The 123,797-nt window shown below is 48.4% G+C and overlaps 4 protein-coding genes and 1 long non-coding RNA gene across 11 annotated transcripts; 2 read left to right on the plus strand and 3 right to left on the minus strand.

Moving 5' to 3' along the window:
- Nucleotides 1–869: 869 nt before the first annotated feature.
- TJAP1 (tight junction associated protein 1) lies at nucleotides 870–39,956 on the minus strand. Of its 5 annotated transcripts, XM_050894194.1 has the most exons (12): nucleotides 39,895–39,956; nucleotides 38,762–38,836; nucleotides 16,705–16,799; nucleotides 15,070–15,123; nucleotides 13,000–13,158; nucleotides 9,893–9,921; nucleotides 8,614–8,775; nucleotides 7,899–7,965; nucleotides 7,400–7,429; nucleotides 6,057–6,164; nucleotides 5,251–5,334; nucleotides 870–3,544 (listed from the first exon to the last, which is right to left on the minus strand). In XM_050894194.1, the coding sequence occupies exons 5-12, from the start codon at nucleotides 13,123–13,125 to the stop codon at nucleotides 2,228–2,230; spliced, it is 1,923 nt and encodes a 640-aa protein (XP_050750151.1). In that variant the 5' UTR covers nucleotides 13,126–13,158; nucleotides 15,070–15,123; nucleotides 16,705–16,799; nucleotides 38,762–38,836; nucleotides 39,895–39,956; the 3' UTR covers nucleotides 870–2,227. The 5 variants fall into 5 exon arrangements, with proteins under 5 accessions (XP_050750151.1, XP_050750155.1, XP_050750154.1 ...); XM_050894198.1 differs by lacking the exon at nucleotides 13,000–13,158; XM_050894197.1 differs by lacking the exon at nucleotides 7,400–7,429.
- Nucleotides 39,957–54,387: 14,431 nt separating this feature from the next.
- Nucleotides 54,388–60,910, plus strand: DLK2 (delta like non-canonical Notch ligand 2). Its single transcript, XM_050893739.1, has 5 exons — nucleotides 54,388–54,475; nucleotides 56,099–56,162; nucleotides 58,640–58,770; nucleotides 59,447–59,591; nucleotides 60,133–60,910. Exons 1-5 carry the CDS (start codon nucleotides 54,403–54,405, stop codon nucleotides 60,908–60,910), a joined length of 1,191 nt encoding a protein of 396 aa, XP_050749696.1. The 5' UTR covers nucleotides 54,388–54,402.
- A 2,221-nt stretch (nucleotides 60,911–63,131) lies between these two features.
- Nucleotides 63,132–80,171, minus strand: ABCC10 (ATP binding cassette subfamily C member 10). 2 transcript variants are annotated; one of them, XM_050893737.1, is made up of 22 exons: nucleotides 80,096–80,171; nucleotides 79,310–79,506; nucleotides 77,001–78,369; nucleotides 75,534–75,761; nucleotides 75,167–75,323; nucleotides 74,311–74,450; nucleotides 73,748–73,827; nucleotides 73,428–73,599; nucleotides 72,322–72,420; nucleotides 71,899–72,088; nucleotides 71,434–71,511; nucleotides 70,848–71,039; nucleotides 70,281–70,416; nucleotides 69,686–69,881; nucleotides 68,540–68,883; nucleotides 68,211–68,380; nucleotides 67,746–67,906; nucleotides 67,073–67,326; nucleotides 66,602–66,747; nucleotides 66,025–66,122; nucleotides 65,713–65,825; nucleotides 63,132–63,636 (listed from the first exon to the last, which is right to left on the minus strand). In XM_050893737.1, the coding sequence occupies exons 2-22, from the start codon at nucleotides 79,468–79,470 to the stop codon at nucleotides 63,501–63,503; spliced, it is 4,620 nt and encodes a 1,539-aa protein (XP_050749694.1). In that variant the 5' UTR covers nucleotides 79,471–79,506; nucleotides 80,096–80,171; the 3' UTR covers nucleotides 63,132–63,500. The 2 variants fall into 2 exon arrangements, with proteins under 2 accessions (XP_050749694.1, XP_050749695.1); XM_050893738.1 differs by lacking the exon at nucleotides 80,096–80,171 and adding an exon at nucleotides 80,009–80,048.
- Nucleotides 80,172–85,138: 4,967 nt separating this feature from the next.
- On the minus strand, nucleotides 85,139–86,749 carry LOC127014164 (uncharacterized). 2 transcript variants are annotated; one of them, XR_007766154.1, is made up of 3 exons: nucleotides 86,699–86,749; nucleotides 86,135–86,226; nucleotides 85,139–85,497 (listed from the first exon to the last, which is right to left on the minus strand). It is a non-coding gene; the product is annotated as an uncharacterized LOC127014164 (long non-coding RNA). The 2 variants fall into 2 exon arrangements; XR_007766153.1 differs by lacking the exon at nucleotides 86,699–86,749 and having other exon boundaries at nucleotides 86,135–86,431.
- Nucleotides 86,750–87,090: 341 nt separating this feature from the next.
- Nucleotides 87,091–115,287, plus strand: ZNF318 (zinc finger protein 318). Its single transcript, XM_050893308.1, has 10 exons — nucleotides 87,091–87,456; nucleotides 92,630–92,775; nucleotides 97,685–98,312; nucleotides 100,642–102,066; nucleotides 105,126–105,225; nucleotides 105,993–106,279; nucleotides 109,196–109,399; nucleotides 109,882–109,981; nucleotides 111,022–111,140; nucleotides 111,588–115,287. Exons 1-10 carry the CDS (start codon nucleotides 87,091–87,093, stop codon nucleotides 115,020–115,022), a joined length of 6,810 nt encoding a protein of 2,269 aa, XP_050749265.1. The 3' UTR covers nucleotides 115,023–115,287.
- Nucleotides 115,288–123,797: the final 8,510 nt, after the last annotated feature.

The following is a 123,797-nucleotide window of genomic DNA, read 5'->3' on the forward strand; positions in this document are numbered from 1 at the left end:
TGGCTGTGCTGTCCCACAGGCAGGCCACCAGCAGCCTCAGAGCCAGAGGAGCTCACTCAGTGAGCATCCAATCCCAGGTGATGTCCGTGAGGCAGGAGCTGGCAGCTGCTGCTGGTGCAAGCCCTCAGCAATGCTGCAGAACAGACGAGAGCAAATGCAAGGACCCCACCACCACATTCAGGATAGGGAAGATGAACACCCTGCAGGCTCAGAGGAGGCTCCTGCTCTCAGCACCAGCCTGTTTGCACAGGTATCAAGCGAAATACTGCAGTGAAATACTGAGTCCCACCTCCCCGCCAGAGGGTGGCATCCAGCTCTACAACTGTTCGAGGTGGGAAACAAGGCAAGCATGTAGGCAGCAGCTCTAGCCAGGGTACATAAAGCAACCTACACGGCCGCCAGAGAGGCCTGCAGCTCCCTTTCACAGGCCCTGGAGCCTCCAGGCTCGAGCTGAAGCCCTGGCTGGCCCAAGCTGCAGGCCCTTTGCAGAGACAGGGGTTTGGGGAGAGGAGCAGGGCCCCCCCAGGCAGCTCTTGGCTGCACATCTTGCTGTAAGCATATGAACGGGAGCTCTCTCCTGGACAAGAGGGCTGCTCTCCTACAGCCCAATGAAGAGCCCTCATTGAGTAGGGTGGGAGGACAACACAAACCCAACTCAAAAACCAGACAGCAGGCTGAGGACAGTCAGCAGGGTTTGAGGGGGGCATGGCACAGGGAACCAGGCTATTCTCTGCCTCGCACCCCAGGGGGAGCCAAGAAACACCAGACAGACGAGGGCACAGGACAAAATTAAAACAGGACACCTGGGCTTTGTAAGCCCTCAAAAAAATACCTACATCTACAGACCTCTGCCCTTCCCTCCCCCCCCAAGACATCGAGCACACAAGACTGAGAAGAAAAGTCATACAATATCACACTACACTAGGAAAAACACGCAGAGAGGCCCTACCCAGAAGGGGAGGCCCCGGAGAGGTGCCAGAGCCAGCCTGGAGCCCCCCCAGAGAAGGGGGCGTGCGAGGAGACCCTGGCAAAGGGCTGCTGCCGAGCCGTGAGGTAGTGCGTCTACAGGGAGCAGCTCCTCAGCACACTGCCCTTGCATCCCTGCCAGCCCTGCACCGAGCCCTGCCCAGAAAAGCCCAGCAGTGTCCTTCACGCCTTGCTCGCCTGGAGCAAGACCTTGTTCTTGAGTCTGGAGGGGTTTCTGCAGGCTGGAGGCCAGGATCAGAGGGAAGTGCAGCTCTGAGAGCTGAGCCTCCTCAACACACCCTCAACACAGGCATCAGACCAGCTGCCAACGGCTGTGTCTGTTTATGCAGGGCGGGGAGAAAGAAAAACCAATACACCCCAAAACTAAAGGCTTGGAAAGAAGAAAGAAGCCCACCCAAGAGCAAAGCATCAGCACCGTTCAAACAAAACAACAGCACAGAGAGTGGGGGAAGAGGTGTGAGGGAGGAGACACACAAACACAAACCCCAGCGCCTAGCAGGCAGTGCATCCCCAAACCACCTCGGCCGGCAGCACCCATGCCCCACGCCACAGCACCAGCATCCATGTGTTGCCTCAGCGGGGGCCAGGTGCTGAGCCCAACGCAAGAGCCAAGCAATGGGGACCTGCGGAGGCAGTTTCTGGAGAACCACCCAGCAGGGCAGCTGGAGAAAACAAAACCCAGCAGGAAAATGAGACACCAGCAATTCCAGCACATCCCCAGGGGCACACAGCCATCCGCTGGGAGAGTCCTCGTGCCCCACTCATGGCCCCTGGGGGCTCCCAGGGAATCAGACACCACCACACACGCACTCTGCGCTGTTGGCACAAGTTAAGAGAGCAGAGCAGCTGCGGGCAACCAGCATGAGAGCACCCAGTGCCTCAGGTACCTGAGTGGGAAGGGGGAAGGAAGATGAGAGCATAAAGAGGCACAGGCACCAGGATGAGGGGCACCAAGAACGAACTCCAGTACAGGCACCAGTGTGAGGCTGTGAAGAGAGCTGTGAGTGTGCTGGGGCAGTGGGTGTGCTTCTGCACACTGTGTGTGCTAGTACTGTGGGTCTGAGGTGACGGGGAAGGGGGACCCCAGCTCTTCCAGGTAGCAAAAGAAGAGAATAAATATAAAATTTCAGAGCAGAGCACCCCCTGGGGAGGAGGGTACTAACGGAGGTTTCTCCCTCAGAAGGTGGACAGATGGAGGCATCCCACAGCTCTGCAGCATGTGGCTGCTTCTTGCCCTGCCTCAGCTGAGAAGGTTGCCCTGCTCCTGGGCTTGCGTCAGACTGTCCTTACGATGTAAGTGGTGGACCCCCATCCTCTTGGGGCTGCGGTGCGGCCGACTAAAGGGAGGCTTGACCCTGCCTTCTCCACTTTCCTCTTGGGCACCTCCTTGGTTGCACTCCTTGCTTCCCTGGAGCAACATTTCTCTCTCCTCAGCTGGGCTCTCAGGCAAGCCAAGGTCCACATAGTCCTTGTGCTTCTCTGGTGAGGGGCTTCCAGGCTCAGCAGTGCCCCCACCGCTTTCCTGCAACAGCTTCTGGGCTTCATCCTGTGAGAAATCTGTACCATAATCTGAGGAGAAATGGCTCCTGCGGGCTCTGGACTCGGTGCTGTCTGTGTCCATGCTCGAGTCCCGGCTCACGGTCCAGCTGCAGCTCTGCGCAGACTCCTCACCATCCGAGTAAGCCGAGGCTGCCCTACCCAGCTCCTGCATGGAACGGCTGAACCTCTTCTGGAGCTCAGGGGCTGTGTCACGGCTGAAAGCCGTGCGGTTCATCAGCACCTGCTCTGAGGTGGGGGGTGCCTTGTCCACAAACATACGCTGCCAGTTGGCCAGCAGGTCCTCCTCAGAGCTGGCAGAGCTGGCGAAGGCGCTCGGGATTTGGGGAGGGCTGCTGAACGGGCTGCTCTGGGAAGAGCCGTGAGCCCTGGCTGCTTTGGGGGACTGCTGACAGGAACAGCTGGAGGCTGAACGGCGCCCTTCTGAAGCAGGGCTGTTGGGGAGCGTCCGGTGCCTATCACAGCTCTCATCTTCACTCTGCACCAGGCTGAGGGAGATGGCCTGGCGTGTAGCATATGTACAGTTGGGCAGGGGGCTGTTCTTTGGGATCCTTACCTTGTCCTCAGAGAACTCGATCACTTTGCGCCCAGGGTACATAGGATGGGGAGGTGAGGGTGTAGGGTAGGGGCTTAGCTTCTCAAAGGCAGGCACCTCTTCTGGCACACTTTCCACACTGCTCTGCGGCTTGCAGCCACCATTCTGCTGTTTCCCTGCATCTCCTGCCTCCTTCGCCATCTGCCCTGCACTGTTGCAGGCATCAGGAGGGGCTCCACTCATGTCCACATGCACAAAGACATCCTCAGCCATGGGACAGCTGCCACTGCTAGACTTGGCTGAATTCAGAACCAGAGACTCTGGTTTCTCCAAGACTCTGGCAATGACTGAGGTGGGCACAACATCAGATGGAGCCAAGGTGTGGGTTGCTTCTTGACCAGGGCCTGCGGACTCCCGAGTGCTGTGCAAATGTTTATTGACCATGTCCTGCAGCTCATAGGGAAGCTAGGGAGAAGGAAAAGCACATTAGAAGGGGGCTGCCATGCAAGCCATTTAGTTCCAAATAATCTGCTTTTTCCAACCAACCTTCATGTGTACTTTGTACTCCTTATCTTGACCCTAACATTCACCTACCTTGCCTTGAGAAAGGTACTTCTTTCCAAAGCAAGCCTGCCCCCTGAGGGACTAACAAGGCTCTCTAGCTGTCACACCAGACATGTGTCTAGGCCATGGTTCACAGGCCCCGTTTTGTGAAGAGAATAATAGAAGACAGCACACGAGCTCAGTCCTCCATGCCTGTGAGCACAGAGACAAGGCCCAGCCAGCGCATGCTAGGAAGGGGTCTATTGATCTGTGGAAAATCAGCCGGTGGTTGCACTGAAGTGACTCAACAGCCCCCAGTGCTGGGATTCGCAGTGCTCCCCGAATGCGATAATTGCAGCCATGCTGCCTTGGCAGCCTGCCCGCAGACTAGAATCGATGCCTTCCCTTGTTCCCACCAACTCCACCACCTCATCCCACTTCCTCACTCTCTCCATTTCAGAGAAGCAAACATGGGGTTTATTACCAAAGCTGCAGGACTAGGGTCTCAAGAGGGCATAAGCACTGCTCCTTGTCCTGCAAATGGGCACTACTGCTCTCCCCATCACCCTGCCAAGCTGCCCTCACCTTGGTCACCACACTCATGCACAGCATGAAGTGGAGAGCAGAGCTCCACAAGCCACTCAGTGGCACAGCAAGGTCTGTCCCATCACAGCCAGAAGCTGCGTCCAAAGCTGGGGACTCAGGGCACAATGCATGACAACAGCTGGCTGTGAGGCAGACCGTCTGCACAGCTGCTCAGCACCAACCCCCCTCCAGTGGCAGCCACGTGGGACACGGTGCTCTGGGGGGCAGAATTCAAAGCTCCAGGGAGGGGAGACAGCTGGGAGAGAGGTCAAGGTTACCCCAGCAGTAACTGATACAGTGACCTCAAGAGCGCTAATTTGAGACACAATGGGGGAGGGTGACATATTGGTCACCTGCTAAGTTAAAAAAGACAAGCACATTGTTTTGCTGAGAGGAACATAAGAAGGGATGGAGACTAGGGGTACGGCAAAGAGAGAGCTGGGGTAAGGGCCTGAATGATACTTCCAACCGAAGAAGTGATACTACTAATGTGAAAGGCCTAAACTCTGTCTTTGCTCATCCTGAGGGCAGGATGAGCTGAACAGACCCCACAAGGGGGAGTATGAGTTGGTACCAACTTCTCCTGTTCAGGAGGCCTAAAAGACACCCTGAATGCTGCCTCCCACATTTCTTCTCAGAGTAAGAAGTGAAGCAGGGCCAGACTACTGCTGCTTGACTCCTTATCAGGCAGCGTGGCCCTTCCATGTGGCCAGGTGAGGAAGGGAAGAGGATAGAGCAGGGTAAGAGAGAGGTCTGTCCTCCTGCCAGCTCCCATCAGGCACCCAGCAGGCTATCAAATTCAAGGTTATTGTGCTTTTTATAACAGCTCCTGGCTGAGCTGTGAAACAGAGCTGGTGTGAAAGAGGAGCTGGCAGAGGCTCTGTGCTGCCTTCTCAGTGGGAGTGGGAACAGGAGCCCCCCCACACCTCTATCTGAGGCTGAAGGATGAGTGGCCAACAGCCCTGCAGAGAAAGCTGGAGAAAGCAAGACGCAAGCGGAGACCATGAGCCCTTCTTCCCCACCTCAGCAGGAATGCTACTCACATCAGCAAACTTGTGGTTCCTGAAGTGGGACTTGTTACACTTGAGCAGCTGTACTGCAAGGTTACAATCCTGTCGATAGCGTTCCTGCAAGAAAAGGCACAGGTGTGCAACAGTGTCAGACTGGCCCGATCTCCTTCCCGAAAAGGCACCACCTGACCAGATGCTGCTTGAACAGAAGCAGGAGGAGGCATTTGAATCGCTCATGAAGGCACCTGCCATTCCCTCCTGTCCACACTCCTGGGTATTTTCTGACAACTCAGCCAAGGTGTCCCTTTCAACTCCAGTCCTTGCTCCAGGCATATACTCTGTCAGTGTATCAACCCCCTCTCCTCTGTGGATTTTAATAATCTCCAAAAGTCCCACCAGATTTGCTATCCCATCCCAGAGCTCTCAGCCATGCCTGAAGACACTGCCTGATGTCATGCATCTTGCAGGCAGACAGACTGGAGGGAGTTGAGAGCAGTTAATAGAAACAGCCACCAGATACAGGAACTTCTATATTAATGGTGTAGAAAAGGCATCAGCTCCCTCCCAGCTCTAGAGTAAATGACCCCATCGTTGGTACAGCCTGGACTCAGGTCAAACTGTAAGCTCAAAAGAGCAAATACATCAGACTTGAAGATCAGTTCTTCCTTGCTCAAGCCCTCTGACCCTTTTCTGTTTGCCTGTCCCTACTGTTGTGTACAGCTCCCACACTTTCATACACACTGAAGTCATTCACATGCTTCTTTACACTAATGACTTTGAACAAGAGGAAAAGCCCACATCTCACACACTTCCACAGCCATTTGCAGACTGACACTTACATTGAGTTCCTCCAGCTTATTGATGGTGGTTTTGGCATCAAGCAATTTATTAGTGAGCTCTACAATCTCCCAGTCCAGTGTCTTGCGGTCCATCTCTGCCTTTTTAATCTGGGATGCAAGAACACCAGGTGTAAATCTCCCCAGCACAGAAGAACCTGGCTTCACCACCCACCTCAGCCCAAGCATAGCACAATGACATGTTCAGCTGGGATACAAAAACTTCCAGGCAGACAGACAAGGGGGACAGCCTGGCTCTTCACCAAGGGAGGGACTCCAAAGGCCAAATGGAGCCAGCCACTCTGCTAGCTACAGAGACAACAGGTTGAGTTTGAACCTCCTTAATGCAGTATCTCTTCTTGCAGCACAACCATGTTTCCTCTCTGCCCTGGTTCACGCAGTGCCTGGCGGAAAGCTAGTGGTTTTGTGCAATCAATCCCATCCTGCCACTGGCAGCAAAGACCTCTGAGCTTGTGATACCCAGCCCTCTTCTCTGGGCCAACAGAATGAGAATACTGCCCATAAAGATCCAGCAGTCAATGCTGAATGGACAAAAGGGTTTTTTGGCAGGGAGAGGGCACCATCTTGAAAGAGTTTAAGTCTTGCTCTAGTAAGAAAAAGGACCTGTGTAGCTTCATCTGGAGCTCAGTTAATGCCCTCCCTAAAGCAGGCAATCTTGCATCTTTAGACGCCCGAACAGTTCAGTTACAGGGCCGATAGAGACCCAGATGTAACAGCAGAGAGGGGCAACAGCTCAGAACAACCAAGCCATCCCCTTCTCAAGAAGTTCTTCCAACACTGCCCAAGGGTGCTCTGAGGCTGTGACCACCAGGGCCCAGCTGTGCGTCAGGGATACAGCACAGCAACGCACAAGGGGGTAGGGGAGGACAATGCTTCCCACATACACAGTCTCTTCAGGCCCCAGCACAATGAATATTAACCCAAGAAATTCAAGTGCTAGAACCAAAGAAATCTCATCCTGGGCTACATGGAGGCAATCAGCATCTCAGCTGTTCGACTTGCCTGCTCACAGCCCAGAAGGGGAAGGAAAGGAAGCAAATGAGGCTCACAGCCATCCACATCTTGTACAGTGCCACAGCTTATGGGCACCACTTCCCAATACGCCATGCTCCAGCTGGCTCAGAGTCAAACGCTCTTAAGATGGAGCACTGCAAGCTAGGACCTGCTGCATCTGCGGGCAGCTGCTGGATACCAGGTGAGCCCTTGGCTGGACGAGGACTGGGGCCCCTCCATCTGGAATGGTGTATGTGGGACTGACAATGAAATCAACAGGCTGAGACACGTAAAGAGGAAAAAGAAAAAACACACAAACGAAAAGACGCAACTGCAAAAATCCAGCTTTGGCTGAGAGAGGCCTGAGAGGTGAGTGCGCCCAGCGTGTGCCAGCGGCAGCATGGGGAGGAGAAAGAGAGAGAGAGAGGGGGAGGGAGAGAAAAGAAACAGCCATGAGTGTTATGAATGCACACAACAGACATACACGCACATTGGCTCTGCTCTGACTGCCCCCATCCTCCCAGGATGACCACCCCAAGACTGGCTGACACATCCGTGGCATTTTGAGAGGGACTGAAGCAACACGACGGAGTACCATGCAATTATGTTGTGGGGAACCAAAGCTCACGTGCATGATCAAGTAGGGGCTCAGTAAATCAAGAAAACAGTTCATGACACCAGCCGGAACAGGGAGTAGATGGTCATGGCCAGAATCTCACCCCTCACCCACTGCCACATCTGCTGGGTAAAGCCAGGGCCCCTTCCCTCATCTGCTCCTAACACACAGGTCTCTTCCACCTCCCTTCTGTAGTGACTTAATAGGGCACTTACCAGGGCATGCAGCTTCTCCTCCAGGTCTTGGTTGGTTCTCTGGGAAGCAGTGTAGCTGTTCTGCAACCTACAGAAACAAGATTGTATACATGGGAATGGATCTCAGGCACCTGCTCAAGTCCCTTTCATAGCTGCCAAGCAAACCACCAACTCCACAACTCCAGAAAGATTGGTACTAAGACAACCAGGCATATTAACTATGCCTCACCTCTGCCACATAATGGCCTTCAGACCTCAAGTTACTGGAAGCAAGATGGGGTTGGCTAGGTGAAAGTATCTTGCAGGGGAGGGTGTGAACGACTTTGGAGGACTCCTCAGAGCTATGTCATGTATAAGCATGTGACCAGTGACTGGCGTGGATTTTTAACTGAGGTACTTTTCAGGTAAAGAGGTGATGTATTTTTTTGCAGCCACCAGTGGCTCCTTTTGCACATGTGGGGTAACCATCCAAGCTGGATCCTGCCTTACAGCCAACAGATAAAGAATTCCCTGTTGTTGTCAGCCCCTCACGCTGGCAGCATTCCTACACTGTACTGTGGAGGAAGTAATGGCTTCAGAGCCTTTCACTCCCCTACAGTCTGGGGGTGCACCTTTCTGAGGATGCAGCATGCCTTTGATTTACACAACAGGGCACAGCCTGCTCATGTCAGCTGAGGGAGTCCTTGGTGGGAGGGATCTCTCCAGCTCTACCCGTCTCTTGTTTTCTTTTTCATACCTACGGAATTTGTCCTTGAATTTCTCCAGCTCCTCACGGTTCTGGCCCAGCTCCATCTCCAGGTAGTCCTGACCTGACTCCAGCTCCCTCTCCATCGCCTCCATTTTGTTAGTCACATATGTCAGCCGTCGGCGCAGCTCCTCATTCTCATGCTGCAGTAGCCTGGGGCACACAGGAACAAGGTACCACTGAGTGCACAAGGGGTACTCCATATCAGCATCACCACATCGCTGCCCTGCTCTAGGGCCCAAGACCCCACACAGGGGCCCCAGGAAGTCGGGAACAGAACTGGCAGGAGACTCCAGCACACACAGTGAGAGGTGCATCTCTGTCAGGAGAGGGAGACTCAAACTCTCTTGGAGCATGGGCAAAGCAGCACATGCCAGCTGGCAAGTCATAGCTCCCTCTCGGGTTACAGTGCTTGGATAAAGCCCACTAGCCAGATGAGCTGCACAGCTCCAGTGTCCCTCACTGGTGAATGAAACCCACTCAATAATTTACCCCAGTCCAGGTTAGATGAGTTGAAGGCAAAAAGAGTAAAATCATCTTCTCCTCCCCTGAAACTGTTCAAAAGCCCTCACACCTTTAACACATGATGGAAAGAGGACTCCATACAGCCTTAAGCCCAGAAGCAGAGGTGGTGGGGTGCATTTACAGATGTGATCACAGCTGCCAGTCAACCCCATTCCAACATAAACTGCTCCACTCCTCCCCAGCCAGGACATGCCTGGTGGTCAGAAGGATTTCCTGTTGTTTTTCATTCCTTTGTGCTCAGAGAAACTCAGAAGCACGGCTTCTCTCTGGCAGTGCAAGCTTTCTCCTCACTACGGCTTGGAGCTCAGTGCTAGCAGCTGTCTGTGCCCCACATCACCTCCAGCAAAGGGCTCAGCTCTCACCCTCAGTCAGCAGCAGGCCTCTGCATACTGCTTCTGGTGGCTTACACCAAAACAGTGGCAACAACAAGAAGGGATTAAAAAAGGCACTCCTCTCTCCACCTGTATTAAAGGCTTCATCTCCTACTTTCTTTCACACCCATCAACTCCTCCACCTGCACCGGGGGTCTATGTTCCCTCCCCCTCCAGGGGGAGAGACATGCAAGGCAGAGGTTGGCAAGGCACAGACTAAAGCTCTGCCTACATGGCCCCAAGAAGATTGAAGATCTGAGAGGAGCCTGCAGGGCCAGTCAGCTTCGCTGTGCAGGTGGCACAGGCAGGATGTGAGGAATCAGCACCCACGCAGTTGCAGTATGACAGGCATAAAGGGGGAGCAGGACACTTACTTCATCCTTTCTGCATCCGTCAAGGGTTCCTGCACAAGGAAGAAAACAGCTGTGAGATTCTTTCAGAGGAGGAGTTGGTCTCTCTCACTGCCCTAAAGGGCAGAGTCTTGGTTGCTAGACCCTACCTGTGACTCTTCCTCACCTGCTCTGACAGGTCATGCTAGGCAAGCTTAGAGCTGCTAGGATCTGTACACACCACTCAGCTGTCTGATACCAAGACAGACTGTGTGTTCTGGTTCAGGGTAGAAGAGCTAGACTAGAAACCACCACACAAGTTAGGTAACTTTACTCTCCCACGGTGCAATCTCAACATCTGTTGTAACATCGCCACCTTAGCTGGTGTTTCAGCTTCCTCCACATCCACAGTTAGTGGGTAGCAGGAATCTCACAGGCCAGCATACACTGAGGATTAAATTGTCACCACAGCAATCACAACACCCTTGAAGCCCCACCAAAAGAATGAGAGAGAATCATTTGGGAACTGAAAAATATGTTTACCATTTACACCACCCAGACTGCGCTGTGAAAAGGGTTTCTTTCTGCAGACCTGAAACCAGCCACTGTAACTATTCTAGGATAGCAGAAGAAACACCAAAGGTCAGAAAAGCCTGTGAAAGAAATTAACATTCTGGGCAAGATCCCCAGAGATGGCTGGAGCAGGGACCTGCAGAACAAGGAGACACAGCACAGTGACAAGAGCACACAGCTCAGCCAGTCTCACTTCCTTTGCACTCTGTGTTAACCCGTGAGATGGCTGCTGCCTGCCAGCATGGCTGGGAGAGATTTAATTAGCACTAGAAGCAACCGTATTTTCTGTGAAAGTCCAAGACTGTGACCATTCTCACAAAGTCCAAGCTGCCCATGGATTATTTTTGGTGCTTGGTACCAACAGCACTGCACAAACCCACAGTGCTGCCACGCTTTAGGTTGCCCATTAAGTGTCACAGCCAGCTCTGGGCTGAGAGGCCATGCCACAGACAGTTGTGGATGAGGTTGTTGAGCTGCTAGCGATATTACAGAAGGCAAACCACCCCAGTCCTGGCCCTGAGACATCATGGGGCTGCTTTCTTCATCAATTCACACTTTAAAAGAATGGTCCTTACCACCTGCATACATCCTCCTGTCCCTAAAGGCAAAGCATCAATTCATTCTTTTCTTACATCCCGACCCCACATGACAATCAGTTAATTCATGCAGAATTATCTAGCAACTGCCTCCCCTACCTCCCCAAATACACACACATCAGATGCTAGTGACCAGGCAAAGGGGATAATATGATTCCTATTAAAACGAGGCAATGGCCCCAAAGCAGGCTGGAGAAAAGAGAAGGCTTACAAAGACCTGAAACAGCCATCATACAAAGATCCAATACCCCAAGACAGCCAGGCACAGGGCACACACAAAGCACCAGGAGCATCCCAACACCTCCTGACAACAGAGCTGCCTGCCTCCTGCACACGCCTGCTGCCCCGCAGCCTGGAGGGCCTCCAACCTGCAAACACCTCGGAAGTCTGCAGTGGGGAGGACAGCACCAGCTCCTGCCTTTCTAACTCCCGTGGCCAAAGGGAAGCTGGTTCCTCCCAGGAAGATATACCCAACCTGGAGCACAGCCATGAGTGGCACCCACAAGGGAGCAGCTTCTGGTGATTAAGCACCCACAACATGAGGTCTGGGGGGCTGCCCTCACTCTCCCCGCTGGCATTACAGACTAGATGAGATCCAGGTGGGGGCTTCGGCCTTTGTGAGACCCCTGTCTGTGAGCCGGTGGCCCTGGCACCTACCTTGTTTAGTGCCAGGCTGAAGGAAGGGGAGGATCTAGATGGGGTAGGCCCCTCCTCCCGACTCCAGCGTGTTGGAGTGGAGAAGGATCCTTTCTCTGGGTAGTTCGGCTCCACTGCATGCTTCTGCCCAAGTTTAGCACACAGATGGTGTGGCTGTAATAGCCGTGAACAGGGACTGCTTTCATCCCTTCTGCCCTCTGCACTGCTTTTCCATGAAGACAGTGAGTGCTGCTGCCCAGAGGATGTCCCTGCCAGCCCCAAGTCTGCCAGCTGCTGCAGCTCATACTGACACAGATCTACTACCCTCCTCTCCAAGGAAAGGAGTTTTTCCTTACTGTCCTTCCTCCCAAGGACGGGTTTCTTTCTTAGTCTGGAAGCTCTCTCAGCCTCCTCCGCATACTTTCTCTGGCACAAAGCCATTCCCAGCCCCTCACATTTCTTTTCTGCTTTTCTTCTGCTTGGGCAGGGGGATCTTTCAGTTGCACGCTTGGTTTTGACTCCTTGCAGGTGACCTTCCCCTTGGCCTTCTGGCACGGAGCTTCTGGGGAGAAGGGGAGAATTCTGGTCTAGTTCTGCTCCCCTGGTCTCTCCCCGTGAGCGCAAGTGGATGGGACTCAGCACCCGCTGGGTAATCTCATCCAGGAATTTGGAGAACTGCAGTTTTTCCTCTGTGATCTTCTCCCTGCGCTTGACAGAGTCAGTGGCACTGCTGCTGCTGTGCTCCAGTGAGCGCTTCTCCCTACGGCTGAGGCAGAGCTGAGGATCACTGTACTTGCGTGAGCCACGGCCATGGGAAAGTGTCTCTACTGAGTGAGACTTGCATAAGCTCTCAGGGCATGCGCCTGTCATGTTGGTCTGCTTCAAGATCCCTTTGAGAGGCAGGTGTGTAGAGGAAACCCGAAACTTTCTCGGTGTCAGGACTTCAGGAGGCTCTTTAAACATAAGCGAGCGTTCCAGGCTTCTGCTCTTGAAAGAGCAAGTGGGATGGTGTCTTTCATCTTCAGACACCACAACTGTGTCCATGCTACGGCTCACAAATTTGCTGAGGTGCCCACGACTGCGGTTTGGGCACTGCTTCCCACTTCGCTGCCCCATCTTCCCACCACGTGGACGTGCTGATGAGACAGTCTGGCTCTTGATGTTCAACTCTGCTCTGCACCCTGTCACTTCCTTCTCACTGCTGGACTCCAGGGACCACGATGAGGAGAAGTTCAGGTTGCAAACCTCAAACCCCTCTGCCTGCTTGAGCTGGCCTGCCTCGGTGTAACTAAACCCTGTTTGTTGGTGCAATGGTGTTAAGCCCTTTGCCACCCGGCAAGCCGTTACCTGACTCTGCTCGGCCAAGATCACTCCATCCTGGTCGTCACGAATGATGGGTACCTCATGGCGGATCTCACGATGCTGCGGGGGTGCCTTGCGGTAAGGCTTCTTTGATGGAGCTGTGCTTGACATCCTCCCACCTGCGTGGCTCCGAAAGCGGGTTACCTACCAACAGCAGAAAGTGCACAGAAGAGAGAGTCACAGGCGCTCCATTGAACCCTAGAAGTGACCCAGCAGGAATTTGGCTCCCCTGGAGTCCCAGAGCAGGTCCCCATGCAGAGTGCTAATAGAGCAGGGAAAGGATGTGGCCACAAGCCTTGAGCGGCAGCTGCAGGAGAGGGAGCAAAGTAAGAGGTAGCTGTGTCCTTCTCCCAGCCAGTGAGAGCAGAGGGCTGGCGCATCCTCTCCCCCCCTCTACACACGCTCACTCACGTAGTTTGTGTGTGTCCAGATTATATATAGCAAACGAGAACAGACCTCACAGCAGCATATTGATTAGGCTCTTTAGGAAAGGCCTTTTCCAATATGGAAACTGCAAGCCTTACAGGCAGCAGTGACAGCTGGAGCAGGAGTTATTGATCAGGTGCTGTCACTGTCAGCAGGGACTATGTGGGAGGAGACTCCAGCCATTAAAGAGCCCAAACACAGAAGTTTTTGGCTTACACTGGAACCCCAATGGAGCAGACCACAGGAGGCTTGTCAGAAGGAGGTACCATATCATTACAACTGCTCAATCTGTCAGAAAAGACAAAGACCACCCCCAAGTCACAGGTGGCATCAAATTAGGGAGCAATGCCATTGACGTTGGTACCTAAGGCCAGACTTTGCAACATGCAGCAGTACCACTAGTGGAAAGACCAGATAGTCCCTTTACCCCAGCCGTGCTGGGCAGGATTCTTCCTGCTGCAGGAGCAGTAGCAGTACAACAGCAAAAAATGGGGTAGAAGGAAAGCAGCTATCTTGTACACATGGAAGAATCTCCTTCCTTTCCATCACTTTGGGACTGCAGTGAAGGGCAGGAAGACTTCCCCCCAAGCAGCCAGGATTTCAACCACCCCATTGTACATAAGACAAGACGTCTCGGAGATGCCAAGCAGTCCCTGCAGAGCCCAATACCAAGCTTTCCCCAATGACAACATATACATCGTTCATAGTCCCTCTATATTTGGGGTAAGCACCCTCTTCTCATTCCCTTTTCCCTTGCTGGATCCTAACACTGATCAAGCCTAGCACCTCTGCAATCCTCAGCGCCTGACCTGTAGCACTTCAAAGTGCAGGACCTGCCTCAACTCAGATCACCCTCTCCTCTCCTCTACAGGCTGGGCCATTTGACTCCCATTCACATACCTTCAAGGCAGTCAGTGGATACCACTGAGCCAGTGACCTAACAGATTTCACTTGCTTTGTGTTTTGGCCAATGGAGTTTTACATGTTAAGTGTCTACAAGGAGCCCCAAGAATTCTCTCTGATTCTTATCCGCTCTTGCCTAGCTGCATCTTCTTGACACTTAGACTGAGCCCCCTGGGAGGACTGGCAAGCGTGAGGTGTCTGCACCAAGCACAGAGTGGCTCCAAGCCACAACAGGCTTTACACTTCACAGGAACATTTGCAAGCTGTCCTCCACTCCGCTAAAAACACAAGCTCACAAAAGTTTCTCACGCCTTTCCACAGACATGAACAACTTCCTAGGACTAACCTGTAAATCTCCACCATCAGAATGCTGGAAACTCCCCCTTGCTGCAGTCATTCCCTCAAGGACCCTTCTCCTAAAAGGACTCAAGTAGGTGAAGACAATCTTCTAATAGAAAAATCACACCCAGCATACCGAATGCACATTCCACTGCATCCCCAAGCAAAACACATGGGTCTGACTTGCTGGGAAGACACTTCTCTTCTTCAAAGAGGAATGCTGAAATCCTGATCAGAATCAGATTTGTCAACACCCCACCATCAAACAGGTGATCTAGGGGACTCTTCTGTCAATTGCTGCCAGGCTAAGGACAGGAGACGCGCATGAAGATATCCCAAGCTGAAATCACAATCATTTCTCTAGCCCACAAGGACCTGAGCACTTACCAGCCTGGGCTCAAATTCAAAGCCTCATGAAGCAGGGACACTCACTCAGATGCTCTGAAGAAGAGAAACAAATAGCTTAGCATCCATCAAAACAGCCAGTTTGAAATCTAACCCCATAAATATGTAAGGAATAGGGAATGTTTATAACCAAGGACAATTGGATGGTCATCTCACTCCAGATATCTGCCCCAACCCACATCAGATCTTCTGAAAGTAAATGAAATTAGCTTAGGATAGTTGGGTCACATAGCCCAGCAAGAGCTGGAAAGGCACCTGGCAAGGACACGTCTAAGGCACTCAGGCAACTGGGACCACACAAACTCAAAATTCATGAAGCAATAGCTTCAAGGGAACCTTGGTTCCAGGAAGGACTAAACAAACCTCCTGTGGAATGGGACCCTCCCAGCTAATCTTCCCTGCTACTGCAGAGGGATGCTAACTGTGAAGCCTTCGGTACAGAAGCTTGGTAATGCTAACAATTAGCTCACTCGTCCTTTTAAGTCAGTGCTTCTCATCTACAAATAAGCTGACAATTATCAGACTCTTGTTTGAGCCAAAACATTACATCCTTGTGCCTAGAGCTGTGATAACCCACACCTCCATGAGAGAGGAAGGCAAGCCACTCTCTGACTTCCAGCAAGCAGCATGCCATGCTCTACCTTGCTGCTAACAGTCTTCTGTAAAATAGTGTCCAGCCAACCAGGGATACAACACAAGTTCAGAAACAACCTTCTTCTGTTCAAAGCCCAGGGCACCCATCACTACAAGAAGACCATTGGGTTGATCTGGGAGCCAGCTGTACAAGCGTAGCTCTGTGGCCATCACTCTGCCACCGGCACGAGAGAGAGACTGCAGTGGAGTCTTCCCTTCCCTGATGCGCTTCTGCTGCTGTACTGCTTTTTCCCTGTCAATGGCACCAAGCCTTGGGAGGCGGGACAGGAGCGCAGGGTGTGGAGCAGTTGTACGCACACAAGGAGAGCCAGATTGAAGGTGAATGGAACAGGCAGGCAATCAGGACCACGCAAACTCAAGCTTTGCCAAAACAAACCGAAGAGGTGCCCTAGTGCTGGCCCTGCCCCAACAAGCTGTCTGGCCCCTTTCCTTACTACAATGCTATAGTCGGGTCTCGACTAGCACAGGAAAAAACAGCTTCACAACAGTATAACTGCTCTGCGGGGCAAACTGTAAAGTATGGGGGGAGAAAGAGAGAGAGAGGGAGAACGTGCACGTCCAGGAAGGACCAGGCCAGCATAGTTTGAATCTGCTTTGCCACCAACTCCCAGCAGGAGCTGGTTCAGCATCAAGGCAAAACCATCAGCCACATGGGCTGGCAGACAAGCAGAGGCTTCCAGGAACAGCTGCACCCATGGGTCCACGCATATTTCCATTGCAGAGGTGCTCAGAATGAACATGCCAAAGGCCTCCCTGTCTCTCAGCACACAGTTCCTCAGGCTCAAACAGGACTGTCTTGCTTCCTACCCCAGAACCAGCAACTATGCCACCTGCCATCTCATCCACACCTACCTGGAAAAGATATCGGGGATTTGAAACCTACCCTCATGATCTGAGAATTTCCAGAGACACTTAAAATACTCACAGTGCCTGCAGGCAACTTTCCCTCAAACAAGGACTTACAGATCCAAAGTGACGATGTGTCCAAACATTTCTGGCCACTTGTCTCCGAATCACCTTTCTTCTGTCAGTATCCAGCAGCATCTGGCCAACAGCTCCTGAAACATGAGAAAGGAAATTTGGTATCAGTCACCTATCAGTACAACACATGGAAACAGCCAGGCATGCGCAGACCAACCCATGGCCAGGTGCCAGGGTAGGAGTCGGCAGCAAACTGCTGCACCATCAGGCTACTATCTAATGCCAGGACCCTCCAGTGAAATAAGCTCCTTGTCTTCACCGTGTCCCAGAAAAGGAAGGTCTTTTAACCATCTCTCCACTGAGCAGGATGCCTGTGCAGAGCAGTAACTGACCTCTGAAAGGCAGCTGTTTTTTCTAGATGGCTCCAGGGGTCACTGCTTCCCCACCTGCATTCCTGTCCAACACCAGGAATCCAGCCTCTATCATTCTGCTCCAACCACCCTGCCACACCAACCTAATTTTGTTCTGCAGATTTCCCTGCACTGAATAACACAGTTAAGCCCTCCTTGCCTACAATACCTATGCATCCTTTGCTACCACAGAGAGAGAATCCCAAGGTGGCTCAATTCACCACACCTCCATTCAGAGAGGAGCAGATACTCTCTGCAGAGCAGATCGACCTTGTGCTCCAAAGCAGAAATGGATATAGGTAATATCCAGAAATAGAAGAAGGCACTAATTCTGCTCACCATGCTATTCACAAGCCTCTCTCTCAAGGAGCTTGCTGTCAAGTCCACATTCTGACTACCCTGGAGAAGCTCAGCTTTAGCCTGGAGCTACAGCAGGAGGTAGCTCTTCAGCTATTCTAATTAGCACTGTAATACAAGAGGAAACTTAACCTCCTGGTTCCTTTTATCCACCCTTTCCATCTCTCATCAGTAACGTTCCTTAACATCTACAGTCCTCTTCCTAGCATGCTATCATCTGCAGTAGCTCCAATTCTACTGTCTTCTAGCTACTACCCACTGTAGTTCCAGTCTCATTTCTAAGCTCACTGACAGTTACAGCTTCACTGGAACGGCTCATTGAGGGCTACAAGGCTTGGGCTCACACTGATCAGCATCAGCAATAGTCACATCTTCTAGGCAACCAGACATGAACACACAAAGGGCCAGAAGACTGCAGTGGAAACGTAACAATTTGCTTTGTTAATGCAAAAAGCTGAGGATTCCTCCACCCCCTCACAAAGACAAAACACACACAACCTCTTTCCTCTTCACAGTGAGGGAGTGCAGTGACAGTGACTGAGTGCAGCTGCACAGGCAGTATACAAGCTTGACTCTAGCTGTTTTTACCAGAGAGCATCCCTCAGTGTAAAATCGACTTGCAGAGTAGCTATGTTCTCTGTGTGATCTGAGAAAGGCAAAACCTTTACCACACACCAGGAACAGATGTGATCTAGCACAGAACTGCTTAAGACTATTCTGTACAGGGCCCACAGAACTAACAGCCACTTGGCATGCATGCAAAACCACAATACTACCCGTTAGTACCACTTTGTCTCCAGTAACAAGAGGTCCATAGCATACAAAAAAGGTCCAAAAAGGAACCCTTTGGACAAAAAGGGAAAGCACCAAAGGAAAAAAAAAAAAAAAAGGCAACATTTGTAGGCACCTACTGTTTTCCTGGTACTTGGCAAGTCCCATGAGGTCCCGTGAGGCCTGAGGTACCTAATACTTAGCTTCGGTTCTAGGACGCACACAGCTTCTGCCTGCTTGCTGTTGCAGCAGCTGAACATTCCGTGCAAAGAGGCAGAGGACTTGCAGGGTTTTCCTCATCATCACCTTCTCTTGTGTTGCCTTTTCTGACCTTATAAAACAGCCTGCTTACCAGTGTTCAGGGTCAGCAGTCTCCCTTCCTCAACAGAAATATGGAGATTATATTGCAGAGAATGTTTCTTATTTCAGGCACTGTGTCATCTTTCTAGCTTTTTCCTCTTAAAAACAGCATTTCTTTAACCATGCTTTTTATTCAGAAAGATAAACTTGTATGACAGAGAAAATACATTCCATAACACAATCACAGTCATGTTTGTTTCTAATGCAACACTACAGAAACATTCATTAGCTATCACAGAGTCAGTGTCCTCCAAAAAACTCCAAATGCAATACCCACACATAAAAAAAATGCTGCTACCGTCCTGTGCCACATATGTGATCACCACAGCTAACCCAGAATTTTCACTCTGTGTGGGCCAACCTATACTCCGAATGCATATCCAATGCAGGACACTGGCACATCCTGCTTTAGGAGGCAACAATGTCTCTTCACTAGCATCATGAGAAGCAAAAGCAAGACAGACTTGTCCAGTTGCCTTCCTGCGCTTATGTGGCTTATGGAGGCAACCTTAGCCTCCACGTGTCTCAAGCCAGACTACGTGAGAAGCTGCTGCAGTAAGCCTGATCAAGACAACTAATCAGTGAGATGGATGATGCAATAACTGCATCAAGAGGTCTTGTCCAGGACAGACAAACAAGCTGTGTGAAGTTAAAAGCAGCACCTATAGGCTGCTGGTGCCGAGTACGATGGAAAAGGACTGCAAGGTTATTAAAGGACACTTTAACATTTAATGAGAGAGATCTTTTAATTCAGAGGAGGCATCTCAATTAAAAGTACGTTCAGATCCATTCTGCTGCTGGCTACTTTGAAGCTCATTTTAAAATAAAAGGATGACAGCTCCTAGTGCAGAAACTCGCATCTCAGTTCTGCTTGTACGTTAATGCTCACGATTCAGATCTGAGTAACAGCATTATAGTGACTCTTGGATTAAAATAGAGTTTCAGGAGGATTATTGCTCATTCCTGCTTTTCCATACCAATTAACCTTGACTGTTAGGCAGAAACCTCTGTTCCCTGCATGGGAACAATTCCAAGAGCTATCAAGAAAAAGGGATCAGGCTAGCTGTTGAACAACAGTCCGTGTAACAAGCCCTACTTAACACCTAACGTATTTCCAAAGAAAATGAAATCCCTAGACTCTACAGTCTTACATACTTCTTGTTGAATGTAAATACCACCAGACAGATCGTGTGTCTGTCATACCCATTGCACCCTGGGGAAGTCTCTTAAAAGTAACCAGAATCACACTTTTCTTACAGTCCTGCTCCCTCCTTCCACAATACAAAGATCCCAGTCCCCTAATTCAGTTGCACTCCATATCCTTAAGTATGCATTTTATTATCTACTCTCTTTGCTGTGTTAAGAGTAGCTTACCTTCCCTAATCCTTTTATAAAAGCCAGGACAGATCAGCATTGCCCAAGAAACACTAACATCACTAACACGTAACTGGAATAGAACGCAACAGCTGATTAACATCTGAACAGGAACAGGACAGGAAGCAAAGGACCCGAATCCAATCCCCAGAAGGAATGTTAATGGAGAATAAAAATACCCAGGGGAGATTTTGACCAGGAAATGAACGCTAGCTTTCTAATGCATATGAAAGCATAGAACCACCTTTAATGGCTACATCTGAAATTGCACAAGAACCAGCTCGGCAAAAGGTCATTTGCCAAGTTACCTTTAGCACCGACAACTACATCTGGGGCTAATGACAGCTTCTCATCCAGAAACGCTGACACATCAGAAGCCTGTTTAGTTTGTTCAGTGATCCTGTTAGCTTGATCTCTTTAGTTTGTTCAGTGATCCTTTCAACTCTCACAAGGCAGTTTAGGCTACAAACTTCCAGAGCCTCTTTGTCTTTGCACCTTGGGTTTCATGTCCTTCCCCACTCTGTCTTCTTACCTGTGTTCTTTTAAGATCTTCCATGGGAAGACTTTTGGAGCATGTTTCTCAGATATTTAAAGAAATGTATACCAGGCCATTAGAAAACAACTCATGGAGATCAGGAGAACTCTCAAAATTTCCTGAAAATAACTGTCTGGGCCCTGCTAGAAAAAGCAAATCTTGATACTCTAACACCACGTATCTGGCAAAAAGCTGGTAGATCACATGAGGGAAATTTGGGAGCCATGGCCTTAAACTTTCTCAAACACAAGCTAGGGAATGGCTAAAGCAAGCAAACATTTGAAGAGAAGTGAAGCAGGGAGTGGGTGAACATTTCTGTAGAAAATCAACATGTAGGAATTCCCTTCCCAGACCTCTGTCAGCTCCTGTGCTGTGTAGGAAGGGAAATAAAGGGGAAAATAAAATCATACATTACCTTCCTAGAGCATAAAATCAAAAGGCATTTAATTAGGACAAGGTAGGATCAGCTTAAATTCTTCAACCACTGAGAAGCAGACTCTCAGCCCCTGTAAGTATTCCCTAAGTCTCATACAACCCCCAGCAATTAATATCAGCAGTCCTCTTGTTTCAGCCTTTGGTTTCAGGTTCTGGGAAAACTACAGTCTCCAGCTCCTCAGTGCCAGGGACTGAATGTCACTGAGCCGTCCCTCTAGCAGAGAATATAGCAGTGTTAGAGAATGCTCCATTACTGTAATCTATACACTTGCATCAATATGCTCTCCAAAACATCCCCTCTGTCTATGAGTCGCAGTGATGCACAGATGGCTAACACACTATGCCATATCTACACAGCTGCAGAGCACGTTATTTGCATTATTTACAGAGGACAGATGGACAAGTTGTTGCAGTGACCCAGCCTACAGAGCATCTGTAATGTTGAGGAGGCGTTAAGCCCAGCCCGGATGCTTGCAGGTGCTGGCAAAAGCAAATTTCAAGAAATGAAACGGCTGTTTACAGCAGCCAGCTTTATTCTGAAATGCTATCACTACAACCACGCTTGCAGAGTAATTCACGTGCCAGTTTTGTTCCCATAGAGCCTTCACCCACAAGCAGAAAACACAAGATGTATTGACTAGATTTATCCCTTTCAACAAGAAAGAGAACTGACATCTGCAGTACTTACGTAGTAACTTCTTCCTTGGCCGTGAGTTTTGCATGTACATAAGTCACCATACATACTGAGCCACATACTGGGGGGAGACAGTGACCGGGAAACAGCATCAAAATTGTGTGAAATTTCTTTCAAGCTCTGCCTAGCTGTAGAAAAGTCCAGCTCAAACCTGCTCAGCCACCTGAATCTTTTGAAACATTAAACATTTGTGAAAGTTTTGAGATGTTGCTTTTGCTGCATACACAGCATGCTAACCAGGTCTGCAGGCACTTTAATTGACAGGCTGAGGAGGAACCTTAAAATAACCTTTCAGGGGTCTCACTTCTGTTCTAGACAAGAAAAAGCCTAATTTATAAGGAGGAGCAATATACTTTAATTGAACACTATGGCTAAGAAGGACCAAGTTGTACAAAGGCTTGCAATGATCAGTTTGCCCATCCTCCACCAACATGCACCACAACAGGCTCTTTCATTCCACGATCACATGGCTGCAGCCAAACATGACATACTGTTCAGCAAGTAATAAAAAGGATCAGCTTTTTCCCCAAGGTCTTGTCTACATATACACTGTACTAAATTAAATTGACTTAGAAAACAATGTAAAGCAGTATAACCCTCCTGGGTAAATGTTCTTAATTCAGTTTAAGAGCACTTTACATTGAATCAACTTAAGTTAAATAGATAGATACAAGACACAAACTAAATTAAGGATGCCTATACAAGAATGCTGCACTAATATAATCACAGCTGTTTCTAATCTGATTAAGTTAAATCAGTACAACTTCCTTGCAATGGCAAAATCCTTACCAATATTGAATTTAACCCTTTTTTGACCTTTTCTACTTCCATAGAAGGTTTTGCTGGGCTTTGTGGGTTTTTTTTTTTCCTTCCAAAAAACCCAGAGTGACATCTTTCTCTCAGAATCAATATAAGCTAACCCCACTACACAAGGTATATTAAGGTATTAAAGGTATTGACATTTATATGACTTGAAAGTTTTACTATTCCTATGCCAACTAAACATCATAATAATGCTCAGACCAGCATGGCATAACATTTTCTCTACTCTCCCCAAGCAAGAGGGGAGGGGTGATCACAAACACTTGCGCTGTACCCTGTTTTCCATACACCCATGCAGCTTCTGCTTGCTCATGTCCAACATACCTGCAGCAGTTCAGACACTGGGAAGGCAATGTTCCCCACTTGCTCATTCCTAAGGGTATGGCTCACCAACAGATTATCTGAGCAAACTGGAGTGTGGAGTTAGAGCACATTATCTAACTGCTCCCAGGCATGGTCTTACTATTGCCCCTCTTCCACCAAAATATGAAGTTCTCTTGCTAACTGTGGGATAAGTACATACACAAAACAAGTCTGAGGTCACAGACCTAATGTGCTACAAATCCACACTCTAAAATCACCTCTCATCTCCTCAGTTCCCACTGCATTTCCCCTTGAAACGTATTTGTCAAAATTAAATTCCAGCAATTCCAAAAGTACTGGGTTTTTTTCCATTCCTCATTCAAAACTATCTGAACTGTTCCTCCTGAATGTCAAGACCTAATTTATCTTCATTCTTTTGGTACTTTCATCTCTACCTGCTTCTTCAATCGAGTCTCTTCGAGCTCACTGCAACCTTCCTCACATTCACTCCAGCAATGCAACCATCGCCCTCTCCTCACTGCTGCCTTCTACTGCCATCTCTGACCTACCATATACAGAACTAACTTCCTCTTCAGTACAAGTTTTCCATGTTCAGCATGGAAAGACAATAGCAAGAATCCTCTCAGAGCCCCTTGCAGAGAACTGAATCCCTCATTGGCCTTCAGAAACTAAATTGTGCCACAACTCTGAACAACATGGTGAGCTGTCACTTCTGCTGAGTACCGGCAGCAGCCGTGAAATCAACCAGAGTTGTACGTCCATTTCATTTATTATTTTTTTGAAAGAGCTATTTTGAAGCCCTGATCACATGGCAACACAGACTGTAGGTACACACAAGAGTTCAGTTGCTAAGGGAACCACACTTCCACATTTTCTATTTTACGAGATTTAAATTTCAACTCTCAAAGGGCTGTAGGCACATTTTCGCAATAAACTGTTTGGTCTTGAGTCTCAGATTCACACTGGTAGCTTCTAGCAATTATAAGGTTATGTGGCCCCACACCAACTCTAGGATTCATGCTCACCATAAATACATGCAACGAGGAAGGCAGGAATAATTTTCATTCCATAAGTAAAGAAATTGAGGCACTAGGAGAAAACACAGCTTTGTGCACTGTTTTTGCATGAAATACCATGTTAAACAGCCTCAGCTGTCATAAGAAAGGAACTGCAGGAAAATTCAGCAAGACACAGCCTTATTTCTTGCACCTAAAATAAGAGTGATCTGGGACAGAAAAGAGAAGGAAAGTGTGCATGAGCTAAACACCTACCTGACACCAATTGAGTTGAATAGCCTGCAATTCTTTATAAGTACAAATAAAGCAGCAACCCTGATCCAGTAGTAGGAGAACAATATTTGTACTATACTCAATTCTCTCTGCTGCTGGGGTTTAATCCCAGCAAGAATCGTTTTGGTTTAATTAGCTTTTCCGTAGCAGATGGTCAGATGTGAGAGGCAGAGAATGGTACAGGCTTAACTGTTGGGTGATTGTGCAGCTGCATCTGTAGCTGAACAGTTAAGCATGTCCAGGAGTCCAGCTGTAGTTTGCACGACACAGTCCATCTCTGCCATTAGCCAAATGTCAGCTTCCTCTTTCTCCAGATTAGGTATCAGTCAGAGGCACGACCCAAAGGCAGGCAAACAACTAACATGCAGTCTCACCACCATCCCCTTTCTCAGTCAAAACCCTCAAACCTTAATCAACTGAAAGTTCCTCTTTCTTTGGTGACAGAAGCACATTCAGAAGCATTGCCATGGAAACTTGAGCCATCCTCTGTGCTATTCATCAGAGAAGATCTTCTAGCACAGAAATATTTTATGATCTCTATGGCACTGAATACAGACAGCAGTCAGTATAATGAAGTAAAATTACAGAGTCCAGCATTGTGTGAGGATAGCAGTGGGTCATTCTTCAACCAAGCCACCTGATCCTCGCTTCACCTACAACGAGCAATAGCTCATTATAAGCTGGCAGGGAAAAGCAGTGTAGCACTGAGAGAAACAGAAGTGGTGTTAGAGAAACAAACCTATCCAGCCAAAGGGAGAAAAGAGAAAGGGGTTCACAGCCTTTTCCCAAAGCTGATCACATCCTGCCACTTGCCCTTCCCAGAGGTTACGAGTGATGTTGCTACTGACTCCTTTGCAAAGCAGAATTCCTACCAGGCACAGACGTCTCCCACTTAACCCAAGTCACAGCCATTGCCTACTCTGGAGGCCACATCAAGTATTCCCCATCGACTTCCACTCAGCCTCTGCACCCAGGCACGACGTGGAGCGTTAGAGCACCCACACCTACACACTGGCAGTAGTCGTCTCAACAGGCCACAAAGGCAGAACAAGGAAAGGAGACGGCTTTCAAAAACATGCTTTGGGCCTAGCAGATTCAGAGCCCGAGCCAAGGGCAGGAACAGGCACAAAACTTGTCTCAACTCTGTAAACAATAGAGCAGCATGGCTCCTGAAGCAGAATGTAACCCTGGAGCATCTTCTCTCTTTTTTGTGGTGTGGCCCTGTAGTTAATCTGCCTCAGTTTGCCTAATTTGTTTTTTTTTTTTTGTTGGGGTTTTTTTAAGCTTTTTTTTTTTTTTTAATGATTCTCTTAGTCTTCAGCACCACTGAACTGCTGAGAGATTTTATTCTGAGAGTTCAGTCACAGAAATACAACTCAGTTTAATCCATCTTAGGAAAAACAAACAGATCCACCCACCCATCTTTCACTGGTGACCCGTATAAAGCACGCAACTGGCTATGGCTCTTGTCTCCCCATTCACCTGGGCTCCCATCAGTCCTTTTAACAGCAGGATCCTAACCACAGCAGAAGGGACCCACACCTCCAGCCCCTGCCCTACAGGCTGTACATGAGGAGGCTGCCTGTCACCAGCAGTTACAGGCTGCACTACTTGTCCTGTATATGCTGTATTGTACCTCCTAGGTTCACGTTCCTCCCTTGGGGGGATAACCACATACGCCCCACCTGAGACCAAGCAGGGTTGCTTCAGTTCTTCCCTCAGACACAACCCCTCCTTGGGGCAGTCAGAGCTCTCATCAACCATCTCCTTTCACATTTGTCATCATTGCTAGCATCAGTGTCATTCTTCAGCTGGAGCTAATAATGAGCATAAATTGTCTCAAGGGGCAATTGCAGCGAAGGCCCAGCACTTTAGTTTTTACCACAAGGTCAGCTTGTCCAGACTAGCACTATATCCCCTGCCCAGCATTGCTCCTGTAAAACTGAAATGCCTGGTCTTTACCGCCATTATCCTTGGGGATAGCACAAGCCTGTTAATTATTCTGAGGTTAAGGAAAAACATCTCCTTTTTAGCTGTGAAGACTCATCCACAGGGCTCCTCCCTGTAGACCCCCCGTAAGTAAGCTCTATGCAGCTCTTCAGAGAGCAAACTGGGAATGAGAGATACTCGAGCTGCAAGTAAAGTCACCTATTCTCAAAGGGGCTCTAACTGAGAGCAGAGGATGATCGGCCCCAGATATCCTAAGAAAACAAGCCATCATGTTCCAGGTACCTTTTTTTTTTTTGGTCAAGTGTGAGACTAAACCACTCAAAGAGCTAGCAGCTCACCACTTGTCTAAGGGCAAAGACCATGGATGAATGCCAGTGTATAGCCAGGCAGATGTTGCAAAGATAAGGTGTTTGTTCAGTGCTGACAGCAAGCTGTTCACTCATGCCTTCAGCTTCATGCAGCTGCACAAGCTCAGCTCTACAGAGTCTGTGACTGTGGACTAAGGAATGTCTCAACTGGAGAAACACCACATCTGCTGCCGGCTCAAGGTGCCCCAGGATCAGACCAATTCCCAATTTTACTGTCCAGCCGTAGCCCTGCTTTCTGCTCCCTGTCCCACCAGGGGGAGATCTAGCTACTTGGTGAGGGTTACTGCTCTAGCCAGAGGAGCACATCTTCCCAGCAGAGGTGTTTGGGACTGGACACAGAAGCACAGAGATCTGAATTCCTACACAGTCCTGAAGACCAGCAGGGAAGCCAAAACAGGGAACTACTCACTTTCTCTTCACAACGTGTTAAAACTCACTGACAGGAAAGAAAAAGGCCAAGAATCAGCCCTCCTTCCTCCTGAGCCAATGTCACATCTGTTTCATTCTGCCTCCCTTACTCCCTTCCTGGCAATCAGAAAGTGACAGCAGAAGCAGCATTTAATCCTAAACAAGACCTCCATTTTTGCAGCCATAGCCTATATCACACGACAAAGCTGAAACACCCAATGATTATACACACTTAAATGTTCTATCAATAACATTTAACATAACCCATTTTTAGACTTACTTATATTTTGCTACACCTCATGTTGCCACAGGGCCTATTGTTCAGTTTGGCACTGCAGAACAGAGGAAGGAAAATGAAGATTCAGGCAACACATTTGCTCGTCAACACCCAAGCCCTAAAAGTCAGGTACGAAGTCAGTGGCAACTAGTTTGAAATAAAATGCACAGTTTACATGAAATCAAGACAGAAGAGAGCCCAATGTGAATAATTTCCAATCATTTCACAATCGTAAGAATCTTTTGCAACAAGTAACATTCCCCTAATCACCGATCATTGAGATCCTGCTTTGAAAAGTGATACATCCTTCTCCAGAGAGGGTGGCACGGACCAGTCTGGTAACAGCAGCTCTGCAGCTACTGACCCAGAGACTGTGGCAACAGCTAAAAAGCCAGAGCACTTCTGAGAGCCAATTCTTTCATGCCTGCTACTGTCCAAGGATGGCAGTAGGGAGGTCTTCTGCAGAAGACTAACTAATATGGAAATGACTGGCAAGTCACAGAATTTCAGGCTACTAGAAATTGCCAGAAGGGAAACTGCAAGTCCCAAAGATCAAAGCAAACTGGGTAATGAAGTGAACGGCCCAGGGCTTACCCAGGACAGAAGATGTTCTGCTGTTCTTTCCACAAGCCTTGCCTACAGGCTGCCCGTACTGACACTGCCAAAAGGGACCACATTTCCCTGTGCTAGGCAAATGAAAGACTTACATAAAAGGACAAGGATGGCTTGCATGATAGGGGCATAGAAAACTAGTGACCATTTCTCACAGACATCATGTCAAGGATCCCAAAATAATGCATCTGAATCCTGATCTGCCATCCTTCACCAAGCTTCCCATCCTCATCTCTTGAGGTACCAGCCAGAAAAAGGAAACTTTTCCAGAAGCTGTAGCAGTTCAGCTGCAGCACATATGTGCAAGAACATTTACCCACCAATTGGGGGAAGCACTCCTGCCCAGGTTAAATCCAGGAGCCATTCCATCTCCAGGCAGACATCTCATGCACAGTTTGTACTGAGCAGAGCTTGATGGCGCGAGCCACTCAATCATCTACTGATTACCAGGAGCACACAGGCTGCAGGGGGGACGAGCCAACCTTAATTGGCCTTATCGGTGTAAATTAAACCCTACAACACACCCAAGCAAACAGCCAGTTCCTTTGGAGAAGCAGGCATGAGTTATTTTGCTGCAGCTATAAAGGAAACATTGCTGCTAGGACATGCCCCTGGAGTGACTGTGCCGCTCAGCTCTCCCGCTGCATTCCTGGGGTTGTTTAGCATGGACTCAGCTCCAGCCTTTCCACAAGCAAGAAGTCTGAACCCTGAATGCCATCTGCAAACACAGCCAGACTCCACCTCCTGCATGCCTGCAGGCCACCAGGTGTGGCCAGGAATGGCACAAGCTACACAGTAAATACACCTTTGATGTGGAGCTGAAAGCATGTAGCCAGGGGGCATGAACAGCACGCCGCCCGCCGCCGTGCTGACTCCCAGTGCAGGAATGCGGCTGCAACCACAGGCCAAGGAAGGCAAACACGTTGCATTCCTCACCAGGCAGGGAAGGAAAACAAGCAGCAAGCCCACACACCCACCACGCTGACACCCGCCACGCTCCCCACGCATGCCAGCCCTGCCACTGCCAGGACCCCAACAACAGCTTCAGCCTCAAACTCATTTGTGGGAGAGTCCTCGAGTTCTCCAGGCAACTTCTCGAGCCATGGGGCAAGAGAAACAGAGCAAGGCAGGAGAGTTATCAACTGGGCACGCAAGCCACGGGTAGAAGAGATACCGCCAGGGCTGGGAAGTAACCACGTTCTAGGGCAGGAACAGCTCTGTGCAGTAGCCTCAGAAGGGGATTTCCCTGACTTTTCCTGTAAGACAAGGGGCAAAAGTAACACTGAGACTTGTTGAGCTGAGGGGCCAGAGCTGAATAAGAAGGTGACTTCAGGCATCAGGGCTGCTTGGAAGGATCCAGGCCTTTTCCCACCCCCAGGAAATCACTCTGCCTTAAGTCAAGCAGCTTCTCTGAGATGCAGGCACTTCCTCGTTACCCAAAAATCCTTTTGTAAATACTGTCCCCACTGCCCACAGAAACAGATCTGATCTTCATAGTACATTATTCTCCCCCTACAGCACTGACACCTGGTCACTTATGTGATCAAGAGGAGAGAGACTCAATGTACAAAAACCCAAGACATCAGGTAACCTCTCATCTCAGAACCTCACTATTTTAGAGTCACAAACAGACTCTATGCTCTAGTCAGAAAAAAACCACTACTCCTCCTTCATGCGGCGCTCCTGCAAATCCCAAAGCTTTCCAAAGAATTCACAGTTCCCAAACATGAAGTTACTCTGAAGGGAAAAAGATGAGGACGCATCAGGAGGTAAAGTTGTCAGCAGCGTTCTCAAGTCCACGAAAGGAAGGCTGTATTGTGAACCCCCCACGTTCTGAATCTGCACTTACTTTGTGTAATACAACTAAACATCAACCCACTCCTAAAAACCCTAAAAACCCATTGCCCAGTGCTAAGGGCTAACTGTTAGACTTAATAGCCAGTGTTCTCTCAGTGCCAAGCAGGAAAGCCAACACTGTCAGAGCACTGTAGTAAGAATATATCCCACTTGAAACTACATCAATATCCCAAAGGCTGCCAAAAAAAGAGCTTCTGTCTGCTGTGCTTCACAGAGTAGGTTCTGAACTTCAGCAAAGCACAGGGATGTCAAAAAGGAGCAGGATTTCACAGGGCAAAAATGACAGAAACTATTTAACACAAACAGATATGGTAGAACACATATTCCCTTCTACTTTCCAAGAAGTAAAGGGCACACACGTGGAGGGAGTCCTGTGCTGCCGCTGCACAAAACAGTGTCAGCAAATTCAAAGAGCACCAATGAAGGGCTGAAACACTGTAATCTCTGGAGAACCTGGAAGGGGAAAGGTCAGGGTAGCCACAAGCTCCAGAAACATGCTGATGTATCTAGCAAGCTGCTGGAGCAGGGATGGTTTATAAGGCTGTGGCCCAGCTGCTCGACACACCCCACATGTGCATTTCAAGGCCCTCACCGAGGGGAACGGGCTGGTATTAGGTAACAAGAACAGACCGGACAAGGTCCAGTAGACTTTCCCATGCCTGTTAAAATTCAAGGCCTCAAGCTAGCTGTTCCCTTCTAAGACAGTAAGGTAAGCTGATGCATTAGCTCCAGTACTTCGAAGAAAGAGGCATGAAAGGCCAGATTTACCAATAGATTTATATCCAAAGATATAAATAGAAGCCTGGCAGGATTTACAAAAGCACCCAAACAGATTAGGTGTCTAAATCACCACGTGCAGGAGAAAGGGCTTCTCCACTTCTAACCACTCCATACCTCTCCAACCCCAGCCACCACAAGAAAACCCATTTCAGAGAAGACCAAAGCCCCTGCTGCTCTACAGGTTGCCAAGGGCCATCCCTGTGCAATCCACTTCGATGGTGACGGCACCCAAACTCCCACAAGTCTCAACAGTGCAACCTGCAATGGCTGCAGCTCTCGAATGTAGGTCTGCCTGTTTCCCGGAATAGGAGCTGCCTCTTCAGCCTCTCCTCTCCCTTCCCCCACTACATCTTTATTTTCCATAGACTTAATACTGTTTCAAGGTACAACTCTCATCCTTCCACCGGTGGGCGGGTGAGTGGGGGAAAGGGGCCCTTTATAATTGTAGTGTTGCAATCTGCCAGCCCGGCCAGGCGGCCTGTTCCCGCCTGCACTGTATTAAATACCTTATAACTGATTACACCCCCATGGGGCATGATTAGCAGTCTTCAGAGAACAAAGTCTACTTTCATAAGAATAAGAACAGACACGTACTGCTAACCTACTACACAGCTGGGCAGGTGAGGAAACAGGGAAAAAAAGGGGGGGGGGGGAGGGAAGAGTTAACTGTACTGCTAAGTCTATTCTTTCCTTCCCTCCCCTATCCCAGCCTCTCTGAGTTGAGATTTCCACTGCCCTGAATTGTTCCCTTCAGACCTACCCCAGAAGACGCAGGTAACGTAAGCTCATAAACAAACTGCCACCTGTGGAAGTCGGGCAAAGTCCTAACCTGGAGAGGTAAGGCCTTGAGGCAAGCGGATTGAGCTTTGCTCTGGGTGACAGCAATTCCTTCACACCAGTTCCCAGGAAAAGGGAAGGGTGAATTCCAACAGCAGCATCAAAAACAAGGAGAAGGAGGGAAGGCTCGAAATACGATCACATACCCACGCCCCTCTCTAACCTCTGTATATATCTGGAAAGTCTATATAAGTAACAGCAAAACATCTAATTCAATCTGGAGGTTAACAGCTCTCCAGAATCAGGTGATTATTTTTTTCTTGTGGGGAGAGAGGAGGCAGCAAACAGGAGGAAAGCCCTCTCCATCTGAGATAGATAATAGGGATCCCCAAACATACACAGTCCATATGCATTGCCGCAACAAAGAACCAGCCTGATGGAAATTTAGCCAATCTGACATGAAATGACCTACAACTCATTAGCAGGTGCCTTCCAAATCTCAAATGCCCACACAAACAGCCACAAACATATTTGGTGCTATCTGGCCTCCATCTCAGCAAAGCACAAAGAATCAAACAGACTGCACAGCCTTTCACCAAAAGGAATAAGAAAAATGGAGGCAACTCCTAGGCTCAAACAAGCCTAGGATGAGCCCTTCCAGCTACTCTCCCCAACCTACAACAGAAGAGAGCAGAGCAGGAAGCTCCAGGAAAATGGTGTTATTTCAGAGGGACACCTGTGCAGCAGCTTCAACAAAATAGTAAGAACCCTTCTAATTGTGTCATTTTGGAAACAAGTCATCTGCTTTACCCAGAGCCCACTGGCTTTGCCCGTGGCCTCACAGATGCTCACGGTACAGTCTGGAACCACTTGTGTTCAGCTGATGCATCTAGAAGGGGGCACCTTGCTGACACATTCTACCCAGATTCTTACCCAACCCACCCGAGAAAGGATTTGTTGATGGAGACACCAACCCAGCTAAAAATGATCTACTTATATCTGCTTTACTCAGCAGCTGGTCCTTCAGCCAGCACATAGGAGGTATCTGACCTGTACTACCTAGTCTCATTTGTACAGCAAAACCTGCATATTCTCTTTATTACAGAAAGACCTGAAGGCACCAACTGACTTTAGGCTCTGATGTACTCGGCACTGATGTAAAAGCGTCAATACATTTAGAATTATCAAACAGATTGTGCTTCCAGGGTTTGGACAAATGGGAGGTTTCACCGTAAACACAAGTTAGTCATTAGAAGCTGCAGGAGGTAATTTAAATTATCGTAGCCAGCACAGAAATAGTTTTACTTTGGGAGTTGAAGTTGCAAAGCTGTAATAAATCCAAGTGACACAGTAAAACTTTTTATAAAAGCTGAAAATTAGTTGTGAAGCCCCAGATGGCCTTGTATATAATTTGATTCTGCTATCATGGGCTAGCAAAAGGGAAACCACTCTTCACACTGTAAAAAAAAGACCCAAAAACTCTATCATCTCTCAGCTCCTAGGAGACAGAAGCAGTCTGCTTGCATTTTATGTGTATATATATGCATGTAAAATATATAGAAATAATAAATATATAAATAAAATTAAAAAACCACACGGCTAACAATGAGTTGTTCAATCCCCCACCATGCTGGGCAGCTATCAGTCAGGCACCTGAGCTCAAATTGGAGCACTGCAATCCAACGCTCTCCCCTGGCTGCTGTACCCTCACAGATACCCTGCACCCACCCCCATTCCCAGAGTAAATTGCCTTCCACTGCAGAGAAGCACTCCCGCTATTCTGACACCGGCATTCACCACCAGGGCAAGAGACCCTAATTTAGCCCCGCACGGGCCTTCTGCAAACTGCTAATCCCCAATACACAGCTGTTTTTCAAATGTACAGGCATGAGCAAACCGTAAACGATTTATGGCGCGTGGCAGGAAGACTCCTGGCTCCCTGCGTAGGCGGGGTTTTGGGACAAGATCATGCTTGGACTAATGTTTATATTGCAAGTTGTCAGTCAGGTAGTAAATCATCTCTGGAGCTGCATAGTAATACAGCTCTCCCCATCCAGCTGGAGCCTTGACGACATTGAATTCTGTTATAGCCATTTCAGATACACCTGGGGACCTATTTAAAAAGGCATCATCTAATCAAGGAAAAATGGATACACTTATAAGTAGACTCTACAGAAATTCTGCAGCCCAGCAAGGCTGATTTCCTTTCAGGAATCAATCCACCCTGGTACGAGAAGCTTCCCAAAAATGACACTCGTACTAGCCCTAGAAGAAATTGGATTGAGTGCTTATGCAGACAGCTACTAACAGAGTGTATCACTAGCAAAATGCAGTTACCTGAGAAAACCCTTCTGAGCAAAGTTTTCATTTCCTAGTATTTACATAACCATAGTGCAAGCAATGCTTAGAAATTCAATTCTAAAAGTTCAAGAAATACATTTTGCATACTTTAGTGCATGAGACGGTTTCTGCTCAGAACAATGAAACCACTTAAAGGTAGGATATGAACTTCAAGTCCATTCTCAAGAAAGGTTACTTAAAGCAACTCTAATTTTAAACAAATATCCTGTCATTTTCCATTATTTTCTTTTCCCCCATTTGAAAGGGCTGTGCACACAATACATTGGGTACTGATCTCCCAGAGGTAAAAGGGAAGGGGGAAGAGTTCTCAATAAGGAAAAAATGATAAATAAAAACACACAACAAAAACCAGAACAGTGGAATTAACTGCAATCACTTTTCAGTTATGTGAGATAGACCAGATTTCAAGTAACCTCCCTAGAATATTTTTAACCTTCCCGTTGGGCAGCAGCAGAGTCCTCACTAATGAACAGCAAACCTGCAGGATGAAATCTGATTTAGGAGACAATGAAGCAAGGCATCTTTGGGAATTGTATAGAGCTTGTGCAGCAAGACATACCCAGGTCTAAATGCAGTTACCCTGAGTAGCATATGCTAAAATAATGGTCAAAAACCTTACTGCCACAACGATTATCTAATTACTATCTCGTGAAAATAACTTATACTCTTTTGAAACAAATGCTATAAAGTAAAACTCGCCTAAGGCTTTTTATGAGCCTAAGTATAATTCCCCAATAGTTAGAGAAACTACCTCATCCGTCCCTTTTGATTTCAGAACCATTCATGCATGAGTGTTACATTAATGCAGCTGGACAACTGAGACTTTAAACAGAAGAGTAAGAAAATCCAGTTATGACTCCTACAACATCGCCAAAGCCAGCTTTATTGCAGAGCCAAAATACAAATATAGAACTCAACCAAAGACACAGTAGTCACTGTGGGACTTTCAGTTCTGAATTTGCTGACCCCTAGAAATCAGAAATTTAAACCAGTTCTCTCTTGCTACTAGCAGCAGGTCAGATCCTCTGTGCCTAAAAACCAGCCTAACCCCTGCAGGAAACCTTACTTTCCAATCCTGACCCATTTCACTTTCTCAGTATCACAAAACTTCTGTGAAAGTCAGTAACCCTTTACTCACAGCCATTACGCCTGCCACAAAAGGGTTACGTTGTGCCCTAAAGCACATGCTGTTCCCAGAACAGCCCATAGGGAGATCCATACAGGGATCTCAAGGTTTGCACGACCTGCTTCTAGCTCTGAAAAAGACACACACACACACTCTTTCCTTCAGGAGTTCCCCTTGCGTTTAGGCAAACATTACAAACAAACACCTTTTTATACTATCTCCATACCACTGCCACTTACCTTTATTAGCCTATCCATCAAACCAAATTTATGCCTACTTGACCAAGCAGCACTGATGATTCTCTTGATCCTCAACACAGATGGGACATGAGCACAGGACACAGACCGAGTCTTCCCGGACACTAGAACATTGAGGCTCATGCTACAACATACCGGATCTCACTTGAACAGCCTTAAAGCCCTTCCTTTCAGCCGTCTCCCGGACTAAAGTCCACTACAAGACTGTAACATGGAGAGGTCAAACTCCACACATTTTTTTCCCTCTTACATGCAAAGGCAAGAAGCACAAAGCACTTTGCCTGACCACTCGGCATGAAGAGACAATACTTACGTGTCTTCACATTCATGAATAAGACAGTCCTCATCTATGGACTGCACTATCTTTTCAAGGACCCTGCTCTCCACCAGCTTAAAATCCTCAACTACCAGGCCTAATCAGAGCAGCTGGAGTGCTTTGTGGGTTTGTTTTTTGATTGGTGGGGGTTTTTTTTCCTAATGCAGTTATCACAAAAAGAAAGGTTAGTGAGCAACTTAATGTAGCAAATAAGTGTGATTCAATACCTTGCCTCTGACACAGGCTAATACAAGGTGGTTTAGAAGATGGAGCAAGAAGCCTCAGTGGACAATTATGGAACAAACTGCCCTTTCTTCAAACCTTTACCTGTTAAGAGATTGGGTTATGTCTGAAAAATACACCTTCTAAAACAAGTTCTTTAGCTAAAGCAAGTCTGAACATTTCCACTCATAAGTGCTTGATCTTTTCTGAATCCCGCTCAGCTCTTAGCCTCAGTGCTCTTATGTGGTAGTGAATTTCCACAGATTAGACATCATGTGAAAATACTTTAAAATCATTATTCAGTTTGATGCCTATCAGTTTCACTGAATTGTGTTCACCTCAACGGAAGAATACATTCCAGCTCCTTCACCTCTGCATAGCAGTCTTCCTCAGGCTTGGCACCCAGCATTGTTGAAAAGCAGAGGAAAACTGAGCCCACCCAAGTGAAGCTTATCCTGCATTCCAACCATTGCAATGCTATTCTCACACTCCTACACAGCCTTCCTCGCCATTTCCTTCCTAAGCACAGCTCCCAGGAGGACACTCCAGAGAGGGTGGCTCATGTCATTCCAAATGTGAGACAGCCTGCAAGCTGCTGCTCTTGGCCCTCTCTGTCTGAGCATATTAGCAATAAGACCATACACGAACATCCTGACAATGAAGAGAACAATTTCTGAGTCTGCAACAAACAAGGCAGCAGAAAAGAGAAAAGATTAATTTAAGTCAAAAAGATTCAGCCAGATAAGGCATTACAACCTGTGGAAACAAGCAAACAGCTCCTGGGAAGGGAAAATGGGGCGGGGGGAGGGTCTCACAGTGCCCACTTGCCTTAAACAAGGCAGGGCCTGAATTGCACTCTATAGCAATTTCACCATGCTACAGAATACGCAGGACAGTGGATCACGCAGGGGTCTGCTTCATTTTGAAGTCACGGCTTGGAATATCCTTTTCATCTCTCCTCCACCAAGGTTTACTAAAGGATTCAACACCACAGTATCCAAGCATCTTATAGACACTTATGGACTCTTCCTCAAATTCCCAATAAGATGGGCATTAATCGTATTTTGCGACCAAAGAATGAAGAGCAAGAAAAAGTAATGATCTGAACACATTCACACAATAAATCTGTGGCAGAAATTAGGTATCCTACATCGCATCCTTCCCCTCCAACCAGCTGTAAAGGTACTTCAATTTTCAAAAGTAACATTCTTCCTACCACAGTTACAGACCCAGCCAATCTAGATCTAAGGAAAAGCCCTCAGGTAGGGGAACTGGCAGTGGAACAGGATGGACAATTTCATGCCCTAAGGCATTAGCCCTGTTTGCATAGATTACGCACATAGTTCCTTTGCAGTCCTGTGTAAAATGAATTTCAGAGAGGATCTTACCCAATTACTAGTGACTTGAAATACACACAGCTAGTACAAATGCCACAAGCACTCGCTCTGTCCATAGCTCAAGGTGTCATACAAAAAGGGGATATCTTCCCATCCAAAGCCTTTAAGCAAGGAGATGAATGTACCCAGCTTCAGGACCTTAAATTTACTCTCAAAGCATCAATCAAGTTGAACAGCCAAGAAAATCCGCTCTATTATGACAATTCCAGTTCCTGACAACCCCAGTCAAAAGAGCAGAGATGAGTCAAAAAGGTGTCAAGCCAGATCCTCATTTCTTAGCGGAGGAATCCTGCCCTCAATCTGTATCACATGCAGACTCATTTGAGACCCCTATACATTTTATTTCTCCCAGCAACACGAAAGGCAGAGGATTATTAGCCACTACTACATTATTCTTGTCACACTGTGCTGTAAAATGTAGGCCCTTGCTAACAAGTACACAACACAGTTAATTCGTTATGATCTAACCTCCAGAACTATTTCTCGGGACTACGCTGTAGATGTGGTGACCCATGGAAATCTCACAGAGTCCAGTTTTCAGTGGATCCGCCATAAAACATAGGAGACATTTTAACAGGTTAGGGAGCTCACCTTCAGAAAAATCATCAGCCTCCAGGACTTACAAGCATCAAGGCTACTTCAAACAACTACCGAAAAATACAGTTGCATTTTACTGAAACTTGTTTATTTTGCTATTGTTCAAACAGCTTGGCTTTCTTCACCTTTTTAAAAGCACTTTATATGCCAGACCAGCTGCCACAAATCCTTTCTCCAAGCCAGCTCTGGTACCATTCACACCAGCACGTTGACCAAAAATCACTCTTCCCATCTGACTTTATTTGTCCTGCTCTGGGACAAAAAGGGGGCAGACCTGCAAAGGACTATACCTCTTTCAAAGCTATAGTTTATTTCCCCTTCATACTATGCCACATGATTGTGCTTAGAGTGGATGGCAGAGATAAGAATTCAGGGTCTGAAAGCTGCAAAGCAAGTGACTTAGCAGCAGCCAACAAATGACTTGAAACAGATTGGAAAAGAACGCAAGGTCATCTTTGGTTCAGAAAGCTGGTTTGAGGAAGCAACAGGTCTTGGCACGTAACTCATCCCCTCCTGACCCAATGCCTTGTTAATATTAAAGATGAAGATAGCCACGAGCTGTACTTTGGAACTCCGCTGGCCCTGCTGAAATGCATTCCTATGATTTCAAGAGCACTGGGTGCTTGGGAAGGAATGAAAGGCCAAAAGCTCCTGATACCACAGCTAAGACCTGCTAGCTCAAATGCTGATTTAACATCCAGAAGCTGAAACACACTGTATGCAAAGCACTGTTGGGATACATATGCTTTCTGCAGTGATTCACTAAGAAGTGAAGAAAAGAGAAAGGAGTTGTACTAAAAGTGATTTGACAAGTAACTGAAAGGTACGACCAAAGGACCAGCTGCTGGGTACCAAATAGCTGCCCCTCTAAACTGGATCTCAACAGCGAGTTCAGGAGAGGACAGAAAGGCCAGCGGTACACCTGCACCACCCATCAGGGGATCAGTTAAAATACGGATGGAAAAAACAATGTAGTGGAAGAAATAACCTAACAGAACAGAGGATCATCAGAATTACCTAACTTTGGCATCGCAATTAGTGCAAGAGCAGGATCATCAGAAAGGATTTCATTGGGATTCTGGCTGGGTAGACCTCTTGTGATTACACATAGAACACAGCCACTTCAGCACTGACAGAACAGACTTTAGACTGTTTCTCTGGATGGTGTGTAAAGAGCACTGGCTTACATCTTTAATTGAACTTTTCTTCCCAGGAGCTCTTACTGAATTTTTCAGGGTCACTCCCATTTCATTGACACCCCTGGCCTCTCAATTCAGGCAACGTAGGCCTACTATGATGCAGAGAACACCACAGAGAGGGATAGCTTTTCAGATATGTGGTTCACATATTCTCAAAAAATTCAAGTAGTGGGACCAAAAGAACACATTCTGAGTCAGCATCAGCTCATTCCTGGCTTTCTTACCTGCTGTCTGATGCTTCAACAAGGATTCATTGCTTCCTCTTACGTAGGCCCTTTATCCCAGTTCCTTCTCTGAATCTGTAAAACAGAGATGCACACCTCTGAAAAGCTTTCGCTGGCATAGAACTATCTACATTTGATGGATGATTCTTTTCAGCAGACAACCTCCACCTGGCATCTCTCAGATCTAGGTCATTCTCAGCCTTGCCAGACTTGCATATCATTTGCACACCCTGATGCCTACCAATGTAATCTCCTGCCCATCTAAAAACCCGTTTATTAGCACTGAATCTTTTACTCTGCTCCATGCAGCGTGCTCAAGCCCAGAGCCAGATGCAGTTCAGTACTTATTGTTCACCTGTTTTTCTTTAAAGTCTTCCCATGTTCCCAGGGGCTGCTCACTAGTTCTATAGCAGGAAGCACCCCTTGCACTAGAGAGGGTGTCCAGGCTGGTAGAGAATTTCCCATTCCCCCCTGCCAGGTTTGGCACCAGGGGAGTGCTGCTCCCTCCCTTCCAACTCTGCCTCTGTCAGTTATACTCTGGTTCTTTAACACACACATGCTGGCCCAGACTTGTTCCACTTTGCAGCTCCTACTCCAGCAACGCTCCCTGCACAGATACTGCTTTCTCATCCCCCACACCACCTACCTCTCCATCACCCAGACAAGCCTACACCCTGCGTGGACCTGGTTCGGCCTGCCGCTTCCGTGCCTGCTCTGCTCCCGGCCACAGGTCTCCCCCCGGGAGGGAGAGCTCCCTAACGCCCTGATGGCCGAGGCGGTGGCACTACCACCCTCCCCCACGGGGACGGCCCCTTCCCCGGGACCGAGGCTGTGGCCCTACCACCCTCCCGCACCCGGCCCCCATCTGCCGCCCGCCCTGCCTGGCTGACTGCCCCTGCCCACGATGCGACCCGCCCGGACCCGCTGTCCTCGGGGGACTCGACACCTCCTCCCGGCCCCGGGCCACACACGGGGAGAGGGAGAGCGCCCCGCTCGCAGGGCGCCGGCCCGAAGCCCGCCGGGGAAGGCCGGCGGAGCCCGGGGGCGCGGGGGGCCCCGCCCGGGCCCGGGCTCGGTCCCCAGCCGGTCGCGTTCCCCGCTCCCCGCCCCCGGGGCCCCAGCCCGGCTCTGACCCGGTCGGGCTCGGCTCCGCGCGGGGTCCCAGTGACTTTGCGGCCGGTTCTGCCCCGGTTCCGCCCCGCCTCGGGCCCGCCCCAAACTTTGCCCCCGCTCGGCCCGGCCCCACGCTCTCGCTTCAGGCCGCCATTTTGCCGCGGGGCACGCCGGGTAATCCGGCGGAATCCCCACGCCGCAGCGCAGCTGCGTCATCGGGCAGCACGGGAGGGGGCGGGGCCAGGCGGGCGGGCGGGCGGCGCGTCTCCCCCGTCACCGCGGCAACGCGAGGGGAGGGGAGGGGCGGGCCGCGGGGGAGAGGGGCGACGGGACGAAACCAACGGGGCCGCGCGGGGGTGGGGGGCAGGCCGAGCGAACCCGAGTGCCAGCGGCGGGGGGGACGGTGGGGGGGACGGCGACCGGGACGGCGACGGGGACGGTGCCCTCCTCTCAGGAGGCAGCGAGGCGGGTGGTGCTTCTCTACCGGCGCTGCCAGCGGGCTCAGCCTGCCGCCGCGCCGGCCGGGCCCGCTTAGCCTCTCCGATCTGGTGGGGTCGGGGGCCGTGGTAGCAAGCGGCGGGTGGCAGCTTCGGGCCGGTCTGCGTTTGTCCGGGAAAGCTTTGCCAGGCTGTTTGGGCTCCTTCCCCGCCAGGCCCCGTGGAGAGGGCTCCCCCCGCGCTCCCCGGTGAGGGGAGGTTCCCGTGAGGCCTTTGCACGGCTCTGCCAGTGGGGACGCCTGGGGACGCGGTCACGCCACGAGGCTGTGTGTGGACGTTCATCTTCAATAGATCTCCCTGGTGAGACAGGCCGGCTCAAAAAGTACCACCGAGGGCACGGCACAGGGACAGACCAACAAACCGGGACCCGTGTGCCCTCGGGTAGGAAACTGGCAGGGTTGAGATGTCTTCAAATGTATTGAAGGACAGGGGATGGGCCGACGGGCTGTTAGCTGCCTTTCGCTGCGTGGCTCTGGCAGAGGCCTCTTGCCTGGCTGGGGGAGGATGCAGAACCTGCCCCTGCTCCTGCCCCTGCCTTTGCTTCTGGAGGCTCCAACAGAGCAGCCAGGCTGCAGCCCTTGGTCACCTCGCAGGCTACCTCCGAGGTTACACAGTTGAGAGCAGACCTTGAAAAGAGGCAGCTCAACCCCCCGGAGTTGATGATGACAGAAAAAAAATAGCGTAGGCTGGTCACGGCAATTAGAGCCTGTGGGCGCACTCAGGACCCCAAAGTGGGCTCACAGTAACTGCAGGTGATCTGCCCTCTTCAGGTCTTTGCCAGCCAGGACAATTCACTGGGAGCCAGTGTCCAGGAGCAGCTCCTTCCCCTTGTTACGTGCCTCAGTTTCTGAGAAACGTCCTGACAGTCTGGGGCATATCACAGCCTGTCACTAGGGAAGTATAACCCCATCCGCGGGGCCAGGTGGAGAAGGAGGGAGAGGGGGAGAGTAGTAAATGGAAAAATCCACCTAAAAGCCCCAAGGACAACTGCCTGCTTCTTCAAGGAGAGGGGCTGAGGACAGTCAAAGGTGGACAAGAGCTAGTCAAACCTGGACACAATTTGGTAATGATGTGCTTTGGTATTTATTTGCAAAATCTGCCACTCTAGTGTTCTAGCCTTGGGACTTCAACAAGTCAATACATTTTAATTTTGAACAAATTGCCCCATTTATTCCACTCTGAGCACACACAGGTACTTTGTCCATTGCCTCTCATGCCTCGTGCATAGACTTACTCACCTTCTGCTCCCCTTCCCTATTATCATTTCTTTCACAAACATCTCCTGAATTGATTATTCACATGGTGAGTAATGGAGCCTAGTCCAGAGGAAATTTGCGTGGTCAAGAAAAGTCCTGATGATAGTATTTGGATGATGTTCCTCAGTGTACTACATTTACAAAGCCTTCAGATTTGCATTCAGGTAGTACCAGGCTCACAGCACTGCAAACTCTGCCCAAATGGTCCCCTCTCTTACACAATAAAAGACAGGTGCTCAGCAGGACCCTGCTTCCATGACCTTGGGAATATTGTGCAAAAACGTCTGCTGCGCACCCAGCAAGTGCCGTCTGCACCATGCCACACGTCAGCCAGGGATATTTCAAGAAAGCCTTCGGTACTTGTGCCCCCATAAATTCTCCAAATCCGCCCTGTGCCGGAGTCAGATAACAAGCAGAAGGACAATGGCTCCAAGAATCCAGGCTGCCCATCTGCTCTGCACTTCCAGATTCTTGCTTCCACAGCGCCAGCTGATGAAATTTTCATAGCTGATGAGGTTTCTCATTTCCACCGGGCCTTGCTGCCTTGGAGCCTTCACAGTTGTGGTCTGTTCAGGTTTCCGTGGGTGCGCACTGATGGCAGCAATGATTAGAGTCCTTTGCTTTCTTCTGGTGACCTGTCAGAGTAGGATCTTCAAGCTTTTTGCAAGTCTAGGTGAAATAAGCCCCACAGGAAGGAGAGAGTTTGATTTTCAGATGGTCTCAGCATTTGCTGCTTCCATTAAACTCAACTCTTCTCAAAATCAGATCCCAAGGTCAGACAGACAAAGGGAGACAGGAACTGAACTCGGGATGCCTGAACACCAGTCACCTGCTCTGAGCACCGAAAAACACTCTTTCCTCAGATCCCAAAGGCCTTGATTCCAAATCCCTCTCCCTCTCCACACACATCCACCCTGCCTTTTCCCGTATCCGGTATGCTTGTGAGCTGGACTTACCACTGCCCTGGGCCTGGAGATGTGACATGATGCGGAAGCATGATGTTAGGTTACATTATATTCATTTATATAACACCATTAATACCAAAGTGCTGCTCCCTGCTAGAGCCAGTTGCTCGCTAAAGCCTCTGAAGTTCAATTAACAAGCACCAGGTAATCTAACACTTGACTCCCAATAATCCTTTTATTTTAAGGGGCCTGTAGCGGATGTAAAGCCCTCAGCAAACAGTCCTGGAAGTACATTTGAGATTCTCTCAAATACCAGCTGAATTTATGACCCTTAGTGAAGAGCAGGGAGGAATCTCTTCAAAATACTTTCCAGCTGGCAGCACTTTATATAGACCCCTGTAACTGTATAAAAGGAACCCCTGGAGGGGCAGGTGCCACCCTGTGGAGGGACAAATCCTTTTGAAGTGCCTACGGTCTGGGCTAGTGAAGAAGTAGACACCAGAAATCGTGTCTGCCCACCAGAAGGCGGCAGTGCAGGCTTGGTCCTCTCAAGTTCCCCACCGACCCAGGTCAAGCAGGGAAGATGGCGGGTGCCAGACCACCCTTTGGTGGTTGGCCCGGAGGCTGTCACCTGCCTGAGAGTTGCGTCAAGTCCCATTTCCTCCGGCTTGGATGCTGCAGTCCTGAAGGGACTCTTAGGAAACACTCACCTCCTCCACTGCTTCTCTGACTCCAGCTGCACAGAGGATTCCCCAGTAGACCTCAGCTGGGAAACCCTCAGAGGCAGAAGAGGTTTCATGGATGGGCTGAGCCCACCAAAACCAAAAAAACCCAGGACGTATTTTGAGCAGAGGTTGCGCTCTGGGATATGCCAGTACAAGAGGAGCTCAGCACCCAAAACCAACAGCATCTTGGGAACAATAAGATCAGTGGAGCACAGCCAGCCTGGGACAGCCAAACAAGTCTGTGGATGCAGAATTGGACAGCCAAACACATCCTGCCAGTATGCCTGGAGCATGCACCTACCAGAAAAATACAACCCACCAGTAAAACAGTTGCTAACAACACCCATGTGTATAATTCAATCCATCCCGCTACATAAGAGTGAGGGTTGGGGCTCAATTTTAACATGAAGATGCAGCCCTCAAAAAACTCCCGGAGTTTTTTCACAGGCAAACACTTTGCTGTCAGGATCCCCAGCAACAGCGGCTGAAGAACAGAACTGTGCTGACCCATCCCAACCCAAAGTGCTCTTTGTCTTATGGGACTGCCTAAAGGCACCCATCGCAATTGGGATGTAATTGTGCTGGGCACTGCACAGAAAGACAAGCAGACACAATATCCTGCCCCCGAGGCTTGAATCTCTGAATCTCTTGGATCTCTCTCAAAGCATCTCTGCCAATACAGGATGGAGGACGAAGGCGGAACTGGAGAACAACGACAGAAACCCACCATCGCAGTACCCTGGCGCTTGGCACAGCTTGGTGGTTTCATGCCATCACGGGGTTCGAGCAGAGAGGAATGCACAGCTCACAGTGGTATTTCAGACGTACGTAGGGGCACTTTCCCCCGACCTGTATACTTGATGCATACATTGCACATCAACACTTCCCCATTACAATTGCTGCCTATGCATGTTTTGTATATTTATAAATGCATATGTATAAAAATAGAATAAAATAAATAGATATCAGTGACCCCTACTGGCCATTTCTAACTAGCCATAAAATAGTGCAGCAACAGCTGGCTCTCGCCTCTTGCCCTGTCCCTAGCGCAGTCTTTCATTGTGGGGCAGGGAGCGCAGAGCCTGGCAGCGGTGGATTTGTACTCTCTGCACTCGCTTTGTGCCGGCTGCATCACCCCCAGGGGCAGGCAGCCGAAATCAGGGTCTTCTGGCCTCAAGTATTTGGTTATGGCATCCCCCTCATCTCTGTTCACCGCTGGCTCCACGCCATGCTCACCCGGCTCTTGCACTGAGCCCTGCACAGGTGCCTCCAACTCTTACTCTGTGTGGCTCCAGGGCTCCGCAAGGGACCGGGTACCAGGCTGTGACCTTATACAGGCTATTCTGCCATAAAAAGCCAGTTCCCAGCTGGGACCCACACCATGGTTACCATTGCTCCCTGGGGCGAGCTCCCTGCAGGAGGAGCTGCCCCAGCACTGCACAGTTTCTCCTCCCGGCAGCCTTGCCCAAGCCCTGCCAACACTCTCTGTAAAGTCTTCGCCCCAACGGGTGCTAAATCCAGCATGGGTGCTGCCGTGCAACAGAGACTGAAGGGCAGTCGCCCTCCCATGCCAGCGATTTAGCCTGGTGAAGGAGTGAAGAGAAATGGCACATGTGCCCGACGGGCAGGACGGCTGGTCCAATGCAAGGCAAAACCCCACGGGAAGCAAAGGCTGGAGTCACGGTGCCAGCCTCAGACCAAGACTCGAGACTCGAGGGGCTCTGCCTCCCTTCCCCTTTGTCAAAACTTGTTTAGCTTGTCATGCTAATAAAGTGTTTGAAATGAACTGAGTTAAAAGTATGTGGAGAGGAAGGGGGAGGATGTCTCACCGGAGCGCACGGGGAGGTGGTGGAGGGGTTAGGCATGACGCTGGCTCTCCCCAGCGTGCGCAGGCAGACGGGGCTTCGTCCGGGTGTGGGGCAGAGCGCTCGCCCGTGCACGAGGGGAGGACACTGCACACCAGGGTGTCAGGGATGGCACTTCACCAGGGTGCACAAATGGGGGGGAAGGAGCTGATCCTTCCCTCAGAGCAAGCCCTCTGAGGGCAGAGCAGGGACTCGCGGGCTCTTTCAGGTAGAGGAACGTGGCTGTGTGTCGTCTCCTGAGGAGCCCTTCTGCGTGTCTAGCACGCGTCTCCAGCTCACAGAGACCTTTTTTTTTGTGAAATCTGTAGCACTGCTCTCCCCGTGCAGCTCTCGTTGTTTATAGGGACGGGTCCAGGCAGGCTGGGGAGGAATTACCTTTCCCTAGGACACGCTTGGTGCTTGGCTGAGCACACTGCTTCCCTGCTTCACGGGAGCTGCTGAAGGCCAAGGAGCCAGTCAGTCTGCAGTTAGCCTCCCCCCCAACACTCGTCCACATCCCCTGGGGCTGCTAATTATGGACTCCTCTCCTCTGCACCCAGGGTTCAAGCCTTTCTAAGCACAGGCCATAGTTTCATAAAATGACCTTGAAATTCACTGCAACAGGCTCTCCTGCCAGGTTTCACTGCAAACGCCAAGACATGCCAACCTCTGTAAATACCCAGGAGCAAGCTCAGAGGCAAGCACCGAGGAAGCTCAAAACATTTGCTTCAAGAGACTCCTATTAAATGCTTGCGCGTTCCCGGTGAGATTAAGAGGTTTCATTGCTAGAGCTGCCAGCTGGAAAGGGAAAGGGAGAGGGCACGGCTGGAGGTGGGCTTCAAGGCACCCGCGGGTGTGTGCCAGCAAAGGGAAAGCCTGGCAGACATCTCCTTCCTGCTCTGGTCCTTCCAGACCTCCTCCTGGCAGTGGGAGGCAGGTGGGGGGAACGGGTACACCCCCTGAAGTCTGTGCCCTTGGGAGAGCCCTGACATTAGCTGTCACACACACACGTGGAGGGAAGCCAGAAATCACAGGGCAAAACAAGATCCTACACCTTCTCAATGAACTCCTGGGGTTTTTTGAAGGGGGATGACTCAGTCTTTTGAGCTGTGGGGGTGCAAGGTAAAACATCTTTTTTCTAGCCGCCCTCCATATATACCGCCGTCTCTTTCCCTCCCTCTTCAAGTCTAACTCCTTTTGCCTCCTGCATTTCATCTTTTTTTCTTTTTTTTTTTTCCTGGTGGCTCTGTCCTGTTTTGGATAGAAGTACTGAGGGTGGACTCAGGGAATCTGTATCTCAAAATAACATGAGACTTAAGCTTACTTTTCCAGCTCCTCACAGCAGGTTTGGAGGCTGCCAGGTACTGAACTCAAGTCCATTACAACAACACATGCGCTCTCCTACACTCAGAGGATCTGTTTTAGTGGAACAGCCCAGCAGACAGTCAGATTTTAGCTAGTCCCAACAGAGCAGCTGCCTGGAGGCCAGTGCAGGATACAGACACCCCTCAGGAAGCAGCAGCCCTGATGATAAGGGACTCCCCGCAGCTGGCTCAGAGCGGAGGAGAGGCGAGCTGGCAGTCAGAGGCTTGGACGGAGGCTGACACTTGGCTCTGAACACCTGGGAATCACCTGTCCAGGACATCTCACAGGCACCACCGGAGCATCCATACAGTCCATGCCCCTTGGCCTTGGTGATGGGAAATGTATGCTGGGCCACCCCTCTGTCCAGTGGGTATGTACGGATGGTTCCTCCTCACGCCCAGCATCCTTCCTCTCCCAGGGCCAGGTCCACATGGCTCAGGGGAAGGTACAAGCATTACTCTGCGCAAAATTGCTGAAGAACCTGCCCTCGTGGAAAGCTGCTCCTTACTCCATGGCCTAGAGCTCATCTGCAGTGCCCTGGAGCAGGAGGGTTTACAGCTCTTTGGAGTTCATTCCTATTTATTCTCACTATATATATAAATGCCTAGTAATTTTTAAAATTAATGCATTTCCTTGTTACCCAGTGGCAATGAGTTCCCCAGATCATCAGTGTTTAGGATAAAGGTGATCCTTCCTGTCATTCATTTTGACTGCACTTATTTCTGATTTTGCTGTGCGTCCTGGCAGGCTGCAAAGGATGCAAATAAAAGAGGCTCATGCTGAGCCTAGGCAGTGTTCCCAGGGACTCTGGGGTCACGGGGAATGTGACACTGGGCTTGGGCAGCATTCCTGGAGGCTTTGGGAAAACACAAAATACATCCCGGGGTAGCCCAGGGTGGCTACCCTTAATGCAGTACTGAAATGGAGGAGGGTGAATCCCAGGGTAGATCCCATACGCTGAGGCACTCCTTGCAGAGCCACCAGGCTAAGGGAATTAGGTACTTCCCTCCCCAGTGCCATTTCTGGTGGCCTCAGCCACCAGACCTAGGAAGGTTTGAAGGGCATTTGGAGGCTGAACTGCACTTTTGCCACCAGAGAGCGAAACTTAGGGCAGGGTGACACAGGATGGATTCACCAAGACCACAGCTCGGTGGTCTTTTCTCCATCGCTCCCCAGATCTGCCACCAGTCCTGCTGTTGAGCGTATGCATTGTTGTCTGTCAACCTGGCCATGCTCTGCAGAGTGGCAGATCATCGAGATGGTGCAAACTGGGAGGGAAGAGACAGGAGGTTTTCCACCTTCGACCTTCACCCTCTCCCTGCTTCTCTTTCGCCCACCCCCTCCACTTCCCCACTGCAGGCACAAACACCTACTGCCCATGGAAGCTATTTCTAAGCAATCCTGGGCATCTGGGGAATGACGCTCTGAACAAATATCGGAGCGTGCGTGTGCAGTGAGCGCACACACACACACACACACGCACAGCCACGGTGCTGCTGCAGAGTCAAATATAGACCTTGGGGAAGGGGGAACAATGGCCGGGGTTGGGTTACATGGCTGCAGGGCCAGCGAGCTGCTGATGTTTGTTGTGGGCTGGGGTGGAATGGGAAAAGCAAGGGGGGTGGGATGGGGGAGAACATTTGTTTTAACCCAGAGACCCCGGGCTGGTGGCGTGCGTAAGGCAGAGAGGGTGACCCAGAGCGAGAGCTGCAGGAGAGGATGATCATTTGAGTTGGCAGCTCGGAGGTGTTTGCGGTCTTTCTCCAGCTGGTTTGTGCCGCTCCTCTGCTTCCCTTGAGGGATTAGAGTGGGCAGGAAGGGGTGAGTTTCTCCAGGCTTCTGCACAGGGAAGAGCTTCTTTCTCTCCTTGCTCCTGGGAAGGCTCCTCAGTGGAGGAGAAGAGGCGACATCACCTGTTCCCTCCGCCCAGCATCCGCTCCTCACCCCTGATGTCCGGCTGCCTCCAAGGTGCAGGTTCCAGACGCTGGAAGAAAGGGAAGCAGCTCCAGCTGGTTTTGACAGGTAATTCCTCCCTCCGTCTGGGAGCGGTGGTGGTGCATTGGAATGACAGCAGGGGAGGGAGCCTGCGGCTGGCACGTGTTGGAGGGGGGAGACGGTGGCGACAGGTCGTTCCCATTCCCACTCCAAGTCCCTGCTTTGTGGGATTTCCTTCACCGGAGGGAAAAGCAGTGGAGGGACTCTTATGGCTAGGAAAAAATCCTTCCTAATTCTGACCCAGCAGCTGTTCCATCTGAGACGCCTCTAGGGATGGCATGGCAGGGATCAGAGCCCAGTAGAGCAAGGTCTAAGCCAAGTGCAGGAATCCCCTCCTCAACGCCCATTTCTTGGGTCCACAAATAGAGCTGTTCTGCTTGAATCACCCTGGGCAGCCCAGGGACTGCCAGAGCAAGCCTGGGACTTGGGAGTGTGCCCAGGGACGGGACAGGAGCCCTTCAGTGCTGAGGAAGGAGTGCACCCAAGGTCCACGGTGCTTGAGGTTCCCTTCTGGTCCCTTCCCCCTCCACTGTACCCATCTTTTTTACTCCCACCCATCCCTGCCTGCTTCTGTCTGTGATACTTGCACGCAAAACCAAACCTCAAACCCCAAACCCCATTTCCTCAAATACACCCATTTCCCCCCTTCTGAAATCCCACCCTGGTTTCTGTTCTCCATTTCCCTGCCTTGGCGTTCGGATCTCCAGCAACCTGGACGGCCTTCGCTCCACGCCACGGCTCTCACCTCCGAGAGGAGCAGCACAGGGAGAGCCACGTGTCCCGCTCCGCTGACTGCAACCTAACCCTGTCTCCCTCTCCCGCAGCGCTCGTGTTGTGGACACAGATACTTACAGATATCAACATGCGCAGGGACCCCTCCGCAAGCGCCCTCCTACCTGCCCGTTCAAATGCACACACAGCGTCCAGAGGGTTTTCTTAGGCGCGTTTAACCAAGTGAGGTTTAAGTGCACCCTGGCACGGTTGTGCAATGGCATTGCAGCGCAGCACGGTCAGGACCGGGGCAGATCCCAGCAGAGGAGTGCGAGAGCAGGTGAGGATGTTGTGGGAGGTGGTGTCGTATCTGAGACAGTCTGTGTAGGCAGTAGGATTTCGAGGAGGAGGTGAGGGTGAGGCTGAGCAGCCTATACTCTATGTTGGAGGTGTCTCCAGTAAAAACCTGGCCTCAAACCATGACTGGCAGAGCAAAGAGTGCAAGGCAGGGTGTTGCGGGGGTCGGAGGAGAAAGGTGGATCCTCCCAGGTCCTAGAGCAGCAGTGACTGAAGGAGAGGCTGTCTGGTTTTTAACTGAGCACCAGGAGCTGTGCTTTGCCCTCAGCCTCCCCCTCTCCCTTTTGCTGTAAGCCCCAGATATGGTGTGAACCAGGACTCAGAAGCAAGCTGAGCTGGACGTGAAGGTTTGGGGGATGAGAATGGAGAACCACAGGAAGCATCTCAGAACAGAGCTGGTGCACACCTGTCCCATAAATACCCGAGAAGCTGATGGAGCAGCCTGAGCAGCAGGAGGTTTGGACCTCTCTGGCCCTCAGGGACCTAGGTGGGGTGATGGAGACAGGAGGAGGCAGGCAAGGAAAGGAACAGTGCTCCTGGCTGACAGGAGAGCAGGAAAGAGGCAGGAAGGAGGCAGCTCCTGCGGCAGTGGGCAGGGTGGGAGGCTCCCATGTTATTGCTCAGTAGGGTTGTGTTGTCCAGACCTGCCGAGGACGGAGCAAGCAGGGGTCCGCAGTCAGAGCTGGCAGAGAGCTGGGCTTTGATGGGGCTGTTGGCTGTCAGGCTGTCCCGGGACGTTGGGCACACAGTGCCACCCACAGCTGCCACAGGGTGCGTGGTGCTGATGGGGCTGTCAGGAACTGCAGAGGGCCGGAGGGATGGGAGGTGAGAGCAGGGATGGGGTGAGCTTTGTCTGGTGAGATGAGATGGGATGTGGAAGCATCCACATAAGTGCCAGTGGGATGTGGTTCTTCTTCCTTCCTGGTGGAAAATAGCAAAACTCGTGGGGCGCAGGGGTAGAAAAGGGCTGGCTGAGGTGAACTTGTAATCTAATTAAGGATTGCTAGGACCTTTCAAGGTGACAGATACAATCTTGTCAAGTAGCAGAAAGGCCATGCAAGGTGAGGAGGAGAGCGGGCAGCTGTTCCTCCAAAAGATGTGACGGCCCAGCCCCTCTCCCAGGGTTGTCTTATGGTTCACCGAGGTGCTGGTGTCCACAGCTTGTGAGCAGCAGCGAGAGAAGTGCCGGGGACCACAGCTTCGCCAGATGGCTTCTTTCTTGTGGGGTGACCACTCCACGTTGCACCTCTACTTTAAGGATGGGGCTTCTTAACCCTACGGTTTGCCAGTGGAGGTGTGTTAGTGGTCCCTGAAGCCGGCAGGGAGGAGCTGCAGGAGGCGTTTTTGCTTATTTCGGATTATCTGAGCGAAACGAGGGCTCGGGTCATCCCGCACCTATTTCTGAGAGAGGAACCAGGCTGCGAGGCGGAGGTGCCCTGCGGGAGGCCGGCAGCAGCGGGCCGGAGCCCCTACCCAAGCGTGTGTGTGCAACCGCGAGGCGGGCGAGTGCTGCAGCCCCCCAAGCCCCGGGTGGGGGTCTCCCCAGCAAGGCCGCGGCCCGGGGGAGCACCCCCAGCCCGGGCCACCCCTCCACCCTCTGAGGGCCGGTTTTGGGGGACGGGACCGGTGACCCCTCGCAGACGCAGTCCCCCGGGGCGGGGCGGGCGGGCCCGCGTGGGGCCGTGGCGGGCCCCCCGCCGCCCCCCTCCGCCCCCGGCGGCGGGAGCAGGGCAGGGGTGAACGGGCAGGGCGGGCCAGGCCGGGGGCTGCCTGCGGTTTGGGGCGGCGGGAGGCGGGATGTCCCGGGGAGGGAGCGGGGATGTGTAGGCACACGCAGCCGCTGGCAGGCGGCCGGGGCTGCACGGCGGCGGCGGCGGCGGCGGCGGCGGGCGGGCGGGCGGGCGGAGCGGCGCGGCACACGCGGCGGCAGCTCCCTCCGCAGCCCCGCGCCTCCCCAGCCCCGCCGCCGCCGCGCCGCGCCGGGCATGGCCGCCCCCCGCCGCCGCGCCCCGCGATAGCCCCACGACCCGCCGCGTCGCCGAGGTGAGCAGGGGGGTGGGGGGCAGCGCGCGGCGGGGACCGGCAGCCACCCCCGGCCCCCCCACTCCCCCGCCGCCGCCGCCGCCCCGGCCGCAGGGGGACCGGCGGGGCCGGGACGATGCGGGGCTCCGCGGAGCGTCCCCTCCGGCCGGCCGTGGGGGTGAGGGGAAGGCGGGCACCCTCGTGGCCGTGCCCCTCCGGGAGGCACTGGGGGCTTGGGGTGGTCCCAAAGCCGCGGGGCGGGGGGGGCAGGAGCAGCGAGCCGCAGCGGCGCGGCATCCTCCGGGTTCCCACCCCTGCCTCTGGACCCCCAGCCCGGAGGGGTCCCTGATAGCCCCCAGACAAGGGTAGTGCCTCATAGCCCCCCTCCTGGGGTTGTCCCTGGTAGCCCCCACTGTACGGAGGTCCCCAATACCCCCGAGGGGGAGGTTAATAGCCCCCGGGGGCGTCCCTAATAGCCCGCAGCCCCTAGGGGGCTGGTAGCCCCGAGCCCGGCCAGGCGGTAGCGGAGGAGTGGGATGGAGGGAGCCCCCTCCCCTGTGTCCCTGCGACCCAAAGCCAGGCCTGCCCGGGTGCTGCTCACACCTCCCTTGGGCACTGGCTGCTCCCCAGGATGCCCCCGGCGCCTTGCCGGGGTCTGGGGCGGCCCCTGGGTGGGAGCTGGGAGCAGCACCCGTGGGGCGGCTACGTCAGGAGGTCCGAGAGGCTGCGCCTCGAGTGGGGACGCTGTGGGGAGCCATGGGGGAAATAACCTTTGCAATGACATGTGGTCGGAGGTTGAGCTCCTCACAGCCCTGAAGGAACAGGATACCGACTGTTCAGCCCTAAATTATTTTACAAATTTCATAGGAATTGCTTCACCCTCCCCCAAATGCAGCAGCTGTTCGCCACTGCCCAGCGTTTTGGGGCAGGAGACGAAGGAGGGTCCTGCGAGCATGGTGACAAGGGGAGCGTGGGGAGGGAGGATGCAGCGGTCCACGCTGGGATTTGGTTGGGGCGGTGACAGTAACATCCTGTAGCCCCTCTGAAAATGCTGCATCCTTCGTCGGTGATGGTTTGTTTGCTAGAGAGATGCTTTGAGCAACATCATTGCTGTTGTGGGCTATTTCGTCTGGTCCAGGCAGGTGAAGCCCTTAGCAGGGACCCCAAAACCTCTTCATGCAATGCGTGTGTACATGTGTGTGGGTGGGAGGACTTCTGTCCCCATCTGAGAAGTCTTTCACGCAACTATTGACCCAACACAACCTTCCCGAGCTAAAGACTCAAGCTGAAAGTGGAATGGCCCCCCTGTCCATCACACCCACGCAGCTGGATGGAGTCTGCTCCATACCTTCACCACTCTCCTAGCAGAACTGTTTAACCCCTCCCATCTCATTATAGTAATATATTTATGATATCACCCTCGAATTTCCTGCCCTTAACAACCCCAGAAGGCTGGGAGGGAATGAAGCATTTTTGGAAAGTATTTAATGTTACTTCAGGAGGGCAGGAGGCAGTCGGAAAATAGATGGGTGCAGGAACCCTGGGCTGACAGGGCTCTCTGCAGGACAGCCGAGGAAAAGGACCGCACCTAGCGAGAGGTGCGTGTTTGCCTTTCCTTCCTGGGGCTGCAGCCCAGGTCTAGTGCCTATCGCTTCATTCCCTTGCTTGGAAAATGAAATAGGGCTGCTATTTACTGCCTGCTCGTCTGCTAGATCTGCTCAACTCCCTGCCATCCTGAAGGGCTTGAAAAGCAGCCTGGGTGCTATAAAAAGACTCAGCCCATCTATTCATTTTGACATGCACAGGAGGGTGTCCTGGTTTTGGCTGGGATAGAGTTAATTTTCTTCCTTGTAGCTGATATAGTGTTGTGTTTTGGATTTAGTATGAGAATAATCCTGATAACACACTGATGTTTTTAGTTGTTGCTAAGTAGTGTTTATACTAAGTCAAGGATTTTTCAGCTTCTCATGCCCAGCCAGCAAGAAGGCTGGAGGGGCACAAGAAGTTGGGAGGGGACACAGCCAGGACAGCTGACCCAAACTGGCCAAAGGAATATTCCATACCATATGACATCATGCCCAGTATATAAACAGGGGGGAGTTGGGCAGGAGGGGCAGATCGCTGCTTGGAAACTAACTGGGCATTGATCAGCGAGTGGTGAGCAATTGCATTGTGCATCACTTGTTTTGTATATTCTAATTCTTTTTTTATTATTATTGTCATTTTGTTGTTGTTGTTGTTGTTGTTATTATCATTATTATTATTTTCTTCCTTTCTCTCCTATTAAACTGTCTTTATCTCAACCCACGAGTTTTACTTTTTTTTCGATTCTCTCCCCGATCCCACTGGGTGGGGGGAGTGAGCGAGTGGCTGCGTGGTGCTTAGTTGCCGGCTGGGGTTAAACCACGACAGAGGGACCTTGCTTGACACGAAGCTGAAGCCCCCCAGACCTAGGGAGGAAAGATGAAGGTCCCCACAGCTGGGCTGATATTTCTGGAGGTTTCTGCTCTCTTAACAGCAGCTAGCAGGGGCAGGTGCTCCAAGATGCAGTGTAACAGCCTGAGCTATTACATGCTGGGGATTGAGTGTGCACGCTCAGTTCTCCTGTACACACCTTTTAAAAGGCTTTTTGATTCTTAGTGCTCCAACGTTGCCTTAGAGGAAGGAGTCTGGAAGGACAGAGAGGAGTGCGGTGACAAGTCTGTACAAAACTGGATGTTTCAACTCAAAACTCTCAGGTAGCGGAGAGGAAGGGATGCGTGAAGTGAAGCTGCGGTGTGAGCCAGGGGATTTTTCTGAGCTTGCTCTTTTTCTCTCTGTAGGTGTTCATCTCGGTGGGGCCACACTGACCATGCTCAGGAGCTTCTGTCTCCAGCTCATGTCCTTGGTTTGGATCCTCTTGGCCCATCACCAGCTTGCCCAAGGTGAGTCTCTGTAGACATGGGTCCTTCTGTTTTATATTCATCTTTCCAAACCTGTCCTTGGCATTGCTGAAGTCTCCTCAGTTTTCCATGCAAAGTGGAGCTGGCCTGACCTGGAAGACCAGAAAATGCTGCTCAGTCATCCAGCACCTGGGGTGTGACTGATGGCAACTGTAGAGACCCTCAGTGTGGTGCCCACAGGGGTGGCAGTGCCTGAGCAGACCAGCAGTGAGACATCCTGCTGCTCTGTCTCTCTCAGTTAGGGTGAATGGGTACCTGAACTGATGAGCCTGTTCGGAGAGGCAGGGCGAGGGGGAAAGAAGATCCCAAAACTGAACAGCTAACCCTGGGTCCTGTGAGACAAAATCCCTTCCCAAAGATTAGTTTGCTCTCCTCCCGCTCTGGATAAGCAATGAATTCCCAAAGCCATCTGCCAGGAGAGATGGTTACAAATAGGAAAGGCGACGATACCCAGGCTTGGGCTGAGCAGTCCCAGGATGCTGCTCCAGCTCCATGGTGGCTTGTTTTGGGAGGCTCTTATCCTGAGCAGTGGGACCTGCCACCTCACTGCAGCAAAAACGCATGCATGGGGGATTTCTCCCCCTGATTGCTTCCTAGGCAGCGCATCACGCGCCTTGGGGAAAGCCTGAGCACGCCTCTTGGCCTGGGGGCTTTAACCTGCCCCGGTCCGGGATGGAGGGGCTCAGTCAGTTAAGGGTGTTCATCTACTGGGCCTGGCCTGGGACCATGCTGGGCTCCTGGAGAAACCCCCTGCCTCCCGACATTGCTCTAGCTCTACTGCCCATGGAGCTGGAGCGAGCCAGCTCCCCGTGGGGCTAAGATGCAAGCAAGTAATGGGGGAGAGGGGAGGGTGGAGATGAAAGGGGACACCTGGCTGGAGAAAGCAGGCCAGCGCCGAGCGGAGGCTGAGAAGTGGCACAGCGAGGCCATGGCTCAGTTACAGCTTCTGTGGCCTTTAAATAAATAAACAGAACTGGATACCTGGCCCCATGCGATGCCCAGTCCTGCCTCCCCACGCCGGAGGGGCAGTGCTGGCAGCTCAGTCCTGGCGGAGGGCAGGAGCCCTGACGAGACCACTCCGTGCCAATAGCTGTCCCTGGGGATGGGGGACATCCTGGAAGATAAAGAGGAGCCATTCTTTCCATTTCCATCCTCAGTCCCTTTGTGCCCCTTGCCGTACCTGGCCCTGAGCTTTCCCACCATACTTGCTACACGACCGTGGGACCAAGGTCCCAGGTGGGTCAGGCCCTATTACACAAGTTGCCTTAACGTACGGGCAACCCCAGCTCTTGCCCAGAAGGGCCCGAAGCCTAAGGGAGGCAGCAGAGAGAGGGTGGGGAAGATGATCAGAGATCGGGTAGTTTTGAAGCAGGGTCCCATTTCTCAATAAAGGCAGTGTTATCGCTGCTTGGGTGACTGTGAAATCCTCATCTCTCGTGTGGCATCCAGCCACTGAAAGGAAGGTCCCTACCTTACAGTTCTGGGGAAGAGCAGGCTGAACGCTTAGGAAGGAAAAAAAAGCTGTGAGCCAGCAGGGCCACGGGCAGATCTGGAGTCATCTGTGGCCTCTGCTTAACCCAACTCCACCCGTCTCCTGCCTTATAGGTGATGACTGCAGCGAGCGCTGTAATCTTGCCCACGGCTGCTGTGACCAGGATGGGAAGTGCAGGTACGGCTTGTCCTTGGCTCTCAGCTCCTGCTACCCCTGACCATAACTGCTCTCCCTCCCTTGATGCTGTGTCCCCAGTGCCTACACCCCTGCCCCGAGTTGAAGCACATCCTCCTCCGCTCACCCACACCTGGAATCGATGACTGCTCTTTTATGTGACACACCCTGGAGTGGGAGATTCTGATCCCTCAACCTATTGCTGGTCCCCTCCAGCCTTTGCTCCCGTGCTTCCAGGGTCGTCCGCCCCCCACACTGCCCGATGTCGTTCTGCTGAGCCCTTTTTGTCTAGATGGGAGCTTAGGACAGCCTGGCCATGCCTGGGTGATGGGAGGCAGCCTTCAGGCTCAGATACGGTGGGGAAAGTCATCAGGCAGCAGGGCAGGCTTGGGGGTCGGCCAGCTTGCTTGGCCTCCTCACTGGTTGAGATGGGGATGCTCTCCTTGGGGGTGTGGAAGAGAAAAGCTGCCAGCATGCACATAAATGTCTGAGGGCATCAGAAGTCCCCTCTCAGAAGCCTGGGCTGTGGTGGGGATCTCCGAGTGTTTTCATAAAGGGCTCATCAGCAAGCTGGGGGCTACCACAGCAGAAGTGCATGCATGATTCCTGGCATCCCAGCTCCAGCTGGTGCCCAGATCCCACAGGGGCAAAGCTCAGAGCCTGACCCTGCACTTCAGCCTGGGAAGCAACCACGTGGCTGTCCTGGGCTGCCACAGGCCCGGACACTGCCTCTTGTCCCACTGTAGGGCCACCTGGAGTCCCCATCCTGCAGGTCAGCCCTGGGAGGAGCAGGCTGCTTTGGGCTGGCCTGGACACCTGTGCTGCAAGAGGACAGACTGCCCACTGCCACCCCGTTTTCCTCGCTGCGGCATGCTCAGCCCCCTTTTGCAGGACAGCCCCCAGTGTCACACCACGCCTGGGCCACTCGTTCTCGCCTAATGGAGCAGACATGGCCTGGTGGTGTCCATAACTGCACTGACCGCTGCATCAGGGAGCGTCCAGCTCTGGTTTTGCTGGGCCCCTGGTTGCAGCTGCAAAGAGCTCGCTCCTCCCTGAGCCCTTTTGGCGGCTGTGGCTGGTCGGGGGAGCTCGGTGCTGCGAAGCCCTGGCCAAAGATGCCGCATTTCTCCATGTGGCGGGTGACCCAGCTGCAGGTCTTTCTGGTGGAGGCATGCGTGAGTTGCTGCTCCAGATTTCAGGCCTCCAGAGCATTTGCTGAACCCTTCAGCAGCTTAGCAGTACCCCATTGAAATCCCCCCAAACTCAGGGAGACTTGGCTGCTTACCTGGCCCCATCCCAGGCAATTTTTATGTTGGCCATCTCCATTTTAGAGAAGGGGAAGAGTTGATGGCGCCTGCTCCCTGTGGGTACTGGGGCGTAGGGGTGCCCACAGCCCTCTGTAAGCTCATGGCTGTCCAGGTATGAATGCATTTCCCCAGATGCTATCAATCAGGCACATGGTATCGCCTCCATTCCTGTCAAAACGCCTCTAATTAACATATGTATTTATTTTTTTAACCATTTTCCTCATCTCTTTGGAACAACCTGCAGTGACAATAGCCAGTCCAGGTGTGAAAGTGCAGCCTCGGACCAGCCTGGCAAAGCTGCAGTCACCGCACATCGCGCTGAAATGAGCCCCAGCCATGAAAATGAACCCCCTTGCTTACTCTAGAGACTGTGTTGGTTTTTTTAGGTTTAATTTCGTGCTGTTTTGAGTATAGCTTTTGTTGTGGCTGGTGCCACCTCCACTCCGCTCTCGTCTTGTTATCACTTGCTTTCCCCCTTGGAGCTGGCAGGTCTGAGGGAAGCCACTGGAGCAACGCAGCTTGGCTTTACTTAGGCATCACCACTGCCCCACTCTTCTGGGGCCAGAAGGCTCGTTGTGTGCTGCAGGTTTTCCCATCATACTGCCCTTGTGAGCTGGCTGATAAGTCTATTCCATACGCCAGCCATGGTGAGCAAGGTTTCGCAGCTGGATTACAGTGCACTTCAGACGAAAAATGACACGTTATAATGCAAAGGAGCGCAATGAAACATGTGGGCCTCAGGGGCCTCTTGTCCCTTTCCCTCAGGGAGTTCAGGGTTAGGGATGGGGTTTTTCTCTGCCCGTCAGACTGGCTGCGCGATGAGGGAGGTGCAGGAATTGCTGAGCTAATGCAGTGGTGTATACAGAGCAGTTGGCTGGAGGAGAGCAGTGGGATGTGGGCACTAAAAGCGAAGCTGCCGAGCTCTGTTTCTGCCCCCTCACCCTCCCTGGCTGCAGGGGGTGAGTCTGCTCCCACTCTGTCTGCTTGCTTCCTTGGAAAGATGAGATGCCAGTACTGACCTCCTCTAGAGGAGGGAGCCAGCACGTTCATGGAGGGCGTTGGGAGGGTTTCCCAGTGCCGCTGTATCTGCGGGAACCCTGCATGGCACACAGCAAGCTTTTCTGCAGACCCTGCTTGGGTTTTATCATGCTGCCATGCCCTGTCCTCCTGCAGGTGCGATCCAGGCTGGGAGGGCGAGTACTGCGAGGAGTGTGTGCGTATGCCGGGGTGTCTCCATGGGACGTGCCACCAGCCTTGGCAGTGCATCTGTCACACCGGCTGGGCCGGCAAGTTCTGTGACAAAGGTGAGTTGCAGGCTGGACATCCCAGCCTCTGGTGCTGAGGGCAGAAGCCCAGCACACCCTGCATGGATGGGTGAGCCAGCGTAGCCAGAAGCCACCCAGGTGATGCTGCTTGGGCTGCTCGGGAGATGGGATGTTGCCTGGCTGCCACAGCTGGGTCCGTCCCCTTCCCGCAGAAGAGTCCAGGCTGCCGGCGCCCGCTCCCTGGCTGCACGGCAAAAGCTGCCGTAACACTGGCCAGCCTCAGGAAATGGAGCAGATGAACTCATTGCCTTTCCCACGCCGCAGCTGGGCTCCGGGCAGCACCTCCTGCTTCCCCCGGGGCTTCCTGCCTTCGGCAGGTGGCCGGTGGCCTCCCCTTCTCTGGCCTCAGAGGCTCCTCTGTGCCACAGGGTCTGCACTGGCCAGCCAGATGGCATGCACCACATCTTCACATTGTGCAGATTTGCAGGATGATTTGCTTTCTCTGCACCCCTAAGCCTGTGCATTTTGTGGACTGTAGCTGGGACGCACCACGTAGGCACTGCACTTCTATTGCTGCAGGTGCCTGTTGGAGGAGAGGCAGGAGAAGCTCCTGCCATTTCTTCATCCCCACTGGGTTTGACAGGCTGTGTTCAAACTGAATTGGCCACATCGCTCCTCTTTTCTCACCAATTCCCACCTTTTTCTTTCCCCTCAGACATACACATCTGCGAACACCAGTCCCCATGCCAGAATGGGGCTCAGTGCATCTACGATCGAGATGGGGAATATTCCTGCCTGTGTCCAGAAGGCTTCCACGGGAAGGACTGTGAGATGAAGACGGGGCCATGTGAGAAGGCAGGGTGAGACATGGCAGTGAGGGCAGCGAGATTACAGACAGCGTTAGCTTTGGGTCACGCATTGCCAAGCAGTGGCCCAGCTTGGCTCATTATCTGTGGATTTCCATGCGCTAATGGAGTTAAGCCAAAACCATCTTTGGCCTTGGTTTAGCTGCGTGCACCACACGGTCCCACGGGGCAAGGTCTTTGTTGCGATCTGAACAGATTCCTGTCCCTTGCTGCTGTAGGTGTGTTGAGCTGACACCCGTCATGCCTTTGGGGAGCACCAGGAGGGCACGTTTCCTCTTCAGATCATTTGGCTGAAGACCCTCCTTGGTTGGTGGTGGGCCTGTGCACAGCCACAGTCTTTGAGGAGGTCCCACCGCCTCTCACTCGGGGAGGCAGAAACTCCTGCCTCGTCTTCTCCTGGAGATAGCTGCCCCCATGGAGAGAGCCAGTGCCGGACCCACTGGCCATGCAAGCAGCTGTGTGTGTTTACCTTCCTGGGGTGCGGGAAGCTGCTTGCTCTCCAGGGCCATGACCCATCCTTGCTCTCTCCACGCAGGTCTCCGTGCAAGAACGGGGGGCAGTGTCAAGACGAAAACGGCTTTGCCAGCAACTTCACCTGCCGCTGCCTCGCTGGCTTCGTGGGGGCTCTCTGTGAGAACGACGTGGACGACTGCCTGATGCGTCCCTGTGCCAACGGTGCCACCTGCCACGACGGGATCAACCGCTTCTCCTGCCAGTGCCAGGTGGGCTTCGAAGGGCGTTTCTGCACCATCAACATCAACGACTGCGCCAGCCAGCCGTGCAAAAATGGGGCAAAGTGCTACGACCGCATCAATGACTATGACTGCTTGTGCCCCAACCGTTTCACTGGCAAAACCTGCGAGATCTCTGTCCCCGAGCCCACCTGGGCTCCCCCCTACCACCCTGCAAACCACGAGAACGGCGGGGGTGTGAAAAGCACCACCAGCGAGATGCCAGGGGTGACGCAGCCGGAGCCTGTCAGGACTGCGGTCACGGGGCGGCGCGTGGCCAACCACAGCGAGAAAGAGCCGGGGGGAGGGTTGTTGAAAATCTCTGTGAAGGAGGTGGTGACCCAAAGGGACTCGGGGCTAAGCGAAGCCCAGCTGGTGACAGTGCTGGTGTTCGGGGTGCTGACAGCAGTGCTGGTCCTCATCACTGTCCTGCTAATGCTGAGGAACTGGCAGAGGGGCCGTCAGAGGTCGAACTGGTGCCAAAGCCCTTCTCAGGCTGCAAGGAAGCTCCAAGACCAGGAGTGCCAGGTGGGCATGCTCAACACCATCCTGATTGAGCCCAGGAAGACGACGGAGCTGTGAGCTGCGAGGACTCTGAGCTGGGCCCTGGCAGGTTGTCGTGCTGGCAAACCCCTCGAACTGCACCCTGGGGAGCCACCCCAGCACAAGTTGGGCAGCAGGGAAGGGCTCCCAGGGCAGCGAACGCGTCAACGAAACCCCTGGGCGTCGAGCATTAGTGTGATGGCCCCACCTGGGTCTGAGCTGTCTCCCGCCCAGCCAGTGCAGCCGGCACCCACGGGCATCTGAAAGCAGTGCTGTGTTGGGCCAGCCCTGCAGGGGAGCGGTGACATGCCGCTTGCGGCAGCCCACGCCATGCAGTGCCAGTATCATCTGACGTAAGCTCTCGGAAACAGGACGGGTAGTGCTGAGGAGGGCATGGCCTTCTTGCAAGCCCATATTCTGCCAGGCCCTTTGTAACTCCTCTCTGTGACTACTGGAAGGGACTTTGTCCTCGTTTCCGCTGGTGTTGGGATGTTTCTTCTGGGGCCTTCAGGACAGTCGTGGCTGCACGGGCCTCCCTGCCCCAGTACTGGATGGGGTGGCTTCTGGCTGTTACTGGAGGCTGTTGTTTCAGATGCCAAGTCCCTAAGGAGCGAGCAAACACCCTTGCTCCCTGGCCTTGTGGTTCTGTGAGCCAGTTCAAAGAGACTCTGGAGATCATTTGGGGTCTCCTCATGCCCTTCTTCTGCCCTGGGTGATGCCCCCTCCTCTTGCTGTCAGACTTGGGGTTACAAACACATTCTGTACTTTCCTCCTGATGATCCAGGGGTCTTCTCCCCCCACTTACCGAGCCGTCCTTTCTGGTCTGGCCACAAACAACCAAGCTCCTTCCCCTCTCTAGCATGCACTTCTGCCTCACCGTTTGCTGACAAGGAGGAGCATGGCCTGCTCCCCTCTGGGGTCCTCTGGGCCTGAGCTGGTCCTTCTCATATGCCCTCGCAGGTGAAACTGGAGATGGACAAGGCTGGAGATGTGCTGTGGCTGGTTCAGGGGCAATACAAGATCCAGATCCTCCTTTCCTCTCCCAGTCACGCTGAGGCAGGCAGCTGGCACTAACCTCAAATCAGCCATTGTAGCGTTTGTTGATACAACAAAGCCTAAGCTCCCCACAGTGGATGTGAGGACAGGCTACCAAGCCTGGGATGACCACAGGAAGCAGATACGATACTGCCTTCTCCTCCATTGCTAAAGCACTGCTAAGAGGCAGTAGGTGGCCAGGTCACTTAGCCTTTGTACTAGGTCTGCTCCTGCCTGTGCTGGTCTGCTGTGCAGCAATTGGCCTCTCTCTGCCAGAGCCAGGGTTTTCTGTGCCTCCTGATGGACATAGAGGGCTAAGCAGTAGGGTAAAAAAACCCCATGACCCAAACCCTACTACTGGCCTGTAGGGTTGCAGAGCTGGGTTCAAGATGGTATGAAGAGAGCAGACAGAGGAGTGAGCACTCAGCCAGGAGGGAGACCTGGGAGAGGGGACTGGGGCTTCATCAGAAAGATTATTTTTTTAATACATGGATGGATGATGTACCTTTATCAAATAAAACAAATACAAGCCCAGAAACAGTGTATCAGTGAATCATAAAATAATTTAGGTTGCAAGGGACCTCTGGGCACCAACCTCCTGCTCTCAGGAGATCCAATTATATCAGGTTGCTCAGCTACTTGTTCTGGATTAACATGTCCATCACTTCCCTCAAGAATCCAAACCCAGACTGTGGCACAGGAGTTGTCCTTCCCCATGCTCTGGCTGCAGGGGTGGAGATGACTCGCACAGCCTCAGGGGAAGGAATGGGACCTGCCTCAGGACAGCGTAGCAAAGGTGTGTACCTGCTAGGTGTTGCCTTAGAGTGTTGGGGAGAACGGGAAAACCGAAGACTGAGTCCAAGGGTGCTGACGGGAAGAGCAATCTGATCCTAAAACTGAAAGCAGCTGTGGGTTTGTGCAGCTGGGAGCAGGGTAGGAGGGATAGGGAGTTTCCCTTGGAAAAGTGGTCTTGAAATAAACTAGCCTTAGAGGCCTTTAATGTAATCACATTCTGGCCCTTCAGGGGAAGGCCTTCTCCACTGTAAACTGGAGGAAGAGCAGGAAGGTCCCTGGGTGCAACCTTCTGGGCTTGGAAAGGTCAGTGCCCTCTGAAAGTGGTAGGGAACAGGCAGGGTTGTCTTCATGCAGAGACAGCACCACTCCTATATCTCACAAGGAAGTCTGTCTGGGGGGATAAAGGGGACAGGGACCTGAATAACAGAGCTTCACAAGGATGTTTCCACTTTATTTTAAATTGCACATGTGAGACTAAGTCTCAGACTAGGAGTCACTGATTCTTCAGTGAGCAGAAAATCCCTCTGTAATCTCAAAGGGGAGCCTTGGAGGGGAGCAGTATCCCACCAGCCAGGCTTGCATGGCCCTAAACACCAGGTACCATCTTCCCTACTAAAGGAAAGGCCGCAGTGCCATGCTCCTGTCCCTGAGGACACACAATCGCTGCCTGCAAGCAGGAATAACCCCTTCCCTCACCTCAGCAGCTCCTGGTTCTGCAGGGACAGGGCTGGTGGCTGAGGTGAGAAGAAAGCCAGGCACAGAGCCAGGAGGGCTGCCTGGGCTCAGTCCAGGAGGGAGGTCACTGCTGACCACTGTGCAGAAGGCGCTGGAACAAGGAGTCATCTTTCTGGCTTAGGCGGGTGGGTGAATCAAGCTCTGCCACTCTCCCAGCTTGCATCACCAGCACGCGGTCGGAGTCCAAGATGGTGTTCAGCCTGTGGACAGCAAACGCCAGGAAGCACGTTGGTGCATCTGAGGAGAAACCCTGGATACTGCTTCCCCTGCTCTCAAGGGGTGGCCTAAGATATGCCCAACATCAGGTTCTGTGGAGCATCTCCCTGTGCACTCAGGGGCACACTGCAGTCCAGCTCCGCAGAGAGCCTCCGCACACTGCTGAAACGCACCACCTCTTAGGAGAGCACAGCAATTGCCTTCCAGTTGCTGGGCATGGCAGTGCACCAGGAGCACAGAGGGAAGCTCTGTGGAGGGAGAGCTCAGGGTACGCCTGATTCTGAGGTTGCACAAGATGCCTCTGTTCCCACAGGAGAGTTATTGAGTTGCTTCTGTTTGCCCCTACATTTCCTCACATGCCACCTCCTGAGGGCAGCAGAAATGGACGTGTGCATCAGCTGCCATTCCCCAGGAGTCTGGCATCTTTGCTTACGCTGCCACCACCAGTGGATTTGTAGTTGCCAGACTGCCAACGACAGCACCAGCAACACACGTATGCACCCAGTTCTGCCCAGACTGCTAGCAGGGCAGCGACCTCTGGCCCTGGGGAGGGAAGACAGGGCAGCAGGAATGCCTTTGCACAGTCGTGCACTGTTCAGTGCAAAACTACAGCCCTACAAAGCTGCAAGTCACAGCAAAGACACTGCACAGGATTTGAGCAGGTAAAAAGCATTATGGAGTTCAAGACTCTGGTTACACATTCATCCCCAAAAGAGTGCCAGGCTGCAGCACTCAAAGTGACCTAGAGGGGCAAGGGACAAGTACTGAGTCACTTCCTGTCCTAGGTTTCACCCATCCCATTAATGGTTCACCCAAATCTGAATGGCATGGAAGAACCACGGGTACAAAACAACCCCATCACCACTTCTCCCTCCTTACTGCTCTCTCCCATCTCCCTTCATCCCAGTGGAAGAGGGGTTGGGGCCACCTTCAACCCAGTCTTGCTGCCTTGCCTTCTGCCACTCCTTCCTCTTCTGGTTCTCCTCTCTAATTACTCCTCCATCAGAGGTGGCCTCCCCTCACCCAACTCAAACACACACCTCAGCCCACGGTGCCCTTTACCTTTCTAGTCTATTTATGCATAATACTCCTAGTGTAGGAACCACGTTCCCTTCATACCCCTCCTGCCTCCCTCCTATCCAATGTATTTAACAAGACACACTTGATTCACTTGCCAGGCCCAGCCCACCCTGCCTGTCATCCATCACTCCCACTTCTGTGCAGCAGGACACCAGCCCCTGCCACCTGCTCATTTGATTTTTACTTTTGCGGTAACCTTTGTGCTTTGAAAACACCCTCCATACAACTGCGTAACCCTCCTCCAAATTCTCCTCCACTTGGCAAGAGTAAGAGCACCCTGGGTAGAGAGCACTGCCTAATGCTGACCCACCCCTTCTCAGTATCCATAGCATTCATGTTTTGCCCTCCTCCTTCCGCCTGGAACCATCTATTGCCCCTACTTTTACACTAAATCTCTCAGCTGTGGGGCAAGCACTGTTGCCCTGTCCTGCCTGGGCAGTTGTCTAGCTTGCCGGCACCGCGTGCAGGCTGCGACCAAAACTCAGGGTTTTGGAAAACAGAACTACCCAGCATTCCGCCTCCCCTGGCCAGGAGCTGGCTGTAGCCCTTTGCACTGGCTGTCCTGCAGTGCCCTCTACTGAGCCAGAGACACCTGCTCCTCCTGGGTCTCCACGCTGCTCCTTTCTGTAGGATAGTTCTCCATTGCTCCTTGCCCTAATTTGGCAGAAGCACAAGGTCCGATTCACTCCCCCGGTCCCAGTAGGCAGTGCCCAGGAAGAGCCATCTGCCACATGATGCGGCATTTTGCCCTTTGCTGTCCCTCAATTTCTGGGTTCAACGTTTTCACATCCAGTAGTTCCCAGCACCCAGGGGCTAATAAAGCAGAAAAGGCAAATAGGCGAGATCTAGCGTTTTGCACTTGAAAAGCCTTACCATGGAGACCTCCCTGCTCAGCTCAAGGCCCAGGCATGGCAGGCACAGCCACCACTCCCTGTGAGTGGTAGGATGAATTTATGCGCAGAGTGCTGCTTCCTCCATACCTGTGAGCAATCGTCAAAACAGTTTTGTCAGCGAAGCGCTGGCGGATGGTCTGCTGCAGCAGCTGGTCTGTCTTCTGATCCACGCTGGCTGTGGCCTCATCGATGCACAGCACCTGCCAGGGACAGAGAGTGAAGGGAGCTCCCAAGCATCACAGGGGAGACCCCAATCCCTGCCTAGAGACAGCCCAAAAAGGTAGCACAGGACATCTGTTCCCATCACACCCCCAACTCCGGAGAGCTCCGCACTGCTGTCCCCACACAGCCGTCAGCAGCTCGCCCTCCCCCTCGCTCCGATGGAGGCAGGGCACTCACCTTGGCCTGCGTCAGGAGGGCTCTGGCCAGACACACCAGCTGCCTCTGTCCCAGGGACAGACTCTTTCCCCTCTCTCCCAGCTCGCTGTCCAATCCACCTGCAGGGGTAAACCTCAGCAGTCACCCCACCAGGCTCTGCGCAGGGCCTCAGAGGGCTCCCCCAGTCTGGGGTTTTCCCAATAGCACTCAAAATCCCAATCCTGCTCAGGCCCAGGCCTTGGGAACCAGAGCCTTTACGCTTGGACGCAAGCAACATCTGGCACAGAGATGCCATGCTCCCCTAGAACTAGGGGCTGGCTAATCTCAGGCTCTGCTCTAACATCCACTGGGGCCTGGTCTCATCAGCAACACCCTGCCACCCAATCCATCACCTACCAGTCCCTTGCCACTAGATCTCAGGGAATGCCACCAGGTCCCACTGACTTGTTCCCACCCTGGTCCTAGTGTGGCCTCACCTAACCAATTCCCTACTGCATCCAGCTGGCCCCTTTTCCTCAGCTCCCTGACTGAGCTGAGGCCTTCTCCCCTCTCCCAGTACCAGGGCTCACCAGCTGCTTCTCACTGGGTTCAGACTCACCCATCTGAGTAACAGCATCCCACAGGTGGCACTGCTCGAGGACCTCGTGGAGCTCAGAATCTGTCCGTTTTCCCTGGGGGTCCAGGTTCTCTCGGATTGAGCCACTGAACAAAAACGGATCCTGGGGGATGATGGCCAGCCTAGATCTGCAAGCAAATGAGAGCTGAGGGCTCATGGGGTGGGTTCTGCAGAAAAGCAAAGGCCTGTCATTTTTTCTTCCTGGGGTGGGGTGTCTTGGCTTGCTGCATATCTTAGAGGCACAGAGACATGGGTCACATATTCAGCCTGGTTTCCTTAGCACAGCTGTTCAGAAACAACAGAGCAACTCATAAGAAGCTGCCACAATCAGACAAGAGGGTGCCATGACAGTAAGTCCCTTGCTCCTCACTCTTCCCTTTGGCATCCAACCACTGACAGCTCTCAGCCACCATGCCTCGCCAGCTACCCTCCACTCTGCTCAGCCCTCCATACCTCAGCTCCTCCAAGCCCACCAGCCGGCTGTCAACACCATCCAGGAGAATTCGGCCTGATTTCAGCTCCAGCATGCGGAAAAGGGCCAAGAAAAGGGTGGATTTTCCAGATCCTGTGCGACCCACAATCCCCACCTTCTCTCCGGGGTAAATGGTGAAGTTCACACCATCAAGTGCATTAGGCAAGCCCGCTCGGTAGGCCAGGACCACTTGCTGGAACTCCACAAGCCCCTGGCTTGGCCAGTCAGCAGCAACCTAAGTGGGATACCCAGGTGAGACAGGGTATGACCGTGACCCGCTGTCATCTTCAGCCTCACCTCCCCACAGGCCAAGCCTCATCCATCCTTTCAGATGGCTGCTTGGCTTCTGAGCAGACCCAATGCACAGCCCAGCTCCAACTCCAGCCCCCTCCTAGGCTTCTTTTGCTCTCACAGCTTGGACCTAGCACCTGTTGTGCTCTCCTACCCCTTCCCGTCATTCCAGCCTTCACCAGCTCCTGCCAGAGATTCATCCCACCCAGGGGACATACTGATAAAGGATAAGCAATCAAGGTGGTTTCTGTGGGTGAGGGCCCTCCACCCATTCACTGGAACCCTGTGATCTCCCCAGGAGGCAAGCGCAGGGCACAGAGCCAGAAGATGGGCCAGTCCCTGAGAATGTATTTGAGCTTTTACCTTGACCAGTTTATCCTGGGGCTCCGTGGGGATGTCTGTGGTGTATTCCTCCGTCCGCTCCACACTCACCATCATGGTCTCTGTCAGAGTGAAGCTGGAAATGAGGCCTGAGAGCAGGTTTGTGACAGACAGGGCATATGACAGCGCCAAGCCCACAAGTCCTGTGAGGACAAAAGCATAAGCAAGAATGTTACTGGCAGGGAAGGAGCTGGGATCTTGGTGGCAGGACAAAGAAACAAGGGAGAAGTCAGCACTCTGGAGTCTGGGATCCCACTCAAGGATGGGGACACACAGGAGGAGGGACAGGAGCTGAAGCACTACACTGTGGGTGACCTGTAGAGGGACAGGGAGCAGGAGCTCTGGATCTTACCCCAGTGTAGGAAGATGTGCAGCTCTGGGCTAGGAGAGGAGGAACCCCTGGGCCACAGCCTAGGGGTGGGCATAGAACAGTCCCTGACAGCCCACCTGGATTTCCCAGTTGCTTCTGGTGCTGGATGATGGCAATTCCTGCAATAGCGGTAACCACAGCGACCCCAATCATCTGCAAGCGGATGTCCAGCCACTGCATCGCTGTGTTGCTGGCAAAGAGGCAGCGCTGGTTCTGCTCCAGGCGCAGCTGATTCTCCAACTCAAACCTGGCAGGCGCACAACAGAGGTTCGCACCACTCAACTTCCCTTCCTGCTGCCCCAGACCAGGGGCATTCCTGCCACCCTATAACCAGCCCCATATCAGGAAGGCCCTGGTCTATAAAGCCAAAGCTCTGGCTCTCTGGGTGCTCTTTCTTTCCACTCACCTCTGTGTTGCCCGCATGGCTCTGATGCTGCTCAGTCCCGAGAGGGTCTCTGAGAAGTGAGTGTAAATGGGAGACAGGGTGACACTGTAAAGGCGCTTGAGCTCCCGGGACGTGCGCCGGTAATAGCGCTGGATGGAGAAGTAGAGGGCAGCCAGAGGGAGTAAGACCAGACCAATCCAAGGGAGGCCATAGGTGATTATCACCAGCATGCCCAAGAGCCCGTACATGTTGGCCAGGAAGATGTTGAGGATAAATGGCAGGCTGTCATCCACGCAGTACAGGTCTGAGGAGAAGCGGTTCAGGATCCGGCCTGTTGGTGTGGTGTCAAAGAAGGTGACTGTGGCCTGGCAACAAGGGAAAAGAAAGTAAGAGCCAGTCAGCTGCAGCAAGATCCAGTCACAGAACAGTGCCCAGGAGAGCAGCGCCAAGGGGAGCAGAAAAGGCCACAAACAGGTGGCCACCACAGCCCTCTTCCTTTCCTCAGCTAGAGAAGAAATCTCAGACTCCAAAGCCAGCATCCACTCGCAGCCAAACAGCTCATGCTGTTCACATGGTAAAAGGAAGGAGCCTTTCTGTGGCAAATGGCAGACAGCTACCAAGATAGCAGTCACTCAGATCCCATACTGGCCCACCAGTAGCCAGTGAGACAATCCTCTAATCCTAGCCTCTAATCCTATCTTCCAATCCTCTAATCCTAACTCTAGCCCGAGGACCCAAGGAAGCCCAAATCCTAAAGAAAATTAACTGGCACATGCCCGTATCAGCCCTAAATCTTGCTTAATGACTCCTTCCAATCTCATCTGAATCTGAGCACATGATCCTGCAAAAGCTACTTTGATTCAATTGGCCCTCATCTTGGCTATATATCTAAGCCTAATGAGCAAATAGATGCAGGTGGCAGCCATAAAACACCCCTCCATGGAATGGAACAAGACTTACAGGACACATTTTGAACCCCAGCTCATTAGCCCCTTGTGCTGGCTGTGGTACAGCCCTTTTTGGATATAGTCCTATGGGGAGCTCATCAGCTAATACTAGCAGAAACCCTCATCCACCTCCCAAACCCTTACTCCCAACTATGAGAAGAACGTCAAGGCAGAGCGACTTGCACGAGCCCCAGCCTGGCCTGGACTTTCTGACCATTACCTTTAGAGCCCTCTGGAGCAGTCGGTTGTGAATGACAGTGGCAGCACGGATAGTGCCGTAAGCAAAGAGGAAGGCCCGAAGAATGGTGAAGAGGGAGTTGGCCCCTGCAATGCTCCCATAAACTATCAGGTAGAAATTCACATCCAGTGAGCCATTGGAAGGAACTGGGGTGGTGTCCAGAGCTTGAACGGGGGAACTGGAACACAGAAGGAGGAAGATTATGAATCTGCCAAGGTCCCCATGACAATAAACTCACAGACAGGGCATGAGAACCCAGGAGCATACTCAAGGGGAAACCAGGATACTTCAACCTGATACTCCTGTGAGAGACCACCCCTTTGGCATGCTGGGACAAACACTCTGATTACTATGCAGCTAGGGGCCCTTCCATCAGCCTCACGCAGAAGCCTTTTGGGCACCTCATCAGGTCAGAGATTTCGATTCTCTTTCTTTGTCAAGCAGCCACACATCCCCTACAGTGGGGTAGTCAGTTTATCCTTGTTCTCAACAAGGATCTTCAGAGAAAATGCACTTAAGGGCAAAATGGGAGTGTGTTTCCAGCTTCCTTTGGCATCTCCTGACCAGATTCACTTACACAAGCCCAACAATGGAGAAGAGAAGCAGCTCTGGGGAAGGCGGGGAAGCTGAGCAGACCATCACAGAGGTATTTGCTGTCTGGGATATGCTGGAGATCCAGTGTGACAGCCACCAATCTGAGATATTTCTGGATGCTACAGAGAAAGACAGACTGCATAAAGACGGATTCAACCTCTGAATCAGCAAATATGAAGCAGAAAAGCTGGAGGGAAAGCTGCTGGACAACTTTTCTTATTGTGTCACTGCCCACTCTAGTCTTCCCGTGCCTTCGTTCTCCACTGTTAGTAGTAGAGCAGGAGCAAGGGAACAGCCTTGAGCTGCAGCAGCGACAGGGCACTGCTAGAGGAGCAGACACGCAACTGCAGCAATGAGACGCCAGATCCTGTTCCCACACGTGCCCCCTCCCGACTGTGCTACTTTAGTTTGGGGAAGGGAAAAGGGGTCTTCCTGCTGCAGGGAGAGCGATTAAACCCCTGGCCTCTTTTCTTCCCTGGACTCCACACAATCCAGGAATGAGAGGAGAGGAATGTCTAAAGAGAGATGGGCTGGTGGGCCACTGCCTCACCTTGCATCAGGAGCAGCGAGAAGAGGATGGATAACGCCAAGCAGCTGCCCACTGCCAGCCAATATGCCTTGTACACCTGAAAAGCCACTGCCCCTTCTTTCTTCTCTTCCTCCTTGTGGATGAGATGATTGTTTTGGGTTGATTCTTCTGCCTCTGTCTCTATGGCCTCTTCTTGGCCCTGTTCATCAGGGACTGTGGGAATGGAGGCAAAAACAAAGGTCAGTGTGACCTAAGTCCCTCCTGCAGCTGCTCCTTGCTGTGAACAGAGCAAGTCTAGGCTATGAGGGAGACTTTTCTTCCCTCCTCTCTCTTCTTTCAAGACATGTGCACCAATCCTGGCAGACCTTCACCCAAAGCTGGACCACAAGTGGAACAACAGGTTCAAATACTGCTCCAGACCAATACCCAATGATACATGGGCCTCCTCTCCCTCTATGCACACACTACCCACAGATCAGCACTGCCACAGCAGAGCAACGTGGTGGGAGCTCTGGTCTAAGGCCAGTAGCCATCAGGGACAGGTTCTGTCTGGGCGGTCAGCTGAGCTGTGCTGCCCCAGCCACCCTCAAGCTCGCCAGGTATAGACCTTTATCCTTCTGCCTCTTGTCCATATCCTTGAACTTGGGGAAGGCTTCCATGAGTGGCAGGATATCAGCTGGTGTGCCTGTGAAAAGAGACATGCAAATTCTTCAGAGTCTGTGAGGAACAGATGCCAGCTACTCACTGCCTCTTGCTATGAAATGGCCCAGTTTTGTTCTCTCATAACATTCCCTATTTTCTCTCACAGCACCTGCACCCTTGAAGGCCCTGCTCCATACAACCTGCTATGGCCTTCTGCCTTATCAGCTCCCCACCTCTAGGGCTGTTCTGTTTTATCTGTGCATCTGCACATTCCCTTCCACCCCATCTTTGCCCACATGCATTGTCCTCAAGCTCTTTATCATTGGGTTCCCCACTAGTTAATCGTACTCCCTTATGTCCGTCTTTGCTCAAGCCATTCTAAGACTGGCACATAGGCACAAATGAATGCCTGAGAAGACAGCAAGTGTACCTATCTTAACTACCCTGCCATTGTCTATCAACAACAAGGCATCGGCCTTCTGCAAAAACTCCGTCCTGTGGGTGCAAAGGATCCTGGTCTTGTGTTTGAGAACTCCGAGAATGCATTTCCGCATAAGATGGTTGGCTACGTCCGCATCAACAGCAGCCAGGGGATCATCAAGGAGGTAAAGCTCTTTCTCCTGAGAGGGAGACAAAAGACAAAGATACAGCTGCTGGCCCTGCCGGAGCAGGCAGTGCTGTAGAGAGAAGTGCAAGTGCCTCTGTGTGGCACACCGCCACAACCTTTAGGCCAGCACAATGCGGTTTAAGACCTGCTGCCAGAGCACATTGTACAGCTGGGTGCTTCCAGCTTCTTTACATCTGACTTGGCACTGGGCACAATCTGCCACAGCATGACTCCTTTGCTATTTACCTGGTAAACAGCTCTGGCGAGGGCTATTCGAGCCTTCTGTCCCCCACTGAGCGTCACACCATTTTCACCCACCTCTGTCTGGTCACCTGCTGGTAAAACCTGAAACATTCAAGAAAATTCATTTAGAAGGGACAGGAAACTGGGGCCCCAAAACCAGAACACTGGGGTCCCTCTCCTGCCTCTGGCAGTAATTCCTTAGGGTGACACCTTACCAAAAATTAAACAATGCAACAGTCTATACACTGGTTCTGCAGACAACTGACAAGCTTGGCATTTATGCAACTAATATCTCTTACACTCCAGAATAGGGTGGCCACATCTGAACTACCCATTGAGAGCAACCTCTGGTCTGAGATAACTCTGAAATTGTGCCTGGGAATTTTCTGGGAGAGCAAGAGCTGTGCCTGCACCAAAATCATGCCAGGGCCCATCCAGTTTAGCAGTAAAAACTAGAGTTTCACTAGCTGGAAACAGTTTCCTCTTGATTTGGTAGCATAGGTATAGTCTACCACTTCTCAAATATCTTGCCTTTACAGAGTACTCATAGCTCCTGCCAAAGCAAACAGTAGCTCCTAGAGCTTGGCACTTCAGAAAATCAGGCATCAGGGAGGATTATAAACTCCCTTATAAACTGGGAGGAGAAGACTAGCTTCCTACCATATGTAACAGCCAGGTTTACTGGCTAATGCAGCCGTAAGCCTCAAACCTAGAATACGTGTATTACTGATAGGAGGACCACAGACTCAGCCCTTCCAGATCCTAGGGAAGTTCCTTCTGATCCAAAAAAGCATCAGCTGCTGATACGTTCTGCCTGAAAAACTTGGCACTCATCAGCTCTGCAAGAACATCTCCTTTCCCCAGGATCAAAAGCTTTTGGCTCAGCAGCAGACGAAACCATCCAAAGTGCTACCACAGCGACTTCACACCTTAAAGAACTGTGGGACCAGGTATGGTCTGCGATTGGTAATCAGAGTAACACTGTGCGATTGGGACATTGGAAAAGCAGTCTATAGCCTGAAAGAATGAGAACTGCTCCCAGTGAGGCTCAGGCTGGATGCAAAAGCTGGCCAAGAAGGCTCAGGCAGGTTTACAGTTTAGGCACTCACGTTCAGGTCCTCGGAGAGGGCACAGGCCTCCACCACCTCCTCGTACAGCCTGGCATCATATTCCCGCCCAAAAAGGATGTTCTCACGGACAGTGGTAAATTGTATCCAAGGCTCCTGTGTGGCCAGACCAAATCCTTGCTCCAGGTCACTAACATACACTCGTCCACCTTGTCTGCAAGCACACCAGAAGTGGGTGGAAAGGGCAACAAAGGAGAACTGTTGGCAGACCAAAATGGCCTACAAATAGGCATAGCACTGGATAGTCCCTGCCGGCCATGGCATGGAGGAACCAGGCAGGGAGAAGTCTTTAGGTTACTTACTTAATGAGCTCTCCAGTGATGGCTGCAAGCAGAGAGCTTTTGCCAGAGCCGACCTTCCCAACAACCCCCAGGAGCATCCCCTGCAAAGGGAAATGAAAAGGAGCAACCTGATGCACTAATACAGAGTGGTTTGTCCAGATTTCTTGAGCCACACGTAGCCTGTAAGAAAGCTGACTGCTCTCTTAAACTAGGACTATCTCACAGGTTCAGCAGCAGAGTTGGGTACAGTTGTTGGGTAAACCAGACTCCTGATATTGCAGGACACAAGTCTGCAAGGAGTGTTAACTCTGGAGCCCAGCTGTGTTCCCCGCCCAGTCCTCTCCTGCAGCAGTGGTAGAAAGCAGAGGGAGCTGGTTCATCTCTTGCCTGTAAGCCATGCCTGGATCTCCTCTAGCACCCATCAGCTCTAAGAGATGCGATATGTGTCCTGTGCCTCTTGACCAAGAAAAGATTTTGACGCATGGCTCATAAGACCAGGAAAACATGAAGACATGCCACCCCTGCTCCATTATTTGGCTTCTCTAGTGCCATTCTTCTGTGTTACCTCCTGCATCCTTGCTCACCTTTCTCACTGACAGGTTCTCAATGTGCAGCTGCAGAGTGCCTGCGGATAAGGGCTGCCTGGTGCTTTCCTCCTCAACTGGCACCCATGAAAAGGCTGCACATCGCATCTCCATGGCAGTAGCACTACCTGAAGGGCTATCTGCAAGAGAAAAGCAGCACAGCATTGCACTACTATGAGAAGGCCAGAAAATGAAAGGCACCTGGCATCACAAATACAATCAGCTTTGTTGCCAAATGGGTAAGGCCACGGACAGGGCACTGCCATGATGCCCTTGACCCAACCACAGAATGAGACGCTTGCCTACTGACTTGCCCTTAAACTTATACCTCCCTTCCTCCAACCCTCCTGTCTCCAGCTCCCACCAGACACACATGGTGACCTGCTGGCTGTCAGGGAGACACTGTAAGGATAACCTGGTTTTATTATTGTTGAAGGTAAAATAATAGCAGGGAGCTGGCAAAAGGCAAGGAAGGAGAGAAAGGGAGCTGAGATGGCTCAGGAAAGGGGCACCCACTCAAGCCTTTCTGCCAGGCAAAGCCAAGGTTGTTGATGGCTTCAGTGTCAGAGGAGCTTTGGACAGAGGAAGGAGCAGCTTCTTCTAAAGGGACACTAATGGCAGGGCTCTGGGGGGACAAGCAATGGCCTACGGTTGGTAAAGAGGAATGTTATAGCCTTGTCTCCCATTTTCCACAGAAATGAAGTGCCTTCAGTCTGCCTCTGACAACCGAACGTCTTGAATCACGGGATGACAGCCAGCTGCCCTCCAGTACTGCCCCTGGGCCTCACACGTCAGCTCTCTGCTCCAAATGCCCCCTGCCCAGGGTCCCAAGCCCAGCAGCATCCTTCACCATTACCTAGGGCATAATAAGCTTCCAGGTCCTGGTCCATGAGTTCAAGGAAACACTGGATTCGATCCAGGGAAACTTTGGCTTCCAGGGTCCCATTCAACACCCATGGAAAGCTGTTGAGGGGGAGAATAAGCATTCCGACAAGGGCCAATGCTGTGAACACCTGCATGGGTAAAGAAACAGCCATAAATTGGAGGCAGTACCTCCCTTGCATCTTGTATCCTCCAAATAGCTTCACCAGTGAGAGCCTGAAGAGCTGTGGGGAGACACTGGCTGGGTTTATTTCCCAGAGAAGATGCCTCAGGACTACAGCCCCACTGTAGATTGCCCTCTGCACGAGAGAAGGTTGGAGCTCTCCCTACTACCTACTCACCTTTGTGGCAGTGAGCTGGTGACCCAACAGGACATAGGTGATGAAGATGGCAATGGAGACAACAACAGGCAGTGCTGCCCACAGATACACACACACAGCATCCAAGTACTTGATGGCTCGTAACTTCTGCAGCTCTTTAGCCCGGCAGGCATTTATCCTGGTGCTGAAGTGCTTCTCCCAGGCATAAAACTTGATCACACGAATGCCACACAGGAACTCTGTCATTAGCTGCAGGCAAAGAGGAAAAGCACATAGAGCAACCAGTGCCTGCCTAATGCACCAAATACCAGCTAGGCATCTGGGCTGGGGCCAGGTTTGCAGTTGCCTCCTGCTAAGGGCCAGGCTAGAGATACTGGGAACCATTTATTGCTAACAAAGACAAACTCAAGTGGCAGCTACTGGGAACTTTGCTCTCACTCGTTCCACCAGCACTGTGTATGGCTCAGGAAAAGGCAAAATATTACACTACTTCTCAACTGAAGGATGTGCAACAGAGATGAAGGGATGTGTGGAATTACTAGCTCCAGCCTGGATGCCATTTACCTACTTTGAGCTGACAGCGCCTTGACATAACAACTCCCGACTCTCAGGCCCGGTGCTGCCATGACACAGCTAGTCTGTATCCAGAGCCTGGCTGGCTCACATCCAGCAGCTCAGGTGTCCCTGCAGCACGCTGTCCTCTCATTCCTGCTCTCAGGTCAGCATGTGCAGAGCAAGCTGAGATGTGTCTGTGCCCGACATGAAAGAAAACTAACAAGAGAGAGTTCACTCAGCAAACCAGTCTTACAATAGTTGGAGAAAGTCCAGCATACTCCATATAACTAGATGCACCTTCTGTTGGGAAAAGAAATATTTTTAAAGCTCCCAACAGTTCTGACATGGAGTTGACTTACGTTTCATGCTTCCAAAGCATGATGGAAATGGCAAGTGAAAGTGCTGCCCCCTCACATTAGAGATACAAGGCTAAAAGGTGGGAATCAAATGTTTGACATGTGGCGAGGAGAGAGATGGCACTGCAAATATGCAAAAAGCAGTGGAAAAGATGACTGAGGGTGCCAAGCTTGGAGCAATATAAAACCACTACATCTGTGATCATTGCCTTTGTCCAGACTGCAAGCCACCTCACCACTGATGGCATTACTGGAGCAACAGGATGGAAGCATCTCTAGAGGAAGCAATCAGGAGTCCTACCTTTACTACACACAGAAAAGAAACCTGCAAGGGAACTTGAATTAGCCCAGGGGGCAAGACAAGCATTAGAGGTTCACTATCTTGTGGGTGGTGAAACTGCATCACCCTGAAACACTTTCAAACCAAGTGTGTGTGTCCCCTTTAGCATTTTTCCCAACAGCTGTGATTTAATTAATCTGCTTTGGATCATGACAAGCGGCCAAAAAGCCAATGTTCTAGGGACAAACGGGGAGAAAATACAGCAACAAACTCAGAGCGCGACCAGCTGCCCCTCACCTTAACCCGTGTGTCCTTGTGTTTCAGCATCTCCTTGTTGTTCATCATGATGCGGTTAGCTATGACCTTGTTGATGGGCACAAGCAGCAATGCCAGGGCCAAGCCTCCCAGAAAGGCTACCCCCACTTGCTGGTAGAGGAGGTAGAGGGTAATGGTAAACTGGAAAGGCAGGCTCCACACCTCGTGGAAGCTGAGGCAGAAGTTGACCAACCTACTGGTGTCTGTGCTCATGAAGTTGACAATTTCCCCCACGGTGAAGTGGGTAAGGCTGGTGCTACCAACATGCAGAGCCTTGCGGTAGATGGCAGAGATGATGGCCGCCCGCATCATCAGCGTCACCTTGTTCACCTCGTAGCTGAACTGGTTCCGCAAGAGAGCGCCCAGGAAGGAGCCAGCAAAGAGCCCGAGGGCATAGAGCACCCCATGGCTCAGAGGCTCCTGCCGTGACTCCATGAAGTTCACCAGCAGGTTCAGAAGCAGAGGACCTGAGAAACCCAGCAGGTTGCCGGCCAGCTTGAGAAGTCCAAGGGAGTAGAAACGAAGCCCAAAGGCCGCATGAAGGACTGAGAAGAGTCGCACGGCCCCGTGGGCACGGTGCGAGCTGTCCGGGGCATCGCTACTCCCATCGCCTCCAGCAATGATTGGGCTAGTAAGAGACACTGCCTCCTCCCCTACGTGGTGCAGAGCTGCCTTCTTCTGCCAGCAAGCGTAGAACCGATCACAGACCCTGGCAGCCTGTAGCTGGCGAGGAAGCACATAGACATCCTGTGGCTGGTTCAGCTTCCACTGATAGCCACGTTTCATAAGAGGGTTCATCCAAACATAAAAGAAGCGCGAGAGCCAGCTCTCACCATCTTCTGCCGCTCTCTGCTGATCAGGCACTGGGATCCCTGGCTCTGAGACAAGCTGGTCTTGTTGCCAGGAGCGATTGATGGAGAGGAAGTCTTGCCTGCCAGCAGGGGGGAAGAGGTAGCTGATCACATACACAACCAGAGAGGCCAGCTGCAGACAGAGAATGGCAAACCTGGAAGAGGCAGCAGGGTGGGCAGGGGACCAAGCTGTCCCACTTTGGTAGTACCACACCAGTGTGATGACAAAGGAAGGCAGGGGTAAGAGAGTGAGGAAAGCCAGGGCCGCAGGGCCCCTGGTAGAACCGTGAATGGATCTGCAGAGCATGAGAAGAGTGAGGCCGTGCGTGAGCCATGTCATGGTTGCAGTGCCATTGGCCAGCACTTCCAGGTACACAGGGCCCAGCTCCTGCTGAGAAATAGTGGCTGGGATGGTATCAGCAAGGAATAGGCCAGCAAGTATGAAGGAGGCGGCGATTCTGCACACCCAGCCTGGCCTGCAAGGCACCCCGGAGCCAGATCTAGAGGAGGAAAGAGCAGTTGAAATTCCATCACCTCTCAGCCAGTACTCTCCTTTCTTCCTCTCCTCTTCCCCCCCTTTATCCGTTCACTCTTACTTAACCTCCTGGATTCACCTCCCTAGATTTGTAACTTTTTCAGACTGTAGGCATTGCTAAACCACATCAGGTCAATATAGCCCACTATCTGATCAATACCAGAGATTCAGATGCTACCAAAGAATAGCATTTCTCTACAGAAATTTGGTTGCAAACTGTGGTATTTTGTGGTCAAATCAGACTCCAATCCTTGAGGATTAACAAAAAAAAGTATATTTAACCTCTTTAACACAAATTCTGGATGATCAAATTCTCAGTGTCACATCTCTGATCCTTGATTTCTCTTGTCTTTGTGATATTTTGTCTAGAAACATTATTTTTATCACTGTTGGTTTCAGTGATGCTGTGTATGTAAAGTCCATAATCTATTGCCCAACAAAATATTTCATTATCACTTGATTCATTATCATTTGTAGCCTTTCAATATCAGTGAATGTTGCAATATTTACGACTTTCAGAAGGGGGTAAACAGAAAAACAATTTTTGGTTTCTCCAAACCCCTTATTACCTTATGTACATCTTCCATGCCACCTTGGATTTATATCCTCTCCCAGAAGACTCCCAGTTTTCCCAATCCCCATTCACTGGAATTCTTTTGAATTATTTTCCGTGATTTTATGCTCACTACCCTCTCTATTCTGTCTGGATTCCTTTCTGCAATGGAGGGACCAGAGCTGTACACCGTACTCTGAATTAGGACGGATGCTGACAAATATAATAGCATTATAATATTGTGTCCTTCTCTAATTACATATTCAGCACATTATAGGGAGATCTAATTTCCAGCCTTTCCACCCCGACTCAAGTCCTGCATAATAATCAAGAACTAGACTAGTTGTCATACCTTGGAGTGCCAAGGAAGCAGGCACTGACCACTGCAAGGATCACATGAGGAATCACATTTAATGTCAGCTGATTAAAGCAATGGCCAACGCTGCCATGAACCCACACAGGGAGTGGATCTTCTGGGCTGGTCCCACACAAACCAGCCACGATGTTCTCCATCCTTTGCTGGGAATTCAATGTGAGAGACAGGCGCTCCTAGGGCAGAAAAGAAAAAACAGCATGAGGTACAAAACAAAAAAAGCACAGCCCCAGCCCAAGGCGGACTGTGATAAGAAATTAACATAGGGTTAGAAGCAACTTCCTGGGTCACACAGTCAAGGCCCTGGTATTGTGCACTTACTATCATACCATCTACTTTACAAAATGATCAAGCTCCAGCTTAAAATAAATTATGTTGTTCGTCCCCTTAAGTCACCCCGGGACCTCAATGCTCTGGGAATGTGAAGCTTTCTGCTTATTTCCAGGCTGATTTTTTCCCATGGCCAGTTTATCCTTTGAAACTAACATCAGGAAGCATTTGCCTTTCTATTGATCACTCTGAAAAACATTTTTAGCTGATTAAACAATACTCTATCAATTATATTTCCATCTTCAGAACAATTCCCACAATGGTACTCCTTAAGACAGCGTGTAACATTGAACACCCTCCGGATCGCAGGGGAGGATGCCAGTGTCCATCCAGAAAAGCAGGCGGTACCTCCAGGCTACACAGGACAGGGGAAGCAGCAGGACTCAGTCCTTGCCTGGGAAGGCCTCGGCTTTACAGCGATTTCTTTGTTCGTACCAGCTGGTCCCATCTCCTGCCTGGGGCCGGCTGAGAGCCACAGGCTCGGCGGGGGGCCGAGCTCGGCACGCAGGAACGGGGCACTGCAGCACCAGAGCCGGGGGACCGGGCCCTGTCATGGCGGCCCTCCCGGCCTGCGCCGGTACAGCCCTGGGTACGGAGAAGCCCTGGCTAAGGCCCAGCCTGGCGACCGCCTCGCTGGGCCAAGGGGCAGGCGGAGAGGCCACCACGTGGCCTGCAGCGGGCGGGATCCCCCCGGGACCGGACCCCCCCCGGCCACTCCCACCGGGGCGACGCGCAGCGGCGCCGCCACCCCCTCCCCACGCTCCCGCCGCACGCCGAACTTTGGCCGCTGCCCCCCGCCGTACCTCGGCTCGTCCCGCCCCCCGCCTCCGGGCTCACCGCAGGGGGAGGAGAGGGCGCAGGGCCGCCCCGTGCGCCCCCTGGGGGGCGGGAGGACGCGCTGCAGCCCTGGCTAGCGGGCGCGGCCGGGCAGCGCGGGTGCCGAGGGGACCGGGGAGGGGGGCAGGGGCCGGAGGGAGACACGGAGGGCCGGGGCCACGGCCAAGTACTAGCCGGCGGGCAGCGAAATGAGGGCACGCGTCAAACCGGGCGATCTGGTCCAGGGAGGCCGCTCGGAGGCGGGAGCGCCGGGCCCCGGCCCGAGGCCCGGCCGCAGACAGCCGGGGAGGCGACGCGCGAGGGCCCTGCGCTTGGGAGCAGTTATCGTCTCTTCCCAAGCAGCTCCAGCTCAACTGCCTTTAGAGTGCCGTGCTGCCGCCAGGTAGGTGGCAAACCCAAGGGAGTTCAGGGATTCGGTCAAAAGCATGAGGCCAAGATAAGGAGGGGAATCAAATCAAACACCTGCAGCTCGTTCAGACTTTGATCTCCTAGTTAAACTAAAAATCAGTCCCCAGTCACAAACAAATGTGATTTGCCCCGAGATTCCTCTAGTTCTTTCCCGGTGATCTTATTTATCCCTCCCTCCCTTCTGCTATCATATCTGGCCCACCACATCTGGCACTCCATGAATGTTTTTATACCGACATGCACCATACGCGTGTTACAGACTTGCAGCGTAACTGTGTCGACCAGCACAGGAATACTTGTCCACCGCTGTGCGTCCAGAAGTCAGCACCGGCAGGTACAGCCCAGGCAGAACTTTTATGGGTATAAATGTGCTTTTATAGGTACAGCGGTCTTTGCTCATAGCAGATGACATTACTGCAAGAGCACTTTGCCAATAGATCAGTATACCCAAAGTGGCAGAGCTCTCCTAGCACAGTAATAGCCATATAAAGCGAGATCATTATGTTAACCTAATACAATCATCTGAATAACACAAGTTAAACAAAACCACTCAGTTTTACCTGTATTGTGCTCAGTGGCTATGAGCACAAACATGAGTCCAGAGCATAAACACACACATGCAAGCAGCATCCCCAAATACGACACTCGGTCTTTACTACAAGAGCACGTTGCATTGGGGGATGAGTAAATGCTCAAGTTTCCAGCTGAGAGAAAACGAGCCTGAGAGGACATCCAGCCTCATCCCCTCCAGACTGTTACACAATAACAGGAGTGTGCAGTAAACATCACCACACTGTCTGGCAATTTTAGCTGCTACTGGTGATTTTTATAGCAGATGCTCTGGATGTGTCGCTTTCCCAAACCCTCCCTCAGTATTCTCCTCTTGGCAGGGAAAATTAGCATATCCCTGTAAATAATTCATCACATGTAGCAAACTTTACTTTCAACGCACAGCTCATCAGAGCTACAGTGAAGCGTTCTCTGAGCTTAGAAGCGTTATCAGTGGGGTGCCGAGGGAGGAAAGTACCAGTAACATTCCTGTCTGAGAAAACAGAGCAATCTGGCTGAGGGAGTGTGGAACAGCAGAGATAAGAGCAAGAGCTTGGAGGCCACAGTACCCTTTAATCATAATTTCCTTGAAAGGAGCAGGAGGAGAGTGCGGTTTTCCTAAACCTATATATATGTATCCGTGATTAATTGTTGTCTCTGAGGATTCTGATTTCTCACAGCCCTGAAAGTTATCTTTGCCTGTGTGTCAGAGTTGCAAGGCTGCCTTTTCATGACCAAGGTAGCTACTGATACTGTACACTGTGTGTATTTGGCCAGTCTGCTCTTTCTCCCACAGGTCATCCAAAGGCTTCTAGACTAAACTTTCCTGCAGAGGCTTTGATAATAAGTTTTATGTCCTCTCTGCTCAAGGAAGCTTCCCTTCAAAAAAATGCTGTGAAAGCAGCAAACTCTCAAGACAGCAAATAGGGGATGTGTGAGGCTGGAGCATGAGCTGCACGCAAGTGAAACTTTCAGATTTTGTGGTTCTGATGTCTTATTTCCAAATGAAATAAAAAAACCCAACAACCAAAAAAACCCAACCGAACCACCACTTCCCCGACTTAATAAGATACCAGAGAAGTTCTCAGATATCAGGACAAAGACCATCCTCTCTCTCTTGAGCTAATCACACTCAGCTTTTCCATTTCAGCCACACTGCGTTCTAGCGTTCTCCTTTTTCATACGCTGCATTCTGCTTGCTCATCTTTCCTAACCATGTTCAAAACCATGAACTTTTCTACTTCAGCTGAAAGATGGACAGCTTTCAGATGCCACGGATCCCTTTCTGCTCCAGGCAGCATTATTTACACTTATATGGGAAAACAAACGTAAAGGGTATTAAAAAAAAGGAACCCTAGGAGAATACCAATCCACCCTAACTGATCTGAAATCACTGGTGCCTGTTCTGCATAAGTACGTTTAAATAGGAGCACGGCAAGAATCTAAATAGACATTCCTCCTTTTCCTGCTTCCTTTTGGCTATTTCCCCTCTTCCTGAATATTGCTGCCTGTGACATTTACTGCTATGTATTTGACTGATTTAAGGTGTGCGCTATGTGGAGTACAGGCTTGTGGGTATATTGCTTACAAAGTACCTTGCGCGCTATAAATAATCATACACCTGACATTTATCAAAAAATCAGAGCATTCAAAATGGAAAAACCACCCCAACATCAGGTTTAATTTAATCCACCCCCACAGGCCAACGCAGGCCAGATTTTATTCACTGTCTACTATCCAGAGTTTTTTAATGCTCTAGATTGATATACCCACAGCGAGGAAGAGCTATCTGGCAAAGGGAGACTCCCCCCCCCCCCCCCCCCCCCCCCCGAGTTTATTTTTTAACAGATTACTTAATACCCCTCTCAGGACTTGGAGTCAGTGAATGAGTGTAGGCTGCATGCCCATTCCACTTCCCAGCTAAAAGTAAATATTGAGCTGAAACAGAAGCGAGCCTAGACAAGCCTTAAATTCAGAAATATCAACCTTGTAATTATAGATGTAAAATCTCTGAAAGCATTTGTCTGTTTGGATGCGTTTTCTGTGCTCCCAGCCAGGGCTCTGCTATCAGCTGAACCATCCTCAAATTCCACGACGTCATGACCAAGGCTTGATTACTTGGCTCAGTCCAAAATTTTTCATGAATGGGCTGCTTTGCCTGGACCTGAAGACACAACATACATATTTTGCCCTGTTTTCCAGGGGAAAAATTAGTGCAAAGTTCAGAAGACAGAGGTATATCTTCCACCATGCCTTCTCACGAGAACATTCATTTTGTCATAAAAACATAGAAATTGTCTTTGTTCTTACTAGTAGCCTAGCCATTTAACATAGAGGGAGTGCTGCATGGTTGTCTCGTGCCTCTGGATCTAGTCTTGACTCAGACATAAGACAGTATAATAAAAAATTATAATTAAGGCCTTATGTTTTTCTCTGTTACTGTACTGCTTTTTAACCTAACGGTCCAACGTGAATTAATTTCAGTTCTGATTTCTATTTACTTGTTCATACTGAGCTACTGCTAACTTTTCTCATTCTGTTCTTTTCTTTCTCAATGTTGTTTGCTCCCGTGACTTTCTTATTTGAGGCCTAATGAGAATTCAGAGACACCTTATTACCCCAACATTGCCCTCAGCATCCAATTAGCCAAAATCTCTCCAAGCAGCAGCTAATTGCAAGTTCAAAGATGAGCTTTGGAATTCCAAAGAGGAGTTTGGGAGCTGAACTTGTAGCAGAGCAGACTGACTGGCACCTCCTTTGTCCAGTCAGAGTCTGGAGCACCAGTCGCAGGAGTATTACAAAAACCTCTGCAAAGCAGGTCAGGACCTTGCCTGACTTTTTCAATCCCCAAGACAAACTGTAGTGCTTCCTCTTGCAAAGACGTGAAAACTCTCAATTTGCTCTGCACCATTGGGCCCAAATTTCAGTACTGATTTTAGGAATAATTTAACTGAATCCCACTATGGGTGCTCAGTCCCTTTAAAAACTTAACTCAGTAAGGCATGTGATTGAAAGATGACACTACAGCTAGTACACAATGAGTTCATAAATTGTAGTTGTAAAGCGATGCTCAGTAAGATGACAGGGTGCTACAAAATGCTAATGAACACTAGTCAGTCAAGTATTTTTCTCCAACAAATGGAATTTTTCTCTTCTGAACTCTTTTAACACCACAACATGTAGGCTGTTTGCTTTCTTTTTACCATTCCTCCCTTGAGCAGGTTACTTACTGGTGTGCAGACAGACATTTTAATGAACTTTCTGATTAGTTATTAGTATCTGGATTCCTTCGCCTTCCAAATGCCACTGAAATCCATCACCAGAAACCACCAGGACATCTCCTGTAGACCTCCTTTGGATACAAGGCAAAAAGAACTTAGAAAATATTTTCATGTTCTGGCATTCTGCAAAGCTTTTACATATTATATGCATAACTATATAAAACTCTGACAGAAAAAAAAAAAGAATTTGCTGGGTTTCTTGGGATTGTGGCTTTTTACTCTTGACTGTTTTGAAACCGAACGGTGGTTTAAAACCATTTTTTAAAACTATTGTAAAGAAAGCAACAGCATGGAAGAGATGTCCAAAACCAAACAAGTCCATTTTCTCCCTCTTGCTAGGCTGTTTTTATGTATTTCATATGCTCAGTGAAACTGAGCGCTTGATGCAGACGCCTGACACTAATGCATGAAAACGTGGTTTTCCTTTTAATGAAGAAACAGAACGCATTTGGGATAATAGCATATTCCTTATAGTGATAAAGTACTTGGATGTGATCTACAATACAAAGCTAGAGGGGAAATTCCTATGTACACATCAGTTTTGTAGTTATCGTAAAGCACAACTCTGTGCCTCTCTGAGTGTCACCAAGCCTGCTGCTTAGGGTAGTTAGTTGGAACAGGTTGAGTATCCATTGCCTCCACCGTCAGTGCGTTTTGCTCCCACCAGAAGTAGATCCGCAGTCTGCTGGGCATCTTCAAAGATGAAATTCTTATCCCAGAATACTTAGAATTGAATTAAGGTCACTGATGAACGTTATCAACCTTAGGAGAGAAGGGGGAGGAGCGGACAATGGTAACGGAAAATAAGATAGTCTTTATATAGCTCATGCTTATTTTGACGATTGGCATAACTGAGCGTATTTCCTGAGCCTGTGTACTGGTGCACTCACTCAGAAAGCGTCAAGGTGGGGCAGTTAGTTTTAATACACAATTGTACCCAACCACTGCCAGCAAAAATGCCTTATTATAGTATCAGACGGACGCCCACCCATCAGCCTGCTGCTCTTTGTTGCCACAGCTGTAAGTGGTATGCTTCAAATGGTGTGTTACGTTCTAGCAAACACATTCCCAAAAAACACAGGCAAAAATTCATCCAAGTCTGCAAAAATTGACTGGGTCTTCAAATACAAGCCCTCACATGTCATCTAGCTAATAATAAAATACAAATCTAATGCATGAAACTTCTCCCAGTTTCTAAACAAGATATGAAGGCTCAGGAATTTGGGAAATGGAGAATTTTATCAGAACCTTCATTTCTCTGCATTCATTTCTTTCTACTGCTAGCCCATTTCAGTTAATTGAAAACACTCTTCCTCCTCCTCACCAGAGACAGCCCTCAGCATGAAATAAGAGAAATGTTTCATGCTTCACTTACAAGAATTGAAACTGTCATACTCACTTGTCTGCACTAAGCATGGTCAGTAGCGGGTGCTCAGGTGAGGAGAGGGAGGAGGCAAGAAGCGATTCCTCCCTATCATGTCATCCCAGCTCCTGGCAGTCACAGAAAGGAAATTTGTTCAGAAACTTTCTGAGCTGAAGGCTCGGCATCACCTCAATTGAGCAGCCAAGGATTGCTCTTGAACACACTTCTGCTTAAGGACAACACCCACACCGACAAGCTCCACAGCACAGTGCAGGGGAAAAAAAACCAAAGCCCTTTGGCTTTTGGCTTCGACCTAGAGGGCTGCTGTCACCACAGGCACACCAAGCTGCAGCAAGGCCCGGCCGAGGCCCACTGCCTGACGGCGCACTGCCTCACAGCCCATCCCTCGGCGTCTCCCCTCAGCCTCCGTGAGGGGGAGGCCCCCCACGGCCGCCCAGGCGAAGCTCCCTCTCTCCCTCCCCACCGCCTTCGCCCCCCGCCCGCTCTCCCGACCGGGAGGGCTCCCGCTGAGAGGGGCGGCGCAGCGGGAAGCCTCGGAAGAGAGGCAAATAGGATGGAGCAGCAGCCGCCACCGCGCACCCAACCGTGTCTCCCTCGCGGCCACGGGGGACCAGGAGCGGGGAGGAAGGAAGCGGCCCCCGGCACCGCCGAGCACGGCAGCAACACCCGCCTCCCGCCGGGCTTCAGCCCGCCTCACCACACGTGACTGGGCCGCGGCGACCGCCATTTTGTGCGGGCGTCCCCAAGCAACGCCTCCCGCCCCCCCCCCCTTCCCCGACCCGGGCTCACCCCGCCCCCCCCCCCCCCCGCCCCCGCCGGGCTCGGGGGTGCCTGGCTCGGGAGCGCGCGCAGGGCGGCCGGCGGCGCGCACGCGCGGGGGGCGGGGGGGGCAGCTGGAGGGGGGGGGGCCGGGTCAGAGGAGCTGGGGCGCCCGCGCAGGCCGCCGGGACCCCCGGGCCGCCGGCGCCATCATGTACCGCTCCAGCAGCGGCCGCTCCGGCCCCTCGTCCTCGTCTTCCTCCCACCGACTGAAAGAGGGCAGCTCGTCGGGGTCCCGCGCCTCCCGCTCCAGCACATCGGGGCCGGGGCCAGGCCGCGGCCGGCCTCCCCCGCCGCCGCCAGCCGCCGCCGCCGCCGCTTCTGCCTCGCCGCCGCGCTCCGCTTCGCCCCGTCCCCCGCCGCGCCGCCACCGCTCCCCGTCGGGCCACCGCGGCGCCTCTCGCCGATCCCCGTCGCCGCACCGCAGCAGGAGGTTGCCATCGCCGCCGGGAGGACCGGGGCCCGGGGGGACCCGGGGCCGCCGGGGGAGCGAGCACGGAGACGGCAGCAGCAGCCGGGTAACTACCGCCGTGCGCTGAGGGGTCTCGGTGCGGGGCTTGTCGCGCCGATCCCCGCCGCCTCCGCGGCCCCCGGCGATGGCGGCCACCGTCCCCCGCGCCTTGACGGGAGGTGTCTCTCCCGGCACCGGCCTCCCCTCAGCGGTACCCTGGCCCCCCGGCTGTGCCGTGTGGTCAGCCCGTGTCGCCGCCGGCGGAAGGGCGGGAGCGGGGGGCAGCGGGGCCAGGGCCCCAAACTTGGCGCGCCGGGGTCCTTGCAGAATTGCACCGGCCCTGGGCTCTCCCTGTGCGGAGGGAGAAGGGCCATTTCCCCCCTGTTCCTTAGAGAGCCAAATGAAAAAAAAAAAAGAAAAAAATTGATTTCCATTTTAAGTAATGTTTTACCTTTAATTTCCGTTACATTTTTATTACTCTCTTATCGGTTAGAGCCATTTTAGATAAGGCTCAAAGATGATGCTATCTTTTGCTAAGGCAAAGAATGTAACTAGTTGCTTTCCTCCATTTAACACTGGTTTGTGTTATTTTATAAATATCGTTTAATTTATGGGAAGATAACTTTTTTAATAGGATGTTGAATGAGTACTTTGTCTGAGTTCTTCCTGCTGTCATGGGCATACGAAGGAGACTCTTACAGATTTATATCTTTGAGAGGTATTCTTTGATAGGCACTGCTTTGTAGTTGGAGCTGTGCACAAGGTGCTCCAGTCTTCTTGCTCAGTCTTGGCAAAATCTGATTTGGGCATGTGAAACACTGGTTTGGCATCTGAAGCGATACCATCTTGGATGCAGACGCCTTCATACTAAACCAAAGTGTATGGCTGTACTTTTTTTTGAGCGGATGGCATTAGCTCACTTGGGTTTTCTCTTGTTTCTCCTTGATGCAGTGATTGTCTTGTCTGATAACTGTTACCTGTGGTGTGTAGTAGGTTCACTGTGTGTTTGTGTTGAGCTGAAAGAAGAGATTTTCATACTGGGATATTTTAGGCTATGGTTCCATGGTCACTCAATCCAGCACGTGTACAATTAAAAAGAACAGTACACTCACTTTTTCCTCTTGCTCTGCAGTATATTCTGCCCCCTCCCTTGTGCTCACACTTGTATTTGTGAAGTTGCAGGGTGAACTGATTTGAGGAAACGATGTGGCTGAAAGTCAGTCCAACAAAAATACATTGTCTGCTATGATTCATTGCATGATGGGACCCCAAGAGAGAATGGGGATTGCCCTTTCTGGTGGTGGTACAGGTTCTTATTGTATTTCTTTGGAGCTGTAGCCATAGAAGAGATCACAGGTGATTGTAGTGGAGTTAAAAGTCAGCTATTGGTGCTATTTGTTATTTAAAGGTGAGCTGTCCTGAAGCTATGGGAAGATAGAGTTGTATTTGACAGTTAAGCCAAGCCGGGCTGAGAAGCTTGCCTGTGGCCATTTGTTTTTAGGCTGCATTTCACCGTAGTTTCAGTCCTGTAAGTTGTCTGTGGGGTAGCCCTGCAAATTGCATTGCTAGTAAGATCCAGGTTGAAAATAAGTAATTTTTTAAAAGGAGGTAATTTTTAATCTGATTCATGTCAGTTTGTGTTGTGGCTCGATGGACAGTTGCATGGTCACAGCTGAGGGGATAATAAACTGGGATACAGGAGCAGAACTTTCTTAAACTGCCTTCACCATCACTCAGTCTGCCATTTCACTCTATCCGTGATAGGCTGTGAACCTGTACCAGCTGTAACAAAACTTTCAGTGCTGAATCTGTTGGTGGTTCAGACCGGAGAAATTTGAACTAGGAGTTTTTGACTGGAAGCCTCCCACTCCCCCTTTAGGGGGAAAAAAAAAAGCCACCAAATCCCCCACTTTACACAAACATTATTCTTGACAAACGCTATTCTTCCAGTGTTATTTTGCACCCTTCTGGTTCAAGTTACAGTAGTCATCTCAGTAAATTGTTACAGATTCTTGATGTTTTTCTTGACTATTCTAATTTCAGAGAAGAAAAATTGAGAAATTATTAATCCTAGAAATTAGGCTTTAGCAAGTTAGCTAGTGCTGAATTGCTGAGCCAAATAGATTTTTTGTTTATTTACAAGAATATTACTGCATTTAAGGAAAACCTTTCTCTAGGAGGCAGCTCTCACAGTAAAAGGGATCTTGAGACAATTAAATATAGCTCTTTAACTGGTATTGTGCCATCTCTTGCATATGCTAAAGCCCAGTGTCAGCAAGTCTTAGAGTGTATATTGTGCACATTTTTTCCATGGAAGTTTTTGTCCACCAAAAGGTGTTTGACCAACACAACTTCTTCTTTAAAAGTGATGTTATAAAGCATAAAATGCATATACACGTTGATTTTACTTTTTAGAAGTACTGTTTACAAAGTTAGGATTCATTAGAGAAGAATAAAAGCTGGGATTATGCTGATGTTTTCCAAACAGTGGAACTAAGTGTGATGAAAACAAAGCAGACAGCAGATACGTTGGGTCAGCATGATCGGGTAAAGTTTTAATAAAGTTTTCAGATTTATATGACTTAAGACCCCCTTTCCAGAAGTTTGAGGATACAAAGTGTGGAAATGTGGAGAGTTACACAAATGTGTTAGTAAGTGGCATTTTGGAGCTGTCACTGAAAGGAGATGAATTCAGACAGAAGACTGAGGAAGAGGAATTTAAGCTGCAACAAGGAAGGAGGACTTGGAAGAGGGGAGTATATGCGTAAGGGTAGAAGATGTAGGATGTAGAATGAAGACATTGATGGGGTAAGGGCATGGGGTTGAAATGCAGAAAAGTTTTGAGTACAAGCTCTAAGTTATTGTCTGTACTCTTCATATGAATTGGAGTATGGAAGGTCAAGCCTTAGAGATTTCTTATTCCCTTTTCATGGTTCTGGGAATTGTTTTGGCTTGGGTTTTTTTTTTTTGAGATGGAGTGCATGCATTCCCAGGTTATCAGCATCGTTGCCCATTTTCTCATGCATAACTGGGATGCTGACTGCCAGTGGAGCTGTGTATTGGGCATTGTAAGTATGGATGGTGTTAGTTTCTTAGGATCTGGGGAAAACTTTGTGGGAATTGGAAGAGCATGGAGTGACAGCAAAGGTTTGGGGTGAGTATTGAAAAATGTAATGGAGGAGAGGAAGGTCAAGGCTGTACAGTGAGAGATTTTGGTGGACTTTATTTGTTCTTGCAAGGCTGACACATGCTGCTTTTATTTGTCCCTGCTGACCTGCGTGCTTGTTCTTTTTATAGTTTCTCTCAGCTTCTTTGCTTTCTTGTAAAAAAATTGGCTGAAATTAGAGGACTGGAGTAAGTTGGGTCAACAAAGAAAGAAGAAATGAAGAGCTGGTATGCAACCTGTGCAGTAATATGGCAATGGTAACTGCAGTTTAGGCGCCAGAACAGGAAGGGAGGAAAATGCAGTGCAGTGCATAGGTAGGAATGACTAGTGGTGGTGTTCACTGCTCCAAATGAAAAAGCTGTTAAAACTGGAATTTCTCAAACTGAAAAAAAAAAAATTGTGAAGTTCAAATATGTACCACCATAACTGCTGTCTCTGGGCAATCTGTATGGCAGTCATAGGCAATCCTAACATCCCAAACTTTCTAAATGTAAACTATTTCTTTCCTTTGCCCAGAAGTTTGTTCTGAGACATAATCATCACTTCTCTGCCTCCAGTTCCTGGAGATGGTTGTCATGTATGTGCCGAACTTGCCAACAGTCTTGATGGCAAGAAGATGCCCTTCAAGATAATCACTTCTTGAGGCAGCCCTCAAAATTCAGTGTTATACTGGGCATAGGTGAGCCTTCAGAGTGTGTTTGTATGAGACACGTGCACCTTGTATATGTTGTATCTCAGCCAGGCTGTTGCAGGATCGTATTGTGCTATACAACACAGTTTGTCTTAGAAAGTAATTAAAATGTTTTCTGATAAATGCTGGGATTCAGATTAATGGAGCAAAACAGAAATCACTAATATGTTACCTTAGGACAAGGTTATGTGCACAATGGATTCTAGTGGAGGTTTGTACTGCAAGTAAATTTTGTTCAGGCAAATTTGTGAGGGAATTCTTTTGCTTTCTTGTTGGAGATTATGTACTGTTCTTTGTTTGGTCTCTTGGAGGATTGAGCTGAATCTGCTGCATCTTCTCCGGGTAGATGCAGACAACATAGTGCACCTGCTGCTTGCTACTGCAGTTTTCAGCGGTGAAAGCAATATGCAGTGCACAACTGGTTTGGCAGAACTGAAGCTCGTTCATTGCTTCCTGTTAAGCAGAATCTAAACCATGTTGGTTTAAAAAAGCAAATCAAGTATCTCTGTCTTCAGGCAGTCTCATCTGTTTCTTATGGAACTCCCCTTACTTTGATCATTCCTGTATTCTAGTACCATATTCTAGAATGATGTGAGGCATAACTAGTTAAGCATAACTTACCAGTAATGACATTTTCGGTATTGAGTATGTGTCCAAAGGAAGGTCTGTGCAGAGGCAGTTAGCTCAGGCCTTCTCTGCTGTAGTTTTTTCAAAGGCACCTTTACTTAGCTCTGGTTTAGCTCTACCAATAATAAATAATGATAATAGGAATTCTATTACAGAAGGTGTTACTATATAGTCACTGGCGTTTTTAGTGTTATGTTGTGCTTATCTGCTGAAAGAAGCATGAGGTGAGGAAAACTGTTGAAAACATCACTGCTAGGAAAATCTTTGTTTACACTGGTTTATAATTTGGTTCATGTTGTTACTAAAGTTGGAAATGGCCAGAAATTCAGACACTTTTATTAAGAAATTCCTGGCACTGTTTTTTATGCAATGTTTGTTTAGCTGCTTCTCCTCTACAAAGAAAGGAAGACAGCAGCAAATCTGGGACTTCTTGAACTTCTCTCTGTTTTTCCACCTTCCAAAATGGTGCTTTATGAAATGTATTTTTGAGTTGAAAATTTCCCTTCTAGATAATGTAAATATAGAGCGTGTTATTGGCAGCTGGGATGAGAAATGAAATGCAGTCAACACCCTCCTGTTTCTTTAGTAACTAAAGACAATTGAAATATTTGGAGCAATTGTTCTTCTAGTTTGATTTTTTAATTGATCCATCCACCCCAAGTCTCCTGTGTTAAGCAGGGCAGAGTCACTTGCCTTTCGGTAGCTGAGATTAAAATTCCCTGATTGATGGGCTTGCACTCTTTCTTCAATTTACAGAGACGTTCACCGAGTCTCCGCTCTGAGTCTTCACTGGAACAGAGTTTGCGGATTACTGTTGGTAATGACCGGTATTGCATTGGCACACCAGAGCGAAGGAGGCTGCCTGATAGACTGGGCTCACCAATTGATAACCTGAGTGACAGGTATGGTCCTCCGCAGATGGGGATTCAAGTGTGTGAAACAGTAAGAACATGGGAATGGCTGTACTGGGTGAGACCAAACATCTGATTAGCCCAGTGAATACCTAGGGAACGAGGGTAAGAGGGCAAGCATGTAGTGATGCTTCCCTGGAATACTCCTCCAGCCTCCAGCAAATTGTGGTACAGGGGATTCCTGAACAAAAGTCGCTGCCTGTATTCATAGTAACTAAACAGATATTTCTTCTCTGATTTTTGTCAACTGCTTCTAAAACCCATATAAACTAAAAGTGCCCAGAGTATATTGCAGGAGGGAGCTGCTTCATTTGGCAGTTCGCAGCTTCAGCCACCTTCTTCTGTTTCTTGTGAACCTACCTAGTCCTGACTGAAAGGAAGGTATGGATAGCGTAAAGCTTCAACTTCCTCATTTATTGGCAGGAATAATCTACTTTCCTGATTTTTGAGAATAGTCCAGAAGAAAGCTCTAGTGTAGCTTGAAGAAAATTTATTATTTTGACTTTAAAAACCCTGCAGAAGAGAAGTGAACATAGTCAGACAGTCTCATACATGATAAAATAAATGTTAGAATTCTTAGGGTCCCTTGATTGGAATTGGAGAGAAACTTAGTTAATGAAAGAGACGTCTTTTATGTTAAAAATACTGCTGTGAAGTATAAATATTAGTAGATACTGTTTGGAAATCTTTGCCTTCAGTAGGAGAACAGGTATAATCTGGCAAAAGGAAGTAAAATCAGAAGACTTTGTGCAAATAAAATCATTCTCTTTGTCTTGAATTGTGAAGTTAAAGATGGCATAGTTTGTGCCCCAGAGCATACAATTGCAGTTTCACGTCAGGGATAAGCATCCAGCACAAAAAAAGCACTACAACTTCTATTTTTGATGCAAATATCCCAACTGTTGGGGGGGGGGGGAGGGGAAGAAAAGGAAAAGAGAGGAAAAAAAAAGGGAAGTGAGCAGAATAAGTGAATTTCCTGTCTTTCTCAAGTGTAAGGTTAAGTTTCAGCAGGTGTGGAAAACGAAATGAGAGTTTAGTTTTCAGTACTGTCACTTTTACGCCTTTACCTCAGTTCTTCTGGCATCAGTGTTCAATTTGTAAATCCCCTGTGCAGTCTGCAGTCTTCTGAATGAAGTGAGTGCATATGCCCAGGGAGAGTACAGTGGTTGGAAGGAGCAGGAAATGGAATGTAGGAGAACTGGCACTGCTCTGGCAAATCAAGAACATGCGGGGCGGGGGTGTGTGTTTGTCCCATTGCTTCCTTTCTCCAGTGAGGTTTTGTATTTAACCTGTTTTGTGGTTACGATGCATGATTAGGAGTAACATCAGGTACAGTGCAGTTTATTTTAACATAAGAGTGAAAATGACGAAGAACTTTATCTCTGTTACAGGACCCATAGATGTAAAAAAATGGTCAGAATAGATTTCTGAGAAGGTGTAAAAGTGACGGATGAATCAGAATGAGAATAAGAGAAAGTGAGACTGTGTTGACCTCAGTTTTTAAGTGACTTCCCATATATTTTTAGTGTAGGTATGCAAGAACTCCATGTGGTTACATTTATGGGGTTTTTTTTGGTCCAGTCTCTTTGTGCTGGCTGCACTTGTCTTGAGTGGTGCCCGCTGTCCAGAAGCTTAAAGTGTGTGACAACCTCATCATTCCTTAGCTTTTCCTGAATCTTCTAGGTACTGCTTCTGACTTCCAGATTTCTTCACTGTTTAGCCATTTTGGTTGTTTTTAAAAGACACTTTGTATTTGGTTAAGGACATTGTTTATCATGTATTTTTTCATCATGTATTTTTTTTCCCCTCTGAGAGGCTGCCCTGGTACTGGGACACTGACTTTTTATCTATCACTGGGCTTTGAAGTAGCCCTGATTGTGAATCATCATTGGGTTTAATACTGGGCATATTGCATTTTTATTTGGCATGTGGTATGTTCTCATTCTCATTTAAAAAAAAAAAAGAATAGAGTGTTTTCTGAAGATGTCTCTTCAGAAATTTTGAAGTAATTGGAGCAAATAATTCTGAATTTAGTTATTCTCAGCTATTTTTGCTAACTACTCTACTTAGAGATTTCAAGCAATCACTTTTACAAATTGTTATCTGTCGTTTGCAGGGCCTTGGATTGGTAGAGAGGTTCATTAGCCTATAAAGGAAATAAAATACCAATGGATGGAAATCAGGGATGCTTTTGGATTCTCCTGCAGCAGTAGATTTTCAGGATGTCCCAGGAGAATTTCTCAGGGTGTGTGTCCATGTGCAGGTCCATCCTAAAACATCTGTAAGAACTTGCCCCAAGTTTCTAGGGCAGCTGGCCTCCTGCACATGTCTAAGTAAACATACTGAATGCTGCTGGCCTGTGACTTCAAGGTCACCTAAGCAGCTTCAGTCTTCTACTTCAACAGATTAATATTTTTTTGTCTTCCAGAATCTCAGTCTATCAAAGTGAAGAATATATCTTATCCCTCTCCCTGTCTTCCATCTCTCCCTCTGTCAGTGTTTTTAAGACATTCTACTGCTATCTGAGGTGGCATAAGCTATACAGAGCATCTCACCAATTCTTTCATCTGAGGTTAATCCAAAAGATTAGATGATATCACTGCAGAGACTTGGTCTGTGTTAAGCTGTGCTCTGAAATAGCTTTTTTTTTTGGCATAATATCAAGAGTCACAGTTGGCTTGAGTATGAACAGCTCATCTGACTTCCTATTCAAAGACTGTGTTAAGGTGGAGTCCTGTTGGTTGCTGACAGCAGAATACCATTATTTATTTCTGTTTCCGTGTATGTGAGTAAATATGCCAAAAAGTAAACTTACCTTACACTACTTGTAGTTCTCTGAGGCATCATGTCGATGTAGTCTGTGGTCTGTTCTGCTTCTCTGAAACTGCAAATTCTGGTAATTCATGTATTCTGTGTTGGTGAAGGAACTGGTATGGTCACAGTAGTACCACCTTGTATCCTCTCTCAGGGATGCAATAGCCTGTAGTGGACATTGCTGGCTAAAAGCACCCAAACCAGTTAAGAGGGACATATCTCTGTTGGACTGTATTTACAGAAAACATATTTAAAAGAATCACAGTTTCTATAAGGCAAGTAATCCTTTTCCTCACACCTGTATTTAATCTTTGGGGTTTAAATTTGCATCTTAGCTGTTCAGAGTGTATTTGGAACATCTTTCTAGTTGTAAGTATAGTAGGTTTGCTGTTCCTTTCTTTCCAAAGTATGATTAAATATTCCTTCTGCTTTGTCACTGCAGTCAGAGCATTGGAATTGTAGGTGACACCTGACAAGCATGCATGCAAATTATTTGCACAAAAATCAGCTGAAGGTGTGTGGTGAAATACATCTGTTGCTCCACCAGGTGTGTTCATGCAGCTTGTATAGGTTTAGCAGGCTCTTCGAAAAGGTGACACTGGGGATAGACATACCTTTATGTAGGCTGTGAACAGCAACATTTATGTATGAAATTTAATTCTAGCTACTTTTTAGATATTTTCATGCTTTTGGAGAGGATGGATGTGTGTAGTTTGGTGGAAACTGGAAAGATACCATCTAATACTGTGGATACTGGTGTATGCCGTATTTGCCTTATAAGATATGTTGGACTGATAAAGCAACTAATAACATATGAAATGCTTCGCAATGATGCAGGTTAGAGATAAAGTGAAGTTTTGTGTTGGTTTTGTTCTTAAATATGCATGTGTTAACTATGAAAATACTCAAGAAAAAGACCTTGTCTGTTTATGTCTGTTATTCTTTAGTCTAGTGACTTTAAAAACTGGGGCTGTAATTTATCTGCAAATTTTTTTGAAGATGTCATCTGGCATGACTTGATTTGTCCCTTCTCAGATCTATGGAGGGACTTTCCTGAGTAGAAGAAGGTGATTTTTGAGGATTCAGGCAATCATACATAGTTTATCTCAAGTCGATATCTTGATGACTCAGGAAAGACATTTCTCTAGGTTTTCTGTCCCATTGATTTCACTTAAGGAGCACATTTGCTTCCCATTCTTGGAGGATCTTGCTAGATTTTTGAAATACCTGTGAGCAAAACCAGCAGCTGGTAATTTTAAAGTGGTTTGGTTTGTTTCTGCCTGATCTAAAGAACAGTCCCAGAAAAGTTTTTAGGGGTGGGAGAAAGGCCTTAGTTAAAACAGTACTCCTGATTGGAGGTGTGTGTAGGAATCAGTCCAAAAGAAGATACTCCAAGACATGTAGCTAGTTATTCTGGTGTTGTGCCAGTTGCATGTCCACTGTGGGTAATAATGCAGGGGTTGGCACAAAGGAATGATACTATTACATTTACTTTTCCTGGTTCGTAGGTATCTTATCAAAAACTGTGCTTCTTTTTGGGTATATCAGTTCATGTGATTAGTGACAGTCCTGTCTACAGATCTGTTACAACAGAAAATGTTGCTAGAATTTGTGGTCCTTGTCCACAGCTGAAGATAAAAAGAGGATCTGGTTTCATTTGCCAGTGTGAAACTGAATTATACCTTGAATAATTCATATGAAATGTGACCTTGGCATCTTGCTGGGGGAGGTGAGGAAAGGCATTGTCGTCTGAAATATGATAGTATGGGTTTTTAAAATATGTAGTCTTTCTCCTTCACAGAAATAAATCCGTCCTATCAATTTTTCAAGGCTCTCCTTCTGCAGTATGAGTTGAATTGTTCATGTCACTGTGTCTGCAGGTGACTTCTTAGGAGGGATGTATAGTACCATTAAAAATAAGTCTCCCTCTCTCCCCTGCCCTTTAAGGACATAAAACGTTGGTTCTGTTTAGTGCTGGAGATGTTATTCTGAAACTGATTTGGAAATTTCTTACTCTTGAGTAGGAGTAAGACTTAATTTACTCTGACTCAAGTACTTATGTTTATTCTGTGCTTCTCTTACACAGGGATGATATGGCTGATGGTCCAATATTCACTAGAGGCCTCTCATGTCCTCGAGGCCTTGAGAGATACCCATCGCATGAAGATCAACCTTCAAGTCCCTTCATCATGAGACATGATGAAGACTACCGCAACCGAGATGTTTTCCTCCATCGTTCAGATTATAGTCCGCATTATGGTCGTCGAGAAGAGCTGCCTCGTGGATCTGACAGAGATAGTGACAAACTCAGGAAATCCTCCTACACATCGAGGCCAGAAGAGAGGGGACGAGAAATAAAGCGTCCACGGTACGAAAAGGATGAGAAGATGCATGGTGTGAGTGGAGAGCATCAGGGTTTCTCATCAGGAACACGAAACTATCGCAGACGAAGCCGCAGTAGAAGCCCAAGCCCATCATACCTGAATGAAGAATTCCGAGAGCTTGACCGTGCAAGGAGGAAAAGAGAAGAAGAGGAGCGTAGTAGAAACTTGAATCATGATATTTCAGGTGGTGGTTATGTGATCCCCGGCTTGACTAATGCACTACAGACTTCTGAGCCTCGGTATATATATAGGCCTGAGGAAATCCCATCCATGCCCAAAAAATCTATTTTGAAGAAACGAGTGGAGATGGAAGTAGAGTCTCCTATTCAGGTTTGATCTCTGTCTGTCTGTCTATACGTGTCTACTTTCCAAAACAGTCACTTCATGATACAGAATGTTAGTTTGATTTCCAAAATAGACGAGCCAAATCTTTACATTTTCGCATCTTTGAGAGGACAGGTGTCTTTTTGCAGGCCTATACAAGTTAGGATTGCATTAGAAACTTTAAACGGTGAAGGCATTTAATCAAGAATCATATATATATAAAATCTGAGGCAGAATAAAATGTCCTTGTTGAAATTCAGCCCAGGATGCTGAGATCTGGGCCAGCTTTTATAGAAAAGCTGAGTCTTTTTGTACCACACGCAGTCAGGACGTTGATCGAAGCTCTCTGCCTGTCACAGTGCCTCTTTCTCGTTTCTCTATAGACTTAGAGAACTGCCTAAAGCATCCTCAGTACCTCTGGCTGAAAACATCTTCGAGTTTCCTTATTTTTTTCCCTTTGGACTGTAGGCTGGGATCCACCCTACTTAATTTGTACCCAAGCTATACCAGTTGAGTCTCAAGAGCAATGGAAAGATAAGCAGTTGCGACCACTGTGATAAATTGACTTTTCTCATGTTTTAGCGCATCGCTTTTGATCTGCCTGTTGTACTGATCAGTGTTGGTTTGACAGTGACATGTTTATCTCAGGAGGTGCTCCAATACTGAGGATCCCATTCTATACCTATTATTGGAAATCCTGTTTAACATGTGTCGTGGTTTAACCCCAGCCGGCAACTAAGCACCACGCAGCCACTCGCTCACTCCCCCCACCCAGTGGGATCGGGGAGAGAATCGAAAAAAAAGTAAAACTCGTGGGTTGAGATAAAGACAGTTTAATAGGAGAGAAAGGAAGAAAATAATCATAATGATAATAACAACAACAACAAAATGACAATAATAATAAAAAAAGAATTAGAATATACAAAACAAGTGATGCACAATGCAATTGCTCACCACTCGCTGATCGATGCCCAGTTAGTTCCCGAGTAGCGATCCACCCCTCCTGCCCAACTCCCCCCTGTTTATATACTGGGCATGATGTCATATGGTATGGAATATTCCTTTGGCCAGTTTGGGTCAGCTGTCCTGGCTGTGTCCCCTCCCAACTTCTTGTGCCCCTCCAGCCTTCTTGCTGGCTGGGCATGAGAAGCTGAAAAATCCTTGACTTAGTATAAACACTACTTAGCAACAACTAAAAACATCAGTGTGTTATCAGCATTATTTTCCTACTAAATCCAAACTATTGCGCTATATCAGCTACAAGGAAGAAAATTAACTCTATCCTAGCTGAAACCAGGACAACATGGCATTAATTATGCATATCTGAAGAAGTGACTGGGAATAACCCCAGTGCAGTTGTTTTTACGTGTCTTAAGGTGTTGAAATCCTATTTGTCTGTGATTAAACTCAAAGTGTAGCCAAAATTATGTTACGGGGTGTCGTGGTTTAACCCCAGTCAGCAACTAAGCACCACACAGCTGCTTCCCCCTCCCCCCTCCCAGTGGGGTGAGGAGGAGGAAAGGAAAAAAAAAAAGTAAAACTCGTGGGTTGAGATAAGAACAGTTTAATAACGAAAGTAAAATATAATACTAACAATAGTAATAATGACATATAATAATAATAATAGTAATGAAAAGGGATATAACAAAAAAAGGAAGGGGGGGGAAGAAAAAAAAACCAGTGAAGCACGATGCAATTGCTCACCACCTGCTGACCAATGCCCAGTTAGTTCCCAAGCCGCGATCCACGCCTCCCGGCCAACTCCCCCCTGTTTATATACTGGGCATGACGTTCCATGGTATGGAATACCCCTTTGGCTAGTTCAGGTCAGCTGTCCTGGCTATGCTCCCTCCCAGCTTCTTGCACACCTGCTTGCTGGCAGAGCATGGGAAACTGAAAAGTCCTTGGCTTAAGATAAGTGCTACTTAGCAACCACTAAAACATCAGAGTGTTATCAACATCATTCTTACACTAAATCCAAAACACAGCACTGTACCAGCTACTAAGAAGAGAGTTAACTCTGTCCCAGCCGAAACCAGGACACGGGGTTTCAATTTAAAAGTTTCAGTTCTTATGCTTGCAAAAAAATAATGAAATACGATTGTGATTTTGTGTATTCTCTGAGATAAGCATTCATTGCTGGGCATGACGTTCCAGAATCATTAGGCAACTTGTTTTGTAATCTGTGTTCTCTTTCAACTGTATATTGTCTTTTCTAACTCTTTTCTTCAGCTGTGAACTCAAGGAGAAATTAACATGTTCCTTTGTTTGTTCTGTGAGGTGCATAGTCGCCTCAGAAGGTGCTGTAGTAAATAGTAACTTCTCTCTCTTTCAGCCTGAGGGCTTTTCAAGCGGTCCGGCTCCCAGCAAGGATCTTCCTCTTCTTTCTAGTCATTTGTCTTTGCCCCAGAGCAACGACACGGCTCCTTTTGCCTCTGAAGTGGAGAACTTTCTCAAACGGTTTAACAAAGACTCTGTTGTGGAGTCTGCAAACAAGGAGTTGCACGACAGTTTATATGAGTGGAGCCCACTTTCTGGGGCTCCCAAAGATGCTTTCATGTTTGAAGAGAAGTTTGGAAGCTTCTTAAGTCACAAGGAAAAGGTAGAACCGAAGTCAGAGCCTGCTGATCGCCATACTGACTTCCTGCTGCCTCACGAGAGGGCCAGTCAGGATGGCAGTGGTTTCTCCCGAATTCTGGGCATGATGGCTGATTCTGTCAGTGCTCAGGAGAAGAGGAGGCGTAGTTTTCCTGACATTGAGGATGAAGAGAAATTTCTTTATGGTGATGAGGATGAAGACACCAAAACTGAATCTCTCCCCGTTCAGAAGCCCCCAGTGAGTTGTGGGAATGAGATGATAAGCCAGAAAGTGAGCCCACCTCCTTCTCCTGCTCCAGCTGTCAAGCTGGATCCTTTAGAAGAGCCTAATGCTGAGTATGCGAAGATCCATGACTTACTCAAAACCATTGGACTTGACATTGGTGTTGCTGAAATTGGAAAACTGGCTGTTCGTACCCAGGAACGCCTTCATGGCAAAAAGTTGGCATCTCGTTCTCCTGATCGTCGCTCTTCAGATCCTCGCCGACTGGACCCTTGGGACTTGCGTCGCAGCCGGAGTGACACTCGTTCTCCTGAGTCAGGCCAGCAGCGCTCAGCATCCCCTCCAGTCTCTTTCCAGCAGTCTAAAGATGCATCCTCTCTTCAGAAATCAGAATATACTAAGAACAAGCCAGTGGGACAGGATATACCTCCATGTGCACCAGAGCAGCCTCTTCCTTCTGTCTCTCTCATTCCCTCAGTTCCACCAGCTCCTGCTAGTTTGCCGCCTACACCTACTTCTGTTTCCCAATACCAAATTCCCAACTATTCCCAGTTCACTGCCACTCAAATGCCCCAAAACTATCCACCTCCCACAATGGCTCCTCCAGGATACGATGCATATGGGCACTATATGGCGTATGCAGCCCCTGGCTGGACCATGTACCCCCCTGCCCAGCAGCCTAATCCTACACTGCCAGAAGCTCATGGTCTTCTTACTATGGCCATGTCAGCGAACCCCACACGTCCCAACCTCCGCGTGATTGAGACAGTCTCTATGGGAAAGGATGTCCCAGATTTAAAAAGAGATGGTTCTGTGCTTGTTCATGTCCCTACCACTCCTGCTCATTCCAAAGCGCCCCTTCGTCTGTCTTCACACCCTCTCAAAAATACCACAGAAAAGATGTCGGATGAAAAAAATCGGGCAGCTCAAAAGCAGAAGGTATGTTACCTATTCTGATACATCAAAATATGTTGGACTGCTTGATTGCTGGAGTAGAAGCTTTACCTCTTCAGGTGTGCCGTGTTTTTTTCCTGAGTGCTCCAGTTTAAAAGCACTTGGACTAAATTTGCTTTTGTTAAAGATTTCTAGGCATTTGTCTGTATTACTCTGTGACAATTTTTAAAAAGGCATTTAAAATCCCCATAGTTGTATGCCCATAGGTTATGGCTGAACAGATGAAATCAAGCACAAAGTTGAAGTTCTTGGGGCCAGCCAAAATCTTACAGGAAAAAACACCTGGTAGCCACAGCTTGGCTTTATTCTGCTGAGCTTTAGATACTGAAATACCTGAAGATATCTAGGTATATAAATACCTAAAGGGACAGTATAAAGAAGATGGAGCTGGGCTTTTTTCAGTGGTGTCCAGTGGCAGGACAGGAGGCAATGGGCACAAACTGAAACACAGGAGGCTCCATCTGAACATGGTATATGGGACAATAATATTATGGTTATACCGATATTAGACATTCTTAAATACATACTAAAGGATGTCGTCATTCACAGTTGCATACAATTTTCACTCTACGTTTGTATTAATTATCTCTTATAAGAATAATAAAATCAGAAGAACTTGAGGGAAACTGTTCTTTACTTCGTGCATCTGACACCAGTTTAGGTTATGGGTGTTAATGTTTTCCTCTTCTAGTCACCTTGATTTGTATGATAATTAGAGAGTAGTGGAGAAGAACGTATTTTAAAATAGGAAACTGTAGTTATATAACTGTCAAAGGACTGGAAGATTCCTGAAAGTTGTTCCGGTTTTCAAACTGGTGTCCACTCAATCTTTGTTGTTAAAATAAGGGCATAGAACCATAGAATGATTTGAGTTGGAAGGGACCATTAAAGATCATCTAGTTCCAACCCCCCTGCCATGGCCAGCGACACATTTCACTAGATCAGGTTGCTCAAAGCCCAGTCCAAAGTGGCCTTGAGCACTGCCAGGGATGGGGCATCCACAGTTTCTCTGGGCAACCTGTTCCAGTGTCTCACCATCCTCATTGTAAAAAATTTCTTGCTTATGTCCAATTTAAATCTACCCTCGTTTAGTTTAAAACCATTGCCCCTTGTCCTGTCACTGCAGGCCTTGGTAAAAAATCTCTCTCCGTCTTTCTTATAAGCCCCCCTTATATATTGAAAGGCCATGATAAGGTCTCCCCAGAGCCTTCTCTTCTCCAGGCTGAGCAACCCCAACTCTGTCAGCCTTTCTTCATAGGAGAGGTGTCCCAGCCCTCTAATCATTTTCATGGCCCCAACAGGTCCGTGTCTGTCTTGTGCTGGGGGCCCCAGAGCTGGATGCAGTACTCCAGGTGGGGTCTCACAAGAACAGAGTAGAGCCGGAGAATCACCTCCCTCGACCTGCTGGCCATGGTTTTTGTGCAGCCCAGGATACAATTTGCTTTCTAAGCTACAAGCCCACATTGCCGGCTCATATCTAACTTTTCATCTACATATGCGTATCTGCATTAGAGACATTCTTTCAGTGTAGCTGTGCTAATGATACATTGTGTTGGTAGATCTGCTAGTAGAGGAGCTGCACATGGCAGAGGCTGGAAGCTTTTTGCCTACTCAGTTATATCACGCTCCTTAGAACGAATCAGGCCATGGAAAGATGGACCACTGAATCCAAGAGAGGCTCCAAAGAAGACAGTTTAAATTTTTGGTCTGAGATAACCTCTCTGCTTTTTGTTTGAAGTGACTTAAAGAGGAGTACTTACACAAAGTGCTACATCAGCACATAAGTGAGCTTTCACCGCTTGCAGGAATAATAATTTCTTCAGCTGACATGGTTGAAATTTTGTTGTTAATGAAACTTGGCACTTCGGGAAGAGCTCTGTTGGCTGAAGATGTGTGATTTTCTCCTGCCATGAGATACCCTGGTGGCTCACCTGTGCATCTTGGCAGAACTTCTAGGGCTTTGTCTGCACTACAGACGTCTTTGGCTTGGGCTTAGTCCACTGGTTTTTTGCTGGGATGGCTTGGAGTATAAAAACTTGCATGCTCCAGTTGATGCTCCTGTGCTGGCAGAAAACCCAGAATGAGAAAATGGTGTTTTGGTGATTAAAAAAAAAAAACCACACAAAAACCCAAAAAACTTGTGGCATTTAAGAGGTGGCCTAACTGTGTTGGTAGAACTCCTTCCAGGGCTTACTCCAGGCAGGATCTAGGGATCCTGCCAACATTTACATTGCCATAGTAGTAGTGATTCTCTAGGGAAGACAAGGCCTTGGGTCAGTTGTTGTTTGTTCAAGGGAGGAGTCAGTAGTAAGCTTTAAGAGCATTGTGAAGGTAAAAAAAAAGGGATTTGTCTCTTGAAAAATGAAACTGGGAAGGAAATTGAAAGAACTTTTCAGATTTCATTTTAGCATATTACCTGGTTTCCTTCTATGAGAATCAGTGAAAACCAGTGAAAAGCGGATTTGTGAGCTCCTCACACCAAAGTTTACGTTATTGAGCAAGAAACAAACTTCATCCAGGTGTTTCGTTTCAGACAGTTATGCCTGCAAAATATATTTGGTGATACAGTTACTATCAAATTGAAGCAGAAGCCTAAATAATAGCTAAAATTGGCCAGAGTCAAAGCAGGAGGCAGGGTGAAGGACTGTGAAGTCCTTTGTCACTGATGGGACATGCTAGCTGTGGGAATACTGCATGAGTTTTGAAGAGCCGTTTAGCATTGATCTCGCTCACCCCTGTAGAAGATAGTCAGCTGAGCCTAAGTGCCTTGGGAAATGGTGCAACAAACAAAGCAGTTTTGGGGAATGCACTGCCCAAAAGAAAAAAATCGCCTTCATATAGAGTTGAAGCGTGGGCACATGATATACTTACCTGCAGATGCAGAGGAAGAGGTGTATTTGTTGCGTTAAAATACTCAAGAACGTTTTGAGAATAGTGAGCAGTGTTCTGTGACTGGCAAACTGAAGTCTTGCTGTCATTCTTGCAAGACTGATTAACTTGTGTTGGGAAGAGAAGAAAATCCAGTCCCCTTCCAATCTGTTTAGGTGATAGAAGAGAGAGAAAAACTGAAGAATGAACGAGAAGCACGGCAGAAGAAGCTTTACTATCTCAAGACTGAATTGGACAGGCTTCGTAAACAGCAAGGTACAGTGCGTCCCCCCCAGCTTTTTTTTTCCACTGGGATGTGTCACAAGTCCTAGTACCTGCTAGGAGAAGTGAAGACCAAAATAATAATAGTCTGTAGTTTAATATTTTCGTACTCCGGGCAATGCAGAACTCTTGAGAAAGCAGTGACCTAATTACTATATTAAAATTAATTATGTCAAAATTTGGCTGTTACACTGAAGCAAACAGTTGCTCTTGCATCTTCTTCGGCAGCTTGATAAGTTAAGTGAATTGCACTTTGTGCGTTTTAGTGCTTCTTCAGAAGAAGTGAGAAATAGTAACTGAAGACATGTCATCATGCCTTTCAATTCTTCATGAATCTTATTTAGAGAAGGAAAAGTCCTCTCTAGACAGAACTAACTGTTTTATTTTTAAAACTTTTGTTTGCTCTGAATAAATACTAATTTCCCTCACTTTTGGAAAATGATATTTTCAGGTTAGAATGTACGATTAACTTTTGTTTGTTTGGTCACACAGGGAAATAGTGATTATTAAATTGATTCTCTCTCTTGAGGATTATGGTGCCTCTGTTAGGAGTGTATATTAAGGCAGTCCTTATAGAGGTGGATCATGCAGATTTAAGTGATGCTGTACCTGAGAGTCAGTTCCATCTTTACAACTTCCTAGTCAAGATTTAGCTGTAATATTTTATATTAGTATTTTGCTTGTTGCTGGAATAGTTGTACAGATCTTAAGAAAATTTTTCTGTTGCATTTCCAACTATTCTACTTCCTTGATTGGCTCAGGAGAGATGTTGAGGAAAAAACGTCGTGAGAAGGATGGACACAAAGACCCCTTGTTGGTTGAGGTGAACAGACTACAAGAGAATATTATGAAGGAGATTTCAGAGCTGCATAAAGAATCTGATGCAGCTGACAAGAAGCAGTCTGAACTTGACAAAGTAGCACAAATCCTGGGGATCAACATATTTGAAAAACCCCGGAAACCATCTGTGGAAACCAAAGATTCCTCAGAAAAGAACAGCAAGTCAGAAAATGCAAAAGGTCTGGAGAAAACGTCTTCCTCCAACAAGGTAAAGTCTTCTGGCTTGTGTGCTAATGATTTTCCCACTAAGAGGAGAGGGCACTGGGGAGACAGCTGCTCCCAAACATTTACTAGAGGATCATTTGATGTCATTTGTTATCACATCTCATATGGTGGTTTTGATGGTGCATGCAGGTGAGAATCAATGTATCAGTGTTTATAATTTCCCTCAGGGTTTGTGCAGTTCAGTACCACTTACTGGTTTTGATCTTTGTTTTGCTGAGGTGTTGGTTGGATTGAACAGTATCATGAGTGTTTGTAGCTGTTCGGTCTCAATGCGATACCAGGGGGACAGACTTTTTTTCTCTGAAACATTTCTGGCATGACCTGTCAAGGAGGAATGTTTGTAGCAGCAAAGCTTTCTGCAAGTTTGGAGCATGTTGGTCTTCTCACTGGGTGATGATATTAAAATTGCAAAACTTACATATGATTGTCAGCTTAACGTGATTATTATGTACATGCTAAGTGTTCTCTCTTAAGAAATGTCAGTATGCATCAGTATGGTCTCTCTGACATGGTCTGTACTACTGAGTGCTGGATATACCAAAACAGGCTTATTGCATTCCAGAAGATAGTTTTTACTTTGAAAGTAGTGTATGATAGTAACATCTGAAAGGTTATACATGTATTCAGGAGATTAATTATCCTGCTTTTCAGATGTTTATTCAAATACATAACAGAAATAGCTGATGGGAGATGGTAGATGCTTTTTATGTAGACCTTACTGTATATTCTTTGCAGAGAGAAAAACGTTAGCAGGGTAAGACGTATTTCCTACAGGGTCACTCAAATCTGTGTATCCTGTAAACTTTTCCTTATGCTTCATCCTGGTCTGGTTCAGAGAACTCATTAGATGTCTTTCATTTTAAAGCTTGCTTTTGTGTTTTGTTTTTGTTGTTTCTCGAAACATCACTGAAGTTTAGTATCCACTTACTTTTATAAATCATTTGCTTCAGTCACCACATTGTAAAACTAAAGTAGGCAACAATGTCTGTTAAATCCTCCATTGCATTAAGTTATATTGTTTTCTTTTCTTGAGATATGGCATGTGTGAATATATTTTTCATTATTTAAACTTTCATTGTTTGTATTGTGTGAACCCATAATGACTTGGTCCCCTTTTCATAGTTCCTTATTTTAACATGGAAAATTCTGAGTTCTGGCCAGAAACATTTAGTATTTTCAGATATCTGTAAGCACATAGGACACTGCCTTTAATCTCTAAGATTCACCTTGTAATTCTGATTATTTTCATTAAAAAAAATTAACAAAGGTGGTGCAGGCCTTTTGACACTTGACTCTGCGGTTGACACTTGACAGAGCGGTTGACTCTGCCAACGTAAGGGCAAAACCGTATGCCTTTCTGCTTATTTGCAAGCTACCTTGTAGTCCCTTGCTGCTGAACCTGTGTCTGTGTGTTGTAGTTACATAGTCAGTGCAGAGGTGAAGCTAGCCTTGTTGTACTGAACAGACAGATCGTCACTTCTGAGCTCTAAATAGCAAATTATAAAGACATCTTTGAGCTGTGGTTAAGCACAAACTGGGGTTAAGAGTTGGCTGTCACCTATCTATGTGAGAAGCATTGTCTTTTTAAAGTTCTGATTGAGATAGTATTTTTATAGGATATATTGGATGGGTGTATGTCTGTAAATAACATAAACAATGACACTTCTCAGACATCATGAACATGCTTCCATACACTTCCTGCAGATCATAAATTGATAGTCTCATTGTTTAAGAGAATGTCAGCTTTGCTATGTTCTTGCAGACAGAATATACGCAAATATTCACTGGGTCACTTCCTACTCTGCTCCCAAGAACTAGATTGTATTGGGATATGGATATCTGTGGGGTGCATAGTGGCCTGGGTGTCTCTTCATTGTTTGATTTACAATGTATGTTGTGTGGGGTGGTGTTAATAGGAGACAATCTATCCCTGTTTATCAAAAAGAATTTCAAGAAAGGCAGATGTTATTTAACGATTTTGAATCTGCTTAAGTAAATTTGTTCAACACCAGTGGTGAATAACTTGGAAATCATGCAACCAACTCGGGTCTGCTAAGGTAACATTCTTTCCGGACTGCCATGCAGATTAGAAAATATAACATAATGGGCTTTCAGCCATTGAAAATGTAACTCAAAATACATCTAGTACTATCGTAATCTAAATTAGCAGGGCTCATTCATGATCTATTTCACGGATTATTTGTTTTGCTACTCTGCAGTGTTAGTTTAGTATTAATGTTGGCTAGAGTCCTGAAATGTCTGTGTATCACTGTATGGCGTCTTTCTGTACAAATCAATGTAAGTGCAAATATCACGTGCTTAAATCACAAGATGCTTCACCTTATATGCTTAGGTAATTAACAAAACACCATCTTTCTATTATTGCTAAGCAATGAGTCTTCTGGAGAATTCAGGAACTCTCAAATAATCCAATAAAGCTGATTGTGTTAAATACTTTTAGTCAACTAATTCTTACTTCCTTTTTCATTCTGCTTTCATCCAAGCTACTTTACAGTAACTTCTGAATGCTTCTAGGGGAACCATTTTAGGTCTTCTGGGCACTGTTTGGCTAGTATGGTAACCATACTATGTGAAACCCATAAAGTGGGAAGGGTGCATGCCATAGGGAATTTGTTTATTTGGTTCCTTGATTACCTACAACCATCCAGCCATTACATCTGGGAGCCTTATTGGAAGCTCTTCACTGTGGCCACGCATCATCTTAGTCGGCAATACCAGCTCTCTGAAACAGTGGAATTAGCGTGGGCACTGAAAAGCAGGTGATACATATATATTTTTTTTGGTGTGTGTGGCTTCTGCTGGAGGCAGGTTCTGAGTTCTAGAGCATTATGTCTGTCCTGCCTTGTCTTAGAGAAGTGTTTCCTTTTGTTCAATTTAGGAATCAAAAACTACTAATGAAAAATCCAGAGGTAGAAGCCCGAAGCCAGCAGAATCCTCTTCACAGTCCTCCAAACATCCTTTCCAGTTGGCCAATATTTATGAATATTATGATGCAGGGAACCACTGGTGCAAAGACTGCAATACCATCTGCGGGACCATGTTTGACTTTTTCACACACATGCATAATAAGAAACACAGACAGGTATGTTGCAGGCTTCCTTCACTAAGTGCATTTCATATTGCTATAAATATTAACACTAAAACATACATCACAGAACTACATTTTACAAGAGAACCTGAAGTAATAATGAACCCAAGAAGTTGCTTATCAAATTCTTTTTCCCTAATGTTGGACTTGAGCAGTTTTTACAGCTACCGGTGTGTTCCGACTAGTGTAAATGGGGCCTGTGTTCAGTTCGCTCGGGAACTAGCATTTGATATTTGTGTTTCATCTGTTTACCTGTTCTTTGCTATCATTTACATTTTACCCTTTTCACAGGTTATTTTCTCATTATAAATTGCAAAATGGGAGGGGAAAGAAAGGAAAACATAGTTCCTGTAAATATTTGCACGTTGATTTTAATGTTCAGTGTTCTGAAAGGATGTTAAAAAGGAAAAAGACAAGTGTACTTGCCTTGCTAGTGTAATATATGAGCCTGTATACCTCTGTCACTGTGCAAATAGACCCTGGATCCTTACAACAGACCTTGGGCTTCGAAGACCCAGAGTGAGACCAAACAAGACTCCATAAAACGCATTGATAAGATAACTGTTCCTGCCAAAGGTACGTTAATTTTTTTTAACTTGGGTATCATCTCCCTGTGCCCTCCAGTAGGTTCCAGTTGCTCAGAGAAAGGAATTTCAAAACTTTACCTTGTTATAGGAGCACATACAGATACTGTATTATTAGGTAAAAGGCAAATGATTTAATTTCCTGGTTGTTCTTGTGGAAAAGGTCATGAAGCAAGAGTGTAGGAAAACAGAGCATGGTTCATTATCTTCTTTTTAGAGTTTAGTTTTTTATTTTGAATATCAGGAGACTTTTTCTTTCTCCAATGTAGTTCTGAAGTGATTTTTGCTAACATAATAGAATTCAGAACATGACCACAAGAGCTTGCTGTGTTTGGGTAGGTCTTGTGCAGTACTCCACAGAGTCTTGCAACAGACTCTTCCGTTCAATACATTTTTAGTAGAGGTGTCCCTGCAAAGTCACTGATGCGTACTTGGTAGAGTGTGGATACAGAGAATCTGAGAAAGCCATATGGAAGGGGCTGTAAGTGATTTGAAAATTAATATAAGATTTAAAATCTGAATGTCTAAATAGGCCTGCCAGTGATCAATCTCAGTTTATTAATCTGTTATGTACTTCTAGTAGTGCCCGCTAAAGGAGAATTTGCAGTGTGTTAGATAACTGCAGCTGGTTCTGTAGGCAGAAGGATGCAGTCTTGCTGAACTTCAATGAAAATACTTGTGTTCTTTTTATAAACCAAGTGTTCAGTATTTGAGCAGACTATACCACAAAGATGGAAAATAGATTAAGACTGTAGGAAGTGTTAACCTTCTTGAATAGGGAATACCCTTAATTCAATGGAGAGCACTAAAATAATTTTTTGAATCATAGTAATCAAGCTTCTTCACTTTACATGTTTGCTCCTTGTAGTGGTGTTTCCCATACTGTAAGTGTAAGGAGAGCAGCACTAACTGTTCCAAAAGGAACATTGCTGGAGGTTTTGCTGTTGTACTTTGATATGTTTATCTGGCTTTGTTAAGAGCTTGGCATTTATTAAGTTTTGTTTCTCTGATTGTTTTCTTCGGCCTTTTCAGGCTCTGAGTTTCTGATTCCCATCACTGGATATTATTGCCAGCTCTGTCATGAATTTTTTGGAGATCAAATCTCAGCAGAGCAGCATGTGAAAAGTCATCCCCACAATGAGAAATATAAGGTTGGTAACTGGTGTACCTGGAGTGAGTCATTCCTTGTATTAGCTTCTACTTGTTCTGTCTTCCTTTCCTGAAGAATGACATTTGACTCCTCAGAGTATATGTATTTGGTTATCTTCACTACATTCTACTGAACTAAATAAGCAGAACTTCCAACTACATAGAGACTAATCTTTCATCTGCATGAGGTTGAAACAGTGTTTAAGTCCCAGCGTTGTTTTTCAAACTCTTCTGCAAAGTGACAGCGCTGCTGCAAGCCACCACTCAAATTCACATTAAATTACAGAATGTGGAGTTTGTAGCATCTCAGTTTCTTGGTAGGAAGAAGCTCTCTGCTCTCTTAGTGTTGAGATGGCACTTCTGAACAAGTCAAAACTGTTACAGAGCTGAATTTATTTGTCTATTTTTCATGGAAACAGTGGCTAAAATTGTGCTGTTTATTTCCACAGAAATACATAGATGAAAACCCACTTTATGAAGAGAGGAGAAATCTAGACCGTCAAGCTGGATTGGCTGTAGTTCTGGAAACAGAGCGCAGGCGGCAGAGTGAGCTGAAACGGAAACTAGTTGAGAAACAGAAAGAAGAGAAGGATGAGAAGAAACCAAAAATAATAAAGAAAGAGGAAGCAAAGAGCATCCCAGAGCTTGGAGAAGGGACTAGTGAAACTCAAGGCAAAATAGATTCTTCTGGGCGAAAAATGGGTATCAAGCTTAAGCTGAAGAAGGAAGATAAGAAGGAGGAGAAAAAAGAAGAAAAGAAAGAGGAATCTAAAAAGGAATCACCAAGCCAGACTTCCTTTGGGAAATTCAGCTGGAAAAAGACTGAGAGAGAGGATAAAACCCCAGGAGGAGCTATTCCAAAGGAGGAGAGTACAGAAGGAAACAAAGAGGAGAACAAGTGTCAGTCTGGGAAACCCCATGTCAAGCCCATTGAAATCAAGCTGTCTGGGAAAACTGTTATTCCACACACTAGCCCATGGACACCAGTTGTTCCCACATCAACACCAGCAAAAATTCTACCGAATCTACCAGTCCCCACAATGATCTTCAGGAAGTCTACTACTGCAACAGTTAGCAAACCAGCACCTTTGAACACCTTTTTATCCATAAAATCCTCTGGAGCTACCACCAAACCACTGCCTGTGGTGAAAGAAACCAATGCAGATCTTCTGCTGCCTCCGGATATCATCTCAAAAGCTTTTGGAGGAGAAGAAGTAATTTTAAAAGGGGCAGAGGAGGACTTGAAAGCAGCAGAGAAAAGTGAGTCTTCTCAGACTTCTGATATACCACCTCCACCCCCTCCTCCACCAGCAGTCCAGCAGGCAGCTGTCATCCCTGCAGATGAAGTAGCTCCAGGTGTCTCTGAAAGTGAACAGACAATGCTGGCAATGCCTGTGAGACCCCCTCCACCACCACCACCTTCAACTGCTTTCAGTGAACAGGCAAAAAAGGTAGAGAAACGAAACTCTTGCTTGGCCACAGCCAATGCTAAAGATCTCTATGATATTTTCTACAGTAGTGGTGGGAAGGGTTCGGCTGACAGCAAGCTTGCAAGTTCTGCGCTTCCAAATGGAGAAAACTCTAACCTAACAAAACCTGCAGACTTATCTGCAAACCCTAGAACAAATAATAGCTCATCCTCCTTGAAAGAGGATTCTCAGAATGTGGCTACTGAAGTTAGCCAAGTCCACTCAGCTGAGAGAAGCTCAGAACTGCAGAAAACTGATGTTCAGGAGGCTTTAATACTTCATACTGAGATGAGCCCTGACATTGAAAATGGTATTCAGAAAGACGTAGGTCAAAAATTTCAGACTCCTCTTTCAACAGATGTTCGGACTAAATTGAAAGAAGATTCCTCACAGTGTAATAATCAAGTAACAGGGAGTTGGGTTCTTGGTGAGAATCAGGCTGAAATGAACAAGAAACCACTTCAGCCTCAGCTATTTGAAATGTCGGTCACAGAATTGTCAGAAACAAAAACCACTTCTGGTATCCAGATGCCTGCAGAAATTGGACTTGCAGATATAGGAGGTAGAGAGCAGGTAGGCAATCAGGAATTCTGTGATCTACAGAAAACAGAGGTCCAAGAGAAAGTTGGACAGGAAGATGCAAATAAAACTGTGGTTACTAACACAAACGTTCCTGGTACCTTGGAGAAAGATGCAGAGATGAAAGACTGGGAAGTAAAAGCGGTAAAGCCTGAGCTTAGCTTACACCCAAAGACTTTGTTACCTGAAACACAGAATGAAATTCAAAATTTGGGAAATTCCCATTTGGTAAAGGAAAAGTTAAGTGGTAACTGTAGAACTCACTCAGAAACGGATAGTCCAGACTTGCTCTGTGATTCTCAAAACACTTCAAAAGAAAAAGCTTTTGTAGCAGTAATGACAGAGCAGAATTCTATTGATGCCTCCTTGAAAGATGTAAAACTGAAAAGTGTAGCTTTGGAAGTATCTCAGCCAGGAGTCCTTGGCGAAGCTCCCCGAATTTCAGAAACCCAAAATAAGATTTCAGAATTGACAAGAAGTCCTGGTGAATGGGACACTTCCAGAACTAGTAATGGAGAAGAACAGGTCATCACAGCCCATTCTTGTTCTGACAGTGGTTGGGATCTATCAGATACTCCAAATGTAGAAATAAAAACTGGTTCTAATGAAGTTAGTGCTTCAGAATTCACAGAGGTATGGCCAGACACATGTCTCGCCAACACAGAAACTAGAAGTAGCATATTAGAAGCTCAAGAAAAAGTTCGACCTGAACCTTCAGGCCATGCAGTATTAGATAACCAAACCCAAAGGCAGGAGGTTGCATGGTTAGTCAATGCCTGCTCTGCGAACATTGTTGAACTCAGATCCAGCGTAGAATTAGTAGTTGAAGTTGAAGAGAAACCATTAGGACACACTGAATCTGATGCAACATTAGATAATGTTTTTATCAAGAGAGATGCAAAAGAAGTAGGGACTGGAGGCTTTTCTAGGGCTCACTCTGATCTTGTCCAAGAGTCAGCAGTTGCTTTATCAGCAGATTTCCACAGGGAGCATCTTTCAGAAGAAGCTGTCCACTCCCCAGAAACAAAGCATGAGGTTGTAAGAACCTCAGCAGCCGATGACTTTCATCTGAGTACCACTCACTCAGGATTGAACACTGAGCAATCTGAAAGTGTCTCTGCAAATGTTCGTGTGGATAACAAGAAAGTTTCTTTGACATCGGAAGATGTGAAACACAATGAGACTCCCTCCCAGAAAGCAGAGCTCAAGTTCAAAAGCACTGATTTCAGTTTGGGAGATACTAAGATAAAACATGAATGCTTCAGCATCCTTACAGCAGGACATTTAAATGAGAATACAGATGAAGTCTCAAAACTAGAAACTAATGCATCCATTAGGCTGGAGTCCAGTAAACATAAGAAGCTGGGCATTGAAAAAACAGTGGATGAAACAGAGATTACTGATTTTGCTACAGTGACTTCTGGTAGTTGGGAAGATAAATTTTGCACACAGATTTCTCAAACAGCTATGCCGCAGCTTGGATTGCAGTCCTCAAATAGTGACACTACAGAAGTGGTCATGCCAGTTCTAGAAATGCAGGGCATTTCTCCCATGTCTGAGATCCTTCTGCAGGTGGAGGAGAGCAAACGTGGCGCTGTTGAAATGCCGTCACTGAGTTGTGACGGAGGCAGCACAGAATGTCAGGCTTCTGGGTGCATGGAAATGTTCCTTCCTGAGCTCAAAGAACCACACAGAAAGGAGGGTGGCTCAGGAGGCAAGGGAGTACGCACCATCCAGAGCAAGAAGACTGAGCAAACAGAAACTGCTGACAGTAGTTTGGGAGCTACAACAAATTCAGGAGTCGCTGAAAGCTTAGCAGAAAGCCCAGTGGGTTGAAGTGAACCCAGCCAGTCCCAATATTTGAGGAGCCAGAGCTGGGATTATGTATATGTTTTTTGTTTGCTTTTTGTTCCAGTTGAGGGGTTTGGGTGTATTTTGCATCCTGTGGTAGGACTCGACTAAAGTGAAACTTACATCATCGGAAACCAGACACATACTTTATTCTGTACATAATTAATTGTGTAAAATGTTTTTTCATGTGAATTTTTTTGCCAATTTCTTTTCTACACTCTGCTATTAAAATGGAATCTCTCGTTTATAATGCGTGCGTCTTTGTTGTTTATTTTGGGGGCTTTTATTCTTTGACTATTCTTGGATGATTTCCAGCTCACCCTGTTTGTGTCAGTAGCACCCTGAGTAGCCCAGCTGCTGGGACAAGCTCAAGAACAGCAATTTAGAATTTGAGGAAATGGAGACTTGCAGAAGAGCTAAAACTGAAAATTTCTTTAAACTGTAATGCATGGTTTTGTTTACTTTCATTGTTTGAAATGCAAGAATGTGATTAGAGTTGATTTTGTTTGTTTGTTTATCTGTCTCTGTGATTTGTAATTACTGTTGTATTACATCTGTACTTAAACTGTTTCATTGTATTGTATAAGCACATGTATGGATGCCACATCACTAAGCAAGGGGAGAAAATCTGTCCGACTGGCTTTTGGAGAAGAAGACTAATCGGTAAGGCTCTGTGGCCTGACACCTGGACCAGACATATTGAGGTCACTTACATGATTTGAAATGGGCTTTCTTTCATTGTATTGTGATCCAGTAACTATTTGTGTTAAATCATTTAGCAGCTGACCAGCTCTGAAGAAGCAGAAGATCAGAACCCTGGTGTCAGGAATTGGACTCGCTTCATGTGATACAGACACATGCATGCCTACCCTGAATGGTCCTTGAGCTATCAAAAGCTCTAGTGTGATGGTTCTTATTTGTATAGCTTGTTAAAGACTAAAGTATTAAATGTGTTTGCTTGGATAAATATAACATTTTTATTTGTAAATTGTTTAAAAAATAAACATATGGTGGTCAACAAGACTTTCTTCTTGATTTTATTTTTTTTCCTAAGGAAAGTGTTTTATTTCAATTAGTTTCTAACTGCTGTAGTAGCTGATAAAACTGAGAAACTGTAGATGATGAAGATATTCAACAGTTAGCCTGCTCAGTAAAAAATTGATTTATTCCCAGCTGAAGTCAACGGAAGAACTACTGTCAACATCATCAGTGGAAGTTTGTTTGAAGTCCTGAGCCCTATGTAAAGCTCGAGGCGGGGCGTCGGGGGGGAACCCAAGCAGAGTTCATATTTCTGTAATCACTACCAGCACATGGACCTCCAGAGGGGGAAAAAAAATCACCATTTTTCTTCCATTTCCATAACTGTGTGTGAAGAAGGTATGAAACATTTTTCAGAGTCATTATGGTGGTTTTCATATTAGAAATGTAAGATCCAAGCTGAATTTGGAAATCTAGTATAAATGGTCAAGTCACCAAAAAAAAGGTAATTAAGAAGGGAAGAGGGTTTTGAGAAAGGCTCTTTAAGCTGTTTTTATGATGTTAAGCAATTACTGCATTGAATATAAGAAGTCTTTGTTAGTATTATTGCCCTACTTTCTTCAAATAACCATTTGCTGTCAAAACCAAAGAAAGCAAGGTTTGACATGCTTTGATACTTTTAAAATGGAGTTGGGTAACGAGTAGAGATTGCTTAAATCCTGGTTTATAAAAAAGTCCTTTGTAGTTGTTTCTCAGTTTTCTTCTGTAAATTTTTTTTTATTATATATCTGAGTTTATTTGTTTACATTTGACAGCTAAATTTCCTCCCCTCCCATTTTCTCTCCAATTTCTTCAGTGAAGTGCCTGGTCCTTTGTAAATCCACAGAAGAAGAGGGGAACTGATTTTCTTGCCTCCTTGTATTGAGGGATATCAGTGCAGGGAAGGGAGATATTAAAGGGAAGGCTGAATTTTTCCACAGTTCTTCATTTTAGATGGTGCTGTTTTGGAATATAGACATGCTCTCTGGTTAGTTTCCTTTTGCAGATTGGTTTTCATGAAGGTCTAACAGCAAACAATAATTTCGACAATCATCTTCTTCAGACAACCTTATTCAACACTGTGTTACCTGTGTGGGACATACTCTTGATGAACTTTATTTTGGGGGAAAGGACATCAGTGTAAATCCAATGTCCTTGTTATCTGCTCTCCTACAGTTGCTTCTACAAGTAGTGGTGGTGTTCAGTGCTGGACCTGGCTGGCCACAAATGGAAAGCAGCTAGCACCAAGGGAAAGCAAGAGCTTTGCAAATGAGAAACTATTGTTACCCCATATTTGTCTTCAGCTTTCCAGAAGCTGAACCTTCCTATGGTACAAATTAAATAGTACTTCTCTTCGTGCCCTTTATTCAAGTAGTTGTTCTTCTATCCCTGAGTGGAGTAGGGCTCTCTATTCCACACTGGAAGAAAGATTAATTTGGTCTTTTTTTGAGGTAGCAGTAAAAGGTACTCCTGGAACCGCTGGAATGGACAAGAGCAAAACATGGTGTAGATGATGACATCTAGGCAGACTGGCAGACAGGCTTTAACACTGTCTTGCAATTTCATGAAATGGCATATATTTTTATTTATATATTCTTTTTTTTCTTTTTTTTTTTTTTTTTTTTTTTTTTTTTGCTGTGGTTTCCAGAGGCATGCAGTAAATGATTTATCCACTGTACTGGTCCCCTGTGCTGGCAGAGCTGTAGCATAGTGCACTGACTGGGAAGCCTTAAGTTCTAGGCTGGCCTTGGACTCTTGACTTCAGATCCTCAGGAGGAGGGGTGAGTTAATGGAGGGGATTTACTTGTGTATTTGAATGGTGCAATACAGCATTACCTCTCCTTCCCGACCTAGTTCCCTAAAAGCTGCATAAGGCATAAGAAGTTACTTTTCTCCTGATTTTTAGAAAGCTGCTGATAGGAAATAAGCCTAGTTTGCATGTTTCTTTCTTTACGCTACTTCAAACCAGGCACAAATACCTAGTAAATTCAAAGGACAATGGATTAACTCTAAGCCTTCGTTTGATGCTGCAAGCTTTAGTTTGCCATGATGGAGGCTGGCAGAAAGGCCTTTCTCCTGGATGAAGTTTGTTGCAAAACCAAGCTTTATTAAGAGGCAGTGGAAGAAGAGCCACGGAAAAGCTGCTGGCATTCTGTCAGTCTATTGTACGTCCAGGTGTTTCTTTAATACTTCTTCCAGTTTCTTTTAACATCTGTGGCTGCATTTGGAAAGGAGAAGCAGCCTTCAAATGTTTACAATTTGCAGAAAACTTGAAAAGCAAAAGTAATGTTTTAGACAAAATACAGTAATTTTTTTTCCTGGGGTAGTCTCTTGGGAAGGTAAATCTTGCTTCTAGCTTGCTGGAATCTTGTCTTTGACTAAGTTTTAACTAAGCAGCAGATAGGCTTTTGGGGGGATTGTTTCTTTGTTTGTTTTAGACTTTTAAATGGCATGTGAGCAGGGAAGAATTGTATCAACCAGCATTCTGTTATTAATTTTTTCCAAATGCATTTGTGTCTTAGTGGTAAAAAGTACAAGCAGTAGATTAAAGTGTAAGGTCTCTGCCATTTCTTAATTCTCGCCAAGGGTGAAAATAAATGCCTAATTCTTAGCTAAGGGAAGCTGCACAAAGAAATTTTGCTCATGGAAACAGATAGCAGGAAAAGTGGGCAAAGACAGATTATTTTTTTAGCCTGGTAAACTCCAAACAGTTTTCAGAAATAGCAAGTGAAAGTAAGTGATGATAGCAGAAGTCTTTAAAAAAACAAACCCACAACCATCCACCAAACTAGTGCATCCCAAAGCATGATAAAACTATATTTCTGTAGTGCAAAGGGCAAGAGAAATCGCATGAGACAGATTTTTATGTGGCACTTGATGTAATACTGTGTTGTTTCATTACTCTCCCAGAACATTACGGAAAGGTAAAGGGAGCAAAATCATTCTCAGACAGAATTCAGTCCTGTTCTGCCTGCTGCACAGAGTAAGTGCAAACAGCCTACGTGCCACCACTCTGGGAGTATAAAGCAGCCATAAAATTGATTTTACTTGACTCCTCTGCCTCTGTCTAGCATGAAGAAGGAGAGAGAGATGCAGGTTATGGTTGCTAGACCATCCTTTCTTTTAGCTATTTTCAGCCAATATGGATGTATTCCTGGTTGTAACCAACTTGAGCAAAATAACACCGCTGCAGACTGTTACATTCTGCCTTAGAGCAGAAACCCAAGGCTCCATATTTAGTGTTAGTTGCTGGGTTTTGTTTTGCGATCCCAACTCCACCTCTTCTTGGGCTGTCTTGTTGCTTGCAATGAGAAGGCTGATTAGCATGTTAGCAGTTCTAGGCTCTAGTGAACTAAGTCAAGCTGCTGTAATAATTCCCATGAAGCTGTACAGCAGCTGGGGGCGCAGGGAGCAGAGCCATCAGAATTGCTCAGGCAGGTGGTGGAGAACAGTTGAGTAGCTGCCGCAGATAGAACTTGTATCAGAGCTGCTTCGAGGAAAGCGATGTTCCCTTTTACCAGTAGGCTGGCTGAAGAATCTTCAGTTTACAGACAGGAAAGCACACACACAAGGTAATGTTTTCAATTCTTAATCAAATATAATTTTTCTTCAAGAAACTGCTTTTGTGGGGGAGCTTTAGCCAGAACCTAAGCAACACTGAAATAGTACCAATCACTTGGGATACCACACTGTTTCATTTGGTTACAAGCTATAGATGAATGTAGAAACAAAATAACACTCTAGGAGCGATGGTAGCTGTGAAGAATATGAAAAGCCCTGTAGCAGCTATCTGGTAAACAAATGGTAGGGATCATCCTCGCATCAGTACTCACATTAGGCTGTGTTCATCTGTCAGATATGAAAAAACAGACATTAAAGGTAAATGCCAAATAATTCGATGAGAGAAGGACTCATGTAGCTATGCATCTGAAAGATGGATATTTAAGAAATGAGGGATTAGCAGGGAAAAAAAGAACAAAGTTCATTAGCAAAGGAGTATCGGTCACTGCTTTTTCTCCTAAGAACTGAAGGCTTAATGCAATTAAACCCATTTAATATGGTGCTTTCCAGGTACTGTTTAAACTTCATGTCCTCTGCCGGTTAGTTTTACAGAGTATATTGCTTTACCAAGTGTATGAGATTGGTTCAAAACCAGTATATCTTGATTGTGTCTCTAGCCATATCGTCCAAGATAGGATTACAAAAGTAATTCACACTTGTATTTCATGTATGCAGTGCAATGAATTCATGCAATGGATTCAGTTTGGCCGGGGGGGGGGAAATCCCATATCTGCATTTGCTACAGTACTTTATAATTCACATTTGATCTATCTGGGATTTGATATAAGATACAGGCATGGACAGCTGGCTACAATGTCTGCAGAAGAGAGATCATCCAAGATACTAATTTACTACTGTAATTATTCCTCTGAGAGTTGAATTTGTGTTTCAGAATGCAAAAAAGGCTTACAGGTTGAAAGTGTATTTCAGGTTTGTAAGATGAAACCCTCTACTTTATAAGGTTAGCATCTTAGACCAAAGCATCAAGTACATAGCTTTTAGTTATTCTAGTTCTTACAAATCTCTTGTCCTAGTGCACTACCGACATTCCCAATATGTTCAACTACAGCTGTTTTCATTCTGTATTAAGCTTGCCAGATTTCTTCCAGACTACATCAAAAGCTTTTTTTATTGAAAGCTTTTGATGCAGAGGGGAAAACAATTAAAAGGCCCTCAGATTTGGGAATGTAACAGTCAAACCCACCAGATGCTCAGCAAGCAGGATTTTGGGATGAGCATTGAGTTTGCTGTAACAAGCCCATTCTCTTTGCTGGCTTTTGGTTAATTTCCACAGGAGCTGAGAAAATGTTATCTGGAACTGCTGGACTTCTGGAATCCTGTTGTGAGAAGGTGGGTGCAGATTTGCATGACTGGAATGATATCTCTTCCTCTTCTCTTTGGTATGAGGGCACATTCTTTTCATTATTATTAATGTGATTAATCAGTGAGGCTTTTTCTATATTCTTAATGGTTAAACATGCTGTTCATGGGTATGTCTGTAATTTAAGTTCTTTTGCCAGCATCCAAGAAGACTGTGTATGTGTGGATACTTCCTTTCTCTTGATTAAACAGTATTATTTTAAAAACAAACATTAAACTTTTATGAAATAACACTGGATCCTGAGTGCTGTTTGTTCGAATATTCTCTAAAGAGGATTAAAAAGTGCAGGCTACTTCAAAGTATTAATAGTGGCAAGAGATGGCACTAGATTCTGAAGCTTCTTGATTCATAGGGTCTTTATGGCCCTACAGTAAGGTAGTTTCTGTATCTCTTGGAAGAGCTGCTGAAAGTAGGAAAAAAGGCTTTTTAAAACTCCTGTCTCTATATTTAATCTGGAATCTTCCAGTTATTTTTAAACTCAGCTACCATGTTAAATTATTCATGCAAACTTTTTTGTCATATGTTCACAGAAGTCCCTTGTTAACTCTTCGCAATTATTTCACCTGAGGGAGATGGTGCTGTGTTTCACCAACAAAAATGTCCTGACAGCAGCTACCAAGCATGTAAAAGAATAAAGACAAACAACAGACAGCCTGCTTTTTTGCATAGATTTATCATAGCTGTTGATTAGTCTAGAAAATAGTGTGTGTTTGCTTTACAGTATGTAGATAGGCTCATCCTGCTTTATATGTGATGAAAAAACACAAACTAGTTTGTTGCTGGTGCTCAGGGAAGGAGAGCACTTTAGAAATATTTCTTTTCCCCACACAAGCTCCACACAATATTAACGTGTTTCCTAGTAGCAATGTCTGGTAAGTCTTACCCATCTGTATAATCTCAAGTATTGAATTGTCAGCTCTCAGCTTGCTGTTGTGTTATAGATCAACTTTCCCTTTCTCCTTCCTTAATTTGCTACTGCAGAGGCTGACTGGTAAACTAATTACCATAGCACTGACATCCTTTGGCTAACAGAGGTGCAATCCAGGGATGGATTCGAACACCCTGTCTAGAAGAGACTGCCTGTACTTTCATCCCTTTCTTTAGTAACCAAAGCGGCAGAGTAGCAGAAATCCAGCTATTCTAGAAATAAAATAAGCATCTATTTCTGCTGATAAGGTATTCGGGAACATGGTACAGTATAGCTAGTGAAAAACTTAACTGCCACACAAAGGCTGCATTTTAACTTCTTTCTTAAGCAAAAATTACCTCCTGCCTGCAGTAGGAGAGAAGTGTTGGTTGGAGTTGCTAAACCTGGTAGCCTGACAGAGGTGAAGCTGCCTGCAGCTCCATCTCCCCAGGTCCAGCCAGTAGCAAGGCTGCGTGTGTGCTCCCAGTAGGCACGCACACACACAAACACGTGTATGTGTATACATGTGGCCAGCCACACAGATAAACACATGTAAAACCAGAAAACAGCACTTCTGCAAATGGAAACAGGACCAACAGCATCATCCTGTTCCCCTCTCTGGAATGAAGGTCCTTAGTGGAACATACAGACATACATACAACATGGGTCCCTCCAGTAACAGGCCTTAGATGCTCATTTATCCAGTAGCTGGCCCGGATCCTTGTTCTCTCCAGCTGCAGACACCTGGTCATACAAGCCCCCGAGGCCCACTGCCCCGCTCAGGTTGCTGGTACTCAGACCCCCTTGCACCCACAAACACAGGTGCACACAGACTATGGATCCCTTCGATAACTGGCCTTAGGCAGTCCACCCTGTAGCTGGCCCTGGTGCCCTCTCATCTCCAATCCTCTCAGGCAGAACCTGACGGCACAGCAGTAAGGACTGAAGAAAGTCTGGAGAGCTGAAAGTAGTCGGAGGCTGGAAGAGTATTAGGGGAAGTGTCATACGTGCTTGTCCTGCTCTTGATCTTCCCATGGTATCTGGTTTTAGTTAATGCTACCAACAGGCTATTTGGCTAACCAGAGCGTGATCTGAGCCAGAGCCGATGTTCCTAGATACCTGGTAAATAGAGCTGTACGTCTGGCAGCCAGTGGGCTTTTATCTGCAACACAGTGGCTGGATTCTGCTGCATCCAGGCACTCTGGAAAAGCTGCAGCATTCTCAGAGTAAAAAATCTGATTTTGATATAAAAGTGATTAGCAGCACTTCAACATGCACACTCTGGACCTTGTAACACTCAAGTGTGTTTCATGCTGTTCCACAAGTGCAGATTTCAGGATGCCTCTGTCATGGGGATTTTTGACAACCACAGAGCAAACAGGCAAGACCTGAGGTGGGGTGGTGTAAACACTGTGAAAATAATTTGGCTGTAATGAAATAATGCCTGCCTTAAGGTGGTCATCTTTGGCCAGGCTTCCTATGGAAGTGAGGTTTAAACCATCGGGGTGTGTATCTTCAAACTCAGTGACCCATTCCAGGCAAGTTCAACAAGCCTTCTCCACACTGGTGGCAGGTCCTTTTGGTGCAAAGCTGAAGGAGGGGCTGCAACGTCAGCTCACGCTTTATTAGATGTGAGAGAATCGGCTCAGGAGGAAGTCCTTTGTCTTCAGTCAGAGCTCACATCATCCTGGACACGAAAACCAATCAATCACAAAAGGCATATAGATAGGAAACCAATTGTCTTTGTTAAATGACAACTGGCATCAGAGCAGTGGAGCACAACACACCTCTCAGAATAAATATTTCTGGCCACTGCGCAGCCTCAGGCCACGCAAAGGCTGCCAACTTCCTTAACCTATATGTCACAGCCTGACAGCACCTGACCAAGAATCCA

Source organism: Gymnogyps californianus, chromosome 3, assembly GCF_018139145.2.
Source record: "Gymnogyps californianus isolate 813 chromosome 3, ASM1813914v2, whole genome shotgun sequence".
Classification (NCBI taxonomy): Eukaryota; Metazoa; Chordata; class Aves; order Accipitriformes; family Cathartidae; genus Gymnogyps; species Gymnogyps californianus.

What these genes read in the sequence shown, in the direction of transcription:
- TJAP1 (XM_050894194.1), bottom strand. Translation starts at nt 13,125, where the DNA reads ATGTCAAGCACAGCTCCATCAAAGAAGCCTTACCGCAAGGCACCCCCG. An exon ending in TCTTGGCCGAGCAGAGTCAG is followed by an intron (nt 9,922 to 12,999) that starts GTAACGGCTTGC and finishes TTCCTTGTGCAG; the next exon opens with GAACCCTTGACGGATGCAGA. An exon ending in ACGGATGCAGAAAGGATGAA is followed by an intron (nt 8,776 to 9,892) that starts GTAAGTGTCCTG and finishes TGTGTGCCCCAG; the next exon opens with GCTACTGCAGCATGAGAATG.
- ABCC10 (XM_050893737.1), bottom strand. Translation starts at nt 79,470, where the DNA reads ATGGAGAACATCGTGGCTGGTTTGTGTGGGACCAGCCCAGAAGATCCA. An exon ending in ACCAGCTCACTGCCACAAAG is followed by an intron (nt 75,324 to 75,533) that starts GTGAGTAGGTAG and finishes TTACCCATGCAG; the next exon opens with GTGTTCACAGCATTGGCCCT. An exon ending in GTGGGCTTGGAGGAGCTGAG is followed by an intron (nt 66,748 to 67,072) that starts GTATGGAGGGCT and finishes ATTTGCTTGCAG; the next exon opens with ATCTAGGCTGGCCATCATCC.
- ZNF318 (XM_050893308.1), top strand. Translation starts at nt 87,091, where the DNA reads ATGTACCGCTCCAGCAGCGGCCGCTCCGGCCCCTCGTCCTCGTCTTCC. An exon ending in AAGTAGAGTCTCCTATTCAG is followed by an intron (nt 98,313 to 100,641) that starts GTTTGATCTCTG and finishes TCTCTCTTTCAG; the next exon opens with CCTGAGGGCTTTTCAAGCGG. An exon ending in GATAACTGTTCCTGCCAAAG is followed by an intron (nt 109,982 to 111,021) that starts GTACGTTAATTT and finishes CGGCCTTTTCAG; the next exon opens with GCTCTGAGTTTCTGATTCCC.
- DLK2 (XM_050893739.1), top strand. Translation starts at nt 54,403, where the DNA reads ATGCTCAGGAGCTTCTGTCTCCAGCTCATGTCCTTGGTTTGGATCCTC. An exon ending in CCATCACCAGCTTGCCCAAG is followed by an intron (nt 54,476 to 56,098) that starts GTGAGTCTCTGT and finishes CCTGCCTTATAG; the next exon opens with GTGATGACTGCAGCGAGCGC. An exon ending in CGGCAAGTTCTGTGACAAAG is followed by an intron (nt 58,771 to 59,446) that starts GTGAGTTGCAGG and finishes CTTTCCCCTCAG; the next exon opens with ACATACACATCTGCGAACAC.